Genomic DNA, 144,179 nt, shown 5'->3' with positions numbered 1-144,179 from the left:
AACAAGTAACTTGATCTCTCTCTCCTTCTTTGTTTCAAGGTTAGTTAGGTCTGTTTTTCCTTTTGTTTTGTCTGAGAGCAGGATTGTAACCCTGCCTTTTTTACTTTAGTTGAAGCATAACAGATTCTGCTCTAGTCCCTTGTTTTAACTCTGTGTGTGTTTCTCTGTTTCAACTGTGTCTCTTGTAAACAGTAGATTGTTGGATTGTGGTTTCTAATTTATTTGATCTATTTTATGGGTGAGATAAGAACATTCACATTTATAGATATGTTTACTAATTGCATCTCTCCATTCTTTGTTCTTCTGTTTCTATCCTCTCTCTTTTCATCTTTTACCTCCTCTAAAGTTGGTTTTCGTTCTGAACACTGCCTTCTTTTATATTACCTCCTTTTTCTCATATCCCTCTTCTCTTACCAATTGAGTAGGTATATAGATTTTTCCTTCTTTGAATCAATTTAATTGTGAATGAAGTTCAAGTTTTGCCAACCCATCATTTTCCCCTCCACTGTAAAATCTCTTTCCTGGATGCTTCTTTTATATGAGATATCTTTTCCTACAACATCAAGTTGAGTTTTTAAATTTTTTATTAATTTTCAACTTAAATACAAAATGAGAAAAGAAAAAAAAATTTCCACATACACAGCAGAACATAAGAGAAGATTCAATATAAAGCATTAGATCTTCATTTTTAGATGTTGATTTTTGAAAACCTATGTAATAAATGCTATATGATGTTTTGAAAGCTTCCCAACTTTTCTGTGCTTCTTTCTAGATTTTCTTTTGTTCTCTACTTTGTCCTTTTTTGCTTTCTCCCTCCCCACCCCACCCTAGAGAAGGCTAGAATTACATGTGAACATACACATACATATATATATATGTATACACACGTGAATATATACTTATCTATAAATATATGTATATATACATATATACACACACACTCATAAACATTTATGTAAGACAATATCATGCATAGTTTTGTTTGTCACTTTTTTCTCTGGAAGTAGATAGCATCTCCCTTCATCTGTCCAAGTCTTCACATATATATTTAGGATTTTGTAAGGCAAATGGGATTAAGTGGCTTGTCCAGGGTCACACAGGTCATTATTAAGTGTCTGAGGCTGGGTTTGAACTCAGGTACTCCTGATGCCAGGGCCGGTGCTTTATACACTGCACCACCTAGCTGCCGCAGTCTTTACATATTTTTCTAAATCAGCTAACTCATTATTTCTTATTTCACAGTAGTATTTCCAGCACGATTATATACCATAGCCTGTTTAGCTATTCTCCAATTGAAAGGCACTATCATTTTAGCCAATATGATAGGCTTATATCTCAAAGTTATCTTAATTTTTTCTCTATTCAATAACGATTTATTCCATTTTTATATGATTGTATATAGTTCTTTTCTTTGTCAAAAATCTGCCTGTTCATATCCCTTGACCATTTATCAATTTGATATGACTCCTACTCTTATAAATTTGATAAAGTTCTTTATATATTTGAGAACTGAGACCTATCTGAGAGATTATCTATAAAAGTTTTTTTCACTATTTTTCTGCTTTCTGTCTAATTTTGGCTATATTGGTTTTATTTTGATGAGAACTTTTTAATTTAATATATCAGAACTTATCCATTTTATACTTCAACAATACTTTTTTATCTCTTGTTCATACATCATTTTCCTGTTTATGAGTCTGATAGGTAATATGTTCCATGTTATTCTAATTTTTTATGATATCTCCCTTTATATCTATGTCATGTATCCATTTTGACCTTATCTTGGTGCATGGTTTAATATATTAGTCTATATACAATTCCTTCAAGACAGCTTTCCCAAGAATTTTTACCAAATAATGAAAATTTATTCCAAACATTGAAATTTTTACATCTATCAAACACAAAGTACTATAGTCTGTTATTACTATGTATTCCATGTCTATTCTGTTTCACTGATCTGCCTTTTTGTTTCTTATCCAGTATCATAAAGTTTTGATATTTACTGCCTTATAGTTTAAGATCTGGTACTTCTGAATCTCCACTTAGATTTTTTTCTTTAGTTTTTTGGAAATTCTTGAACTTGTGCCCTTCTGAATGGATTTTCTTATTTTTTCTAACTCAGTAAAATAATTTTCTTAGTAATTTAATTGGGATGGCATTGAGTGAATGGATTAATTAGATAACACTGTCATTTTTATCATATTGGTTTTGCCTACTCTTGAACAAGGAATATTTCTCCATGTATTTAAATCTGCCTTTATTTGTATAAAGAGTGTTTATATTTATGTTCATTTAGTACCTGTGTCTATTTTGGCAAGTACAGTTTCATGTATTCCATATTGTCTAGTTATTTTAAATGATCTTAAACAATATTGAATAATATTGGCAACTCATAGTAGTTTCCCTATTTTTGTCTTTTAATTAAATCTATTTTAGCTTTAACTTTGAAATTATGTTTACTTCCTATGCTTCTTTTATACATAATAAATTCTACTCCAACCCTTTATTTTAACTTTGGGTATATCTTTCCTTTTTATTGTGTTTCCTGAAAGTGACATTGCTATTCATTTTTTGTTTTATGGGTAAATTCATCGTATTCACATTCAAAATCACAATTACTGTTTTGTATTTCCCTCCTTATCTTCCTTATTCTTCTTGCCCAATTTAATCTATTCCTTCCAACTCAACTAATTTTCTTCTTTTCACTACCTTGCCCTTCTAATCCTTAATCTTCTTATCCTCACAAAGAGTTACTCCCTTATTGTCTCTCCTCACCCTCTACCTTAATTTGCCTACTTTTCTAAAAGTTTCTCCCCATATCCTCTTCCTCTCCTAAATCTTAATCTACACATTCTTCTAAAAGTTCCTTTATCCTTTCTCCTCACCAGCTTATTTCTTTCCAGATTTGGAAGACTTTAATAACTGTTCTGGCTGTATATGTTGTTCCCTTTGTAATTCATTTCCAATAAAAGTAAGGTTCCAGCATTACCAGCCCTCTACTTCTACTAGCTTATTCTTTTTCAGTTTTTCCTTTCATGTTTCATTTGTCTGTGATAATGACTCCTTTTTATCTCTCTCCCCTCACCCTGCGTTTTATTTTTAGATTCACCTTGGCATACACAATTTAGTCCAAGTCTTTCTTTCAAACTATACAAATGATAATGACATTTTCACATTTAAAGAGTAAAGAGTTTTATCTTATTGAGTCCTTATCATTGGTCTTTATGTTTACCTTATGTTTCTCCTAGATTTCATATGTCAAATTTTCAATTAAGTTATACTTTTTTTTGCACAAATACCTGAAAGTCTTTCAATTTGTTAAATGTTCATTTTTTTTCTATTTGGGATTAAATTTAACCCAGCTGATTAAGCTACACATGGTTGCAAAGTTGCCAGCTCTTAGGTGATCCTGGTTGTTGCTTTGCAATAATTAAATTATTTTTTCTTGTTGTTTCCAATATTTTATCTTTAACCTGGGAGCTTTGAAACTTGGCTATGACATTCCTATATGTTTTCCTCCTGGGATCTCTTTAAGGTGGTGATTGGTGAATTTTTTTTTCCTATTTCTGCTTTATCTTCTTTTTCTAGGATAGGGCTGTCCAAAATGTGGCCCATAGGCCACATGCAACCTGCAGTGAGATTTTATGTGGCCCTCTTTGGTTTTACTAAATGCTTTAGTAAATGAAACTAAACTACTATAGGGCTCTCATTAAAATGGCAAATCAAAATATATTGCCCATTGTTTCAATAAAACTTTTAAAAGTAGAGTTGAACAGCCCTGTTCTAGAACATGAGTGTCCAACCTTTATCTTTTCTGGGTCACATTACCCAACAAAAATTGGCAAGGGTCACATATAGAATTTAATATTTGTTTATTAATACAATATAACCTCTATTACCAATAAGTATAATAGTAAACATGTAATAATGCTTCATGAATGTGCTTTGAGGGTCATTTGCAATCTGCAGACCTCATGTTAGACACCTGCTCGAATGGCTACAAACTTTAGCTATCATTTGTGTCCTGGAACTGAAACCAGGGATTCTGCTCTTCTGCATGTGCCCACAGCCATCAGATTCCCTGCCCTCAATTTGTGCTAGCTCCTGCTCTCAAGGAGTTCATAATTTAATAGGGGAGACAAGTAAACAAATATATACAAATATGCTATAAATATTAAGTTTTAAAAGGGAAGGTACTAAAATGGTGGTGGTATTAGTAGTAGTAGTAGTAGTAGTAGTAGTAGTAGTAGTAGTAGCAGTTGTCATCATCCTTTGTAATTGAGAGGACATCATCATATACATGATGGAATCATTTGCATATTATATTCATTATAATGAGGGGGAAGGTATCCTTCTCACTGCATTCTCCACAACTGTTATCACCCCTAGCCTGATAATAGGAAACAGGACTTCTGGTAAAGGTTTGGATGCTGTGGGAGTCCTTGATCTTATAGATGTGGTTCCCCTCCCATCATTGCACCTCAGCATTCCAGTAACACTAGGCAAAATCACCAGAATGTGGTTTTCTGGGGACAATTTTGCAACAGAGCACATCCAAACCTGTTTCTTAATGGTCAGATCATCAGGGCAGCCTTTTTTCTCTCAGGCCTCCAACCATACCTTGCCTGGAACTCAAGACTTTGGTTTCTTGGAAGCTGCCCCAGGTCATGGAAATAATGTGACCTGATTGCTAGTCAGAATTATTCATGGCTGAATCTAAGACAGTATCTGATCATCTTTGAATCTCTGATTTCTAATCTAAAAATTTCACCTCCAGTGGCACAATGTGAATGTACCTGAGTTTCCTCTTAATCATGATCCCACTTCTGAAAACCAACAAGGCTTCCTGTGGAAGATAAGATTTTAATTGGAACTTAAAGGAAAACAGGGAAACCAGCAGGCAGAGATGAACAAAGAAAACATTTAAGGCATGAAAGTTCCCTGAGCTAAGAGATGGAGTGCATTTCTCATGGAATAGCTAAGAGGTCAGCGCCATTGGATCAAAGAGTATATGGTGGGAAATAATCTATAATAATCATGAAAAGGTAAGAGGGGGCAAGTTATGAAGTGCTTTGAATGCCAAAATAGTAGATTATATTTACTCTTGGAAGCAGTAGGGAACCCCTGGAACTTATTGAGGAGGATGGTGCAATTATCAGACTGGTGCTTTAGGTAAATTCCTTTGGTGGCTGAATGTAAAATGGATTTGAGTCTGGAGAGATTTTAGACAGACAAGACCATCAGGTTATTGCAATCGATTAGGTGTGAGGTGATGAGGGCCTTCAGTAAAATAGTGGCAGTGCAAGAGGAAAATAGAGGGAGTATTAAAATTATTCTATAAAGGTAAAATCAATAGTTCATGGACAATAGATAAGATATGGGAGTGAGAGAGTCAAGACTGATACCTAGGTTTCAAGCCTAAGGAATTTGGAAGATTGTATTACCCTCTTCAGGAAATGAGAAGCAAGAAAAGGGAAAGTTTGATATAAAGATATTTTTTTTGAACATGGTGAGTTTAAAATGTACATTAGGCATCCAATCTGAGATGCCTTAAAAAGGCAGTTGTGACTGTGGGATTAGAGATCAACAGAAACTTTGAGAGCAGGATAGATAGACTTGAGAATCATCAGCATAGAAATGGTAAATTCATGAGAGTTGCTGATAACATTAAGTGATGAGATCAAAAAGTAAAGTATAGTCTAGAGGGAGAGTGCATGGTTTGGTTGAAGATTCAGCAAAGGAAACTGAGGGGTAAGTTTGATTGGTTAGAAAAAAGCCAGGAAAGTGTGATGTTCTGAAAAAAGACCATAAACAGTAGTTGTCAAATGAGGGAAATCTTTTCAAAGAGAAAAAAATGAAAGGACATTAATGGTGCTAAGACAATTTGAAAAGTGATTATCATTTTTATACCTATTAGGAATTCTCATTTTCTGTGTGTTTCTTAGTTTCTAATACCTGAAAGTAAAGCAACTGTATTTCTTATAAGTTATCTAATTGAGACCTTTTATTAAGTGTCTATTTAGACAAATCTTACTTTATCATTATAAGATGGAGAGTTTTTTCTGCATTTCTCATAGGTTACATAGCTACTTTGAGAAAGGTTTGTAAAGCATGTTATTCCTAACAATCTCATACTAAAAATCTAGGGAAAACTATTTAGAAATGTAATACCTTTCAGCTTGGATGATCAGTGAAAACAACATTGTTTTTATATCCTCATTCTTACTTTTATATCAGAATATGCAGAAAATGTCCTCAGGAAAATCCATATTGAAGAAATAAATAATGTTATACTTATAAAATATTTTATATTAGAATGGGTTGAAATCTGTAAATAGCAGTTTCTTAAAATTCAGTTATTGTTCTCATGTGTGTCTGATTGAAAACTGAACTTGAAAATTGAGTTTTCCAGTTTATTTGTAAGTAGATCCAAAATAAATCAGCTTCATGCCTTTTGCCTACTGATATATTGAATTGACTTAAACAGAAACACATTAAAATGTAACATGAGAAGCATATAGGAAGAGAGAAGCAACATGATAATTGCCATTAAAGCATTCTATTGACTCAACTATTAGATTTTCATGTCACAAGCAAAAGAATCAAGTTCATTAAAGTAAATGCAAAAATTTATTCTTTATTTGTTAAAATTATATTGTAATAGTTTAGAAGAAGCATGACACTGATATATTGATTGTATGCAGTACTTGAGTTGACTACTACTCACAGAAGGACATTTTCCAAATAACAAGGAAAATTACATTTTTACCTCTGGGCTTTAGCCCAAAGTTGACCTCCTCAAATCCCAAACTAATAGTTTCTAAGTGTTATGAACTTGTATTTATGACTAGGGTATATAAATCATTAATCTCTTTTCCTTCCACCTCTGAATAAAACAGATTTTTAAATTGAAATTTTTTAAAACTGGAATTTAGGAACTGCCTTTTATAGAACCTCTAATGGCATGGAAGATGATTGAATGCTTAAAGACCATCCTTTTGATTGTGAAAGAGTGCTAGTGTTACTGGAAAGGCTTTTGGTACAGGCCTATTGATACTGACTTTGTGTCTGTTTTTCAAAGACCAGCTTAGCTAGTTTCAGTGGTCCCCTCATCCAATTTATTTTGGTTGTGGCTACTCAAGAAATCTGGAGGAGTTGTGGTCTGTATCAGTTGAAGTAGTTCTTGCATCAATGAAATCAATAATATTTCAGAATACCAACACACAGTCAATGTGAAAAACTTTGTAACAAACAGCTCCAAACTTACATACCTAAAGTCATGTCCTTGAAAGTCCATATGCTCTTTCAGTGTTCAGACCATTTCAGTCATTCATCTTTGACTTTAGTTATTTCCATTTATGTTGCTCAAGTCATTGTGTATATTCTTTTACTATTCTGCTAACTTCACTCTACATCAATTCATCAATTTATCATATTCTCATGCTTCATTGAATTCTTCTTATTCATTGTATCTTATGGCACAGTAATATTATATTATATTCATATGCCACACTTTATATACCTTTGTTAATTGCTATGCTTGGTTTCAAAGAAGACCTGGGAAAATGCACCCCCTCCTTTGAAGACATGAGGGATTATGGTTTTAGAACATTACGTAAACAGTCACACACATATTGTTTAGTTCTTTTCTTTCCTCCCTCCCTTCTCATTGCTGTAGCATGTAAGTTTCTTTTGTTCAGTTCACCTGTCCTGGAAATCTCTTTGAACTGGGAAGATGGTGGAGTTCCACTGGATTCCTACCTAGTATAAATGCCCCAGGAACAGCACAGTAGCTGAGTTATAGATGCTTTCCTCTAATCCGCTCTCAAGTGCCCTATCACTCCCTCCCACCTCCCAAATAGTTGCACACCTTTTCTACTATGTACTTTAGAAGACTAAATGTTTTTCCACATGTTACAGTAGAGATGAAGAGTTTAAATGTAGTTGCTGCTATAAGTAGAAAGTATATAAGACATCCCAACCAAAAATTGAAACTTGAACATGTTTGTTGGGTGTGGCCAGATGGTGGTTGGGTTGGAGTTATAACAGAAAGGAACCTTTAGGTAATTTAATCCTCTGTTGTTACTTACAAAGGCTCTACACATTTGAAAGTATTTCCTTGGTTTGCCTCTTTATACTTCAATTAATAATAATTACTGTGAATTTGATATGTTTCTTGTTTGTTGGAAGCTGTGGACCCAGTTAAAACCCTGTACCTTCCCTGAAAGCAGTTATGTTGAAAAGAATTATATTGGGATGTTCATGATCCTACAATTTGCAAAGCAATTTTAAGGCCCTTAGGTTTCAGTTCTTAAGATAAGAGAGAAAGATTACAAAAGAATAGGACATAAAATAATTTGTGTTATTATCAAAAATCCAAAATGTTATTAAGAAAATAGCAGCAACTATTAATTCATATGCCTATTCATCATCTCTTTAAAATCTTTATGATAATGATCTTTGACACACTGAAGAAGCAACAAGAAGGTAATGGGCACTATGTAAAATTTTATCCCTTGTAACAAAGATTAATACCAAAAGTAGAAAAAAAGTTTGGCCAAGTCAACTGCCATATCAGTTCATTCTGATAATATTCCATACCCAGAGTCCTCTACTTCTGCAAAGAAGTGAGACAGGTAGATTATCTTATCACTTTTCCATGATCAGGCTTGGTCATTATAATTACACAGTGAATTTCAACAGTGAAACTTCACAAAGAATTTCCACAAAAATAATGTATCAAACACAAAATGATCTGACAGCACAGGTAATATCCCAAACCTGCAGTCCCCCAAATTTATAGAGAATGAGGATAGGTCTTCTTATATCTCTTTTTTGGGGCTAGGGTTAGTCTTCCTAATTTTATTGCAATCCCTTTACATTGTTTTGTTGTTAATGTGCTGTAAGTCAGCAACCAAACCTCAATCCCCATCTTATACTTCTCAAATAGTTATTATCATTCTCTTCAACCCACTCACCCACCTTTGCAGAGGTAGAGGACTCACCCAAACTGCACTCACCTCTATCACTGTGCCCTCTGAAATACCTGCTCTATAGGTAAAAAACTTAATTCCATCTTAAATCTTTGATTTGATCTTTGCTTCTATCTTCTGACCATCATGGCCTGGCTTCCTCCTTATGACACAGCTTCCCAAAGCTTCCTAGTTTTAACTAATTCTTTGTGTTGTGCCCCTTATCTCATTGGTAGGGAGTTATATTGCTTATTATTTCCCATTGCCTCTTCCAAGTTCTCCCTCCATCATCTTTACTCAGTTATCTCACTTCCTTTGAGATCCATATAATTCATGTATTATACTCACTCAAAATCCTGGTAGCAGTTGTCTACAAACACTCTATTTGCTCAATGAGTTTGCTACCTGAGTCAAAATCTTCCTTTCCTCCCCAATGCTTGCTTTATAGTAGAGGATGTCAACATTTCCACCATCAGCTACATGCAGATGAATAAAGGTATAGAAAATCAAACAAGCATCCTGAGTCTATTAAAAATTCAGCCTCAACTGGACCCTCACTACAGCTAGGTAATATCACTTTACCTCTCCTATCAATTCACTATCCTGCTCTCTCTATAGCAGCTCTTCTAAATCTGTTAATCCCTCCTTAAACTTGCTGTGACTCTGCCTCTTCCCACCCTCTCAGTTGAGAACCTTGCCTCATTGGACTGAAAAAAAAAGATTCACTATAAGCTCCCTTTTTTCGTTTTTCGTGTCTTGTTACTGCCTCTGTCTCACAAAAAGATGTAGCCTTACTCCTTCCCAAGAAGAAACCCCTTCACCTGTACAAACAATCTCATTTCCATCTAGTATCCTCCAGAAGAGTGCTCCCTCTCTCATCACCCCTCTTTTCTTTATCTTCAATATCTGTCTACCTGCTGCTTTTCCTTTCACAAAAGTCAAAACTGGGTCAGCTAGGTGGCACAGGGGATAGAGCACCAGTCCTGAAGTCAGGACGACCTGAGTTCAAATGCAACCTCAAATCTGACACTTAATAATTAGCTAGCTGCGTGGCCTTGGGCAAGTCACTTTACCCCAATCCCTTGCAAAAAAAGTCAAAACCAATACCTTACATGATCCTTTCATCTCTAATACTAGTCAATATCACTTTTGTCACTGAAGTAATTAAAAAGATAGTTCTACAATGTGTGCCTACATTCTTTTCTCCCACTCTCTTAGCTCTTCACAATATGGCTTCCAACCTCATTTTTCAACTGAAACCCCTCCCTTCAAAGTCAACTAATGACTTCTGAATTGCCAAATCTAATGGTCTTTTTTTTCAAATTTCATTATTCTTCACCTTTGAACAGATTTGGCTCTCTCTTCTTGGTATTCTCTTCTAAGTTTTTCAGAACCTAACCTCTCCTGGTTCTCCTTCTATCTATTTGCCCACTCTTTCTTGGGTTTCCTTCAGTGGATCTTTATCAAAGTAATGAGGTGTATAGAGTGCTGGAGAAGGACTAGAACCTTTTTATGTGAGGGCTTTCTAAGACTTTCTTTTGGTTCTTGCAAAGCATTGAGGGTTAAGTGACTTGCCCAAGGCCACACAGCTAGGTAATTATTAAGTGATTGAGGCCAGATTTGAACTCAGTTACTCCTGACTCCAGGGCCATTGCTCTATCAACTGTGCCACCTTGCTGAGCCTGTGCCAAGACCTTTTAAAGACAGCTCATCCACATTTTGTATCTACCTGTTACCCAACTTTCATTTGTGATTCAAAGAAACAGCCACATCCCGGTAAAACCATCTTGGCAGATGGTCTAAATCAGGTTGAATGTAAAAAACAAGCCTCAAAGTCATTGGTGACTTAGGGGGATGTCTGTCTGCTACAAGCATGAGAAGAAGAATAGGCAGATGAAAACAGTTTGTTTCAAGGAGTGCGAAGCAATTAAGGCTTGGTCAGACATCAAAAACATCAAGGTAATCCATTGCATATAACGATATTGACTTTTGTCTTGTCATTAGACTTCACTGACACTGGAGATACAGTGAGGCTAAGGATTTTGCACAGTTCTGTCTCCCTTAATCCAATTCATGTTCACATCATCTCCTATCACAGCATAATGTCTTTGATCCTCTTTGAAAATGAAGGAGGAACAAGATCTAGGTAACATCCGTATCCCACAGAACTTTGTCCTGGGCCCTTTTCACTGCTTCATTTGTTCTCATCAGCTCCCATGAGTTTATTTATCACTCTGTACCTATGATTTTCAAATATACTTATCTAGCTATAATATCTCCTATAGACTCATAGCCACAGGTACCTGTCAGATAGTAATAATAATGATGATGTTTGACCTTCATTTTTGAAGACCATCACGATATCAGGGAAGTGATGACATGACAAGCAACATGAATTGGATTTCAATGAGGGGGTGCTGTGCTAAGTCACCTATATTAATTTCTCCTCTAGAGTCATCTTGGTCTAGTGACCAGATATGAATCAGAATGACTGGACAGGGCCCCAGAGGAGAGGCAACCAGGTTTAAATGACTCACCCAAGGTCACACAGCTAATAAGAATCAAGTGTCTAAGGCTGGATTTGAACTCTTGTCTTGCTGACTCCAAGGCCAGTTCTCCATCCTTGGAGTCAGGAGGATGGGAGTTTGAATCTGCCTTCAGACACTTGACTCTTACTAGCTGTGTGACCTTGGGCAAGTCACTTAAACTTGATTGCCCTTCAGATATCTTGAACTGGACAGACATCTTTAAACTCAACATATTCAAAACCTTATCTTTTTCCCTAAACCACCTTCTCTTCCAAATTTCCTTATAACATTCAAGGGAACCACTATCCTCTCAGTGCCCTTAGAGTCACATCTTAGACATCATTCTTGACTTCTCATTATCTTTCACTTCCCTTACCTAATTTATTGCTCAAAGCCTGTTGATTCCCTCTTTGCAACATCCTTTCAAAACTCCACTTTCTCTTTTCTGAATCTGCCAACACTATGATACAGGTTCTCATCTCTTCATCCCTGGACCATTGTCATAGGCTGTTGGTTTGTCTTCCTGCTACAAATGTCTCCTGACTTAAGTTCATCTTCCATTCAATCATTAAAGCTATTTTCTTAAAATGCACCTCTGAACATAATCCCCTTCCCTCCTCCTACCCCTGCCCAATAAATTCCTTTCCTTCTTTTTCCACCTCCAGAATCAAATATGAAATTCTTTTTGGCATCCATGTCCATTCACAACCCAACTGCCCCTCCCCAACTCTCTAATCTTTGTACTGTTGTCAGGGATCGGTGTTGCCAATTTTATATTGAGAGACCTTGAGTGGTGAAAGAATTCACACACAACACTGGAATTTTAAAACTGTTCAGGATTTATTATGCAAACCTGAAAAGTGTACAAATTAAAATCTTTTCTCCTCCTGGAGTACCAGCAAACAGTTTCTAAGCTGCTAGAGGGCTTGACTGGTTGGTTCTTGTCCTTCCTTGTCAAAGAAGAACAAAATCACATCACTGTGTTTGAGACTGTGTTTGACTGTGACTGATCAGACCAATATGAGCTCAGAATGCTCTATCATGGTTGGGTATAAATAGCTCATATGAACACCTGGGGTGGGTACTCTAAACTTGGGGATGTCATGCTTCCCTTGAGCTGCTTCAATTCTACCTTCCTCATAGAGTGCAGCCCCCTCAGTGATGAGGGCACACCATGCTGGGCAGTCCTGTGCCAGTGTCTCTCCTGCTGTACAATCACTTGTAAAGTCCTTCAATGAGAACTTCAGAATGTCCCTGTATCACTTCTGATTTCCTTGTGAGCACTTGTCCTGTGGGATTTCCCCATAAAATAGTATTTTTGGTAAGTATATGTCTGGCATTCTAACAATGTGTCCAGCCCACGGTAGTTGGACTCTCTGTAGTCATGTTGGAATGCTTGGCAGTTTAGTTTAAGAAAGGACCCCAGGGTCTGAAATCTCTTTTTGCCAGGTGATCTTCAGAATCTTCCTAAGACAATTTAAATGGAAGCGATTCAGTTTCCTGACATGGTGCTTGGTAGACTGTCCAGGGTTCACAGGCACATAGCCATGAGGTCAGCACAAAGGTTCTGTAGACCTTGAGTTTGGGAATCAGCCTAATACCTCTTCTCCACACTTTCTTTCAGATCTTCCCAAATATGAAGCTAGCTCTGGCAATATGTGTGTCCACCTCATTGTCAATGTGAACCTCCTTGGAAAGGACACTGCTGAGGTAAGTGAACTTGTCTACAGTATTCAAAACTTCTCCATCTTCTGTAATTGATGGTTCCACATATGGATGGCATGGTGCTGGCTGATTGAGCACCTGAGTTTTCTTGGTGTTTCTTGTTAGGTCAAAATGAGCACAAGCAGCAGAGAATCAATCCATACTTTATTGCATCTCAGCCTCAGAGGCTGCATTGAGGCACAATCACCTGCAAACAGAAGATCAGCACCAACCTTCCCTCCACTTTGGTATTGGCTTGTAGCCTTTTCAAGTTGAAGAATTTACCATCAGGTGGCACAGTGGAAAGAACCACCAGCCCTGAAGTCAGGAGGACCTGAGTTCAAATCTGACCTCAGACACTTAATATTTGACCTTGTGACTTTGGACAAGTCACTTAACCCCAATGCCTTGCAAAAACAAAAAAAAGTAAACATAATTCCCCTCCCCTCAAAAAAAAGAGACCTCAAGAAAAATAAAGTGAAAAAAATATGCTTCAGTCTATATTCTCTGATAGAGGGCAGGAGAATAATAAAAGACTAGGTGAGATGAGAGAGAGAGAGAGAACATGAGCCAGGGAGAGAGTTTGCCCACCATAAAGGGAAGGCAAGGCTTTTATCGTTTTCCCCACTCTGGGTACAGAAGGGTCAGGAGACTGTGGGCAAAGGGGAAATCCTTCTCCCTCTACAAGACTGAAAAAAGTTAAAAGACAGGAAGTTGGAGGGAGTGGGAAATGAGGAGTCAAAACCAATTAACATTTAACAATGGAACAATAGGATCCAATTCACATCACAGGAGAAGATAAAATTCTTCCAATTAGACAAATATTTCTTCTCTTTTTCTCTTCAGAATTTAATAGTGTAAAAAATGACAAAACTTGTTTCCATTTACAGCATCTCTAAATTCATAACTCCCTGCATCAGTACCACCACTTTATCCTTTCCCCTATATACTAGTCTAGTGATGCCAACCTGCTTGCTATTGCTCAGCAAGACACTATCTATTGACTTTGTATATTTTCTTTGACTATACTCTATCTGTAATCTTCTCCCTCCTCCTCTTTACCTCCAGACTTGCCTTGATTCCTTTGAATTCCAAGAAAAATTCTACTTTCTATAGGGAGCCTTTCCTAACCTCTCCTTAATTCTAGTACCATTCATTTGTTGTTTATTCCCTCTTTATGTGATATACAACTTGTTTATGTTTGTTTGTTTGCATGTTTTCTTAGCTCTTAGATTGTAAGTTTCTTGAGGGGAGGGATTGACCTTGGTTTCTCTTTGTATCCCCAGTGCTTAGCACTTAATAAAAGCTTAAGGATTCACTGACTGTTTTTCCATTTAAATTGTAGACTTTATACATATTATTTTTCTATTTCTACTTATTACTACCTTTATCAGTTTATTTTAGTTCATCCATGCTTCACCCTATTAATTACATGGATAATTTCTTATAACTTCATAATATTCTATTACTTTCATATACCACAATTTTATTGTCTAGTCAGAAAGTAATTTGTTTACTCATCTTTACTCCCTTTTACTACTTTGATTATTTCATTATATGTGGATAATAGGATCAGGACTTTTCCTTCTCCCTTTGACATCTTTGTGACCATATTTCCAACAATGCGACCTTTGTACAAAAATCTGTACATTTTGATCACCAATTTTATTTTCTTTTGGCATAATTCTGTTATTGTTGGAGCTATTCAAAGCTTCACCAGCAGAATATTAGTTTGCCTATTTTCTTGTAGCTTTTCTGGCATTTACTAGTTTTACCTTTTCTCATCCTTACAAATCTCCTGGCTGTAAGGGGAAATAATGTTCTGTTAGCTTCCCCCCCTCTTATTAGCCAGTTAGAACAATCGTTCATATTGTTGTTAATGATTTGAAATTCTTTTGAGCACTATTTGATCATATCTTTTGAATGTTTTATTATCAGGGAATGGTTTTTGGTCTTATATGTTTGAAGTCAGACATGAATCCGAGATATTTGATTCAAAAATTTTATCCCATGGACCACTTTTATTACCTTATTAGTCAGATTTCACTAATTTTATTTGTGCCAAAATACTTCAGTCTAATGTAATCAAAGTTCTTTATTTTTTATGTTGTGATCAAGCCTATCCCTTGTTTGCTTATGAATTCTTCACTCATATATGCATGTATATATATGCATATTGTTAACCACAATTTATTTAGACGAAAAATGAAATAAGATTAGTTTTATAAATGAAATCTTATTCTCTAGATCTTACCAAAAACCCATGGGTGAATGGCATTCTTACAAATGCCAACCCTGATGCAAAATTCTGGGGGCATTTTAGACAGAAAGGAAAAAAATAATAAAAACTGAAGCAGGTAACCAATGAGATTTCACATAGATGATATGGTTTTACAATATGATCCTCTTATATCTTATAATATTTGCTTCAAATTTCTTTTTTGTTTGTTTTTTGTTTTTTGCAAGGCAAATGGGGTTAAGAAGCTTGCCCAAGGCCACACAGCTAGGTAATTATTAAGTGTCTAAGACCGAATTTGAACCCAGGTACTCCTGACTCCAAGGCAGGTGCTTTATCCACTATGCCACCTAGCCGCCCCTCCAATTTCTATTGATAAGAATCCCACTCAGGCTGAAGAGTTAATATTTACAAATAACAATAGGATTTTCTCTGACATTTTTACACTGAGACAACATTCAGATTTATAACCATTAGTTAGAGATTAAGAAACTAATTTTTAAATCAGAAATATTGAATTTAAGAGGATCAGACTTAGACAGTATGTATCCTCTCTGATTATAATGTCAATTTACTGAGGGCAGGAACTTATTATTTTCCTCTTCATATCCCTAGCATAGTATGGAACTTAATGCTTGTTAATTGATTTCCCTTGTCATAGTTTTGAAAGATATCTATATTATACCATAAACATTATTATCAACAAACAGTAATTAAATGGAATATTATTATCAGGATCTAAAATATGAAGGAATGTGAATACCAAAGTGAAAAGTCTTGCCCTCTCCCCTCACCTCTCTCTCTGTAAGTTCACACACACACACACACACACATACACACACACACACACACACACACACACACACAATATTCTTTCTATTTGTGCATAGAATATAAAGAAAGTGAATACAAGGTAATGCAAAAATCTTGTCTTTATTTTCCTGTTACTGTTGAGGGAATCACAATTATTTCAGCTACTGTAGGTCTCAGCCTGGAAATCATCCTTTTCTACTCACTCCCATCCCATAGAGCCAACCATTTGCCAGCTATTGTCGGTTCTATTTCCATTATATCTCTTGCATATATTCCCTCTTCTCTATTCACATATCCAGCATTCTAGTTTAGGACCTCATCACTTCTCACATTAATGATTTGTTCTTCCTGTGTAGTTTGTCTTCCACATATATGCACATGCAGGTATATGTGTGGACATATGTATGAGTATATGCATGTACACACATGTATTGTGTTTGCATGCCTATGTGTGGCAGGTGTATGTATGTCTGTGTTTGTATATGCATGTATTTGTGTGTGCTTGTGTTTGTACCATGCATGTTTATGTGCATGTATGTGTTTGTATGGGGTGTTGTGTATATATATGCACATATGTGCACACACATGCATGTCTTGTGTATGCATTTGTGTGCATGTGTATATTTGTGTATAGGTATGTCTATCAATGTGCATATATGTGTGCACATATTTTGTACATGTGGGTATATGTATGCCTTTGTGTCTGTGTACATGTGTGTACTTGTATATGCATGCATGCACACCTGTGTGTATGCATGCCTATGTGTGCATGTAGCTCCTCTGATTATAATATCAATTTGCTGAGAGCAAGTACTTTCAGAGTTGTTCTTCATATCTCTAGCATAGTATGGAACTTAATGTTTGTTAATTGATTAATAATAATTTTTGTGATATCTTTAATATTCAGGGCACAGGCATTTTTATGTATTATGGTATATGGTATAAGGTATAAGATGAAGATCTGTTGGAATTGCAGCCAGAATGCTTTCCCATTTTCCCCAGAATTTCCTGTAACATAAAGAGCTCTTCTCTAAATAGTTTATATTTTTAGTTCATTGAACATGCATCATTGAGATTTATTGTTTTCAATTTTCTTTGTCAAGTTTTTTCCACTGAACATCTAACAGCTGGAGTTTGAAAGTACCATTTCTCCCTTATTCCTTTTTTTCATTGTTTCCTTTGAAATTATAGATTTTGGATTTTACCAAATGAATTGTTTTGCTATTATTTGCATACACATACACACACACACACACACATATATATATATATATATATATATATATATATATATATGTAACACTGTTTAGTCTTTCAAGTATAATATAAAATATGATATGATATAATCATTTTGATTATATTGACACAGTCCATTCATGAGCATTGAATATCAGTATTATTGTTTGACCCACTTTTTTTTAAGCAATGCTTTTGTAAATGGACTTCCAAACATTTTACACATTTTTACAATGATACTGCTGAAATGAATGAAAAGTCTGAGAGATAGTTTCTAAATAATTAACAATCAATTTATTAATTAGGCTTGCAAATCATAAATTGGGGTCAGTGGTCTCATAACCAATGACCTCACATAGGTGTCGCTGAATGGTTAAATACCTTTGGAGAAAGGAATGTCCTTCACAGATAGAAACCCACTCTAATTAGTTAATAATTAATGAGAAAATGAATATTATTATTTTTATAATGATGATTTGGGGATTTTGCTCATGTCAGTACTCCCAGATCGTTCTATCTCCAACAATCTATTCAAAAAACGTCTTTTTTTCTACCAGTTCTACTTAAGTTGAACAATAATGAGGTTACAGTAAGAATTCCACCTAAATAAGTTGTTCTGAGTAGGGTAAATGTCCTCAAGAGGCTGGATTTTGTGTAAGAAAGCAAAAAGAGGATCTTTGGGTCCTCTATTAAAAATTAGTGATTAATATAGAAAGAAAAAATCATTTTTCTCACCTTCCATTTGAGGTATTCATTCCCTCCTGGATGTTCTTGAGGGAATATGGAATTGCTATTGATTTTTAAGTGTTTATTTAAATCCTTTTTTTTTACTAAAGCTATGAATTTTCTCAATTTATTTTCTGGAATTTTCAAAGTAAAACCATTGTGTTGTCAGCCATTGGGGATAATTTTATGTCCTGTTAGCTTATCTTTATGCTTAAAATTTATTTTTCTTTTCCTAATGCCTAATAGAATTTCTGGAATTATGTCAAATAACCATTGGGAAAGGGAACAATTTGCTCCACTATAGTAAATAGTAACTATTGGGAAAGTAGTGTTTGTCCATTGCAAGGAGCACTAGATTTTGGTTTTAGTTAAAAAACATTTTATCACTTTAAAAAGCTTTTTTGTTCCAACTTTTAGCATGAATAAATATTTTTAATCACTTTTGTCAAAGGCTTTTTCTACACCTATTTATATAATTAGATATTTTGGATGTTTTCACTTTCAATATAATTAATGTTAATTATTTACTTAACACTGGACGACTTCCTTGTACTAGTCGCAAAAATTCAGTCAAACATAGCAAATATGAATCAAATGCTGTGTTCTTTATGTTAGGATGTAAAAGATCACTTTTGAAGAATTAATTAAAAAGTATTCATTATAAATGATCAGTATTTATTAATGTGTATGTCAACCCAGTGAGGATGACAGTGAATACATATAAAAGAGCTGTGGTGGAGAAGCTAACCCAGATATTGTTCACTGGATATCTCCTATTACTTAGAAAGTTTTCTCTGTTCCCTTCCACCTCTTGAGAATCCTAGTTTCACTCAAGATTCATTTCATGTATCATGTTCTTCAAGTTTTGTATTGATCAGCTTAGTTACTATGTCATATTTTCTAAAGTTAATCGAATTTATTTTAATATATCTTATGTTACATCCATGTGGTCCCCATTTGGAAAGTTTAAAATTCTTGAGTACAGGGAGTATTTTATTTTTGTCTTTGCATGCCCAATCCCTAAGATATCCACTTGTATGTCCTGATTTTTTTTTCCTTTCTCTTTAAATACCTGACATCTCATTTCCTGTCTCCATGATATTTTTCTCTCTCAAATATTATATTATATTATATTTCAGCTTTGCTTCTGGTAATTTCTGAATTTGTGAAAGGCTCAGCTCACATGTCATCTCCTATAAAGAATTTTATCTGATTCCCTTCTATCACTCCTTCCACATGAAAAGAATCAGTGGGATGTCTTCCATAGAGACACTGGGTCATTCTAGAAGAATGGAATCTTTTTTCTTTGAAGCTTATGCTTGAAGAGCTTTTTTTGCCATCCAAAGGAATGGAGTAATTCATTTAAAAAAAATGATCTATATCTTTATCACAACAAAAAGATTACTTTAATAAGGTATTGAATATGTTGCTTTCCAATATGACATCCACCTATTCCCCTACAATGCTTTCTTAATATTTATTAGTGATTTTGTGATTGGTGATTTAATTAATGCTGATCCCTTTTTCATCATTGCTTAGAGAATTCATGTATTTTAGTCAGTAACAGAATACCTTCCTTTAGTCTAATAAATGAAAATTATTTTAATGTTTCATTTATAAAAAAAATATTCATGTTATTTATGATCTGTGGTTGAACATCCTAAGCTTACATCTCTGAACTTACAGGGACCAAGTTTGCCCTTGAGAAAAGTCCCCAAATTAAACATATCATTTATCCTTACCTAGAGAATTCTCCAGGAAACTTGGAATTTCCAGTGACTGAAACCCCAATGATGTTTGTAGAAGAGCTCTGACTTCCACTTCAAGTGCTCAAGATAAGCATAGCTGATAAGTTAATATCAACCTTTATTTCACCCCAAATGAAATGTAAGATAAGATGAAGCAGAAGTGTTAAACATGCAATGCACAATGCAACCAAATGCAAGCTTAAACCAGGTTAAAATGTAATTGAGAAATATTTAAGAATATTTAGGCAAATAGAACAAAACAAAAATAATATTACATTTTAAATCTAAATTCATATTGCAGCTCACAAGAATCCTTATTATGGGGTGGGAAAACTTAGGTGGGGCAGTGAGGACCTGAATTCAAATGCAACCTCAGACACTTAATAATTACCTAGCTGTGTGACATTGGGCAAGTCACTGAACCCCATTGCCTTGAAAAAAACAACCAAACAAACAAACCAAAAAGAATCCTTATGTATGGCTTAGTGCTCCCTATTCGTATTTGAGTTTGAAACCACTGACAAAAAGGACTTCTAGTAAGCCATCAATTAGCAATATAGTTTGTTTCTTTGTAGTAAGTTCTACCTTCACCCCAGAGACCTCTGAGGACTTTCAGTTTTGCAGAACTGCCTGAAGAACTTGGACTTCCCATAAGAGAAATAAATTTGGACTGCTGGGGAGGAAATGCTCTGAATTTCTGGTGTGTTTGATTTTTTATCCTAGGGGCCTTTAATAGATTCCCAATATTATGATACTGGTATAAGACCTTAGACTGTCCCTGGAAGGGAAATGAACAGGGTAAACCTCTTTTCCATTAGACAGTCATTGTCCAATTAAATTATAATGGAGGGAGAGCACAATCAAGGTTGTTATTCCTTTCTAGATTGCTTCCCTGCTTCCTTGCTGCTCTTTCAGCTCCCCTACCATATACTTGATCCTCTAGGAATTCTTGCAACTCTTTCAGATTGCTTGGATTTCAGACACCCTTATAACTCAACTATTGAGTTTTTTTATACCTTTTATTCCTTTAACTGAGAGACCCACCCCATTTACTGCCCCTTCTTGGGTCAAATGAGTTAGAGAATATGCAACTCCTGTATACCTTTCACTAAGGCTGGCATTACTCATTCCAAGGAATCTGTTGCAAAGATATGTCTTTTACTAAAAGTCTGTTCTTGAGTCTGTGACTATTGATCTGTGATTTCCTCTCTCCCGTTTGTGTTCAGTTCAGGCTATAATTCCCTGATTTGACTTTAGTAATTATGTTCCCTGTTATAGGACCAGGTTTTAAGAAGTTCCTCACATTTAAATTAACTTGAATCAATCAAAATATTCTCAGATACCTTGATTTCTTATTAGAAATCATTAGAAATCAAGTGTTGGGGGCAGCTAGGTAGCAGTGGCTAGAGTACTGGCCCTGGAGTCAGAAGGATCTGAGTTCAAATTTGACCTCAGATACTTAATAATTGCTTAGCTGTGTGACCTCGGGCAAGTGACAACCCCAATGCCCTGTAAAAGCTTACAAAAAAGATATCAAGTATAATGAGTCAGTGTATAACCAGGTCCAGGAGCTGGCCTCAGTCTTCTCAACAGGATGTCTTTAGACATATTCACATCTTATAGAATCTACTTCTTCAAAGAAGTAATGTCAACAAGAAAAACTTCAGTATTCTTAGGATTACAACAGAGGTGGAATCAATATGGCTTCTATATTTAATTATATACAGTGTAGATGGTAGGTAAATGCTGTCATTAAAGTCTCAAGTGATGGCTGATCTTATGAAAGCTGTTCAGAGTGTGTTAGTCAATAATATTCCAAGTATTGGTACAAAAACTTCAAATGAAATAAAATTAACAATCTTCATTTGGTAAATGATTAACAACTTCACTCAGCAATGAATATTTATTTATAGAACATATGTCATTACTCCATTCTGGTGTTTACCATTATGTCACTTAATAAATGTGAATCTTGATTTAACTTTTACAATATTGTTTCAACAGTCACCTTCCTCAACATTTGGTTCAGAAATGTTTATTTAGGCTTCCATCTTCCTGGTAGAATAAAATGTTAAGATGATGGCAACAATTTTTATGATTGAACCCTTTCTTGCATTGAAAAGTTTTAGTTAGTCCTTGTCCTGAATAAGTTAGAGAGCCCAGTGGTACAGAACAGGGTAGGTCAAAGCCTATTTTTGAAATTACAAATTCATCTTTTCTCCTTATAAAGAGTACATCTCTGAACCCATCAAATAGTCTCAGCTTCTAGATGATCACATAACAAGAAGGGTCTATTTTCTATGGAAAACTTCTGAAGAGTTTCCATTTAATTTACAAAATTGGGTTACAGTTCTTTTATTTTCTATATATTAAATAAGGGAGATAATAGGGCTATCATATTGATCCCACCTCTCTCTGCAGACTTTCAGTTTTGCAGAAATACTTGAAGAACTTGGACTTCTCAGAGGAGAGAAATGAAGTAAATTCACTTATCCCTGAGGCCTTGTCACTAGGAAAGGGCTTGGTCCATAGTCCAAAATGATTCATTTTGCCACCATACTTTCTCAGGATTTTCTTTTGATGGTTGCAGTGTCCTTTCATAAATTCATAGTGATTCTTTGTATATTCTCTGAGCACACTAGTTAAACTATTATATTCAAAGGTCTGTGGAAAGGCAAGAAATAAAACACATAACATTTAATAATGTTAATAAATTTCCTAGTCTTTAAAATGATGATGAAAATGAGACTATGCATCTCAGAAATAAGAATATTATGGCAATGATTCTCAAAATAATGCAGGCTATTTTAAAAGCTGCAAATGCAAAAAGGTGCTGAACTGGAAAAAACATTCAGTTAATTAGATAATACAGCAAAATGTAGTCAACTGCCTGACCATCCTACAAATGCACTATCTTTGTGCACTGTCAAAGATTCTTTATCCCCAGATGTCCTGTTTCTCTACCCCTTCCAATTCAAGAATTCCTGTAGGAAGCAAGACATTTGGCTCATGTCCTCTGAATGCAGTGTTACTTTCTGTCAGAGGAAAAATATATCCACTTTGAACTCTAACATTTCCTCTGAGTCTCATGTTCTCTGTCTGTAAAATGTTGGGATTACACTCTGGTCTCCCCCACTTAAAAGTATTTTTTTCCAATTATATGTAAAGATAATTTTCAACATTCATTTTTCTAAGATTATGAGTTGCCAAATTTTCTGCCTCTTTATCCCCTCCCTAAGACATTGAACAATCTGATATTGATTGTACGTGTCTAATCATGTTAAACACATTTCCACAATTTTCATGTTATAAAAGAAGAATTAGAACATAAAGGAAAAACCACAAGAAAGAAGAAACAAAAATAATAAAAAGATAGTCTGTTTTGATCTGCATTCAGACTCCATATTTCTTTCTCTGGATAAAGCATTTTCCTTCATAGATCTTTTGGAATTGCCTTGGATCCTTATAGCTGAGAAAAGCTAAGTCTATCATAGTTGATCATAGTACAATATTGCTGTTACTGTGTATGATGCTTTGCTGTTTCTGCTCACTTCACTCAGCATCAGTTCATATAAATCTTTCTTTTTTGTATTTAATATTTCTTTATTCTCATTTTGTACAATGAATTTTATACATTAATAAAATATTCTTGTTTAAGAGTAAATAAAATATCCCCTTCCCCCAAAAAATGTAGACTCTCTTGAGCGATAAAGTAAAAAAAAATAGTAATAATTGTAGGTATGGCCAGGTGGCACAGTGGATGGAGCACCAGCCCTGGAGCCATGAGCACCGGAGCCCATATCAGGCCCCTACACCCAACAATCACCCAGATGTGTGACATGCAAGCCACCCCAACCCCACTGCCCTGCAAAAAACAAAAAAAAGACCTAAAATAAAATAAAATAGTAATAATAGTAGGGGTGGCTGGGTGGCGGACAGAGCATTGGCCCTTGAGCCAGGAGCACCCAGGTCCAAATCCGGCCTCAGACACCCAATGATCACCCTGCTATGTGGCCCCAGGCAGGCCACCCAGCCCCATTTGCCCTGCACCCTCCCCAAAATAACAATAACAATAATAATAATGATAATAATAATAATAATAATAATTATAATTATAATAAATGCACTTTAGTCTTTGTTCCAACACCAACAACTCTGTCACAGGTGGATCACATTCTTTGTGGTAAGTCCATCGCAAAAGTTACTTCCATATTTTTCCACCATTGCCATTGCTGATCGCAACTCCCTCCTTTCATATTTCTCCACTACCATGTACTATATTTTCTCTCTCCTTTCACTCTGACTCTGCTGTAGGGTAGCTGAGTGGTGCAACAGGAAGATCCCTGGCCCTGGGGCCAAGAGGCCCTGAGCCCCCATACCACCCCTTAGGCCCAGCATCCACCTGGCCCTATGGTCCCAAACAGGCCACCCAATCTCAGCCCCTTGCAAGAAGCAAAAAAGAAAATGTGTTATATCTGACCACTCTCCTCCCATGGTCCATCCTCTCATCCATCATTTACATCCCTCCCTTTCCCCTGCCTCCCCCCTCCTTCTTACTCCAGATGCCTATACCCCATTGAGTATATATGCTGTTTCCTCTCCTAGCTACCTCTGATGAGAGCGAAGATTCCCTCATTCCCCCTTGCCTTTCCCCCTTCCCCCTTCCATATCATTGCAATAGCTCATTGTAATAAAGAAAAATCTTATTATATGAAATATCTTGGCCTATTTCCCCCTCTCCTTTTTCTTTCTCCCATTACATTTCCCTTTTTTCTATTGACTCCATTTTTATACCATTTTTATCTTCATATTCAGCTTTCTCCTGTGCTTCCACTATAAAAGCTCCTCTTCTACCTGCTCTATTAACTGAGAAGGTTCATATGAGTAATATCAGTGCCATTTTTCTATGCAGGAATACATGCTGTTCATCATCATTAAATCCCTCATATTTCCCCCTTCTCCTCCACTCTCTATGCTTCACCTGAGTTCTATATTTGAAGATCAAACCTTTTCTTCAGCTCTGGCCATTCCAAGAGGAACATTTGAAATTCCTCTGGTTCCTTGAAAGTCCATCTTTTTCCCTGGAAGAGGACATTCAGTTTTGCTGGGTAGTTGATTCTCCGTTGCATTCTAAGCTCTTTTGCCTTCAGGTATATTATATTCCAAGGCCTATCAACTTTTAATGTAGTTGATGCTAAGTCCTGTGTGATCCTGACTGCAGCTCCACAGTATTTGAATTGTGTCCTTCTGGCTGCTTGTAATATTTTCTCTTTGACTTGGGAGTTCTGGAACTTGCCTATAATATTCCTAGGGGTTGGTTTTTTGGGATCTTTTTCTCAGGGGGGATCGGTGGATTCTCTCCATTTCTATTTTGCCCTCTGCTTCTAGGATATCAGGGCAATTTTCCTGTAGTAATTCTTTGAAAATGATGTCAAGGCTCTTTTCTTGATCATGACTTTCAGATATTCCAATAATTTTTAAATTATCTTTCCTAAGTCTGTTTTCCATATCAGTTGTTTTTTTCAATGAGATGTTTCACATTTTCTTCTAATTTTTCATTTTTTTTTATTTTGAAGTATTGAGTCCTGCTTTCTCGTAAATTCATCAATCTCCCTGAGTTCTATTCTTTGTCTGAAGGATTTGTTTTTCTCAGTTTTCTTATCTCTTTTTCCATCTGGCCAATTATCTTTTTTAAAGCATTCTTCTCAATAACTTTTTGAACTGTTTTAACCATTTGACCTAAGCTGGTTTTTAGCATGCTATTTTCTTCAGCATTTTTTTGAATTTCCTTGACTAAGCTGCTGACTTTATTTTTGTGTTTTTCCTGCATCTCTCTCCTTTATTTTCCCAGTTTTTCCTTCTAACTCCCTCATTTGATTTTAAAGTCTTTTTTGAGCTCTGTCATAGCCTGAGCCCAATTTCTGTTTTTCTTGGAGTCTTCAGATGTAGGAGCTTGTGCTTCATCATCTTCAGACTGAGTGTTTTGATCCTTCTTGGGCTCACAGGCAAAATATTTCTCAATTGTGTTCCTCTTTTTCTCTACTTGCTCATTTTCCCAGCCTAAGCCTGTTTTTGGGGTGTTTCCTGAGCTTTTGGGACACTCCCAGAAGGATCTCAGTGTGTGAGTCTCTGTCCTCCTTCCTGGTCTGTGAGTGACCATATGCACCCTCCTGTGCCACGGGGCTGAGGTGGGGGGGGGGTCCTTGCTGTTCTGGGGGGGACTAGACTGTGATCAGGATCTGAATGTGGTCAGAACCCCCACATCCTGTTCTGGGGAAGAGCACAGAGCTCAGCAGTCTCTCTTCACTCCCCTCCCTCAGCTCAGTGGCCTCATGCCCTGGGGGCTCTTGCTTATCAGCTCAGCCTGCTTCTTTTTACTGGATCTGGCCATGCTGCTTGCTGTGTGCCCCGAGTGCTGGGCTTCACATACTCCCTCTGGCAGGGGTCTCCTGCTAATCCCCCAAGTTGTGCCTGATGCTCCCTGGGCCATAAGTCAGGAAATCCCCCCCCTTGAGCCCCGGCTCCCAGTGCCCTGAGGCTGCCTCTTGCAGGCTGAAGTTCTTTTACTCTGGTGGGCCACCCCTCCTACCCCGGAGAGCAGAGTCTTTCTTCTCTTTTCCAGGTTACCTTGAGTAGGAGAACTGCCTCTCTGGGTCCCTCTGTGAGTTCTGTCTCTCGAAAATTTAGAATCCTTAGTTTAGAAGATTTATGAGAGAGCGCCTAAGACATGATCCACTCTTGTTGTCATCTTGGCTCTGCCCCAAGAAATGCCCATATAAATGTTTCTAGGATTTTTCTGAAATCTGTTTACTCATATTTTATAGCACAGTAATTTTCCATTACATTCATACACCACAACTTGTTCAACCATTCCTCCATTCATAGGCAGCCCCTAAATTTCTAATTCTTTACCACCATAAAAAAGAATTGCTATCAATATTTTTTACATATGGGTCCTTTTCCCTTTTTTATGATCTCTGGTATACAGTGCTGGTATTGCTGTGCCAAAGGGCATGCACAGTTTTATAGTCTATTGATCATAGTTCCAAATTTCTCTGCAGAATGGTTGCACCACATCAAAACTCCATCAACAGTGCATTAGTGTTACAGTTTACCTACATAACCTCCAACATTGATCATTTTTCTTTTCTGTCAGTCTGATTGATGTGAGGTGATACCTCAGAGTTGTTTTAAATTGCAATTCTCAAATCAACAGGGATTTAAGGTATTTTATATGATTATAGATTGTTTTAATTTCTTCAAGTGAAAGTTACATATTCATATCCTTTGTCTATTCATCATCTGAGGAAGTCCTTGTATTCTTATAAATTTGACACACTTCTCCAAATATTTTAGAAATGAATGCTTTATTAGAAACACGACTGCAAAAATTGCTTCCCAGTTTCTGCTATCCTTCTTAGCTTGGTTACATTAGTTTTCTTTGTGAAAAACCTTTTTAATATAATCAAAATTACCTGTTTTGCATTTCATAATGTACTCTATCTCTTGTTTGGTCAGCAATTCTTCTCTCCTTAGATCTTATAGGTAAACTATTTCTTGCTCTCCTAATTGACATGGTATCCCACATATATGTTTAGTATTGATATTAGTTCATTATGGTACCTTTTAGCAAGAGGTAGTTTCTCCCTTATCTCTTTTATGTCACTCTATTTTTGCTTTTGTTTTGTCTGATCAGGATTGCTACCCCTGCTTTATTTTTAATTTCAGTTGGAGAATAGAATCTGCTCCAGCCTTTTACCTTTATTGGGTTACACTTTGATTCAAATGTGTTTCTTGTAAACCACATAGTATAGGATTCTGGTTTTTAATTCACTCTGATATCCACTTCTGTTTTATGGGAGAGTTCATCGCATTCATATTTACTGTTATGATTACTGTGTATTTCCCTCCTTTATATTTTTCTCTTTCTTTCCACCCTATCCCTCGTCATCACCAGTGTTTTCCTTCTGACCACCATCTCCCTCACCCTGTCCTCCCTTCTATCAGCCCCCCTCCCTTTACCTTCCCTTCCTACTTCCACATAGAGTAAGATAAATTTCTATACTCAACTGAGTGTGTATGTTATTCATTCTTTGAGCCAAATCCAATGAGAGTAAAGTTTAACTAATGCTCACCTGCTCCCTTCTTTCCCTCGATTGTTATAGGTCTTTTGTACATTTTCATGTGACATAATTTACTCTATTCTGCCTCCCCCATTCCTCTTCTCTAAACATTTTTTGTCCCTTAATTTTTTTTTCATTTTATTACATGAAAGTCAACTGATACCCAAACACTTTATCTATGCATATTTCTTCTAACTGCCCTAATACCTTTCTCAAGAGTTGCAAGAATCACCTTCCCATGTAGGGATATAACTAGTTTAACTTTAGTGATAATAAATATCACCAAAACAACCAGATGGTTTTTTCCCTGTTTTCTTTTTTTATGCTTCTCTTGAGTACTGTATTTAAAGACCAAAATTTCTATTCAGCTCTGGTCTTTTCAGCAGGAGAGTTTAGAATGTCGCTTATTTCACTGAATGCCAATCTTTTCCCCATGAATGATCTTACTCAATTTTGCTGGGTAGTTTACTCTTGCTTGTAATTGTAGCTCCTTTGCCCTGCAGAATATTAATTTTCAAACTTTCTGATACTTTAATGTAGAAGCTGCTATGTCCTGTGTAATCCTGACTGGGTTTCCTTGGTAATAGATTCATTCTTCCTGGCTACTTGGCAGTATTTTCTCCTTGAACTGATAAATTTTAAATTGGGCTATAATATTCCTTGAAGGTTTCATTTTGGAATCTCTTTCAAGAAGTTATTAATGAATTCTTTCATTGACTGTTTTGCTCTTTGCTTTTAGGATATTGGGGCCATTTTCCTTGATAGTTTTTTTTTTTTAAATCATGACTTTCAGGTAGTATAATAATTCTTATTTCCCTCTTATTTTTCAGTTTAGTTGTTTTTTCACTGAGTTATTTTACATTTTCTTCTTTCTTTTAATCATTCTGATGTCATTTGATCGATTCTTGATGAATCATAGAGTAATTTAGCTTCTAGTCACTCAAATATATTTTTAAGGAATTATTTTCTTTCTTTTTTGTTTGTTTATTTTTTTAGGGTTTTTTTTTTTAAGACAAATGGGGTTAAGTGGCTTGCCCAAGGCCTCACAGCTAGGTAATTTTTAAGTGTCTGAGACCAGATTTGAACCCAGGTACTCCTGACTCCAGGGCCGGTGCTTTATCCACTATGCCACCTAGCCGCCCCCCTTTCTTTTTTTTTTAATAAAGATAAAAATATTTTATTTGTTTTCCAATCATATGTAATAGTAGTTTCTACCTATCATTTCTTGGTAAGGTTTGGAATTTTACATATTTTCCCCCACCCTTCCTACCCTCCCCCTTCCCCCCCCCATAGAAGGCAGTCTGATAATCCTTAAATTTTTTCCATGCTATACATTGATCATAATTGAACGTGTTGAGAGAAAAATCATAAAGGAATCATTTTATTCAGTTAACTTTTGAACCTCCTTTTCCATTTGGCCAATACTATTTGTTAAGTAATTGTTTATTTTAGTCAATTTTTGTCCTTCCTTTTCTAAACTGTTGAGTTATTCTTACCTAATTAATTCTCATTTTTTTTCCCATTTTTCTTTTCTTATTTGATTTTTAAAATTATTTTTGGGGTCCTTCAAGAAGGATTTTTTGGGTTTGAGATCCTCTTTGAGGCTTTAAATACAGGCATTTTTACATTGTTGTCCTCTTGTGCCACTAGTCTGCTGCACCAAGACCTTGGGACCTTTGTTGCTGATCCTTCTGTGGCTAAGAGCCTCCTATGTCTAATTCAGACAATGCATTCTCCCATAACTCCAGTGAGACAGACCTTTCCTGAAATCCTTTTAATTTATCTTAAGCTGGAAAACTGTTTCACTTCATCTGTTTGAGGATTCTGTCGCTCTAAAATCCAATTAGAGGCTTCATTTAATACTGTTTCAGAGGAGAACTAGGTAGAGCTCAGGCAAATTCCTGGCTTCTTCTTCCTATCTTGGCTCCACTGTGGTCTCGAAGGTATCTTCCAGGTCTGATATTCTACAATGATAATTATCTAGCAATGGCTAGAGGATCCGAATTAAGCCATAATTTTCTCCCCACACTTCTTTATAAATTTATTTATTTTTTTCAACTATATGTAAAGATAATTTTTAACAATCATTTTTGGTCAGGTTTTGAATTCCACATTTTTATCCCTCCCTTCCTTCCCCCTCCCTTTGACAAAGAGTAATCTAATATAGGTTATACATGCATAACTATGATAAACATATTTCCATGTTAACTATATTGTTAACAAAGAATCAGAATAAAAAGGAAAAAATTGAGAGAAGGAAAAACATAAAACATAAAACAAGTTTTAAAAATTGAAAATAGTAAACTTTGGTCTACATTCAGATTCTATAGTTCCTTCTATGGATATGGATGATATTTTCCATCACAATTCTAACATAGATGATCATCATATAATGTTGCTGTTAGTATGTACAATGTTCTGATTTTGCTCTCTTCACTCAGCATCAGTACATACAAGTCTTTCCAGGCTTTTCTGAAGCCTTCCTGGTCTTGATTTCTTACAACAAAAATAGTATTCTATTTTATTCATATACCACAATTTGTTCACCTATTCCCCAACTGATGGACATCCTCTCAATTTCCAATTCTTCAGTACAACAAAAAGAACTGCTATAAATATTTATGAACATGTAGATTTTTTACCTTTTCTTATGATGTCTTTGGGATACAGACTTAGTAGTGGTATCAATGGATCAATGTGTATACAGTTTTATTGCCTTTTGGGGTAGTTCCAAATCACTCTCCAGAAATATTGGATCAGTTCTTAATACCACCAGCAATGCATTAGTGTCCCAATTTTCCCACATCCCCTCCAACATTGATCAATTTCCTCTTTTGTCATATTGGTCAATCTGATAGATGTGAGATGGTATGTCAGAGTCATTTAAATTTTCATTTCTCTAATCAGTACTGATTTAGAACATTTTTTCATATGTCTGTACATACCTTTAGTAACACATAATTCTAAAGAATATATGGATCATCTAGTTCTTTTATCAATTTCTTTGAATTCATGTTGACACCTGTTGTCATTATAAATTTGAGAAATTTATTTTGTTCTTTTTACATTCTTGCTATTCTTCAGATAAGCTCAACCTTGGCTATAAATTGTATATTAGAAATGTATTTTTTCTTGATCTATTTGCTTCAAATCTTAGAATTCAATTCTTGAGTGGTTAATATATACAATATAAATAATTATTTTACTTTAGAAAGATATTTTTATTGTGTAAAATAATTAAAGGAGCCATTTATATAAGTGATTTTAATCCTAGTAATTAATTCAACCTAATTTCTACTTGTGCATTTCAGCATATTCATCTCATTCACCACCTTTTGTGGGTCTCTTTCTTCAAAGAAAACTTAGTAATTGATCATTGGAGGGTAACAGGATACAAATACAGTCAATTTTTAGGCACAGATGGAATTTCTATATTTTTCCTAACTGGAATCTTCTGTAAACAATTAGTATGTCTTTTCCATAAATGCTTTAACATATATATATATATATATATATATATATATATATATATATATATATAATCTTCTTACCTTACCTTAAGCAACTTTGTTTTGACCTAGATCTAATGTTGCTTTTAAATTAGTTTTCCTTGCATTGCCTTCATCTTTCTTCCTCTCTGGAACCTCCTGACAACTGAATCACTCCTGAATGCTTTCCAAACAAGTCTGTTGTTCAGTAGTAGAATTACATCTTTCTCAACTGTTGAAATTTGTACCATACTGGTACAGTTACTAAGCCAGGAACTATTCAGTCAGTTACATCTGGAATTTAACTAATCCAGATATCATATTTCAGTGTGCCAATGTAATGATAAAGGTGGAATGCTGGACATAGAGAATCTGAGCTTAGTCATTGCATGACCATGGGCAAGAGAGTCTCTCTCTACTTCCCTTCACTTTTCTCTTTTGATAAAGCATTGGAGGAAGTTAACTTTACTGTGTTTGTATTCCCAGAACCTTGCATGAAATAGACAAGGCATAATGAACAATGGCTTGCAGAGCCTATTATGGAGAAAATAGTTTTTAACTCTAAATAGCATATGGTTCTATTAGCACCTTCTTTGTAATTTATAGTCTTCTAGAGTTGTATAGAGCCAATATGTGTTTGAGGTGAAACTTAAACTCCAATCTCTATCCATTACTCCATGATGCCTTTCATAACAATAAGAAATCATCATAAAAATTAAATGCCATTCCAGTAGAAGCTAAGCTCCTTGAGGGAAAGAAATATTAGAAAATCTGTGTGACACTTTGCTACTAAAGTCAGAAGACATGGATTCTATAGCATGGCTCTGACATGTACTAGCTTTCTAGGCTCAAGTAAATTATTTAACTTCTTTCAGCTTCAGTTTCTTTATCCATAAAATGGGGATGCTACCTACCTCAAATGATGGTCAGAATCAAGTGAGAAAAGCGAAAAGAATTTGTAAACTGCTAAGTACACTATAGTATAATAAAGCATTTCTCATGAAAAGAGGCAATGTGGTATTAATGGAAAGTGCTAGACTTGATCAGAAAGCCTGTGATTAGAATTTGAGCTCTGACTCTTATCTGCTTTGTGAGTCACCTCTCTGAGGTTCAGGAAGCTCTGCAAGACATTTTTTTCCTAAGTGACCAGTTGGTTGTGATCTACATAGGTGGAGAGTGTCGCCAAATTTCACTGTGAACTAGACATCCTACATGTGTTAGCATGAGGCATTGCATAGAATGTTAAGACTGGAATTAAAGTGCTAGACTGAATTGAAATACAATCTCCGACATTTGCTGTATGACTGAAGAAGTTATTCAGCCTCTATTTGTCTTAGTTTCCTCTTATATAAAATGGGGATATTAATAGGAATTACCTCCTAGAGTTGTAAGGGTCAAGTAAAATAATAATTAAAGTAGTATTTATGTGTTTATTGTTATTATTATCAATAAGTATTGTTGTTATTATTGTTATTAAATTCTGTTTCATGAAATTTGGGGTAGAAAAAAAAAGGCTGATTCCAAAAGGTGAGTTTTGCTAGTAATTCACAATTCTAATTTGGTAGCACTATCAAAGAGGTTTATTTACTGGTCACACAACTTTTATGTATAACGTGGGAATGTTGTGACATGGTCTGAACCACAAGATTGTGCATTTTGCTTCAGAATCACAAAATGTCTGATGTTTTGGGGGCCTCAGCAGTCATCTTGTCTAACTTGTGCTCCAAATTCTGTAACACAGCTGACAGTAATGGAGTCACAGGGTCATTAGAACAAGACTGAAATGATTGAACAACAAAATGGTCAACCAGCCTCTGCATAAAGACACTTAATGAGGCAGAATCCTTTTTGATAAATGGTCGAAGGATATGAACAAGCTGTTTTCACAAACTAAAGCTACCAATAGTCATATGAAAAAATGTTCTAAATCACTATTGATTACAGAAATAGAAATTAAAACAATTCTCAGATACTAAATAACCTATCAAATGGGATAGCAGGCTATAAATGGAAAATGACAAATACTGGAGGGAATATGGAAGAATGGGGAAATAATGCACTGTTGGTAAATTTTGAACTAGTTCAACTATTCTGGAAAACAGTTTGGAACTATAACATTGTCTATAGCCTTTGTAACACCACACACTTACATGTGGTCAAGGTATATAAACAGCTTTCAGTGGAGGTGACAAGAGCATGAATTGATTTTGGAGCTTAGTATAGATAGAGAAGAGATAACTTGAGATCTTAGACGGAGAAATTGAACAAGCCAAAAACAAAGTAACAACAAATCCTGGTCCACATGTATATACAAATTAATTCTTTCAAATATATAAAGAAAAATTAATAATTATTTGACAAAAGTATTCTCATCGATGAAAAAATAATAAGGGACTCTACCAAATACGTTTTATGAGACAAATATGTTCCTGAAAAAGCAGAGAAAGAAAACTGTTGATCAGTATCTCTAATAATTATTTATAAAAAAAGAAGAATCTTACAAAAAGGACTAACATAGTAAAAAATCTATTATGATTACCCAGTATATTATATATATATATATATATATATAAATATATATATATATATATATATGTATGTATGTATATATATATATGATACTAGGGAAATGGTTTAAAATTAGGAAAATAATTAGTATGATATTAAAAATGATAATTTGCATGGCTAAATATATATATATATATATATATAGAGAGAGAGAGAGAGAGAACCCCTTAAAAGCCAGTTACAATGCAATGCCTTTTACTTTAAATTCTATAAAAATTACATGACATTAAGGGACTTTAATGAAAAATATCATATGTGTACTTTCTTTAAAACCAAGAACTAGAATTATGTACAATAAAAAAAAATGAAAGCTTCCCTAGTAATTAAAAAGTTTTAAAAAGATTGACTTCAAATCACTATTACAGAGTTCTTGAATGCTAATGTTATCAATGAGAAAAGAGAAAGAAATTAAAGGAATAAACACTAATTAAAGAGGAGACAATTTTTTCTCTGTTTTTAGAAGAGGAAACTAGACAGACTCCAAGGAAGACTACAGTTAATTTTAATAAAGTACAACAATCACAAAACATATAATTCCATATAAATCTTCAATTTCTATAGAGTAAATCCTTTTATTCAAAAAATTAGAAGAAAATGATAGCAAAAAATCCATTCAAACTAACCTCAAAGAGCATAAATGATTTGAGAGTCAATTTACACATAAATACAATTTCTCACACCATAGAATTAAAGGAAGACTTAAGGAATAGAAAGACTATCCTTTTTATTTGGGGTAAGATTATGCTGCTCAACTTGATTTCTGGATTCAGCACTTTACCAAACTATCATGGAGTCACTTTTTCTCTCTAAATATACCCAGCATCAAAGAATATTATAAAGCAGTAGCAATCAAAACTATTTGAAAGCAGTTAAAATCATAAGGTAGATCAATCTAACAAACAGATTCGATAGGAAAGCAGAAACAATCAGATTCAGTAAGAAAATTCATCAAACGTATGAGTAAAAAATATCCCATGTGACAAAACCTCCCAGAAAAACCAGAATGCAGTTTGGCAGAAATTTGTTGAAGGATATTACATTATGCTACATACCAAAATAAGTTCAAAACAGATACATGATCTAAGACAAAAAGTAACATCATTTTAAAAATAGAAACCACAACAATGACTAAGACAAAAAATATTAAACTAACATGAGACAAAGATGATCATAAATCCAAAAACAGACTATACAAATAAAAGCTTTTGCAAAAACAGAATCAATACATATAGGATAAGGAAGATCAAAATTTGGGATTATTATTATAGGGAATTCAAAAGGAAGTTAATAAGATTAGGAAAAAGGGCTTCCAGATAAAGTTTTTTTTTAAAGTAACAAATGCTAAAGACCTTCAACAATAAAAAATGGGAGGAGAGGAATTGCAATTTTAGAAAGGGTTGGGATAGAAAGTGGCACCAAAATATCTTTAAATGAACTAAGCTGCATCCAAATTCTTAGAGGAGCAGCTGAAACAACTACAGGAAGACATAGGTAGCAAAACTCTACTAGTGGGAGACCTCAACTTCCCGCTCTCAGATCTAGATAAATCAAATCATAAAATAACAAAGAAGTTAAGGAGGTAAATAGATTGTTAGAAAAGTTAGATATGGTAGACTTATGGAGGAAACTGAATGGGGATAGAAAGGAATAAACATTTTTCTCTGCAGTACATGGCACTTATACAAAAATTGACCATGTAGTAGGATATAAAAACCTAATGATCAACTGCAGAAAGGCAGATCACAATGCAATAAAAGTCATATACAATACTGGGCCAAGGAGATATAGACTCAGAACAAATTGGAAACTGAATAACCTCATTTTAAAGAATGAGTGGACCAAAAAACAAATTATAGAAAGAATTAACCATTTTATCCTAGATAATGATAATAATGAAACAACACACCAAAACCTATGGGATTCATTCAAAGCAACTCTCAGGGGATATATTATAGCTTAAAATGCTTACAAGAATAAATTGGAGAAAGAAGAAATCAATGAACTAAACATGCACCTAAAACAATTAGAGAAAGAACAAATCAAAAATCCCCAATGAAATACCAAATTAGAAATTCTAAAAATTAAAGGAGAAATTAATAAAATCGAAAGCAAAAAAAATTATTGAATTAATAAATAAAACCAAAAGTTGGTATTATGAAAAAACCAATAAAATCGATAAACCTCTGGTCAATTTGATTAAAAGAAAGAAGAAAACCAAATTGCTAGTATAATAAATGAAAAAGGTGAACTCACCACCAATGAGGAGGAAATTAAAGTAATAATGTGAAATTATTTAGCCAAACTCTTTGCCAATAAATTTGATAATCTAAGTGAAATGTATGAATATTTACAAAAATATAAGTTGCCCAGGTTAAATGAAGAAGAGATTAAATACCTAAACAAACCTATCTCAGAAAAAGAAATTCAACAAACCATCATTGAATTCCCTAAGAAAAAATCTCCAGGGCCTGATGGATTCGAAAGTGAATTCTACCAAACATTTAAGAAACAATTGGTTACAATTCTATATAAACTCTTTGGAAAAATAGAGAAAGATGGAACTTTGCCTAACTCTTTCTATGAAACCAATATGGTGCTATTACCTAAACCAGGAAGAGTTAAAAAACAGAGAAAGAAAATTATAGACCTATCTCTCTGACGAATATAGATGCAAAAATCTTAAATAAAATCTTAGCAAAACGATTACAAGTCATCACTAGGATAATACATTATGATCAATTAGGATTTATTCCAGGAATGCAGGGTTGGTTCAATATATGAAAAACTGTGAGTATAACTCAATTATATCCACAACAAACCTATCAGAAATTGTATGATCATATCAATAGATGCTGAAAAAGCTTTTGACAAAATACAGCATCCATTCCTACTAAAAACACTATAGAGTGTAGAAATAAATGGACTGTTCCTTAGAATAATTAGCGATATCTATCTGAAACCATCAACAAGCATTATATTCAATGGGGAAAGGCTAGATGCATTCCCAATAAGATCAGGGATGAAACAAGGGTGCCCATTATAACCACTACTATTCAATATTGTATTAGAAATGTTAGCTTCAGCAATTAGAGAAGAAAAAGAAATTGAAGGAATTAGAATTGGGAAGGAAGAGACAAAACTCTCACTCTTTGCAGATGACATGATGGTCTACCTAGAGAATCCCAAGGAATCATCGAAAAAACTACTGGAAACAATTTGCAACTTTAGCAAAGTTGCAGGTTATAAAATAAACCCTCATAAATCCTCAACTTTTCTATATATGTCTAGCAAGATACAGCAGGAAGAGGTAGAAAGAGAAATCCCATTCAAAGCATCCTTGGACAGTATAAAATGCTTGGGAGTCTATTTGCCAAGACAGACTCAGAAACTTTTTGAAAATAATTATAAAACACTTCACAGACAAATTAAATCAGATTTAAATAACTGGGCAATTATCAACTGCTCATGAATAGGTAGAACTAATATAATCAAAATGACAACTTTACCAAAACTAAACTACCTGTTTAGTGCCCTACCAATCAAAATTACAAAAAATTACTTTAAAGAGTTAGAAAAAAATTGTAAGTAAATTCATATGGAGAAATAAAAAGTCAAGAATTTCCAGGAGCTTAATGAAAAAAAGTGCAAAAGAAGGTGCCTTAGCCCTACCTGATCTAAAATTATATTATAAAGTATCAGTCATCAAAACTGTTTGATACTGGCTAAGAAATAGAGTGGTGGACCAGTGGAATAGACTAGGCGTAAAAGCAGGAGATGATTATAGTAATCTGCTGTTTGATAAAGTCCAGCTATTGGGATAAAAACTCCCTCTTTGATAAAAACTGTTGGGATAATTGGAAGTTAGTATGGAAGAAACTTAGATTAGACAGACAACTAACACCCTTTACCAAGATAAGATCCAAATGGTTACAGAACTTAGACATAAAAAAACACTACTATAAGCAAATTAGAAGATCAAAGAGTAGTTTACCTGTCAGATCTATGGAAAGAGGAGCAGTTTATGACTAAGGAAGAGTTGGAGAACATCATCAAAGACCAATTAGATGATTTTGATTACATTAAATTAAAAATGTTTTGCCCAGATAAAACCACTGTAACCAAGATCAAAAGAAATGTAGTAAATTGGGAAACAATCTTTACAACTAATGATTCTGACAAAGGACTCATTTGTAAAATATACAGAGAACTGAGTCATATTTTTAAAACAAAAAGCCATTCCCCAATCCCCGATTGACAAATGGTCAAAGGATATGCAAAGTCAATTTACAGATGAGGAGATCAAAGCAATTCATAGCCATATGGAAAATTGCTCTAAATCATCAATTAGAGAAATGCAAATTAAAGCTTTTCTGAGGTACCACCTCATCCCTCTCAGATTGGTCAATATGACCAGAAAGGATAATGATCATTGTTGGAAGGGTTGTGGGAAATCTGGGACACTATTAGACTGTTGGTGGAGCTGTGAACTCATCCAACCTTTCTAGAGAGCTATTTGGAACTATGCCCAAAGGGCAACAAAAATGTGCATACCCTTTGACCCAGCAATACCACTACTGGGCCTATACCCTGAAGAGATGATGAAAAAGGGTAAAAACATCACTTGTACAAAAATATTTATAGCAGTCCTGTTTGTGGTGGCAAAGAATTGGAAATCAAGTAAACATCCTTCAATTGGGGAATGGCTTAGCAAACTGGTATATGTATGTCATGGAACACTATTGTTCTATTAGAAACCAGGAGGGATGGGAATTCAGGGAAGCCTGGAGGGATTTGCATGAACTGATGCTGAGTGAGATGAGCAGAACCAGAAAAACACTGTATACGCTAACAGCAATATGGGGGTGATGTTCAACCTTGAAGGACTCGCTCATTCCATCAGTTCAACAATTGGAACAATTTTGGGCTGTGTACAAAGGAGAATACTATCTGTATCCACATAAAGAGCTGTGGAGTTTATACAAAGTTCAAGGACTATTCCCTTTAATTTAGAAAAAAACAGATATCTTATTGTCTGATCTTGTTACCTCTTAGACTTCTTGTCTCTTCCTTAAGGATATGATTTCTCTCTCATCACACTCAGTTTGGATCAATGTACAACATGGAAACAAAGTAAAGACTGACAGATTGCTTTCTGTGGGGGGTGGGGGGAGGGAAGTAAGATGGGGGGAAATTGTAAAATTCAAATAATATCTTTAATAAAAATTAATTTAAAATAAGAAATGAACTAAGCATCCTCTGAAGAGGAAATAATGATGAAATGTTTGATTGTTTTCCTCTGTAATCAAAGAGGACCATGATATGAAGTGAATGATGACATAAGATGCACATTATGTTGATTAAAGTGAGGGGAATGTTGTAAAAAGGCCATACTTCTCACTACGTCTTCCAGAACTGTATTAACACTCATGGTATAGGAAACAGGGCTTTTGGTATTGTCCTAGATATAGTGGAAGACCTTGACCTTTAGATATAGATCTTTCTCATATCATCAAGGCACCAGGCTTACAGTAGTGGTGGACAGAGCATCAATATGATAATATGATATTCTTATGGCAACACACTTAGGACAGTAGGTAAAGCTAACCTGTTTCATGATGGTCTGATTGTATTCCGGACATTTAGGACAATCTTGCAAAGGTATGTAGGTAAGAGGTGGAATGTCATGCATGAGGGAAAAACTAGCAGGCCAGTTTGATCAGATTGGAACACATACGAAGGATAGTATGAAATGTGACTGGAAAGGTAGGTGGGTGCCATTTTGTGAAGGGCTTCCTTTTTGAGCAAGGGGGTCAGAACTGTGTTCTAAAAGACCAATTTGGGAGCAGCTAGGTGGCGAAATGGGTAGAGCACCGCCTTAGAGTCAGGAGTGCCTGTGTTCAAATCTTGCCTCAAAAGCTTTATAATTGCCTATCAATTTGTCAGGATGGATTGGAATGGGGAAAAGTCAGTAGAGGGAAAACAGGTACAGGGTTAGTCCTGATAACCAAGATTTCCCCTTTCCCTCCATCCAAATTCTGAAGAGGATACTTAGGGAAGGTCCCTCTGATTCTAACTTTCTTTTCTATCCCACTTAGTCAAGATCTGCATATACAAATTGGGACAACCTAGGAGGCAGCTTGGACATATAAAAAGGTGTCTGTTATGATATGTAGAGGCTATTACTTTACTTCTTGATTCTATTATTCTCCTACTGTGATTTTTGAGTGTCTATATCCCTATGGCTTAGGTGGCAAGACATTGATGGAATATTATATAATGTATGTATGTATGCATGCATTTGTAAATATCCCAAACAAAAGTAAATCAGTTCAAAAATGAAAGAAAGCTTATATTGCAAATCAGGATATGAGTTTTCAATTATTCCTCAAAAATGGTCAGGGAAAATATGAATTGTTACTTTTTGTTGTAATGATGATTAATGCAATGATCCCAAACAATTCCAAAGCATTCATGCTATCCACCTCCAGAGGGAGGACTGTTGAACTCTTAGTACAAATTGAAGTAGAATTTTCTAGATTTCATTGTTGTTTCCTTTTTTTAGCAATAGGGCAATATGTTTTTCATGATTTCTTATGTATAATTGATATCATTTTGCTAGTCTTCTCAATGAATGGGGAAGGGATGGAAAGGAGAGAGGAAAATCATCATCATCTCAGAATTTAAAAATAATGCTAAAGATATTAATTTTTTTAAAAATAAAACTAAGCAAAATTAAAAGACATGTTCGTGTCCTTCAGGTTAAGAACCTCTACACTACACCATGTACCCCTCAATGAAGCCTCTTATTAATTTTTCAAAAATTTCAGAGCTTGCGTGTTTCACAAAGGTGAATGAGCTTTTGTTTTATTGCTTATATATTTGAATGGAAAATTTATTTCTTATTTCCCATATGTTGCTAAATAAACCCCAAAGGTGTTAAAAATTTAATATATATTGTAGTTGTAATAGTTAAATTTCTAAGATTATAAATTATTTCTGAATAAACATGCATACTCTAAGAAAGACTATCACTAAAGAGAAAAAAATAGAACATTCAAATGGGAATTTTCACCCTGTCCCCATAGTTTTTATATGGCTTTTGATGTTTTCCTTTATTATTCAAATGAATAATCCTACTGTAGAGGCTAAATCTCTTTAAAAGTGCCAGAAATTGGAAAGAAGTATACAAATCACTTAGATACAATTCCTATCACAGTTCACTCAAGTATGGATTAAATAGGACTACTACAACAAAGACTGTCTCATTTTCAAGATCTTTTTTTATAGTAAATCTAAGTAAACTTGAATTGGTTTTCCCTGTGGTAAAGCTGCATCCTAAGATATGAGTTTTTTTAGAAGCTTTTTCTTTTCTTCCTCAGTAAGTATCCAGAATATACCTGGAATTTACTATTTAATATACTATTTGTTATAATTCAATGGAAAAATGAATGTGATTTATTTTTCCATGCTATATCTCTACTACTAATGATAGTGATATATTTAATAACAGATATGCTACTGACAAAGTAGTATGAAACCAAATAGTTAGATTAAAAATAAGAAACTTGGATTGACACAGTGGATAAAGCACTGGCCCTGGAGTCAGGAGTACCTGAGTTCAAATTCGACCTCAGACACTTAATTACCTAGCTGTGTGATCTTGGGCATATCACTTAACCCCATTGCCTTGCAAAAACTAAAAAAAAATTGAGACAACCAATCTTCAATGCCAACATTTCTTTAAAGAATTTGATGAACAAATACTAAGAAATGTAATTAATCTCTTCCTCCATCCTTCTATGTTTACAAAATTTTAATATATTTTCTTATTTATTACAGTATTCAATGAAATGGGATATCCTTACTTAACATTATGATATGAATGAATAGTAAGAGATGGTTTGGTATTGTAGCTAGAGAGGCCTAGCCCTTGAGTCAGATGATTTACATTAATGTCTTGCCTGTAACATGTACTAGCTATATGACAACCTATAAATCTGAACTTTTTTTATTGCCCTAGGCAACTTAGGAAATTTCAACACAGGGAGCTCCCTATACACAAGACATGATAGATCCAGCCATTCTTCTCTCTGACACTCTCACCACCTCCTCACCTTCTCCCCACCACCACCACACACAAGTTAAATATGAGAGACTCATGGGGAAAAATGAATTAGAATAGAAAGAAGTATACCTTTGACTGTACAAGAAATTGAACATGTATTATATGGGCATAAAAAACCTCACAACCAAATGCAGAAATTAAATTACATTTAATAAAGGGCCATGGAAGTATATATTAAAAGTTCATTAGGGGGCAGCTAGGTGGCCCAGTGGATAGAGCACTGGCCCTGGAGTCAGGAGGACCTGAGTTCAAATCCAGCCTCAGACACTTAAGAATTACCTAGCTATGTGACCTTGGGCAAGTCACTTAACCCCATTGTCTTGTCAAAAACAAAAGTTAATTAGAAAGTAAATAAGCTAAAGATAAAGAATGAATGTGTCAAAGAGCCAATCATAGAAACAGCAAGTTATTTTTATTAAAGACAATGGCAACAATGAGATAACATTTCAAAATCTGTAGAATGAAACCAGTCATACTCAGGGAAAATTTTATATTTTTAATGCATATATCAATAAAAGAGAATGAGCAGATGAATGAATCGGGCATGCAACTAAAAACAACTAGAAATAAAAACAAATTAAAAATCCCCAATTAAACAGTAAACTAGAAATCCTGAAAATTAAATGTTAGAATAATAAAATGGAAAGTAAAAAATACCATTCATATAATAAATAAAATGAAGAACTGGATTTATGCAGAGAAACAAATCAGCTGAACTATTAGTTAATTTGATTTAAAAAGAAGGAAAATCACAATACTAATACAAAAAATGAAAAGCGTAAATGTTCACCAATGAAGATGAAATCAAAGCAATTATTTATAATTATTTTGACCCTTTACGATCAATAAAATTGAAAATCTAAGTGAAATATATCAGAATTTTATATAAACACACAAATATTTATAAAACAACCTATATATGTTCCCCTGATTAACAGAGGAGAAAACTGAATACTAAAATATTATCTTAGAAAAGTCAACAGGACATCAACAAGCTTCCTAAGAAAAAAAATGTACAGGATCAGATGAATTCACAAGTAAATTCTACCAAAGAATTAAAGAACAATTAATTCTAATACTGTACAAATGACTTGGGAAAACAGACAAAGAAGGAATCCCTACCAGGTTTCTTTTCTGACATAAAATTGGTTTTGATAAGTAAACCAGAGAGAGCAAAAACATAGAAAATCATTGACCAATTTTTACAATTAATACCACTGCAAAAATTTTAAGTAAAATACTAGCAAGGAGATTACAAAAACATATTACAAAATAGCATATACTATAATCAGGTGGAATTTATACCAGGAATCCAGGGCTGGTTCAATATTAGGAAAATTATCAGAATGATTGACATCAATAACAATAAAAATCATATTATATCAACAGATGCAGAAAAAGGCTTTGGCAAAAGCAACACCGATTTCTATTAAAATACCAGAAAGCATAAGCATCAATGGAAATTTTCTTAAACTGACAAGAAGTATCTATCTAAAAACAAGAGAAAGCATTCATCTGTATTAGGGATAAACTTGATGCCTTTTCAATAAGATCAGGAGTGAAGCAAGAATGTTCATTATCATCAATATTATTCGATGTTGTATTTGATTTGTTAGCTTTAGCAGTAAGACCAAACAAAGGCAATGAAGGAATGAAAATAGGCCATGAGGAAAAAAAACTATCACTCTGCAAATATGATGGTAGACTTAGAGAACATTAGAGAATCAACTAAAAAATTATTTGAAACAGTTATCAACTTTAGCAAAATTGCAAGATAAAAATAAACACACATCAACCCATTAGCATTTTTATGTATTACAAATAAAACCCAGCAGGAGGAGTTAAAAAAGAGAAATCCCATTTAAATTAACAGCAGGTAATATAAAGTACTTAGGAATATACATGACAAGACAAACCAAGGGACTGTATGAACACCAGTACAGAAAACTTTTCACACAAATAAAGCAAAATCTTACAAGTCAACCAGAAGACACATGAATTCAAGGAAAAACATTTAATAAAACCATATAGTAAAAAATAAGGACAATTATCATCTGATCCTGCTCCTACTGAAAAACCCAAGGCAAATTTTCCTAAAAGTTTAATACTTTACTAGTAGGAAGGGGTAAATATGAGAAGAATGTGATGAGAATTTGTGGCATATACACAATGAATGCTTATGGCCCTTGAACTTACACAAAGGGGAAATATACCAGAAAAATATATGTATCTGTTATATAATTAGTGAAACATAGGTAAGCCATGCATATTCCAAGAAAATTCAATCTCAGTGCTACAGGTTTGCCCAAGATATCACATTTATTCATTGAACACTCATATAGGACATATGTACAAGTGAGGTTGATGACTTCTTAAATCTATTTTACATGCAATTCAAGGCATCATCCCACGATGTCACTGGTCCTCTTCAAAAAGGAGGGGTGAACAACTGAAAATTGCTGAAGACAATAGAGGTATGCAACAGAAACATATATGCTGAGGTCACATGTAGTGTAACAGGTAACCAGAGCATACATGTAGCTGGGGCAACCCAAGATCCATGATGCCAGATAGCAGCCATCCGTTGATGTCTTCATGTTACTGTAGATATCACATCTTGACTGTAAGAGAAATTCTGCTAATTTAATGGTCACTGACATTCTCTGCTTCTGTGAACTGTTGCCCATACTGGTTTACATTCACTAAGCAATGGTGTATTTTTCTGGATGTAAGAAGGGTTAGGGATCCTTTTATCCATAACATTCAGCTTAGAGCAGGTAACTGAAAGCCAGGCAGGCAAATTCTACTTTATATACATGTATATATGTATACTTACATATGTGTATATATTTATGACAAATAGAGGAAAGTATGAGCTGAATTTTATCATTTTAAATATCAAAAGAAAGGGTAAAAAACTCTTATTAAGGAAAAATCTGTTTCTTACAAGAAACCTATTTTACAACACTGATAACAATTCAAATTTAGAGATATGAAAAAAAACATGCATCAGGTAAATACAAAAAAAAAACCAGGAGTTGCAATCATATTATAAGATAAAGTAAAATCAAAGTAAAATTCAAAACATGAAAAGATAAGCCAGAAAACTACATTATGCTGAAAAGAATCATACAAAATATCAAACCTAAATAGTTAAAATGACTTAGTATCTAAATTCCCCAAAGAAACATCAATTGAGTTAGAAGTCATAGATTGTTATGCAATAGTAACAAAAAGATTTCATTATCCCTTTTTCTAATCATAAAACAATTGTGTAAAAGAAAATGATAAAAATTAAACAACATAGCAAAATTTGGTGGAAGCCAGTAAAGCAGTCCTCAGGGAAAAATCATTTCCCTACAAACATACATTAACAAATTAAAAAAAAAGAAAGAGTCTTGAACTTGATGATGCTGAAACATTTTCTAATGAATATGGGAATAAAACAAGAATGGCCATTTTCTCCACTATATTCTCCAATAAAGTTGTCAAAAGTCATAAATAGACACGGGAGTCAACACAACTTTGAGGTATCATTTGTCACCCTAAAATTTGATATATATGACCCCAAAAATGACAGTAGTCGGTATTGGGGCTTTGAAATGATAGGCAAATTAACTAATACATTATTGGTAGAGCTCTGAAATGGTGTAACCAATTTGGAAAGCAATTTGGAATCTGCAAGTAAAATGCTTAAAATGTCTATACTCATTGATTTAGAGATCCCACATAAGTACTTTCACCAACAAAAAAGGAACCGTAAGAGTTTGAGCAAAACACATTGAATCAAGCAGCAAAGGAAAGAAAGTCACAATAAATAATTATTCAAGTCAGGCACAAAAGAGAAAGGAATATCATTTACCCAAAGGTTAACAAGAAGAAGAGCACGTGAGTAAGTTATTGGGGAACATTGTAAATAAGTTATAGACAAACTATTGAGACTGGTCTTCAAACCTATATGAGAAGGTATATACACTGGAAAACTGTCCAGGTCACATCTAGAGGGTGATGTAACCAAGACAAATGGTTATCCAGGATAACTCATTTTATAGGTTGAAGGTTTGCCATTGATCTCTGGTATTCTCATCTTTCCACCAGGTGTCATGTACAACTTTTTTTTTATTTAAATATTTTATCCATTTTTCCCCAACTACATGCAATGGTGGTTTTCAATCATTTTTTGCAGGGTTTTGAGATTGACATTTTTCTCCCTCCCCCTGACAGATTGCATTTTCCTTGGTATATGTATGTCTTGCCTGTTTTACTATACATCTAATAGATAAAGATATTTTCTATTATATTTCCCTTTTGTGTAAGTTCACGGGCCATAGTACCCAGCAGAGGGTACATGTATAACCATGCTAAACATAGATTCATGGTAATCATATTATTAAAGAATTAAATTCAAGTAGAACAAAAATAGAGAGAAAAATAATGACATGAATACATAAGACAATTTTTAAAAGAAGATAGTAAGCTTTGGTCTTCATTTAAACAGTTCCTTCTCTGGATATGGATGGTACTTCCCATCCAAAGTCTTTTAGAATTGGCTTTGATTATTGTGCTGCTGAAATGAATAAGTCCATTATGGATGATCATCAGCCAATGTTGCTACTGGTGTGTATAATGTTCTTCCATGTTGCAACACTTTGCTGGCACATTCTTATGATCTCATGACCAATGAGCAAATCTTGCCAAACAGATTCTGAACTATCTTTCTTCAGGGTTTTGTTTTGGCAACAATGTCCATTAAAGTATGGTGCTTAGAAATTCTTTACTGCAGTAGATGACAACTCTTTTTTCATCAAGCTGCCTGGGCCAAACAGAGTGAGCCAATGCAAAGATTGATTCTTCTTGTATTATCTGTTTCTTGTACTGGATACAAGTACTTGTGGTATAAAACAACTAGAGGGGGGTTAAAATTTAATTGTTAATCTTGTGATTCATAAAATCAATTTAAGCCCCAAAGCATTCAGGGGTTGAATTGCCACCAATCTGTCTACTCTGAAGATATAAATAAGGTCAAGTAAAAAGACGTATCAAATAACATAGCATAAAAAATTGACCACAAAAGATGATCTCAGCTGTTCTCAATACCTTAATATAGGGTCATTACGAAAAGCACACAGGAGGGAATGCATCTGACTGGGAACCATCTGATGAGTGTCTCCAGTAAGCATGTACAAACAAGTATACACTGAGAACCTGTAGGTCTTGGTCACCTTTCTTTGAATATGTTACTAAGACATACAGATACTCAGGGTAACTCAGTGAACTTCTGCAGGATTGCTTGATAAACTCAGGAAATCTCATCTCCTCCCTGATTTCATCTTTTGTTGATTTCCTGGTCAGAGTCCTCCATGATCAACTTCTGGGCTCTCCACAAGTTTCCCTGGTAGTGCTGGTTGGCTGCTGTCAAAAAATAAAAAGTAACAATAAAAATTATATCACTTCCATTCTTCCCCTACTGGGATTGTTCCTCCATAATATAAAACTGAACCAGTAAGGAAGGGCACCCAGGTAGAAATCACATGACAATAGGACATTTTCTAAGGAGTACACACAATGGATAGTTTATGGCCAATCAACTTTTACAAAGAAATCTATAAAGGGAATATGTACGTGCCACTGATAAATTAGAGTTACTATCATTGGGGAATACACATACCTAGAGCAAGTCCATTTCAGTGCTCCAGATTTATAAAGATATCTATCATATGTGAGATTTGAACATTCATGGTGAGAATATGTATAATGAAAGACTGAGACCAGTAACCTTGAACAAGTGAGTATGTCACAAGAACACATGTCTGGGTGACATGTAGGGTTAAATATCACCTGTGACTGCATATTTATGAGGAAGTGAGGGGAAATACTGTGAAAGACTGTGACCATTAAACTTGCACAAAAAAGTATACAACAAGAACATATATGTTGAGGTTACAAGTATGGCAACACATCACCATGACATATATGTGGCTAGGGCAACCCAACTCTGATGCTACTGAATTGTTGCCGTAATGGTAAATGAGTTTTTCAAATTCTTCTCCTTCAATGTGACTACGTTGATTCATATCTGCTAAGGAATGCTAACCAGAAGGCCTTTTGTAAATAGAAGCAAAATGATAGCCCCTTTGTACTGTAGTACCCAGCAAAAGGTAGGCAAACAAAACCAAATTGATCTTCCCTCTCAGTCTAGTCTTCATCTGCCTGTCTTTAGGACTAAAAATCCTGTTGCAGAAAATTCTTTGAGTTGGAGTTAGAATTTTTGTATAAGGTTTATGTATTTTAAACCTAACCCATTTTTAAAGGATTCTAGAGTCCACACCCATTAAAAATACTTCACTAGTGGGTTTTCCTTTATGAATAAATCAGAGGACATGAGTATATGCAAAAAAGCATTTATTCATCAAACGGATTATAGAAATGTAAAAAAACCCAACTCTGATACCACCTTACATCTAATAGATTAGCTAATAGGACAGAAAAGGAAAATGATAAATGCTGTGAGGGCATGTGAGAAAACTTAGATACTAGTGCACTGTGAGTGGAGTTGTGAACTGATTTAACCATTCTGGAGAACAAGTGAGAAGTATGCCCAAAGGTCTATAAACTCTGTATGCTTTTGACCCAGCAATACTTCTACTAGGTCTATAACCCAAAGAAATTTTTAAAAGAGAAAAGAAACTATTTGTACACAAATATTTATAGCAGCTCTTTTTGACTAATAATTGGAAATTGAGAGCATGTCCATCAACTGGAGAATGACTGAACAAGTTGTAGTATAGGATTGTAATGGAATACTGTTATGCAATAATAAGTGATGAGCAGAATGATTTCAGGAAAAAACCTGAAAAGACTTAACATGAACTGATGCAAAGTGAAGAGAAAAATATTATGCACAGTTTGCCAGCAATATTATTGTAAAGAATTGTGAATGACTTAGCTATTCTCAATAATACAAGGTTCCAAGACAATCCCAATAAGTATGAAGAAAAATGATATCTTCCTCTAGAGGAAGAATTGATGTTGTCTGAATACATACTGAAGCATACTATTTTCCTACTTCTTTCTTTTGAATCTTCTTGCACAATATGACTAAGAGGGAAATGTCTTTCATGACTGCACATGTATAACTATTATCAGATTGCTTATCATCTCAGGGAGGGATAGAATTTGGAAATCAAAATTTAAAAATAAGTCAAATGTGAAAAATGTTCTTACATGTAATTGGAAAATAAACATTTTTTAAAAAGCATTTTGAGTAAGAAAAGTAAAGAAAGTGATTCTCCCCATTTTTCAAAGGATAGTCATCAAATTTGTATCAATAAGTATGCAAGATGTCCACATATGTCTTGGTAATGTGGGGGATCACACATCTGCATACTTATTGATACAAAATTGATGACTGGAGACGACCCCAGATAGGAGGCAATTGCAGCTAAGTGATTTGCCCAAGGTTACACTAATGTCTGAGGCCAGATTTAAACTCAGGTCCTCCTGATTGAGCAGCCAGTTGGTACAGTGGAGAGAGCATGTGTGAAAGTAGAAAATGTTTTTCTAGCTGTGTGACCTTGGGCCAGTCACTTAACCCCATTGCCTTAAAAAAACAAGAAGAAAAGAAAGTAGAACATATGTGGATGGAGATACAGGTAACAGATGTTGCCATTGAAACTGTAAAAAAGGGGTGGCTAGGTGGCGCAGTGGCCCTGGAGTCAGGAGTACCTGAGTTCAAATTGGACCTCAGACACTTAATAATTACCTAGCTGTGTGGCCTTGGGCAAGCTATTTAACCCTATTTGCCTTGCAAAAACCTCAAAAAAAAAGAAAGAAACTGTACAAAGATGCATACACCAAGAACCTCTATGTTTAAAGAGACAGCTGTAGTTAGGAAGCACAGAGGATAGAAAACTGGGCTTGAGATCAGGAAGATATATCTCCTAAGTCCAAATTTGGCCTCAGATACTTAGTAGCTGTGGGACCCTGGACAAGTCACTTCTCTGTTTGCCTCAATTCCTCATCTATAAAAAGTCCTAGAGAAGGAAATAACAAACTCCTCCAGTATCTTTGCCAAGAAAACCCCAAATGGGGTCACCAAGAGTCAGAAATGACCAAACATCAAGAAAAGATACACCATCAAAACATAGATCTATATAATGTTAGATATTACCAGGGATATATTTACCTAGAGGAGCTAAATTTTAATGCAGCAGATTTGACTCATCTCTACTGTATATCATATCTTATGTTCTTTTTTAAAAATAGATTTTTATTATTTCTAATATATATATATGTATATATATTTTTTTCAACATTAATTGTTATAAAATTTTGAGTTCCAAATATTTCTCAAACTCCCCAAGACAGCAAGCAATCTGATATGGATTATATTATGTACATGATGATGCATTCTAATGATCTCCTCTCCCTAAGGAACACCATATTTCAACTTTGCTGACCTCATGGTCCTTAAGCTACTCTCTACAATGAGCTTTTGGGCTTCCTCTCTTCAGGATTTCCTGCTGGCAATGTTGGTTTCTGCTTATTAAAAAGGACAGTAGGGGTGGCTAGGTGGCACAGTGTATAGAGCACAGGCCCTGGAGTCTGGAGTACTGAGTTCAAATCTGTCTTCAGAAATTTAATTACCTAGCTGTGTGGCCTTGAGCAAGCCACTTAACTCGGTTGTCTTGCAAAAACCTAAAAAAAAAAAGTGCCTGGAAAGTCTTCATTTGGTACAAAGTAACCTCTTGAGGGCAGGCAGGGCTACACCATGCAAAAATTGAGACTATTTTTTGGACCAACAATTTCTAGTAAAGGATAAAAGTTCTTAAGCCACAAAATCCTATGAGGTGATTTAGACTTTCCTTTTAAGTCCCGGATAAGATCTTAATGTATATCTTTGACCCAAGAAAACCAAACCCAGGCTAAAAACACCGGAGTCCCCACTCTAGAATAGAGCCCAAGAGCCATCACTTTTGTTTTTACTTTTTGCCAGTTAACCAAAAAACATGAGTTAAGCAAAATGTATTTATTTAGTCAAACAGAAGAGCAAAGGAAGTGACCTGAAAAGTTTTTTCTAGACCCTCCAAAAGAATGAGGTATATGCTTCCCCCAAATTTAATATTATTGCATTAGGTAAGGACACTTATGGATCTGTCTAGAGATGACATGGGACAGCTGGATATTTTTTGAGGAACACACACAAGTAATGTAATCACTGAATTTGTGCAAAGAAATATACACCAAGCACCTGTACTTCTAGGTTATGATTAGGAAGACACACAACCGAGTCATACAGACACTTGGGGCAACTCAATCTCAGTGAGGCTCAAAAATAATACCTGTGATTATTAAACAACCAGGGCCAATGAACTTGAACAAGGAGGTAGGTACATGCAACAGAAACATATATGCTGAGGTCACATGTAGAACAGCATGTCACCTGGGCATATATGTAGCTGGGGCATCTAAATTCTGATGTCCCCATTTACCACCAAGGTTCTTCTGGATTCATCTGAAGTTTACCTTCTTGTGTCTTTGGCTTAAAGAATAATGGTGAAAAAGTGATCCCTTAAAGGAGCAGTGTGAGAAGTCTCACCCTCACCTCTTATATCCAAGCTTCTGAAGGCAGGCAGGCAGACAACAGTGAGGTTTAGTTAGGCCAGGCAAAGATTACAGCTGTTCTTTAGGATTATCTGGTTTTTGTAAGGAACTTGAGCTCTGATATAATCTGAGGTGATTTATAATTTTCTTGCAAGTCCCAGTTAATTCCTTCCCATATTTCTAGAAAGTGAAACTCTATAGGTTAGCACCCAGTCAAAAACAGAGATCAGATGGGTTATACTCTTATCAATCAACCAATAGATACATATATGAAAAAGACACTTAATAAAACATCAAATCTGAGAAAGTCACTTGAAAAGACTATCCTAATCTCACTAAAAGCATGATGGGTATGCTTCCTAACAATTTAATACTGAACCAGCAGGAAAGGGCATAAAGGTAGAGACCACACATGATAAGGGAACATTCTTTGAAGAGCATGCATGGCAAACATTTATGGCCATTGAACTTTGTAAGGAAAACTAATTTAAATCTAACCTAGGTTTGAAGGACTCTGGTGGTCTGTACCCATTCGACACTAGAATCCAGTAGCGACCAGTAGGAAAGAATACACACAGAAAGTACATGCATTACTGAGTGATATTGATAGATGAGTTACATACAAGTAATTAGTATGGCCACTTAATTTGATAGACATCATCTCTCAACTCTCTTAACACATTCTATTAATCTCAAGGTCACTGCTCTCTGCAACCAGATTCTGGTCTTTTTATCCTCAGGGGTATTAACTAGAGAGATTTGATTCTTTCTGTAAATGTCTAAAAATACCTTTCCTCTGTAAGGGTAACATTATTGTTCCACTGCTACAAAGCTACCTGGTAAGGGTAAGTGGGCAAAAGTCATCTGTGACTCCTAGAACTCACTGTATAACTTTTTTCTCTCAAAGTGATGTCATTTTGTTCTTCTTCCATAATGGAAGATGTGAGCCAATCAATGCCTTATATTCATTACTTGAAATAAGCAATCAAATAAGAAAATTCTTTGTATCCTACTGTGACTGATCAGACCAATACAAGCTCTACCACAGGTCGACCACAATGAGTTCATATAAACACTTGTGGGTTGATTTCTCTAAACTTACACATCTCAACTTCCCTTTGAGCTGCTCCAGTCTTGCCTTGCTTATGGAGAAAATGGTAGGGATGTCTTTCGATTTGTGCATAAACTGGATTTAAGTGAAGTATAATTGCACAAAGCCATTGGCCTCACTCTCTTCCAAAGTCATCATGGTCCAGGGGCAAGACAGTCCAGACAACTGGCGAAAGCTCTAGATGCAGTGGATGACCTTGGCATTTTACCAAGCTCTAAGGGCTCCACAGCACCTTCTTCAGTTGCCTTCATGGGCATTGGAATGAACTGTTCGCATCTGCCCATTCTACCAGTGTAAGTCTTCACATGCTTGGGGTAACATTCCCCCTAACTCATTGATGGACTTGTGACCCCCTCAGTTACCCTTAACCTGCTTTGCCAGTCATGGTACATGCTATATAGCTTCTTGTTCACTCAGGTGGACATCAAAGGTGGAAAGCAGTTCTGAAAAACCTTGGCAGCCCTTACAACCAAGTTACCAGTCTTCCTAGAGCACACCCTACACCCATTATGTATGTTTTATGGCATATGTGCTATGAAACAAGCTAAAGTGATTTCGAGTCTGAGTGTTGGTCTCATTTAATTTCTTATCAAACATCTACACCCTCAGAAAGCCATTCTTCTCATGTTTAAATTACTCTGTGGGTCAGTACCCATTCAAAATGAAAGATTAGGATCTATCACTGATGATTTATTTTTACCATGCAACTAGAAACTATTTGAGTTCTAGCAAAATGCATTTAATACAACAGTATATTTTTTTAAAAAATAACAAGAAAACACTATCTCAGCTCTTTTCCCCAAATACAAGGGGTATGTGGACCTCAAAATTTTGGGGTTTTGCAAGGCAGTGGGGTTAGGTGACTTGCCCAAGGTCACACAGCTAAGTAATTATTAAGTATCTGAGGCCACATTTGAACTAAGGTCCTCCTGACTCCAGGGCCAGTGCTCTACCCACGGTGCAACCTAGATTCCCCCGGTCCTCAATAGTCTAATACAACACCATTAGGAATAGCTTATACAGGTAGATATAACATAACTGGGAACATGGTACATAAATATAGCTAATAATTATGTCCAATACACTGGAAATATGTGTCTAGTCACTTTTAAGGGTACACATTACCACAGCAAATGGTACCCAAGACAGCTCATTTCTAATGCTTCTGTACTGCTACCTTCTAGTGACCAACTCTGTCATGCATCGCAACCCACATCTAGGTTAATACATTCTTCCAATATCATGATCATAGCGTTCCTATTCTATCTTTTTTATGATTGTTGTTCAAGGCAATGTGGTTAAGTGACTTACCCAAGGTCACACAGCTAGGCAATTATTAAGTGACTGAGGTCAAATTTGAACTCAGGTCCTCCTGACTCCAGGGCTGGTGCTCTATCCACTGCGCCACCTAGCCTCCCCAAGTTCCTATTCTCAATGAACTTCCAGTTTCCTCTCTTCAGGCTTACCTTCTAGTATTACTGGCTTTTCTTTATAAAACTGTGGTGACATCCTAAGAGTAGCATAAAAGCTAGTAAAGCACCTTCCTCAGACCCGGTAGGCACCAGGCAGTGTGTCCCCTTGCAATCTTTGGATTACCTCTTTTTGGTAAGCCCTTCTGACCACTGTCTCTTTCCAGTCAACTGTTGGCATTCTTGTCTCCCATCTGCTAGAGAAAGGTAACTAAAAAGCTTTTCCTGAATAAGAGCAAAATATCAGCTCTTGTGTTCCGTAGCGCCCAGGTAAGCAACAGTCAGTAATTCTTCTCTGGATCTGATTCTTAAAAAGTTAGCTAATATTTCTATGCTAAAATTTCTTTCTTAACAACCACAAAAATTGTTTGCTCAGAGGAAGGTAAATTAAAACAACTTGTAGGATTGTGGGTGATATTTCTAAATGGCAATATTGTAAAGGAAGGAAATTGTCAATGTGAGAGGAAAGGTAAACACAATAATATGCAAAGGTGGACATAAGAATTGGTTCAACCATTCTAGAAAGCAATAAAATTTTGCTGAATCAATACACTGGAGTCAGGGATACTATTATTGGTTATAGTCACCAAGAAATTAAAGAGTGGGAAAGATCTAATAATAAAATAATATTTATTCTAGTCCTTTTGATGGTAGCAAAAGACTAGAAACAAAACAGGATTTCATTCAAATTCTTTCCTTCTATCCCTTCCCTCTCCCCTCATTTAGAAGGCAGGCAATTTGATTTAGATTATACATATATTTGCAGACTGCCATCCTCTGACGAAATTGTGCTATATGAATTAATGAACATTATCATCTCTAAAGAAATGATGAAGTAGGAGGGGAAAGGAATAAGAAAAGGAGAAGGACTGATAGAAGAAAAAGATGGATTGGGGATGTGGTGGTCAGGAGCAAAGCACTTTTGAAGATGGGGCAGGATGAAAGGAGAATGAGGAAGATAAATGGGAAGAAACACTATGGAGGGAAATACAGTTAGTAGTCATATCTGAAAAAATGGTAAAAGCAAGTTTCTTTGATAAAGGCTTCATTTCTCAAATACACAGAGAACTAAGTCAAACTTATAAAAGTCATTCCCCAATTATAAATGATAAATGGTCAAAGGATATGAACAGGCTATTTTCAGAGAACATATGATGTTTATTCTTTGTTTTCAAAGAAGACTTGACATCAGGGAGGTGATGCCATGATAAGCACATTAAACTGGATTTGAATGAGAGGGTACTATGTTACATCCCCAGCCTCACTTTCTGCTCTACAAGTCATCTGGATCCCCTGGTCATATGGGAATCAGGATGACTGGAGAAGACCCTGGATACAAGGCAATCTGAAGTGACTTGACCAAGGTTACACAGCTAGTAAGTGCCAAGTATCTGAGGCTGAATTTGAACTTGGGTCTTCTTGACTTCAGGGTTGGTGTTCTACATAGTGTATCGTCTAGCTTCTAAATTAAAGCTATTTATAGTTGCATGGAAAAAATGCCCTTAATCACTTGTCCCTGAGGCCTTGTCCCAGGACAATTAATATTATGAACTGACCCAACTATTCTGGAGAACAATGAGAGACTAGGCCCAAGGGGCTATAAAACTCTGCATACCCTTTAATTTAACAGTGCCACCACTAAGTCTGTATCTCCAAGAGATCTAAGAAAAAGGAAAAGGGCCATTTTGTCATGGCCAATACACTTATTCATGGTATCTGTACATTCGTATTTTCTTTTAAATTACTTTCTATTCTTGCTGTTTCCATGAGTTAGAATATGGTAACAAGAAAGCCTTTGATGGATATAGAAATGATAACAGCTCCTTTACTGTAGAGCTTCTAGGTGGCACAATGAATAGAGCACTGGCTTTAGAGTCAGGAGGATGGGAGTTTGAATCCAGCCTCAGACACTTGACACTTACTAACTGCGTGACCTTGGACAAGTCACTTAACACTGAGGGCCTTGCATCCAGAGCCATCTCCCAATCATCATGATTCATATCTGGACTCATATGGCTCTGGAGGAGAAGCTGAGGCTAGTGACTTAGCACACTCCCCCCCACCAAATCCAATTCATGTGCTTGTCAGAACATCACCTCCTTGATATTATGGTCATCTTCAAAAATGAAAGACAAATACCATCAGCCAGTTGAGGGCAAGAATGTAATACTAGCCAGAATATCCCCTTGCAAACTATTTGGACTGTTGGTTACTAATACTAAAAGCAAAAATTTGCCCCAGACAAATTTGTCTTGGGAGTTAGAAATTCTTTACATGCTCTATCTAATTCTTAGCATTTTAACAGTAAGGTGGGCTAACCAAACTGGCATACAAGTTAATCAAAGCCATAAATAAAATAAAGAAAGGTAATAAGACCTGAACTCTGTACTCCATGGAGATATTTCTACTTTTATTAGATGTCAGTTATTTCTCAATAGCCTGATGACCTGGTTTTTGTGTGTATTCTCTTTTTTTTGACAAAGTTTGATGTTTTGGACATGTGTATAGATAGATAGCCCTTGATGGAGACAGTTGTACTTTAATGAAAACAAGCTGGGATCTTAGAGTTTGATTCTCTGGCCTTGTAAAATGTGTACAACTCACTTCATTTTTCTGTGCTTCCTTCAAGTCTTAGCTAAAGGACCACCTTTTGAATGATGGTTTTCCCAATCCCATTATGTTGGTGCTTTCCTTCTGTTTGTTAAGTCCCATTGATCCTGTCTTGTTTGTACATGATTGTTTGCATGTTGTCTCCCTGTGAGTTCCTTGAGAACATGGAATACTGTGATAATAGTACCTGACACACAGCAGGTGCTTAAGAAAGTTGACTGACTTTCTGACTCTAAGCTAGTCTCCTCATTGATCCTAGGAAAAATTGCTAGACTCAGTGAGAGGAAAAACAAATTAAATTAACTCTAAGAGTATGAACTGAAAATTCTAAGTGGCAATGATAATTAAAAATGGAAATAGTCAATAATGAGAGAAGATGATGGGGAAAACAGGGAGAAGAATACAAAGACGAACCTGTGAATCAGTTCCACCATTCCAGGAAATAATTAGGAACTATATTAGACAATTCAATGAAACTGTTCATACTTTGGGATTTCAAGACATAAACATCAAAGAAGCACGTACACACATTTAGATGCATGTGTATATAGAAGCACAGGAGATCCCATTGATGGGCTTACCTTCATTAGCCGAACAGAGTACTGTCATTAGTTCAAACAAAAGATTTTTCATCAAATAGCCTAGCAATGAAAATGACAGTAGAAGACTGTTGTATCCACTATCCATGTAGATATGACATATCATCTCCTACAGCAGAGAAAGACACACACATAGAGGTCATATATAGCAAATTAAATCTAATTAAAATTAAATCCATAATCAAAGTCATATATACAGTAAGATGAGAAGGCCTTGGTTCTGAATATACACAAAGGCAGGACATACAAGAAATATAAGACCAAGAATACTTATGTTCAGATCAAATGTGTTTAGGATGTGTCACTAGGGCATACATATATCCTGGGCATCTCCCTTTTCTGCTGCAGGATTGCCAATGTCTGGTAATGCAATTACCCCAAATGATTAACTGGGATCCAAGAGAGCTAATAAATAATGGAAAAACACTTACCTCCTTTTATAAAAAGGTGGTGGGAGACATGTGTTGAAGGCTTGACCACTCACAACGATCCTCCTGTATGGCTAGGTTCCATGGGAGATGACTTCATTAGGAAAACAGAAGGCAACAAGAGAAAAAGGAGGTTTTTGAAAGGAGGTTTAGCTATACATAAACAAGAAAGAGCAGAATTTAGCCAGTGACTCATATAACTCAATAAGAATAACCATATAATATTCCTGAAGTAGGAGATATTTCAGGGGAATATCATGATTCATAGAAATATATTAGGAAGTGATTCACTTCTTTAAATTCCTTATATAGCCCATATGACACTAGCCTTTTATGATTGAGAATACAGAAGAGATATCCTAGGTTTCAATAAATCTCAGGGTCAATACCCCCAAAATTATAATTCAGAAGCTGCTATGATGGCTTTTTTACTAGTCAACCAGAGGACACATTTAATTTAGTGGCATTGCAAATAAGATGACATCAGAAGAGCCCCATGCTACCCTGAATCTCCATTTGGTATACTTGATGTACTACCACTAAAAGGGCACACATAGTAATGGATCATGCATAAATGGATAACACTTATGGAGGACAAACATACAAAGAACCATAATAGTCACAGAATTTATACAGAGTCATACATCAGGAACATATGACCCTTGGTCATAAATACAGGGACATGTTGCCAGAACAGGGGAAATCTGAAAAAAAAACATTTATGATGTTCCACGATTGTGAGGTTCTCAACTTATTACCTCAACTTTTGGTGGAGAAAATCTGCTCATCTCTTTCCAATGACAGGATTTCTGTTTTCAGCTTCCTTATGGTCCAGAAGGAAAAGTCAGGCAGAATGCCCCCAAGCAGATTAAATCTTTCCTTTTGGTGCTCTGTTTCCAGGACTGAAAGTAAGTCTTTGAGGAAGAAAGCTATGTTAACTTGCACCTGGAATTTCCATCTTTCAAATCCCATTTAATTCTTCTTGTCACTTCCATGTCTACCAAACCCAAATTTACTGTCCCCAACATGTATGTACATATATTTACATATCTATACACATATATGAAAATATATGCACACATACATGTATGTACACAGAGGCAGTAGTAGCAAAGGAAGATTAACAAGTGGTGCTATCATCAAAGATAGATGCTTCTGGTATAAAAATACCCCCCAAAAGACAGAACAACATGCATCTTGGATAAGATGCTAGAGAAGTAAATTGAGGCTATGATATTACTGCTAAAAGAAAAAAAAATCAGTTATATTCTTGAAATAACCAATATTTAAGGGACTAAATCATTGCCAGTCAAAAGAAAGAAAAATGTGTTAAGCACCAAGAGTCATCAACTTTAAAACCATGTGCAGGAGCCTCTAGGTTTTCATTTAACAGGCAAAAAGAGTACACATTTTTTCAAATATAAAACATTTCATCAAATACCAGAACAAATAAAATAAGAATGGAAAACTACTGCCCCCAGCATCCTGAGGGTTTCATGAAGTATCATCTTCCATGGTTTAAAAAACCACATCCACAGGTAAAGAGATCAAATGTGACCAGGAGAGAATTTGTACAAAGTGATATACCAGGACCATGAATTTCCAGGTCAAATGTGGAGAAATATCACCATGTCATATTTGTGCATAAAGAAACTCAATTTTGATGCCAGTTTTCTGGTAAAACAATCTCTCTGTTGAGCATCAGGTCTCAACTCTGCAATGAGAAATTCAGTTAACATCACCAAGCTTCTCCCCAGCAAACAACCCACGGGCTTACACTGTCCAGGGTCATATGCTAGTCATCTTGTCTACCATATACTAAGAATGACCAGAAAAACTTTTCCAGGGTGAAGTCCGAATAATGACTCTTTCATGCTATAGCTTGCAACTGGGGGCAGGAAGGAAAATGCCAAAGAGGGGGCCTTCAGGCAAAGGTAGTTTTAAGGGATTTAAGACAGTGGCTCATATTTCAATGAGAACAATCAGATCATCTACCTGAAATTATAAATATTACTGTGTAGCAATCATTGAAACTATGAATGAATACCTCAGTTTTGGATTCCTTTCCATTATGTATCTTCAGGGAGACTTACCTGCTGTTGTGAGTCCAGAAAACCTCTGCCAGGCATAAAGTACTCTGTGGATTTGAAGCCGGCAAAGTAGCTCATTTGGTAGGTTCTTTTTTACCAGGAAACCAGAAAAAGTTTTAGTTCAAACAAAAGGCATTGAATCACTAGCAATGAAAGCAAAGTAACAATAAAAACCATGTAAAATGGCATATTTCTTTTCTATAGATCAACAAGCTATAAGTAGGGAAAGAACATGCACAAACATATTATATGACTACATAAAATATTCAGGGAGACCATGCACAGAATTGCTTGCAGCCAGGAAATATGGAGGTTAGGCATACGCCAGGAATACATGTGACCAGGTTACATGTAAAGAAACACACATAACATGGACACACATATAACTGAGGCAACACAATTCTGGTGCAGCAGGATTTGGCGATGTCATCGCTTTTTTGGAGATCACGTCTCAGGTCTTGACTAAGAAATTTCTGTGGGGATAATGGTAGCTGAATTTCCTTAGGCTACAATTTAAAAACAAATTTCTAGCACATATACTAACTAGATACAAACACATTGTCATTGAACACCTGCACACTTTTTTCAGAAGTAAATGACATCACTTACAGCTAGAGAATTGTGGCCAGAAAGTCAATGTGTTACAGAGAGACCTGATGACAACTTGTTCATGCACAGCTTCTAACTGACTGAAAGCAAGTCAAGATCAGGCCAGAATGGAATTCCAGGCACACATTAAATTTATTCCCCGAAAATTTAGTAGAGAAAGCAAATCTTGTCACTGACAATTATTTGGCTCCAGGGTAAAAACCATCTTAAGTCTTGATGATATAACACAAGCAAGTCATCAAAGTCAGAGGTAAAGATTGTTTCCACACAAAAATATTCAAAGCAATACTTTAACAATAACAAATAATTGGAAAGAAAGAAGTGGTCCATTGTGTTAGGAATGGCAGAAAAATTGTGCCAGATGAATTAATAGAATATTACTGTGTTTTAAGACACAATGAAAATTAAGAGAAGATATGGAAAACAAATCAGATTACCTGATAAAAATAAAAGTATCAGAACCAAAAAATCATAAGTTATGGCTATAAGAAAGTTAAATTTTAAAAATGCTAAAATTGACTGATGTCCAATTTTGGTCATAGAGAAGTAATAATAAAAAAACTCATCCATTGAGCAAAAAGGAAGGGAGGTGGAAGGTGCTAATTGTTTGATCAGATGCAAATACTCTATTGTTTGACTTTCCTTTCTTGCATGAGAAGAATCACTAGTAAAGTCAGGTTTTAAGGGAAATAAATAACTATTTTGAAATCCCAAAGACAAAACCTAAATCAAAAGAACCTTTGTACAAGGTAATATATCTCTAGAGTCATGACCCATAAAATTTGCAAAAAACAACCATATTATACACCCAAAACAAGAGACAGTTCAGGCACCAAAGCAGGATCCTTGGAAATACAAATAAAAATTATTGAACACTATAGGAATGGAGACTGAAAAGGTATATTTGGAATCTGTAAAAAAAAATCACTAAGTCAATGCCTCCTGGATTATCAGTCACACAAAACTATATTTTAGAGGCAGCCATGAATCAGTTTGTTTCTTACCAGGCAATCAGTGAACATGTTAGATTTAATCAAACAAACACTACATCAACTTAAATGAAAGTAAAAGATGAGCCTTCCCCATCCCCAAAGCACAAGGGTGATAGCTACTTTAATAATAATAACAATAATAATATTAATACTACTTAAAGGGAAGCAAAGTCTCAGGTAGAGTGTTCTTGACAAGAGCAAACTCACTGAGAAGATATGTGCAGGGAACCCTTGTGGATATTGCACTGGTACAGAGAAGGACTATGCTGAGGTTACTAACATACACTCGTGTTACCAAAGTATACCTGGACCTGGGGCAACTCACTTCTGATACGGCAGGATCAATTCTGATGATGTTGTCTTTCAGCTGGGCAGAATTACATCTTTACTTTCCACTCAGAAAATTCCCATGGTCTCTCAGTCACTGAGCAACTTCTGCAACCAATTTTTGTTGTCTTTTTTCTGCAAGGAAACCTCATGCTTTTATCTTTCCAAGAAAACATTGTTACTTATCTCTTAGCCAATGAGTTTCTCTCTGTAACCAACTTCTAGTTTCCATCTCTTCAGGGTCATCTGCTATCCATTTTGCTTCACATCTGCTACAATAAAACAACCTCTCCTAGATATGGGCAGGACAAAATAGTTTCATTGTTGCACACTCTCCAAGGAGGGTAGGTTTAAAAAAAAAGCCTGGCAGAGTTTTATCAGAAAAAAAAATTAGGTCTGTTCTTTGGGCTTTCTATTTCTTTTTTTTAAAAGAAAGATTTTATTTATTTTGAGTTTTACAATTTTACCTCTATTCTTGCTTCCCTCCCCCCACCCCCACAGAAGGTAGTTAATCTTTATGTTGTTTCCATGTTATACATTGACCTAAGTTGAATGTGATGAGAAATCATATTCTTAAGGAAGAAAAATAGAGTATAAGAGATAGCAAGATCAGTCAATATCATGGGAATACAAGAAGAGCAACACCTCAAAGGCCTTATTCTGAAATATTCAATTTTTCTGGCAAACAATTCATAACTCCACAAAAATGATAAAAATTATTCATTTCATTGCACTTAAAAAATGTGCACATCAAAGAAAGAAGACAGATTGTATATAAACAAAAATAGTTAAGGCAGCACTTTTAATGACAGCAAAAAGCTGGCAAGTGGAGGGCCCCCTTCTTGGATAAAGTTTAACCAAACTGTGTCATATGAATTAATGAAAAATCACTGTATCATGAAAAAAATGAAAAATTCAAAGAGAGAATGGGGATCACATGAACGAGGCCATGAAAAGAATAACAGAGGGTGGCTAGGTGGCGTAGTGGATAAAGCACGGGCCTTGGAGTCAGGAGTACCTAAATTCACATCTAGTCTCAGACACTTAATAATTACCTAGCTGTGTGGCCTTGGGCAAGCCACTTAACCTCATTTGCCTTGCAAAAAACCCCCTAAAATAAAGGAGTAACAGAACAATGAAATTCATATACTCATTCAATGTAAAATAAAACAATGCTAAAACTGACTGAAGCCCAATCTTGGTCACTAAGAAGTAATATTGAAAAACTCTTTTAATCTCTTAATAGAAATGTGAAATAACAGATGCTGTTTGATCAGATTGTTTGTTGTTGTTCACTCATTTCAGTCGTGAGTGCCTCTAGCATTTCCTTCTTTAGCTCATTTTACAGATGAAGAAACTGATGCAAACCGGAAGGGTCACAAAGTAATTAAGCATCTGAGGTCAGATTTGAACTCAGGAAGATTGAGACTTGACTTTAGACTTTTTAGTGCTCTATCTACTGTAGGGCCACCTACTTAATCAGCTTCAGATCTCTTTTTCTCTAGCTTTCCTTTTTAGGATGACAAGAATCATTTGGAGGGGAGAGGGGAGGCAGGTTTCAAGGCAAATGACTTATTGGGGAAATACAATAACAAAAGCAAGAAAACATTTAAAACACTTTACTCTTTTCCCCCATGTCTATTACATGTGTGTCTTTGTGTTGTTTATGTGAATTCAAACAAAAACACAAACATATGTAATAGAAAAAGAGAGAAAAGGGGAGGAAGAGAAAAGTGTTGAGTTCTTTCAAAAATTTACCACATGTTGGTACTTGCCCAGAGCTGAGAGTAAGCCAAGTTGCCTCACTGATATGGGAGGAAGAGAAACCGATTTAAAGGCTCCAAATCTCCTGCAGCATCCAGACCATCACTGATATTCCTGTTTCCTACCAATCAGGCTGGTAGGGTTCTGGAAAAGGCAAGTGAGAATGATATCTTTTTACAACACTCCTCTCACTATAATAAACATAATCATATAAGTCATGTAATCATGTATATGATGAAGTGGTCATCTTTGATTACAAAGGATGGACATCATCACCAGGTCTATGTGAATAGACACATAAATAGGAAGAAATGAATTGAAATATTGGCCTAGATGGATCAAGAATAACCATATAAACATACATGAAATAAGAGGCATTTCAAGTCAAAATCATGATACTTGGAAATACATGAATGTATTTCCCAGAAAATCTCACAAATACATTGGGCCCTTCAAATCTATCCAAAATCCTAAGCACAGTTAGGTTCTGCCCAATCAAAACAATAGTGCTGGTACATTTATTTTTACTAGATAACAAAAGGACATATTAGTTAAATCAAAGATATCCAATCAAACCATAGGGAAAATAAAGGGATGTTACAAGATTCTCTCTCTCTCTCCCTCCTACCACAAAAAAAGCAATAGAGGTCTATAGAGATCACAAAAACAACAAAGCAATGATAAAGTTAGAGCCCACATGCCACCAAAGACTACTCAATGAGGGGTACTTACATGAAATTTCTGTGACTGCTGAATTTGTATGAAGAAGTATACACTGGGGACGGGTATGCCAAGGTCACATGTACGTAACCATGTAACCCAAGAATACTCGTACCCAGAGCAACTCACTTCTGATGTTGCCAGAACGCCGACATCCTCTGTTGTCCTTTTTCTGCAGGGAAGCCTCATGCTTTTATCTTTCCACAAAACAATGTTACTTATCTCTTAGCCAGTGAGATTCTCTCTGTAATCAACTTCTAGTTTCCATCTCTTCAGGGTCATCTGCTATTCATCTTGCCAGACTGCCTCTCTTGGATAGTGGTAGAACTACAGGTCTAAAACTCTATGATGAATACAAACGAGCAAAAAAAAAAAAAATGAGGCAGAGTTCTGCCACAAAAAAGATTAGGTCTCTTCTCCAGACTTCCTGTGTCCCCCATACTGAATCTAAGTCATTGACCAAGAAAACTATCTGAACTAGTGTCAGACTTTCCTTTTAAGTCCCATCTAAATCCTCATTGCAATTCTATATTTCTAAAAGTTCTTATAGCATCCCATAGGCAATCTCTAGACACTGAAGACACACATAATAACCTCACCAATAACATCTTCTCTGCATTGATGAAAAATTCAATTTAAAGAATTGTTACAGTAAAAAGAAATGTCTTCTTCAGCTGCCTACATTGCTACTTTTAATATATTTTGTTCATTAGCAATAGAACACCATGCCTAACCCTACACAATCACTATTTCCTTATATGTGTGTACATAATGATGGAAGAAAAATGACTCTATAGTTAGAAGATACTGGTTTGAGTCTGGGATGTGACACTTCATTACTCTGGAAAACAGGGCAATTCACATTGTGCCTTGATAGTAAAGTACCGGTCACAAAAACATAGTAAAGGTAACTTAAAGGGCTAATAGTATGAAAAAGGCAAATTTAAACAACATCAAGGGGCATGTGGAGAAATTTTTAAGTAGCAAAGATAATATAAGATAGAAATTAATTGTGAGAGTGGACTGTGAGCACAGTAATACAGCAAAAGTGTAGCTCTGAAGTGGTTCAATTATTGTGAAAAACAATTCAGAGATGTGCAAGAAAAATGATGAAAATAGTATTTCAATACATTACCAACAAATTTCAGCAGCAAGAGATAGAGAAATTCCATTCAAATAAACTGTAGGCAATATAAAATATTTCAGTCTTCCTGCTAAGACAAACACAGGTACTATATGGATATAATTATAAAACACTTTTCACACAAATTCCATTGGAGAATATGTCCAGTCTAAAGAACTGGAGAACTATCAGTTGCTCATGGGCAGACCAATATAATAAAAATGACAATTTGACCTAAATTAATCTAATTATACTGGGCCATACCAATCAAGCTACCAAAATTATTTTATAGAGCAAGAAAAATAATAACAAAAGTTAACTGGAAGAGCAAAAGAGCAACACTGACAAAGGAATTAATGGGAAAAAATGCAAAGGAAGTCATCCCAAATGTAAAACTATATTATAAAGCGGCAATCATCAAAACTATTTGGTACTGGCCAAGAAATATAGTGATGGAGCAGAGAAATAGGTTCATAGGACACAGTAATAAAGTTATACTAATTTACTGTTTGATAAACCCAAAGACTCCAGCTTCTGGAATAAGAACTCACTATTTGACAAAAAATAATAGGAAACCTAGAAAATAGTATGGCAGAAACTAGGCACAGAATAACATCTAAAACTCTATATAAAGGTAAGATTGAAATGATTTGAACATACAGGGTGATGCCATAAGCCAATTAGAAGAATAAGGGATAGTTTACCTGCTAAATCTTTGGAAAAGAGAATAATTTATGACCAAACAAAAGATAAAGCAAAGTACGAAAGGCAAAACAGACACATTTGATTATATTAAATTAAAAAGGTTTTGCACAAAAAAATGAAACCAACATCAGAAAGAAAGCAAAAAACTAGGAAACAATGTTTTTAGTTCCTCTTTCTAATAAAGGTCTCATTTCTAAAATGTACAAAAATCTGAGTCAAATTTATAAGGATACAAGTCATTCCCCAATTGATAATGGTCAAAGGATATAAATAGACTATTTTAAGATAAAGAAATTAAAACTGTAGGGGCAGCTAGGTGGCACAGTGGATAAAGCACCGGCCCTGGAGTCAGGAGTACCTGGGTTCAAATCCGGTCTCAGACACTTAATAATTACCTAGCCGTGTGGCCTTGGTCCAGCCACTTAACCCCATTGCCTTGCAAAAAATCCTAAAAAAACTTAAAACTGTCAAAGTCATATAAAAATGCTCTAAGTCAATATTAATTAAAGAAATTCAAATTCAAACAACACTGAGGTACCACCTCACACTTATCAAATTGACTAATATGATAGGAAAGGAAAATAATCAATATTGGAAGGGATATGGGTAAACTGGGACGCTAATGCCAATGGTGGGAGTTGTGAACTGTTTGAACGATTTTGAAGAACCATTTGGAACTATGACCAAAGGGCTAAAAAATGTGCATGTTTTGATCCAGCAATGCCACTACTAGGTCTGTATCCCAAAGAGATAACAAAAAATGAGAGAAACACTCACATGTACAAATATGTTCACAGAATCTCTTTGTGTAGGGGACAAAGAATTGGAAACTGAGGGGATAATCATCAATTACGGAATGCCTGAACAAGATGTGCTACATGCATATAATGGAATATCATTGCTCTATAAGAAACAATGAGGTGATAGATTAAAAAAAACTGTACAGACTTACATGAACTGATGATGAGTGAAGTGAGCAGAATCAGGAGAGCATAGTACTCTTAACAGCAATACTGTGAGATCAACTGTGATCATTTAGCTCTTCTTAGCAATACAGGGTCAAAGATAATTCTAAAAGATCATCCATAGAAAATGCCATCCACATGCAGAGAAAGACCTATGGAATCTGAATGCAGATCCAAGCATACTCTTTTTACCTTTCTAATTTTGTTTTTCCTTTTTTCTTTCTCATTGTTTTTCCCTTTTTGTTTTTGTTCATAATAAAAATATTAATTCATTGGTGACTAATATGGACATATTTGTAACATGATTGTACACATGCAACCAATATCAGATTACTTGCTATCCAAAGGTGGGTGGAGGGAAGGATGGAAGGGAGAAAACTTTGCAAAATAAATCATTAAAAAAGAAAATAAAAATGATGAAAAGAGTTAATTTCTTTATATTCAGGCATACTCTGACTAGACATACATACCTCAAGGAAGTCAAAGACCAAAAAAAGTTGGGGCCCATTGCTTGGGGAACATCTCAGTAAAATATGCCATATGAATTCGTGGAATATGATGACTTAAAAAACAAGGATAACTTCAGAAAAATGAGGGAATATGTTTCACATGATACACCTAAAATATCAAACTAATGAAAATCATTGTTCTAGCAATGAAAAAACAAAAACAAAAAAACAAAGAAAGCTACATGAACTCCAAATATTATTTGTAGGAAAGTAAGAATAAAACAGTCTTCCATCCTCTAATTATAAAAGTGGTATGTCAGCTCTAACACATCACATCCACTATTGTTTAGATTTTCTTTCTTGCATGGGAAGATTCTCTAGTGGGGGGGGCAAGTTTCAAGGAAAATGTCACTGGTGGGAAAATTAATGGCAAAAATAAGCAAAAGAACCTTTGGAATTGATTCTATATCTATACATTAAAAAAAACTATGAAGGGAATAGGACTGGTGACCCATATAATTAAAGAATAACCATATGAAATGAACATTTGAGACTCCATATCATGAGACTCCAAATTCCATGTATGGAGCATCTAGGGACTTTACTGCTTCTTATGCCATGTTCTCAAGTAGTCAGGGTCAGTACCCATTCAACCCATTGCTCAAGAGCTACTCTTGATTAATTTAAATCTGCTGAGAGGACACTGCTTTAAGCAAAAATAAGTTAAAAATGAAATTGCATGTGTAAATGAAATGAAATGAAAAGATTTATCTGTCCCAAATCTAAAAGTCCAAATCCAAAAATCCATTTCAATAGAAGCACAAATAATAAGCCAAGAAACAGGTAGAAGTCACCTGTGACGAGTGAACACTTGGGGATATTTCCATGGAACACCTGAGGCCAGAGAACTCTGACAAAGAAGTAAGTATACACCAGGAATGAGTACGCTGAGGTTACACGTGACATGAGATTACACATAACCAAGGTGTACTCGTACCAAGGGCAACTCATTTCAGAGGTTGCTGGGCTGGCCATTTTTCATGGTCGTTTTCTTTCTTCAGAACAGCATCACGTCTCAACTCATCACCTGGATTTGCTGTCGAAATTATCTCAGCAACTCGCTTGGAACTTCCTATCTTCAGGGTCATCTGCTACCCAGCTAGCCTCACATCTACTAAGGGATGGTGGTCAGAAATCTCCTGGATAAAGTTAAAATAACAGATTTTCTGTTCCAATACTCCATGGGTAGTATGAAGAAACAAAATTCAAGCATAGCTACACACAAAAAGACAAAGTCAGTTGTTCAGACTTCCTGTTTCTAGGGATTGAATGCAAGTTCTTGTCGAAGATACTTCTCTGAACTAGGGTTAGACTTTCTTTGTAAGTTCTATTTAATTTTTTTAATTGCATTCTATGCCTCCCAAACTTATTTCAGCAAATCCACATGCAAATCTCTGGACACTAGAGATATATGATGTATCCTCCTTCATTAACAACATTCTTAATACAATGGACTAGAAAATAATCTATGGCAGGCTTGAAGTAAGGAAAGGTGACAACCTCTTTTCCCTAAATGATATTAGTGTTTGTTGATACCTTTATCATATTCATCCATCATCATTGCAATTAAAAAATATTCCCCACTTACTCTCCTTTTTTGCCTTCATTTAAGTCAGTTTGAAAACAAATTTTCTTTCTATGTAAGTTCTGATGAGAGATGCACAGTAACCTTAGAGTCAGAAGATCCTACGTTTTGACACAGATTTGTAACTTTATAGTTGGGTAAACCAGGGCAGGGCAAATATCCTGTTGATGCTTTTCTTCTGGAATAATCATAGCAAAGATTACTTAAAGGATGACTAGTATGAAAAAGGCAAAATAAAACCAACTTAAGTCATATGTGGTGAAATTTCCAAGTGGCAAAAATAATAAAAGAGGGACATATTCATGTGGGGGGGGAAGGTATAGCAATGCACTATTGATGTCTTAGATGATTATATATAAGATCTAAATTAGCTGAAGTATTCGACAACTAGTTTGCAGTTATGTAAGAAAGGTAAGTAAAATGATTCATACCTTTGGAGGCAGAGAGCCTATCTCTGTATACATACCTTAATCAAGTCAAAGACAAGAGGTAAAGATAATTTCCATGGAAAAATTTTCAAAGCAATATGTTAATAATAACAAACAACTGAAAACAGAGGTGATCCATAGCCTTGAGAATAACAGAACAATTTGCATTAAATGTATTAATAAAATATTACTGTATCCTAAGACACAATGAAAAATTATCAGAAAAAATAGAAAAAATCAGATTACCTGATAAACATAAAAGTATCAGAACCCAAAGGATCATATACATTGTGACTATAAGAAAGTAAAATAAAACAATGTTAAAAATGACTGATGCCCAATTTTAGTCATAGAGAAGTAATAATGAAAAACTCTTTCATCTACCATTGAAAAGGGAGAGAGGTGAGAGGTGTTAACAGTTTGATCAGATGTAGTTGTCCTGTTGTTTGACTTTCCTTTCTTACATGGGAAGATTCACTAGTGAGGACAGGTTTCAAGGGAAATAAAGGACTACCTGGAAATACCAAAGGCAAAACCTAAACCAAAAGAACCTTTGTAAAAAGTGATGTATTTCCAGTCAGTGAGCCATACAATTCACAAGACAACAATATTATACACCTACAAACAGAGTCATTCCAGGCACCAAAGTATGATGCTTGGAAATACTAATAAAAATTATTCAAACTCTTTAGGAATATAACTTGAAAGGCATACCATTAATACTTGGGACCTGTAAAAAAAAATACAAGGTCATTGCATCCTGGATTATCGTCCACTCAAAGGAACTATCTCAGAGGGAGCCATGGACCAGTTTATATTTTTTTATCAAGCAATCAGTGGATACATTTAATCAAACAAACAACATATTAAGTAAATGAAAGTTAAAAATTGAGCTTTTCCCATCCCCAAAGCACAAGAATGATATGTACTTTAATAATAATGATACAATTCAAAGGGATGCAAAGACTCAGAGTGTTCTTGACCAGCGGAAACTCACTGAGATTTGTGTAGGGAACATTGTGGATACTGACCTTGTACAAAGAAGTATACACCAAAAACGAGTATGCTGAGGTGACCCACATACACTCATGTAACCAAGGTATACTCGTACCTGGGGCAACTCTCTTTTGATACTGCAGGATCAATTCTGGCAATGCTATCTCTCAGGAGGGCAGAATCACATCTTGACTCTACACTCATGAAATGCCCATGATCTCACAGTCATTGTGCAACTCTTTGCAACCAGCTTCTGGTCTCCATTTCTTCATGGTCATCTACTATCCATCTTGGATTGACTTCTGCTACAATAAAACAACCTCTCCTAGATATGGACAGGACAAAATAGTTTCACTGTTCTACAATTCCCTGGGAAGTGTAGGTTAAAAAAAAGCCAGCCAGAGTTCTACCAGGAAAATATCAAATCTGTTCTTTGGACTTAGTATTTCTAATATTGAATGTGAGTCCTTGTCCAAGAAAAACTACCTGAACTTTGGTTACAACTCCCTTGTATGTCCAGTTTAACTTCTTATGGCTCTTCTATGCCTTTAAATTCAATTTAAGCAAGGATACAGATACTCTGCATACTGGAACTACCAATTCTACTTTGCTACTAATATTCTCAATGCACTGGAATGATATGCACCTTGTTAATCCTCAGAGATCCATGAAAGTTTATCCATTTCCCTAAAAAAAAAGATATTCTAACTTGATCAACATCCTTAACATAATTACTTAACTCAGAGTCCAGAACTTAGCAGTTTACTTTTCCAAGGCTTCTAGGACTTAGTTCTGTGAACAGCAGCATAACAAATAGCATAGCAAATAAAGTGATAATGACTGATCCCATGTCCCAAATCACAAAGGGTATACTCTTCTACTATGTAACACACCACTAATTATGAAAGTTAGATAATTAGAGATCATATATAACTATTGAATATTCATTGGAAAAGCTTATAAAACAAATATCTTTGTATAAAGATAGTATAAAGAAGTAACTCTGAGAACAAGAATATCAAAGTCATATTTAGAGAGCCCATCTCACCAGGGTATATGTGTACCCAGAAAACTCAATTATGATACTATAGGAATGATGATGCCTTCCAGTGATGTTTCTGCAGGGTACCACATCTGAAGTCTCCACTCACAAGTTCTGTGTAGTTTCTCTGAATGATTAGCTTCTGAATTTCCTCTCTTCAGAGGAAATGTTGCCTCATATCTGCTAAGGCACAGTGAGCAAAAATTCTTTCCTAGGTAAAGATAGGATGTCATCACTTTGGTTCTAAAGCTCTCAGGTGAGTGAAGGAAAGTAAAACCAAGCAAAGTGATGCTATGTAGAATTAAATCTTTTCTTTGGGCTTTAAAGTACAGAATGCAAATCCTTTTCCCAGGAAACTACCTCTCCTGAGATTACAATTTCTTTATAGGGGCAGCTAGGTGGCACAGTGGATACAGCACCTGTCCTGGAGTCAGGAAGACTTGAGTTAAATCTTATCTTAGACACTTAATAATTATCTAGTCGTGTGACCTTAACCAAGTCACTTAACCCCATTGCCTTGCAAAACAAAAATAAATAGGATTTCTTTGTACATACAGTTTAATTCCATATTGAAGGTCTGTCTCTCAAAACCCATTTCAGAAACTCCAAAGGCAACTTATGTTAACACATTCCAACAAACTACTAACATTTTCATAACACCGGCATGCAAGTTAATTTAAGGAAAAGTTGAAAAAAGGGAATGTGGAAATAATTTTGCTACACAGCATAAGGTAATCCTTGATTACTTATTTATATTTTTCTATCTAAAAAAAATCTTTTTGCATAGACCCACATCACATACCCGATACCAAAATAAGGTCAAAATGGGTACAGAACTTAGACATAAGGGGTGATATCATAGACAGATTAACAGATCAAGAAATATTATTATCTGTCAGATCTATGGAAAAGGGAGAAATTTATGGAAAACAAGAATTAGAGTACAATATAAAATGCAAAAGGATGATTTTGACTATAATAAATTTAAAATGTTTTTCCCTAAAAAAAAACCGATGCTGCAAAGATTAGAAGGAAAACATAAATCTGGGAAACAATTTTCACAATAAGGGTTCTGAAAAGGTCTCATTTCTAAAATATATAGAGAACTGAACAGACAGTTATCAAATGAAGAAAATAAAACTATACATACTCATATGAAAAATGCTCCAAATCATTATTGATTAGAGAAATGCATATTAAAACAACTATGAGGTACCACCTCACACCTATCAGATTGGATAAGGTGGCAAAAAGGAAAATGATCAATGTTGGAGAGCTTGAGGAGAGACATTAATGTACTCTTGGTAGAGATGTGAACTAATCCAACCATTCTGAAAAGCAATATGGAACTATACCCAAAGGTCAACAAAACTGATCATTCCCTTTGATCCAGCAATACCAATCCCAGGCCTACATCCAGAAGAAATCATTAAAAATGGGGAAAGTCCAAGATATTTGTAACAGTTCTTTTTGTAGTGAAAAAGAATTGGAAATTGAGGGGATGCCCAGAAATTGGGGATTGGCTGAACAAGTTATGGCATATGAATGTTACGGAGTACTGTTGTTCTGTAAAAAACCATGAATAGTTGCACTCTAGAGAAGCATGGAAAGAATTACACGAATTGATGCTAAGCAAAGGGAACAGAACCAACATAACATTGCATACATTAACAACAATATCAACTGTGATGGATGTAGCTTCTCTCAGCAGATCAGAGAGCTAGGACAACCCTAAAGAGACCTGTTGATAGGTAATGCCAATCCACATCCAAATGAAAAAACAAAACAAATCCCAAAATTTCTCTTTACGTTTTTTCCTTCCTATTCCATGGTTTTCTTTCTGTTCCCTTAGTCCTAATTCCTCATACAAAAAATGACTAATATGTAAACATGCTAAACACAAATTTATATGTACAACATTCACCATACTGTTAGCTGGGGAGGGAGCTAAGGAGGGTTGAAGATAAGTGTGTAACTTATAAATATGCAAGTGGATGAATGTTGGGAAACTAAACAAAAATCCCTTTTTATAGCTGTTTTTCCTTCTATGTTAGGGTTAGTGCATAAACTCTTTTTCTCTTTATATATGTATACGTGCTGATAAAATGACACCTGTGAATCTATGGAAGAGCAATGATCATAAAGACAGAGCATCTGGCTTTGTTTCTTTGATCAAGCAGCTTAAAAAAGTACATAACTCTATACATGTCACTTAAGATCTCTATGCAAAGTTTCTTTTTTTAATTAAATCATCTTTATTTACAAAATTTTACTTTGAAAATTATCATTTCATAAAGCTTCAATTTGAGTAACAGTAAAACCAGTGAAGTAATAGCAGTTACTTAAACTGAGAATGAGAAATGATTAAAAATACATCATACATTACTTTTGGTGAAACAAAAAATTGTCAGGTTTCTTGCTATGGTTCTCTATGATCAGCAGCAGGCTAACTTGAAGGTTGAATCAACCCTGAAGATTGCTACTTTCAGAATATGGAGGTGGGAAGAAAAATCAGTTTCTTAAGGAAGGATACTGAGGAAATGATCCGGGTGGATAGACACTTCTCACTGATAATTAAGGGCAACTAGGTGGTACAGCAGATAGAGCACCGGCCGTGGAGTCAGGAGGACCTGAGTTCAAATTCGGCCTCAGACACTTAATAATTCCTAGCTGTGTGATCTTGGACAAGTCACTTAAACCCACTGCCTTGTAAACAACAAAAACAAAGATGTGTGGGTCAGGAAAATTGCTGGAAAGTACCCCCTAGGAGGTCCATATATACTTTTTGAAAGATGTGGCAGTCCATTTCTCATTTTTGACCCTCTTGGGTCCACTGGCAACAAAGGACCACTGACTAAAGGGAGAGGTGGTGCAACAAAGCTTGGGTCAGCTACTTCACTTTGAGGTGTGTCAGATGGGCCAGGATTATTTTAATTACCAAAATCATCTTTGGTATCATTCTTGCTGGATTCCATTTCTGTAGATACCATCTCATCTGAATGAGAAATAATCATTCTGTGATCTCTATCCCATAGAAGTGACAGAGATCACAGTGTCTGTGAGGATCAGATAATTCTCCTCTTCCATTGGCATTCTGATATTCCAGAGGATGCTCTGATCCTTATGAACTTCTTTCTCCTCCCCTTGGAGGCAAAAGTAAAAGTCTGAGTGGACCCTCCAACAAAGCTGGAGGGGAGAGAAGAGTTCTCATTTGAGAAATGAGAGGTATGGAAAATGTTCTCCGCCAAAGGATCTAGTTGTAACATCCAAAGCATAAAGAACTTTTTCTGAAAGGTCACATTTAAATTCTTTCTCTGTCAACTTTCGTTTGTTGTGTGCTTTTTCTTTTTAAGTCACTGAGATACCTTTTAGCAGCCTGGCCTGACAAGCAGTTATCATGGGCTTTAAATAGTCCTTTCCAATTCTTCTTCATGACCCTTGGTTTGTTTTCTGCAAGAATTCAGCTTTTCACACACAAAACAAATATGTATACAATGCTAACCTGACTGTTCACTTCTGAAGGACGTGAGAAGGGAAGGTGGGAGGAAATTTTGTTCCTTAAAAAGATACATATGCATTTGGATGAAAAAATAAATGAATAAATAATTTTTAAAAAATAATTAAGCTTTTCAGAAACATGACTAAACTTTTCTCCTGCTTTGGAAAGCTTCTCCTATTTCTGTGGGAAGTCTTTTTCTTCCTTAATCATCTTCCGATGAAGTTTCATTTCATTTTCTTGATACAATCCAGTCACTACTTTAAGTTTTCATTGAAGCTTTTGCATCTCATTTTCTAAATAAGCATTTCCAGTCTACAAAGACACTTGATGGGTTTGAAGAACTTCAGTTTGATCTTTAAGCTCCTCATTTTTTCTTCATCAGACAATTGAGAACATATATGGTTCCTTTCTGCTTTCAGGGTTTTTAAAGGAGCATTCAACTTAGCAACATAAATCATTTTTTTTAGTCTGCTTTGATGATCATCTAAATGGTCTCCAATTGCTAATTCACTGTTTATTTCTGCTTCACAATGACTATCATTGACATTATCTTCCCCCAGGGCAATAGCCCAATCCTTGGTCTTCAACAGGCATACTATCAGAGACTTCATTTGACTTTATTAGTATAATTTGCTCTACATTTTTTCCTGTTCGTTAAGTTCATTCATTCGTTCATTCCATCCTATAACAACTTTTACAAGTTTTTGGCTTTCCTGAAGATGGGGATTTTTTTCCAATCCATCTTCCATTGATGTTCTAAGTCTTCATTCAACTGAAATACATTTGGGGTTGTTTTGGCTTCAGCTACTTGCGATTTGATAGGCTTTGATTCATTTTCAAGTGGCCATATCCATTTTTTAATGTCAGCCATCAACTCATTTTGTTGTGACCATTTAGATTTATCATCTTTGAAGTCTGTTTCTAGATAATGTATTTTATCCATGAGTACAGAGTTTTCCCTGTTCACCTTTTCATATCCAGCCTCCAGACTGGATGTTTCTGATAATTCTCACTCAACATTTCCATCCTTTAAAGATGATTCTCAATATTCATACTCTTTTTGACAAATGCTGTTTTTGAAGAATCTTACATTTTTCTTCCACTAGTTCAGAAATGTTTTTGCAAGCTATTTTGCCCTTCCTATATAAAGTCAGCTTTTAACCAAATAAAAATCTTGGCATAAAAAAGGAGAATTGTGTACAAAAAAGAAAAGCAGATTGTAATTGCATATAAGACCATTTCCTAAGGAAATCCATATTGATTGTTACCTAACCTGACATCTTCAGGCAATGCTGCTACAATCTTACAGTTTTTCCACAACTAGTCCATAGCAAAGTTGAGTAGCCCTCTACCACTCTGAGGGCCATGGTCCCAAGCTATGACCACCACCTCAGCAACCTCCATTACAGCAACCCACCTAAAGTTTCCCTCTTAGATCTGATAGAAAAGACTTTATTACAAATCACAAAGAAAAGGAGAAAGAAAATTAAAATCACTCAGAGAGTGCATGGTGAAATTTCCAAGCAAAAGGAATAATAAGATGATAATATGAGAAAAAATGAGAAAATAATAAGATAGTAATATGAGGAACAGTCCTATGTGAAGTCAAGCATAGTAATACTGAAAAGGTGGAGTTTTCAAGTGGTTTTGGTATTTCCGGAAAGCAGAAACTATGTAAGAAAAGTCACTGAAACATTTCATTCCTTTGTCCTCAAGCATGCTACTCTAGGACATATACTCAAGTAACTCAAAGAAAGGAGCAAAGACCAAGTAGAAAGGATATAAAAATGTATTAAATGGCATTTTTCTTGTTAGCAAAACAAATGAAAACAATGTGAGACCTCATTTATTAGAGGATGGTAGAACAAATTATTTATTGTGAATTAATGAAATATAATTCAAGTTTAAAGACTTGATGATCATAAGAAGTCCTGGGAAAGTAGAGAACAAGGATAAATTGATTTCAACAGCAGAAAGCCGATAGCAAAGAGTTACAATTCCAACAAAGGAAAGTACAGCTAAAGGCAGCAAACATGGAATGGCTCCAGGTATTGGTTCTAGAAAACTAAAAATGAAAAATTATTCTATCCTCTCAGTCAAAGGTAGGAGATGACAGATGAAACTACCCTGTTGTGTGACTAGTCCTTTTTAAAAAAGAGACTTCATTAGTAGGGGTCCAGTTTCAAAGGAAATGGCTTTAGTAAAAAAGCAAAAGACATCAAAGCACAGGCATTTTTTAGAAAAGCTGCTTTATCTATAGATATACAGAGAAAAAGAAAACTGAGGGAGTGGCTGCTATGGCTCAAAACGTATAACCATATCATATGCCTGAACAGTGGCACTCTAGGCTTCGATGTCGTATGGAGGCCTGAAATATGAATGAAAATGCCTTTATGAATATTATGCATTGTTTGAGCAGAGCACCTTTGTCAAATTTGGAGATCCAAAAAAACTATTTATCACTGAAAACAACTTCAGGGTCAACATCTTTCAAAACTACATATCTGAAGATCTACCATGGATCGGTTTCCTTTTACTAGACTGTCAAAAGTCATGGTCACTTAAATAAAAGTCATCTCATCAGAGTGCAGCAAATTAAGTAGCAATAAAAGTCTGTTCTATGTTCCTTCCTGGAGTTCCTAATGTACAAGGGGCACACTTCCATAATAACACCACCAATAGGGAAGTACACACAGGCATTCATCACTTGTGAACAGAGAATATGCAATAAAGGGATATAAATATATATATATATATATATATATATATATATATATATATAAAACAAATGTATCTGTTATAGTGGATATAACAAATACAATAAATGGTGACATATAACAAATATCTATGACCATTTCACTTGTACCAAGATATCTAGCAGGAAAGGATATGTAACCAAAGTATACTGAAGCTGTGCCACTGCCAGCACTGTCTGAAAATTCTCTTACTTCTCATCTTTATCTACAGGTTTCCTTAAAGTCCTAGCTAAAATACCACCTTCTTTAATAAACTTTTCCTGATTGCTAGTAGTTGTTTCCCTTTCTGTTTTATCTTCAATATCTAGAACTTCCAGGTCCAAGAAAAAAATTCTGCAATTAGCTAGCAAGAAACGATTTGTATATGGAGCGAGTATGGTCAGGATCACATAAGATTAAGCAACCACTATGATAAAGGAATGGAGAGCTTTTAATACAATATTCTTTCTGAAAGGCACAAGCTAAAAATAACTTACCCAGAAAAACTAAGTATAAAAACATAAGAGGGGGAAAAAACTAATGAAATAGAGGACTTTCAAGCATACTCTTGAGTTCAAGGAGAAGACTATTGGGAAAAAAAGGTGAACTTCACTTTAATTTGAATTAGACAAAAGAGGATAAAATAAGCATAAGAGTTGGAACATATATACATACATATATACATACCTACATACATCAATAAAAGAGCAGCAACTGTGATTGTGGTGGAGGTAAAGGCAAGAAGGAGGGCAGGCAAGTGGGAGTGTGAGGACTGAGTACACTCCTGTTTCTGATCCCCTTTCTTCTATGTAAAGAAGGGAGCAGAGAGGGAAGAAAGGAAAAAATATTAAAAAAAACAAGATGGAAGGAGACATATAAAAATAAAGTTTTTGAACAAAGAAATCCAATGAAGCTAAGATTAGAAGGGAAACAGTTAATAGGGGAAAATTCTTTCCAGTGAACTTCTCTGATATAGGCATCATTTAATATGAAATGATTCAAATTAATAAACATAAGAACAAGTCTCTCATTGGTAGACAGTCATATTAACAGAGAGTTCTCAAGGCTAAAAAAACAAGTTACTGAAAGTCATAGGAAAAAATTTCAAAATCACTAATAAGAAAAATGCAAGGACACAGGACAACACATGAGATATGGATTACAGAACCTATCACACTGCCACTATCATCTCTAAACTGGAAAAGAAATTAAACAAATTAAAATAAGGAAAGGTAGTAACACCCTTGTTGTATAATATTGCCCAACTTTTGCCAATTTTCTCAGTACCAAAAAATATAGATCTATTTTGGTTTTTTTCCCCTTACTTTCTGGCCTTTTGGCAATTCATTCTCTCCCTAAAATGTACAAGATTTGTGAATGACAGGCAGCTTATTGAATTTATTTATTGAAAACTTATGTTTTTACAAAATCATAGTTTCCCTCAGTATCCTTCACTTTCTCTTTCTCTCCTTTCCTGGGAGTCATCCCATAGAACAACTGGTATTTTTAAAAAGAAACAAAATTCAAATCCGGCTCAGACACTTAATAATTACCTAGCTGTGTGGCCTTGGGCAAGCCATGTTGAGAGCATTGTCTTCCTAAAAAAAATAAGAAAAAGAAGACAAATATATTGTAATGGTCTGAAAATATACAAGATACAACTCTCTTATAACTTTGTAAGTCACTTTTGGTTTTTTTGGTATGTGGTTGTTTTTTTCCAGTTACTTTTTTGAAGTTATTGGTTATACTGTTTCTATTTGAGATTAAGACCAGTCTTACAGCATAGTAATAATATTTCATTGCATCCATGTATCAAAACTTGTTAAGCCATTCGGTAAACTATGGACATCTGTTCATTTGTAATTCTTTGCTGTCACTAAAGTGTTGCTATAAATATTTTACTGTATATGTGAACTTTCTTTTCACTGGCCTCATTAGAATATAAAATTATTCTAGTTACTTTATTTGCATAATTAAAAATTGCTTTCCAAAATGCTTATACTGATTCACAGCTCCAAACAACCCTAGTGTCTATTTTCCCAGACCCCCTCCAAATTGCCTACTTTTTTCAACTTTGCCAATTTGCAAAAATGTGAGGTAAAACCCCAGGGTTGTTATTTTATTTTTGATGATTTGAATCTTTATTTCATGCAATTGTTAACACTTGGCTCTTCTTTTAAGAAGTGTTAATGTCCTTTGACCAGTATAGCTGTGGTTTAACAGAACTGGCAATGGCCTTAGATGTAGAAGCTCTGGATTTGTGTTCTGGATATGACATGTCATAGCTGTGGAAAGTATCACAAGTTATCTTAACATCTCTAAGGTAAAACTTCATTTTTAAAATTTGGATATTCCTTCTTGAAACACCGATCTCACAGGCTTATTAGGATGAAATTCATTGAAAACTCTCTATTGTTAGAAAAATATCAATTATTTTAGTCTCCCGAGTATTTTCTGATTCATTATTTCATTTGGTCTTCCTAATAACACTGTGAGATAAGTAGCGCAGGTGATATCTAATTTTAGAGAAGGGAAAAATAGTGAGAGAATTGAAATGACTCACTTGTAGCCACAGAGTTAGTTTGAAAATCAGGATTAGAACTAAGTTTTTTGACTTGTAATCTAGTGAAACAGCACAAATGCGAAGCTGAGCATAGCCCACGTAATTCTAAATGCTCTCAACATGTCAGTCATTTTGCTGTCATTTGCAGTCTCTAGACAAACAAATTAGTATGACTGCTAAAGCAATTAAAAACCATCAAAATAATGTATACATGTAAGCACAGTCTTAATGTTCTATTTATTATAGAAATAAGAAATAAGCAAACAGGAAAATTCTTTGAGAAAAATTCAGGGAATAGAATTCAAGTATCATTCATCCTACAAACAAACATTTATTTGGCATTTAATACCTACAGAACCCTGAATAAGACACTAAATATTATTAAGTGCTTATTATGACCCCAACACTGTGATAGGTATTGTACAAAGAGGAATAAAAGTAAAAAAAAAACCCAATTATTCTATTTTGCAGTGTCTTATACATTAGTTAGTTATATGAACCTAACTCAGTTGACTCATATTTTAGGATTTCATCTGCTACTTTTGTTTTTACACACATATACATGCAAAGATTTGAAAACAAATAGATTCAGTTGACCTATTTGTTGGGTTTTTACAAACCAGTTAATGGGGAAGTAAGGCAACAAGAAATTTCCTACATGGTTTGTAGGATAGTAGACATGCTAGAAATATGGAAAAGAAAGCAGCAACATGGCATGAATCACAAAATGTATCATATCTTCCAATCCAGTGATTCTGAAGCATTGCTAGTATTCTATCAAAACTGATGTTAAAAGGGGGGGGAAGAATCTATTTCTTTAAAAATAGTCATTTTGTCTCTATTTGATATATAACAAGATTCAAAAAAATGACCAACAACTAGAGAATGACTGAATAAACTAGAGTATTTTAATACACATTCTAATGATGCTGAACCTCTGCAGATCATCATCCAAATCTCATTTCCCACCTCCCTCCACTTGTTTCCTTACTCCTGTCCCCTTTAACCACCTCACATCAAAATTCTGACCAAACACCACTCAGACCTTTGACTGTGTCTGGTGGAATGCCTGTTTCATAAGCAACACATTTCTCTTTTCCTCTCCCACTCCTACTATTACTAAATCTTTGCTCCCCACAGATGACGTAACTTTCCTAGTCATCCTTTCCGATATTGACTGAAACTTCAATCATTCCCTTCAGCTCATTGCTTGAAGAAGGGACTTGGCATACTCACTGTTCCACCTTACTATTTCCAAATTCTCTATCTACCTCCATCACTTAGCAACCTCTCTTTGTTTGAGGTTCATCTTCTTAATATTTATCACCAAATCAAAATCTTGACAGCTGTTTTCTACAAATCTCCAGGTCACTTCCTTCCTTCCTCAATGAATTTGGTTCAAGTCTCATAAATTTTCTCTCCTCCCTATTTCCTTACCTGGTACTGGGAGTCTTCCACATACACAAAGATAGTAATATTCTTGGTCTTGTCATCACCTACAAGTGTACACCCACATATCCAACCTTTTCACCTCTTCCTCTACCTTCCCTACTCTAAGGGGCAGCTAGGTGGTACAAAGGATAGAGCACTAGTCCTGGAGTTAGGAGGACCTGAGTTCAAATTTGACCTCTGACACTTAATAATTACCTAGCTATGTGACCTTGGGCAAGTCATTTAACCCCATTACCTTGCAAACACCCCCCCAAAAAACCCTACTCTTTTCTGTATTGCAAACTCCATATATTTGATCCCTTAGTTCTCTCCTATGTTATCTCCCCCTCCACTAAATAGTTTCTCTTCTATTCCCCCAACTTGACCTCTTGGTGAATCAGTTCAACTCTATATTTTTCTCTTCTCTTGAATTCCTAGCCCCTTTACATTTTGATTATTATGTCCTGCAAGCCTCCACCTTGGATCACTCCCACCATTCTCCACCTTTGATCATTCATATATACATATATATATATATATGTATATATATATATATATATATATACACATACATATGTATATATATACATATATATGTGTGTGTGTGTGTGTGTGTGTGTGTGTGTGTGTGTATATGTACATACACACAGCTGAATTAAGGTGGAAAAAGTTATGCAACCCTTATGACTGGGTCTATGACAAATTTATATTCTCAACTGGGCTCTCATTGCTGTTAGGCAATCACTATCTCATTCACCACAGTGGCTCTTTCCAATCTTTTTGTCCCTCTTAAAAACATCCAGTATCCTTTTCTTCCTCTACTCCCCTCTCATCTTAGAACCTTATCTAATATTTTACAGAGAAACTTGAGGCCCCTAGACATGAGTTCTTCAACTACCTGATGAGATAGGATCTTAATAAATGTCTTCTGAGATGTTAAGGTCCATTTTTGGTTTGATGTACTTTTTAAGAGGTTTTTCCTAACACTGAGCAAAATCTAACACTGTAACTTTTACCCAGTGCTACTGGTTTTGTTTCTTGGGGTTTAGTCAAATAAGCCTAATCATTCCCTTCTACACGACAACCAGATATTTCAGTGCTTTCAGACAGTTCTGTGTCCATTCTTTTTCCTAATGTAAGATAAAATATCTTTGCCAATAACTTTCCTAAAATGTGACAATATAGAACTGAATGTGAATGCTACATATATGGTCTGACCAGTGCAGAATATTATCACCTTTTTGTGGAAGCTATGTTTCAATCAATGCAAACATATTTCATTGACATTTTTTCTGCTTTCTATGTCAAACTGATGGCTCATTTTCTATTTATAGACCAGTTAGCAACCCAGGTCACATGAATTATTTCCCTCTTCTATATTATATTTGTGTACTGGATTCTTTTCAGCCAAAGGACTTGACATTTCTCTTTATTAAATTTCATCAAGATGGATTAGTTCATCATTCTGACTTGTAAAATCTTTGGGGATTCTGTCATTTACTGTGTTAGCTGTGCTTTCAAGCTTTACATTATCTATAATGTCAATTGTCATAATTTCTGTCTTCAATGTCATTGATTAAAATATTAAGCAGAATAGGGATAAGGTACTCCAATAGAGACTTAATGCTTGCAGAATAAAGTAATCTACTAATCAATATTCTATTGTTCTAGTCACACAAATCTTTCAATAGTTAGCCAAATGTATTTACCAATGATTTAATTGTCAAAACTAATGGTCTCTCTTCAGTCCTCATCTTTCTTGTCCATTATGCAGCTTCCGATACTGTCAAACATCCTATTCTTCTTAATATTCTCTTTTCTTTTATTTTTTGGAGACATTGCTTTCTCTTGGTTCTCTTCTTGTTTATTGGAATATTCTTTTTCTGTCTCCTTTGCTGATCCTTGTCCAGGTCACTCTAGCTAAAACTAAAGCTCTGTCATAGATCTTATTCATTTAAGCTTCCATAAACAATTTCATTTGATGATCTCATAATTTCATAGAGATTCAAGTGTTGATGGCAGTCACATTTTTAGAAAGAACAACATTGCATGCTAATAAATTTGATAATCTAAGTGAAATAGATGAATATTTACAAAAATAAAAATTACCTTGAGTGATGGAAGAAGAAATAAAGTACTTAAATAAAACCATTTCAGAAAAAAGCTTCCATAAACAATTTCATTTGATGATCTTATAATTTCATAGAGATTCAAGTGTTGATGGCAGTCAGATCTATTTATCCAACTAAGCATTGGGTACACTCAACTGGATATCTAACAGGTATCTTAAACTCAACATGTTTAAAAGTGAACTTACTGCCTATGTCCTCCAAACCACTTTTTTCCTCACTTTTCTATACCTTCAAGCTTCTTCTGCCATTCTTTCTCACTTCCCTATATTCAAACATTTGTTCAGTAATGTCATTTCTATTTTGTGACATTTCTCATATTCTCCAACCATTCCCCCAGCCCCACCCCCCATCTGATACTACCACTACCCTACTTTATAGATCCTAGGTATGCTAGCATGGTACAGTGGCTAGAGCACTGACCCTGGAGTCAAGAGGACCTGGGTTCAAATCCAGCCTCAGACATTTGACACTTTCTACCTGTGTGGCCATAGGCTAATCACTTAACCCTAATTACCATCTCCAGTCATCCTGATGACACTGGAGGATAAAGTAAGACTGGTAACTTTGTTCAACACCCTATCAAATACAATTCACATGCATGTCATGGCATCACCTTCCTGATGTCATCCTCTTTGAGAAAGAAGGACAAACAACAACATAGACACTTAGCACGTTAAGACTATATTATTACAATAGCCAGTGTGTTGGTCTCTCTTCCTCAAGTCTTTTCTTATCTCAGCTCATTCTCCACTTACCTCTCATGCTGGTCTTCTTTTTTTAGGTTTTTGCAAGGCAATGGGGTTAAGTGACTTGCACAAGGCCATACAACTAGGTAATTATTGTGTCTGAGGCTGGATTTGAACTCAGGTACTCATGGCTCCAGGGCCAGTGCTCTATCCACTGTGTCACCTAACCACCCCCTATGCTGATCTTGAAATATAAGTGTGAGCCCTCCCTCAGTAAATTTCAATGATCTGTTTGGGATGTTTATATATATATATATATATATATATATATATATATATATATATATATATATATATATATATATATACATACATATATATACATATATATATAATATATATATGCATATATATATGCATATATATAATATATATACATATATATATAGACACACACATATTTACAAATATACAAGTTTCACTACATGAAAGCCTTATGAAAAAAAGACTTTCCTAGAACACAACATTCAAATAAATGTTTAAAAATGCTAAACACATTTTATGAGATCATAAATAAAATAAAAATCAATATTTTCAAAAAAGATATTTATCAATGACATTCTGAATAAAGAGAAGTGAAAGAAAAATCATGGCATGTGACTAAAGCAGCTCTCAAAGGGAAAATATATTCTAACTTTTTATAGAGAAAGAGATATATGTAGATATCTACATATGTATGCACAGACTATATACCATAGAATAGATGATTAAAGAATTTAGCATACACATTTTTAGAAAGAACAACATTGCATGCTAATAAATTTGATAATCTAAGTGAAATAGATGAATATTTACAAAAATAAAAATTACCTTGAGTGATGGAAGAAGAAATAAAGTACTTAAATAATACCATTTCAGAAAAAAAGAATTTGAATAAACCATCAATGAACTCCCTCAGAAAAAAAAACTCCAGAGTCAGATGGATTTACAAGTGAATTCTACCAAACATATAAAGAACAATTCACTCCAATTCTAAATAAAATACTTGAAAAGATAGGTGGAGTCATGCTAAATTCCTTTTATGACAAGGTACTGATGCCTAAACTAGGAAGAGCCAAATCAGACAAAAAATTATATAATAATCTCCCTAAAGAATATTGATGCAAAAATTTTAAATAAAATTTTATCAAAGAGATAATAGCAAGTTATCACTAGGAAAATACACTGTGATCTTGTAGGATTTTGCCAGGTATGTAGGGATAGTTCAATATTAGGAAAACAATCAGCATAACTGACCTTATCAATACCAAAAAATAACAGAAATCCTCAGATTATCTTAATAGAAGCTAAAAAAGTCTCTGACAAAATACAGCATCTAGTATTTTTAAAAACATGAGAACATATAGGAATAAATGGAGTTTTTCTAAAAAATGATAAACAGTTTCTATCTAAAACCACCAGTATGCCTTGTATGCAATGAAGACAAACTAGTGGCACTCCAATAAAATCAGGGGTGAAACAAGGATGCCGTTTATCACCACTATTATTCAACGTTGTATTAGGAATGTTAGTTTTAGCAATAAGAAAAGAAAAAATAAATTGAAGGAATTAGAACAGGTAATGAGGAAATATAATACTCTTTGCAGAAGATATGATAGTATACTTAGAAAACCCTAGCAAATCAACTAAAAAACTACTTGAGACAATTAGCAACTTCAGCAAAGTTGCAAGACATAAAATAAACTCACACAATCAGCATTTCTATATATTACAAAGCTCAGAATCAAAAGATAGAAAGAAGTTCCATTCAAAGTAACTATAGAGAACATTAAATACTTGTGAATGTACTTCCCAAGAGAAATTCAGAAATTACATGAACACTATTTCAAAACCCTTTTCAAACAAATAACTTCAGATCTAAACAATTAGAAAAATGTCAAGTGCTCATGGTTAGGATGAGCTAATAAAATCAAGATTACAATTCTACCTAAGTTAAATTCTTATTCAGTGTCATACCAATTAAACTACCAAAATTTTTTTTTCAGAACTAGAAAAAATAGTAATAAAATTTATATGAAGGATCAAAAGGTCAAGAAAATCAATACAATTAGTGGTAGAAAAATGTAATGGAAGGTGATCTAGCTGTACCAGATGGAAATATATATTATATAGTGGCAGTCATCAAAACTATCTGGTACTGGTTAGGGAATAGAGAAGTGAATCAGTAGAATAGATTAGGTCCAAAGAAAAAAATAGAAAATTACTAAAGTTATATACTGTTTGATAAAACACCAAAGACTCTAGCTTCTGGCATAGGAACTCACTGTTTGACAAAAACTGCTTTGAAAACTGAAAAATAATATGGCAAAATGTAGTCATAGACCAACATCTCACACCTTATACCAAGATAAGGTAGAAATAGGTACAGGATTAAAACTGATTAAAACATTAAAAATGAAGGGTAACAATCCAAGCCAATTAGGAGAGCAATGAATAGTCTATCTACCAGATCTATGGAGTTTATGATCAAACAAGAGAGAGAGAGAACATTATAACATGCAAAATAGATAATTTTGAATACATTAAATTAAAAAGGTTTGGCACAAATAAAACAAATGAGACTTAGATGAAAAGGAATGCAGTAAGTTGGAAAACAATTTTTACAGTTGGTGTTTCTGATATAGGGCCCATTTTTAAAATATATAAAGAATGAAGAAAAAATTTACAAGAATAAAAGTCATTCACCAATTGATAAAAGGTAAAAGGATACGAACAAGTAGTTTTCAGATGAAGAAATTAAAACTATCTACAGTCATATGAAAAAATGCTCCAAAATATTATTGATTTGAGACATTCAAATGAAAACAGCTCTGAGGTACCACCTCACACCTACTAGATTGAATAAAATGACCAAAAAGTTATCACAGTTGAAGAGAATGTGGGAAAACTGGGACAGTAATGCATTGTTCGTGAAGTTGTGAATTGATCTAACCTTTGGAAATGCCGTTTTCTACTTTGCCCAAAGGAAAATAAAACTATACACATATCCCTTTTAGACTGCAATACCATTACTATGTTTATATACCAAAGAGATCATAAAAAGGGGAAAGGATCCATATGTACAAACATAATAAAGAGCAGATCTTTTTGTAGTGGCAAAGAATTGGAAATTGAAGGGATGCTCATCAATTGGGGATTGGCTGAACATATTGTGATGTGATGAAGTACTATCGTTCTGTAAGAAATCATGAGCAACCTGGCTTCAGAAAAGCAGGGAAAGACTTGCATGAACTGATGTTCAGTGACATAAGTAGAACACATTGTGAAACAATCACTATGATGGACTCAGTTCCTCTTAGCACTTCTGTAATCAAGAACAATCCTGAGAAACCTGTTAAGGAAGATGCCATCCACATCCAAACAACAAAAAAAAAGACAACCCAACAACTAAGCATTCTGAATGCAAAGTAAACCAACTATGTTCACTTTATCAAAATTTCCTTTATATTTTTCATTCTTTTTTCATGTTTCCCTTTAGTTCTAGTTCTTTCACAACTTAACTAAAGTAGAAAAAGGTTAAACATGATCCTACATATATCACATTGTTTGCTGCTGTGGGGAGGGTGTGGAAGAAAATAGTGGGACTCAAAATCTTGCACAGGGTTGAATGTAGGACTCTATCTTTACATGTAATTGGAAAATAAATCAATAAGAAAAAAGGGAAGATGAAAATCAATAAATACAAAAATCTTCAAAATATCTTTATACAAGGTAACAAAAACAATCCCACTGAAAGCTGCTTCTTTGAAAAGACTAACAACACTGATGAGCCATTAGCAAACCTGATCCATAAAGACAGAGAAAAATATAATTGCTAAAATAAGAGAAGAAATAAAAATGAATTGTCAGTCTAATGCTACTAAAGTATTATTTTAAATGAGGGTTACCTATGGAAACATAAAATATAGAGATTATCAGAACATAGAACAGAAATCTTAAGCAATTCAAACACAGAAAATTAAACTGAACAAAACATGATGATATCAGGATGGGGAAGTTGTTCAAAAACAAATGTAGGTTAATTTTATGAAACATTTAAGAAGATATTGATATCTATACTAATAATTAGATTTAAAAACTGAGTTAGAAAATACTCCATAATTTATGTTATGAGAGAAATATAGCCCTTATGCTGAAACATGTGAAAGGTAAAAACAAAAAAGGGAGGAGTGGTTAGAGCAGTATCATTAATGAATATAGATGCAAAATCTAAAGAAATCTTAGACAAAAGGCATAGAAGATTAGAAGTGGAAATTATTCATTACGACTATGTTGGACTTATTTTGGGACTTCAAGAATGATACAATATAAGAAAAATTGACATAATCCCCCCATTGTTATTTGGCACAACTCTAAATGATAGCAATAGAAAATAGGAACTTGAAATGAAAGATTAAATTGGCAAAAAGGAGTTAATGGACGGAAGGAGTGGGAAAGGATAAGATTTAGGATGAAGGGAAGCATTTCGTCTATGAAACTGGCATTCCACATGGCACAGTATAGGGTGATATTTGGTGGCACTCTGAGGTAGGAGGATTGAGATGAATGTGTGTGGGTATGAGGTTTGAATAAGTACCTATAGGTGTTTGGAACTGCTGGAATGTGAAGGGTATGAAAAGGTGTAAGAAGGTCTATTATTTTAGTGGAGGGAACTACTTCATTTCCCAAAGGAGGTTGGATGGGCTGAAGGCAAGTGCTGTGTGAGACTGGAGGCACATGGTCAAATGGACAGATGACAAGCACTGCTTCACCACCTTTCAGATGTGGAGATTAGGCAGGAAATTGCATAGCAGGGAAAGGAAGTCCATTTCCTACCACTTTCCTCTTCCTATTCCTGAAAAGGACAAGTAAAGCAGCAAGAGAAGATCTGAGATCAAAGGGAAGGTTGATTTTCCTTGCACCAGAAATTCTCCACATCTGAGTTGCGAGATCAGTCCAGTGGAAGGAGGTAGCATTTGCATGTTGGCACAGATGGAAGTTGTTGGGATCCCTGCCATCTTCCCTCGGAGGATACATTATGCAGCAGGAAATGGAAAGCTCAAAACATGCAGGCTGAGGAAGTTTTTATAATAATTACAATATCATAATGTAGCATTTCCCTTCAGATATGAGTGCCTTTGAATTTTTTCATACCCTTTTTTATTTTATGGCATTAATAATTTACACAAATAAATACAAAGTGCATCAGATAAGAAGGGAAACTTTAATGGGAAAATATTTCTTTGCATCAAGTATCTATGAAAAATTTACCATCAAACAGATATGTTTGTATTTATATATGCATATATTAAAAGTTATGGGGCGGAGCCAAGATGGCAACAAGAATGGATCCTGTCTTAGGTGCTCTCTCATAAAACTCATAAGCTAAGGACTCTAACTAAATTTTCGAGAGATAGAACCCACAGAGGGACCCAGTGAGGCAGCTCTCCTACTCAAGGTAACCTGGAAAAGAGCAGAAAGGCTCTGCTCCCCGGGGTTGGAGGGGCAGGCCACCAGCAGGGTGACCCCCCAGAGCGAAAGAACTTCAGCTTCCCGGAGGCAGCCTCAAGGCACTGGGAGCCATGGCTCACAGCAGCAGGGGAGTTTCCTAAGCTAGGCCCCGGGGAGCAGCAGGCACAAATTGGGGGAACAGCGGAGGACCTCTGCCAGAGGGAGTACTTGAAGCCCAGCCCTCAGGGCACACAGAGAGCAGCATGGCCAACACAGCCAAGTTCCAGGAAACAGAAGCAGGCAGAGCTGGTAAGCAGGAGCCCCCAGGGCATGAGCCCATTGAACCTAGGGAGGGAAGTGAAGAGAGAGAGACTATAGAGTTCTGTCCTCTACCCCTGGAACAGGCAACTGGGGCTCTGACTACATTCAGATCCTGATGGCAGTCTAGGCCCCCCCCATAAAACAGCAGGGTCCCCCTGCACCTCAGCCCCATGGCAGAGGGGGTTGCATATGGTCACTCACAAACCAGGAGGGAGGACAGAGCCTCACACACTGAGACCCTTGTGGGAGTGTCCCAAAAGCTCAGGAAGCACCCCAAAACCAGGCTCAGGCTGGGTAAATGAGCAAGCAGAAAAACAAGAGTTACACCATTGATAAATATTTTGCATATGAGCCCAAGAAGGATCAAAATACTCAGTCTAAAGATGAGGAAGCACAAGCTCCTGCATGTAAAGACTCCAGGAAAAAGAGAAATTGGGCTAAGGCTATGACAGAACTCAAAAAATACTTTGAAAATCAAATGAGGGAGTTAGAAGAAAAACTGGGAAAAGAAATGAGAGATGCAGGAAAAAAACATGAAAATGAAGTCAGCAGCCCAGTCAAGGAAATCCAAAAATATGCTGAAGATAATAGCATGCTAAAAACCAGCTTAGGTCAAATGTATAAAACAGTTCAAAAAGTTATTGAGGAGAAGAATGCTTTAAAAAGCAAAATTGGCTAGATGGAAAAAGAGATAAGAAAAATCTCTGAGGAGAACAAATCCTTCAGACAAAGAATAGAACTCAGGGAGACTGATGAATTTATGAGAAACCAGGAATCAATACTTCAAAACCAAAAGAATGAAAAATTAGAAGAAAATGTGAAACATCTCATTGAAAAAACAACTGATATGGAAAACAGACTTAGGAAAGATAATTTAAAAATTATTGGAATATCTGAAAGTCATGATCAGGAAAAGAGCCTTGACATCATTTTCAAAGAATTACTACAAGAAATTTGCCATGATATTCTGAAAGCAGAGGGCAAAATAGAAATGGAGAGAATCCACCTATCCCTTCTGAGAAAGAGATCCCAAAAAAACAATCCCTAGGAATATTAGAGCCAAATTCCAGAACTCCCAAGTTAAAGAGAAAATATTACAAGCACCCAGAAGGACACAGTTCAAATATCGTGGAGCTTCAGTCAGGATCACACAGGACTTAGCAGCAACTACAATAAAAGCTCATAGGGCTTGGAATATAATACACCAGAAGGCAAACGAGCTCAGAATGCAACAGAGAATCAACTACCCAGCAAGGTTGAATGTCCTCTTCCAGGGAAAAAGATGGACTTTCAAGGAACCAGGGGAATTTCAAATGTTCCTGTTGGAATGGCGAGAGCTGAACACAAAGTTTGATCTTCAGATACAGGACTCAGGTGAAACATAGAGATTGGAGGAGAGGGGGAACGTATGAGGGACTTAATGATGATGAACTGCATGTATTCCTGCATAGAAAAATGACACTCATAATACTCATATGAACCTTCTCAGTTAATAGAGCAGTTAGAAGGAGCTTTTATAGTTGAAGCACAGGAGAAAGCTGAATATAAATAAAAATATAAATAAAAAATGGTATAAAAATGGAGTCAATAGAAAAAGGGGAAATGTAATGGGAGAAAGAAACAGGAGAGGGGGAATAGGCCAAGATATTTCATATAATAAGATTTTTCTTTATTACAATGAGCTATTGCAATGATATGGAAGGGGGAAGGGGGGAAGGCAAGGGGGAATGAGGGAATCTTTGCTCTCATCAGAGCTGGCTAGGAGTGGAAACAGCATATATACTCAATGGGGTATAGGCATCTGGAGTAAGAAGGAGGGGGGAGGCAGGGGGAAGGGGGGGATGTGAATGATGGAGGAGAGGATGGACCATGGGAGGAGAGTGGTCAGATATAACACATTTTCTTTTTTACTTCTTGAAAGGGGCTGGGATTGGAAGGGCTGTTGGGGACCATAGGGCCAGGTTGATGTTGGGCCTAAGGGGTGGTATGGGGTCTTGGGGCCTCTTGGCCTCAGGGCCAGGGATCTGTGTGCTGCATCACTCAGATATCCTACAGCAGAGTCAGAGTGAAAGGAGAGAGAAAATATAGTACATGGTAGTGGAGAAATATGAAAGGAGGGAGTTTCAATCAGCAATGGCAACAGTGGAAAAATATGGAAGTAACTTTTGCGATGGACTTAGCAGAAAGAATGTGATCCACCCGCAACAGAGTTGTTGGTCTTGGAACAAAGACTGAAGCACATTTTTTATTATTATTATTATTTTGGGGGGGGTGCAGGGCAAATGGGGCTGGGTGGCATGCCTGGGGTCACATAGCAGGGTGATTTTTGGGTGTCTGAGGCCAGATTTGGACCTGGGTACTCCTGGCTCAAGGGCCAATGCTCTGTCTGCCACCCAGCCACCCCTACTATTATTACTATTTTATTTTATTTGGGGTCTTTTTTTTCTTTTTTTGTTTTTTGCAGGGCAGTGGGGTTCGGGTGGCTTTCATGTCACACGGCTTGGTGATTGTTGGCTGTATGGGGCTAGACGTGGGCTCAGGTGCTCATGGTTCCAGGGCTGATGCTCCATCCATTGCACCACCTGGCCATACCTAAAATTATTACTATTATTTTTTTTAATTTTAATTTTTTTCTCTCCCCTTTACTTTATCGCTCAAGAGAGTCTATATTTATGGGGGGAGGGGGTATTTCATTTACTCTTAAACAAGAATATTTTATTAATGTATAAAAAAACATTATTTGTACAAAAAGTAAAAATAAATACTACATAAAAAAATAAAGCTACTAGGTCAATGCTTGGAAAAAAAAAGAAAGTTATGTTGACTAAGTGACCCATTGTTTCCAACTGTGCTAAGTGAATCACTATTTGGGGAGAATCTGCAGGGGAAGACAATCGTGAGTCTGCAGCTTTTTGTATTTCAGTGCCCTTTGTCATACACCCCTATATGTGATGTTGTACCTCTTCCTGCAAATTGCCCCATACTTACTATCTTGGGAAGAAGAGGAGATTCAAGGGCACAACCCCTTCATTGCAGTGTATCTTTCTGAATTGTCGTTATGGAATTAAGAGCATTGCCAATAAAAGCTGACCCTACCTTGAAGCTATGGCTGATCTCCAACAATCAAGCAGTCAATATGTTGCTACCTTGAAGTACTTGCAATAAACTCCTTTAGTTCTCTTTGTCACAATTTTGCCTCATAAGTCAGAGTAAAAGTTCAAACACAAAATTTCCCTATCAACAAAAATAGATGAAAGATAGACAGACAGAGTGATGGATAGATAACACTCAAATAGTTCCACGATCTTTCTGGAAGTTTGTTCCATTGATACAGATTGCTATCCATACTTGCCCGATCATGGAGACTCTTGTCTAAGTCATTTCCTAAGTTTGATTCAGATGGTCCAGAAAATGTGCTAAAGGTGTTCCTGCCTTTCTCCTAATATCCTAAGGGGTACAATAGAATATAGCAAAAATATACATGACTAAAGTTCATTTTTAGTGAAGACAGATTATTAAAGTTAAAAAGAAGGCATAGTTTAGTAATGCTATAGAAAATATCAAATCACAAGCAATAAGAGGAAAGCAAATTGAAACAGCTCAGGTTTCATCTTCCAAGCTTCATTCCAAATGGGGTCAATTGGGGAGATTGGTGTATAAACGATACCTAAAAGGATAGTTTCCTTAAAGCAAAAAAATAGTCTAGTGCAGCATACCAACTGACCCTTCTCTCCACTGTCTGACCCAAGAGTTTTTTTTTTTTTAAACAGCCTTTCTAACTAGAGGAGGGCAGATTAGTAGCAGTTTGAAACATTCAGGGAGAGACAAGAAATAGTTGGCTATAGGAGCTAAGGGGAAATGGCAGCAGCAACTTTGGAAGAGGGGTTCTTGGGCAACATGAAACCTGGAAGCAACATCATAACAAATTTCAAAGCAGGAATTGGGCTTTTTTGGTGAGGGTAGGGGAGCAGAGTAGCAAAGAAATCCCTTGTATTGCCAATGCCTGGTATTTCAGAGGTACCGAAAGAAAGGTTTATTGACTGACAGACCATTCATTGGGAAAAAATGAACTAAAGCACACTAAGTGCCCACTATATGCATTGTTTCTTGAATTACAGTCATTTGTATATATTTCTTTTTTCTCATCTGACTGATGGGTAAGGTCCTTGGGTGCCAATATGTTGTTTTACTAATCTTTGTGTTCCACAACAGCTCCCTAGCTGGGAACCAGAGTTCAAATTTCATGGGCACTGTCTTTGAGAAATCAATCACTGCCATGGTCCATTGAGAAGAAAGACTGATATCTAAGTAGGTTAAGAAATTTTAATTATAGTCTATGTTTGTTGAATTGAGTATCTCAAAAGATAAATCCAGCAGCAGTGGCCCTGCTCCTATCATATGCTAGATCTGTATTTGTTATTCCTGAAGTAGCACATATTTGAATAGCACCAGTTTAGGTGTTTTCACAGTTTACATTTATAAAGTGGCATGAGTGATGGAATATAAGAAGCTCGGAATAATTAAAACAGAAATTAATATTATGAAGTATTTCCTCTCATTAAGAGAAGCAGCACAGTCTCAGAACCTGGAATACCTAAGCCCACTGAATGACTTGACACATTCATTATATGTTACTGGGCAAGTCATTTAATCTCCCAGAATCTAGACAACTTTCTAGGACTTTGTAACTCCTTAAAACTTTTAAGTTGGGGTGGCTAGGTGGTGCAGTGGATAGAGCACCGGCCCTGGAGTCAGGAGTACCTGAGTTCAAATCTGGCCTCAGACACTTAATAATTACCTAGCTGTATGGCCTTAGGCAAGCCACTTAACTCCATTTGCCTTGCAAAAACCTAAAACAAAACAAAACAAAAACCTTTTAAGTTGCCCCATTCCCAGAGAAAGAGCTGATGGGGTCTAAATACATACTGAAGCATACTTTTTTTACTTTATTATTTTTGAAGTTTCCTTCCTTTTGAGGGTGTTGTCTTTGTTTTCTTTCACAACGTGACTATTATGGAAATGTTTTATATGACCATACATTTATAACCTATATCAAAATTACTTGCTTTTTCAATGAGCAGGGGAAGGGTGGAAGGAAGGGAGGGAGAGAATTTGAAAATCAAGGCTTTAAAAACAAATGTTAAAAATTTTTTTTACATGTAATGGGAGAAATAAAATACTAAATAAATAAATTAAAAACAAACTTTTAAGTTGCATTGGTAAATTTTCTTCACCTGAAAGATCCTTAAGCTAATAAAATCACAGGTCTAGTTTATGTTTCTCTCTTATCACTTTCATTATAAGGAGAAAAATAAGTGTTTACATACCCCCTACTAAATCATTCACTTATAGGAAGGCTTATGTGCGAAGATATGGATAAAACAGCGTAAATATGCATTTCCCCAGTGGAAAGTTATTTACAAATGCCATTAGTAACATTTTTTTCTGAGATTAAGTAGAATATAATATACTTTTTGTTTTTCTTTCAATGATGATTCAGAATGTCTCAATCTGGGAAGATATGCAAAAAGAATTAAATGAATCTGATAAATTCTGTATTCATTTTGGTGTTGACAAACATAAAACAAGACAAAATAAAATGAATGTTATTACTATCATACTATAGTGCCATCTAGAATTTGCTTAATAAAACATGTTTAGTGGTAAGGGGGAAAGGAATGAAATATAGTGTCAACTAGTGTCAGGAAATGATATAAAAAGCTTAGCATATTTGATCCACATAACCCTATAAGGTATGTTCTGTTAATCATCTCCATTTTATAGTTGAGGAAACTGAGGCAAACAGAAGTTAAGTTAATTGCCTTGGATCACAAAGTTAGTGTCTGATGATGGATTTGAACTCAAGCCTTCCTTACTCTGGGTATCACTTAACTACTTCTAGTACCTTAAGGGGTTGTTGGTGACAGAGTGAATAAGATGCCAATATTATTGGAGCCAAGCAGTATACTTGGTACGGATTGCACAGTGAACCAAAGGATTACAAAATATCTTTGCAACATCATTTCATTCCCCCTACTAGTCAAAAGAGTCACCCAATAACTCTGTCAATACTATATGGATCATACTAATTGGTGAATGTCCTTTATTATTCAACATTCCTTTTTAAGTGCCCACTATAAGCCAGGGACAAGGCCAAGAGCTAGGGACACAAAAAACAGCTCCTGATCTCAAGGAGCTCACAGTCTAATAGTGAAGACAACAGGCTCATTGGATTATGTTTTTCCTAAATGTTATCAAAATAAAGTGTTAGATTAATCATTTAACATTTTAGGTTTTATATATATTCTTATATATTTTATATTAGCATAAACTTGATTACTCCTTTGAGAGCTCCTTAAATTAGTGTTGTGCTGTTAGAATTTTTATGATATTAGAATTTCATTTCACCCCAAGTATAAGCACATTTCAATTGATGTCAAATTTGGGTTCCATACTCAGTATACTTTAATATATAAAATTTAACTTAAAAATCAAATTAGAAAAACTTTTATAAACTTATTCAAATTGTACCTATGTACAAACAAGATATGAAGATGATAAATTGGAGTTAATCTCCGAGGGAAAGCACTAAAATCAAAAAGACTACAAAAAAGATTCTCACAGAAAGTGAGATTATCTGAAACTTGAATGAAGCCAGGGAAGTGAGGAAGTGGAGATAGACATAATAAGAATGGAAATGTAAAAATAAAAAAGGGATCAGGAGATGAAGGGTTTTCAAAGCTAAAAAGAGCGACTCCTATCTGATTCTGAAAGTAACTTAAATTAGCTAGATCAGATGTGTGCTTACTAATGATGACTTTGACAACTGAGTGGTAGATAGACTTGAGGGAAAAAAACATGATGCAGGGAGATCAATCAGAAGGCTATTGCAGAAGATAGGCATAAGGTGATGGCAATCTGTACCAGAGCGATGGCAGTGTCTGAGGTAAGGAGAAAGACATGAAAGATCTGAAGAAGATAGTAGAGAAAGGCATCTAAGTGATGGGAGATGAGAGAACTCAGCAAATAGTCTCTATTTTTGTTTATTTGTTAGGTTTTTTTCATTTAAATACGAGAAAAAATTTTCATCTGGGAGAGTGGGTATGGGGAATTTATGGGAGGTTTCAGGAATGAACAGATGTAGCAAACTTCTGTGGAGTAAACTAGGAAACTCATTAGAAAGGTATAAATTCATTTTGTCCTGATAGTGAGAGTCCAGTTGAGGTTGTGTTACATAAATTTGTAGTGGACCTTTCATGATTCTAGTTTCTTACAGCCGCATGTGAGCAGGAGCAAGGGTAGGGAATGGCTAAAATAATCAAAGGATGAGATTTTTGATAGGATAAAGGGGCTTGGAAAAAGAGGAAAGCAACAGGTGAACTGGATCACCATTGGAAAAATATGGCAAAAAGAAGAGAATGTAGTTGATATCAGTGATCCAGAATTGTAGGGATTTGAAGAAAGTGAATGATTCTGCTGTAAAGAGACATAAAAGTTTATTACATATTACTGTGGTTAAACAAGCAAGGAAATTCAGCGCTAACATAATTTATTTTTCTAAGGAAAATTTAGCAAAGCTAAAAGAAGAGTAAGGATTTTAAAAAGAGAAATATGGTATGTTGTTTATTTTGGAGAGGAATTTAGGGTAGTCCCTGTTATCTCAGTGGATCTATTTGTCTCCACATCCCCCTTTGATGGTATAGCTCAGAGGCCTCAGCTTTGATATGCCAGATGGGAACTCAGCATCCATCCCACTTTGGTGAGATAGCTCCAAGTGGCTTCTGTCTAGAAAACAATGGGAGTTATCTATCCAGACAACAATGTACAGGAAATCAGACACATTAAATGCTAGAACAGAAAGCTATAGATTAACTATTTGACATGGTGCCTTCTTAGTACAAAATCAGCACAGGATGGAATAGATTAGCTATTTGACATGGTCATCACAGAGGGAACAGGTTAATTATTCATTATGTAACATTTTTCTCTGCATAATATTTCCTCTACTACATAGTCTAAGGGTGATGGTCTCAGAAAGAACTGAAGGAGTGAGATGAAAGTCAGGATAAGAATGAAGAACATGGACATGCACAGTGGACCATGCACCAGCCCTGGATTCAGGAAGACCTGAATTCAAATCCAGCCTCATACACATAATAATTACCTAGCCATGTGACTGTAGGCAAGTCACGTAATCCCACCACCTTTTAAAAAAAACTAAAAAAAAAATGAAGGACAGTGTTTGGAGTTGCAAGGCAGAGGAAGAATGATAATACAATAGATGATGATGAGATAAAGAAATTTCACATCTCATGAAAACATCACTATTGAGTGATAACAAGACCAAGACATTGACTATCTCTGTGTTCCGGTGGTGGAGTAGAAGTCTAGGTCACGGAAAATGAATAAGTTGAGATGTTAGGTTATTTGAGAGAGTACCAATACATATGTTAAAGCTCCCATTCCCCAATATGAAGCCAAAGGTTAAGGAAGAAAAACTGAACTCATTGAAGAAGGAAAGAGAGTGTGCTGGAGGTTGGTAAACACCAATAACCTTTTTTTTCCCCTCCAATTTAATAAAATGGTCAAATGAGCTTCCTGCTACCACAGCTACACAAGAAGCTAAATCCCCAATGTACAAGGCTCATTTTCAGCTTCATCCTCTACAGAACAGAAGCAATCCTTCCATTATTATTAGGGGTTGTACAGTTAATTCACCATGCAAACCACTGAAAACATACTCTAGTTTTCGAAAATAGCCTTTGAACTGTACATAATTTTGATGGATTCTTTCTATATCACATAAAGTGTTATTATAACAGATCACCCAAATGACAAAAAGAAACAATCAAATCTCCCAGGGCTTGGCTGTTCCAGTCAGAGCTTTTTTATAGGAATGAGTAAAAAAGACTGACAAGACAATATATGAAAGTCTGATTATTATTCAATATTCATTTGAATCTGCTTTTGGAATATACTTATTTATTCCTGTTAAAGAAAGAACAGTAACATACATAGTGTTACTTGAAATATTTATATATAAACACAATTTCTATGGCTTTATTCTTCCTATGTCTTCCTAAGAAAATATCCATTTCTGTAAGGGGAAGCCCCTCTGGAATATAAAAATGGTAACAATGTTAGAAACAAAGGATTGAATACAGACACATCATAATAATTGTGGGTGGTGGTCCTATGATAAAGAATTGGAAATATTGTGTATTTTATTAGAGGCATCTGACAAAAACTAGGAAGCAAGCATTGAATTCAATGTCCCCACAAATATAATATCTAGATGCTCTCCCTTCCTCCAAAGTTTAAACTACCCCTGAGAGCTTTTAAGACATTACCCTGCACAACAGGATGGCCCTAAACCTTTTTCCAGTTTTATTTGAAGCAAACAATGATCAAAATATCTCTCTGGAGTTTTTTTAAGTGTAATTTGAAAGGAAATATATATCTTTCTCTCTCTCCTATATATAGATAGATATCTATATAGATACATAGATATCTAGATAGATATCGATATATAGATAGATATCTAGATAAAGATAGGTATTGATATAGAGATAGATATTGATATAGATAGAATCATATATACTATATCTATAGATATCTATCTATCTATCTATCTATATATATATATATATCTTTTATGGACAGGGAAATATGATTAGACTAGTCAAAGCATGATCAATGAGCCAACAGATGAACTGCATCTCCTGTCACTATTTCTTAACATATTTTCATTGTTTTAGGGATTGAATAATCATAAAAATGTTCAACGAGATGACAGATCCATTTGATTATTTTGATGACTGCTATGTGGCACACCATTTCACCTATATGACTCTAAGAAACACCAGAATGGAGAAAATCTTAACTCAGGGACTTTTTTCAATCCTTCTTTCGGTAAATCTTTATTAAGAACCGATTATGTTTTAAGTACCAAAGATGCAATTCCAAAGAATGAAGCAGTCTTATTTTCAAGATAAGAAATACATATAGAAAAATTAAAAATATTATAGTATTTCATACAGTCATGTCACAAAACATTTATGAAATACCTATTAATTGCTGGGTACTATGCTAAGTAAGCACTGGAGACAAAAACAAAGGAAAGAAACTGTCCCTGCCCTTGGGAAAAGGGAGCTTTGAAATAATGGACTCAAATTTCTGTGCAAAGTATAAAGTCTTCAGTTGACAGGGTAAGTGAATGGCTACTGTGGGAGGTTTGAGGAGAGACAAGGTTTAGAATAGGATCTGTAACAGTGAGGAAACTGAGAGTAGTGAAATGAAATTGCCCAAGACATCATAGCTACTTTGGTCTTGTCCCAAAATTGGTTCTTTGAACTCTCTGAGTCTCAGGCCACAAGAAGAATTTATTATGTGCAAGGTGGTCTTGTTGTTTATGGATTACATCTGACCATGGAGTTGAAAGATGAACCGAAAATGTGTTGCCTTCCTCCAAGTTTGTAATACTATTCCTCACTTACATATAATATTTATATTTCTCTTCTATGCAGTGGTTGAAATCACAATCACCCAGGAAAGAGTTCGATTGATCTCATGTTTTATAAAGAACAACATTTTAAATGCCATTTGCCACAAGACCAATCTTAATCTCCTGATTTAAAGAGATTTTGGAATTCTTTTCATTTTCCAATTTGAGTTGAAATATTTGCTTGATTTTAACAATGTCAATTATTCACACAATAGGGTGCATGTTGGTGTTTCTTAAAATGAGCACTTAATGACCCGTTTCTATGAAGAAAATTTGAGATTGATAAATTACAATAAGTAGTGGCTATAGGTGGAAAAATTTTGGCATTCATTTGACATTCATCATTCCTCAAGTAAGAGGAAAGTCTACATATTATGGTCAGTTATAGTTACTTTTAGGAAGGTATCCATAATGATTTTTAATAGGTTTTTTGTTTCATTCAATACATCTTTCTATTTTACATATACACAAAAGGTCATGAAAGTGAAAGCTACAGGAGGAATTAGCAACATTTAAAGTTGTACAATTTTAAAGTTTCTAACAAATTTAAGAACAATTATTAGTTTCAAAGTAATCTTTTATTGATTAATTGAAACAATCTTATGATGAAATAAGGATACTAGAGTCACCTAAAAAAACTGAGATTCGAGATGTTCACTGTAGTCAGTGGCATAACTACTTGAATTATGTGTGTGTGTTCAGTTTCCACATTTGAACACAAAAGACCCTACTGTAGTAGTTTGCAGTTAAAAGCATCCCCCATTCTTAATGGCTAGAACACCCCCATTCCCTTTTTCAACTAGAAACCTCCCAGGGTGAGTTGTTATAAACAGTAGCTAAAAACATTCCAAGCATGAGATAGAGACTCCCCAAGTATGATATGTGATTAGCAACACTCTGTCCCCTCATTGTACAAAGATGGCAGTTAAATCAACTTCCCATAGTCTTTGCAGGTAAGGGACTTTCCCTTGGCCTGCACAAGTGCAGTCATTACCAAATGCAACCAGAATGAAAAGTTACCTTTGTCATGTTTCACTCTTCATTAGCAAGGTATTATAGGTGCAAATCTATGCTTCCCATCATGCAGAAGCTGTTATGTTTAGGAACTCGAGTAGGACACTCCCTACCCAGCTTCTAATTCCTTCCCTGGGCAGAACTTCCATCTCCAACTCCTCCCTTGGGGTAAGAGTTTTCATTTCTCTTCCTCTTTTAAGTCCATAAAGAGACCATCGCTCTCAAACCTACCAACCAACTAGCTCCCATTGGTTCCACTTTGCTTTTTGTATCAATAAAAGCTTCACTCACTTTGAAAGAGACTTGGCCTCTCAGATAATTCCTACCAGTGAACCAGTTCTCCCACTACACTGGTAAATGTTTGACAATCAGCTCTCCCCTAGCACTCCTCTCCCAAAGAGTTGTCTCTTTCATTACCTCCACCTCTTCTTTCTCCTCTTCCTCTTCCTCTTCCTATCTAGGCAACATATACAATGGAGCATAGAATGTGGAGTCAGAACTGAGTATTAATCTGGTCTTAGATACCTAATAACTATATGATTCTGGCCAAGTCACTGAACCTCTCTGGATCTGAATTTCCTGATTGATAAAATGAGAGTGCTGGTCTAGATGACATTTAATATCCCTTTCAGCTTTAAATTTCTGTGCTCCTATCAGAGCCAGCATCAGTATCGTCAGCATCACCACTACCACCACCACCATCATCACCATCATTCTTATCATGACCATTTCTCCAACATTTTAAAGTTCACAAAGAGGCAGCTAGGTGGTACAGTGGACAGAGCACTGGCCCTGAAGTCAGGGGGACCTGAGTTCAAATCTCACCTCAGAAAATTAATGATTACCTAGCTATATGACCTTGAGCAAGTTACTTAACCCTACTGCCTTGAAAAAAAACCAATAAATAAACAAACAAATGAAGTTCACAAAGCTAGATTTCCACCCCTTATCTCATTTGATCCTCACAACTTTTATAGCAGGTTTTATATTTTTTATTATCTTCATTTTACAAATGAGAAAAATGAAGCTCAGAGAGGGATACAATGACTCATCCATCATCACACAGCTGGCCAAATTCTGTATCCTAATGGTACCTGTCTGAGCCTTCTGAAGTAATCTGTATATCACTATACAAGTCAATCTCTGCCTTTTATTGACAAACTCTGCTCTCTTTCATTCAAGATTGTCAGTGTCAGAAAGAGAATTCACATTAAAAATCATATGGAGAAACAGATAATGGTCAATTTGAAAGAGGTGTCTTTGTTAAATAGTGACAACCCTACAGAAAGGCCATTTGTTTCATGGTGGAAGTGAAAGGGGAGAGGAAGAGGCAGTTCGATGTTGCAGATCTATCCGGGATGGTAGGATCAGAAACTAGAAATACAAAGATATCTGGTATTTCTGCAAAAAAGAAATTGTAATGAAGATTGCCCATGAATTAGTATCAACTTCCAGAATCATAGCTGCATTTTAAATGTATTTTGCAATAAGTCCCAACAAATACGAATATTAGAGAGGATTACATATGATAATGCCAAGATCTCTCTAATAAATATCACTAGATGCAAAATAAAAGCTAATCCATTATTTGGAGATAGATTAATACTTAAATTGGATTGCTTAAATCTATCATGCTTAAGTGGCTGCTGGGACTAAACTATATAAATAGAATGTAGTTGAATCAGGGCTTGCTTATAAATATAAGAAAGTTGCCATAATCAATTTCATCTAATGTTTTCCCTTCCTTTACTTCACATTCAGATTTTTTTTCCTAACATGTTTGTTTCTTCATCTAGGAGCATTTTTCAAAGGGGCTTCAAAGTATTTGGCAAACAATGTGTCAGTGTAATTCAAGGTGTCTGCTTCTTCAATGGACAAGAATTCAGAAGCTTGGTACCCATCCTGATTTATCCTGGATGTATGCTTCTGCTTCACAAGGACAAATACTTAGGTGCACCAAAAAAATTAGACTGGGAAAAACCTACATTTGTCATCACTAAGGATAAGTGGATGCTGGACAATGCATATTTATTATAAGCTGGTTCAACTTGTGCTACTAGTAAGAAGGGGAAAGCATAACTATTGGTAAGAATATTTTTAAAAAACCAGTAAGATCAAGGAATATAAGAGGTGATGGACACTTGAGAGGTCATAAAATCCAATGTCCTACCCCAAGGCAAGAATCTCTAAGAAAATCACCTAATCTGTATTTTTAAATCTCTAGTGAAACCACTTATGAATAACTCAAAATGTTAAAACACTGAAAATTCTTTTTATTGAACCAACAATCTCTTTCTCTGAAACTTATATCATTCTGGTGTCTAAAGCCTATTTAAATCCAACAAAGTGGCATAAATATAAAATCAAACACCTTACCATGTAACAGCCCTTTGAGGGCAATGATCAGGTCTCCACCTACATTTGATCTTCTCAAAACTATACACACATCAGATATATCTCATGACATAGGAACTCTATATATGTTATTTTTATAGCATGTAATACTCACTAAGAATTGACTATTAAATATGATTCTTATTGTCCTAAAAGGCCTAGAGAAGTAATTTGCCCAAGGTCATAGTGGTCAGTGACTGGCAAACCCAGGATTTGAATTCAAGTTTTCTGACTCCAAATTCATCATTTTTGGTTTTTTTTTATTCATCATTCTGTCTCTCAAGTGTAATAAAGTATATTCAATCTATATCACGGATTTTCAGGTATTGTAAAGTAAATTAAAAATCATTTCAATTAATTCCTTAATAAAAATGGGTCATTTGCTCAAGATAAACAGAGCTAGTATGTGGTAGAACTAGGGTTCTTCCTATATCTAGAAGTATAATGCTTCATTATAATACATTAAATTTTGAAAAATGTAAATGAATATTTAGACAAGAAATATTTATTGAACATCTACTATAAAGCTATCATTTTCCTAAACTCTGTGGGAAAAGTCATTTGAAGTATGCCTAACAAAAGAGTATCTATCTCATAGGAAGTTGAAAAACATATATATGATAATGTATTTCTTTTTTATTTTAAAATCAATTAATTTTTCTTAATTATTTCTCAATTATATGTAAACAAATTTTTTTACCATTTAAAAAAAATTGAGTCCCAAATTCTCTCCCTCCTTTTCTGCTTTTCCTCCTCATTAAGAAGGCAGGTGATTTAAAATAGATTATTCATGTGCAATCATGCAAAATGTATTTCCATTGCAAAAATAAAATACAGACCAAAATGAACCTAGGAATAATTTTTTAAAATTTCAAAAGAATATGCTTTAATCCACATTCAGATTCTATCAGTTCTTTCTCTGGAGGTAGATAACATTTTACATCATAAGAAATTCTTTCAGAATTATCATGGATCATTGTATTACTAAGATTGGCTAAGTCAGATAATTTATTTCAAAACATGGTATGTAAATATCATTCTCAATATTATTACATGTGCCCTTCCTCCCATAACATTTATTGAGGTAGAGAAGACAGATGTGAAAAATTAATGGTCAAAATGCCTGGTATAGGCAGATTCTCAAGAAGGGGAGTAATATATGTGAGCTAGGGTGGACAAAAGTTTTTGTGGAAGAGGAGATGGGATTTACAAGTTGGACAGGATTTGGATAGTTAAAGAAAAATGGGAAGAAATTTAATGGTGAGAAGACTGGAAGCTAAGACAATCTTGAGAATGACATTAGAATGGTTTACCTGGGTAGGAAGAGTGTAGAAAAGGTAGAGTGATTGCTGGGCTTGAAGTCTTGAAGACCTGGGTTCAAATCCCAACTTTGATCTTATCTGAATCAACTCTCTATCATTAATCAACTAAATCACAAATGATTTATTATATTCAGAAAGAGAAGTATTCCCATACCAAAAGATAAAAAAAACCCAAGTTCTTTATGTATTCACATTCTGGAAATAATAAGAATACTGGCTTCTGTGACTAATATCTATGTGAGGAATATTGGGAGATATCGTTGCTATCCCTTGTTACTGTGCACCCCCATATCCATTACTTTGTATTTAACTATTTGTGAAATTTGTTTTGTACATTCTTAGCTATGTACACATCATCTTCTCTTGGTAGAATCTAACTTCTTTGAGGTCAGAAACTGAATTTTGTTGTTGACTTTAAATACCAAGGATGTAGTACAATGTGCTTATGAAATTCTTATGTTACTGTTTAGGAAATTCTTGTTATTGCTTTTTTTGTCTAAACCTATTGTTATAGTCAAGTCGATTCTTCTTTTCAAGAGATTGTGAAAGCATCCCACATCTTTTTTCCTACAGGTTCCCATATCTGAAATTGTAAGGGATATGCAATTCAAAGATCATCTAATCCAACCACCTTCTTTTACAGGAGGAAACTGAGGCCCAGGGAGGTTTGCTCCAGGTAAGAGTAATGAAGCTTCAGAGGTGGGATTAGCCCTAGTTTTCACCTACAAAATAAATGTTCTTTTCATTGGAATACAGATAACTGACAGAATAGGATGACTTCATTCCTTTTTTTACTTTGCTTTTTACATTTGTGTTATGGTTACTTCCAAATTTCTATGAGTTCCTTTGAGGTTTAGATATTTTGTGGTGACCTTGTTTAGAAACAATACAAAAACTATTTTTAAGTAAAGTGACCCACAACAGGCCAAAGGGCTTAAGAGTTATGATTCAGCTAGGGCATCATCTATTGATGTGTTTAAGAATCAATTCATTAAAAATCTGATTGAATTTGTCATTCAGACAATCCCAAATACCAACGTGATAGTGTCATTTTGAGGGAGGCAGAGTGTGGCTCAGGAAAGTGAAGAGACTAGCAAGCCATAGTCTGAATTTGCAATGCAAGCAAATCAAGGAGACCATTTATTAAAATCTGAATTCACTTTTATTGGTAGACGACACCATTGACTAAAGTTTCTTCTAGGGTTAGCTACTTGGCAATTCTGTACCATATAGGTAATAGGATGAATCTAAGGGAAACTTAATTGTTTTTTTTAAAAGATAGGGAGTTCTCCTTCATTTTCTGCCACACTTGAAACAAATGGGTTCTCTTTGAAATCTATTTTCAGCCCAAATCCTCCTAGTTTAATTAGTGTTCCAGGTGGGGACCATCAAATAAACTTGAATCTGTGAAATTACCTGGCACAGTGTTCTGTGCTTTGTCTTCACTTTGTATCACTATTTCCCCTCACATGTTTGTGTTGGCCTCAAAAGAAATGTCAGATGGAGAATAAAAATCATGTTCAGTTCATATTTGCTGAAAATGGCACAGAGAAGAAATGCATGGCAATTTATGGGCAGAGGATGCAGAAGATCTGCATCATTTTCAGTTGGGACTCACAGATTTTGAACTACCCTGATTAAGGAGGATTTTTTTTTATTTCACAAAATGACTAAAAAAAGATAATCTTTGGAGAAGAAAATTTAATCTGTTGCTTTTATTATCAATCATGTTGCAATTGAAAGTGTACAGAACTTTCCAGTATTTTTCTTAAATCCAATATATGTCAGAAAGGAACTAAAAACTGCTAAATGACTAAGAAAAAGAATTTGAAAAGACTCTCCAGGAAAAGACTGCAAATCATAATCATTAATTACTTATGAATCCAGCTGTATTTCTTTTTTAAAAATTGTACTTTAATAATGCAATGTTGCTTGTTTTAAATCAAAAGCAAGAAACAAATGTTCCATTCTTTTAAAAAAGTTCAAATGCTTAATAAGCAATCAAGTTTAGGACTTTTAAATTTTTCTAATTGAAATTTGATTAATGTTGAGAACCAAGAGGCAGAAAATGCTTCTCATGCCAACTTATTTTATTTGAGTACATAATATTGAATTATTTTCCAATCCCCCATTTATCTACTCCACTCATTAAGCATCAAGAAAAATATAAAATTAAAATGTATTATTAAAAAGTAATGCAATGTGCTAACAAGAAATATGATGACTTTGGTTATTTCTTCACAAATAACAGTGAAAATGAATGAACAGAAAAAACATTTACAGAAAAATTATTTTGATATCACAAAATAACTACCTTTCCCAACTCAAAACCTAATCATGAACCACAACACAACACAATGTGCAATAATCCCTAATTGAATGACTATTCTTCTTACATAGAGTAGATTCTGGTAAATCCTAAAAGCTTTAAGGCTTTAGTGATAAACCTCTTAAGGCCTGATGCCAAATGCTAGATTCAGAAGCTAAGCAGAGATAACTTAGTTCAACAAAATCACTTTTCACAATAGGCAAAAGATACAGAGAAAGGAAATGACTTGGATAAATCATTAGTAAACACTGGAGTAGGTTCTAGGATGCAGATTTCCTGTGTATTATAACAATGCTCTTGTCTCTGTACCATGTGACCTCACTACATCATAGAGTCTCTCTTTGTCAGCCTGGCCTATTTTTCAAGTGAAGTATACATTGCTTAATTCCTAGTTCATTTGTAAAATGAAGGTGTTGAGCTAGCTCCAATGATCACAGACGTAAAGCAGGAAGGGACAGCAGAGACAACCTTATCCAAACCCCTCAATTTTGTAAAGAAGAAAAGTGAGACCTAGAAAAGGTAAGTGACTTGATCTGTATTTTTTTCCAAATCGCGCTATAACATGGTTTTTGTTTGTTTGTTTTAGTTTTGCAAGGCAATGGGGTTAACTGACTTGCTGAAGGTCACCCAGCTAGGTAATTATTAAGTGTCTGAGGTCAAATTTGAATTCAGGTCCTCCTGACTCCGGGTCCTCCTGTCCACTACGCCACCTAGCTGCCCGCTATAACATCATTTAAAGATGCTGGATCAGTATCACAAAGAACTAAGGGGGCCATTCTCAGTCCCTAATCAAATGAAAGAGTTCCTCTAAAGTGAAAGGACAAGTATCAAACAAGCTAGACATCCTGGAGGGGCTCCTAAATTCCTGACTCTTTGCCTTTTTTTTTCTTCTGCCTTCTTTCAGAGTGCAAGAATCAGGAAAGGGAATTTTTCATACCCAACACTAAAAAAGGAGGGGATTTCTTTATGTACCAGAATTTATAATGGTAACCTATGGCAGAAGAACTTGGGCACTGAAGACTTGTGCTTCAATGCAATCAGAGTGGAGTTCAAATATCCTGCTTATGAACATCACATACCTGGATAAAATATTGGCTTATAGGTTATGTACCCAACAAGATAGAGGACTAGACATATTTTCAGGGACTCTCAAAATGCCTCCAAAATGACAGGTAAGCCTACAGTAATATAACTGCATCTGTTTTTATATGTTAAGAAACTAAGAAGTCATGTTAGCAGATAGATTAACAGGGAAGATAGTAAAACAGAAGAGAAGATAGCTATGAGGGTTTCTAAATAAGTCCAAACAACTATGAATATATGTTACAAGGAAATAGAAACTGAGTAACACCTTGAGGTAGAATACAGTATAGATGGCCAAGAAAGCACAGAACCACAGCAGGATGGTATAAAATCATTGAAGAAAGAATTAAGAAGAAAGAAAATAGAATGAGCTGCATATTAGTAGCTTTTGAAAAAATTTAAGAAAAATTGGATCCACATTGGGGAATCTCTCCTACAGAAGCAAAAGAGAGAACAGTTAATTGAGAATACAAATATATAGAAATAATAGAAAATCAATAACATGAGAGGCAAAGAAATACTAATAATGTTTAAAGAACACACAATCTTTACACCAGCAAAACATGTTCATTACCAGGATAGGATGAATCTTAAGGACTGTAGGTCTCCCAGAAGAACAAAAGTCAGAAAAACTGAACATCATAAGGTAAGAAATGATACAAGAAAATTGACCAGAACTTCTGAAGACAGAAACATGTGCCAATCAAAAGGTATAGATCATCTCCAGAACACAAAACTAAACAATGGCAACAAAAATAAAAAAGAAATAACCAGCAAAAGAAAAATAAAACAAAATCCTATGCTGTAAGTGACCAGAAGAAAGACCTTCAAGTATAAAGCAAAGGAAATAGGAATAACATAAGACAACACTGTAACCACCTGAAACTAATGAAATAATGTGTTCCAAGAGGAAAAGGAATAAGGTGAAAACAGAATAAGCTAAAGTTTAGAATAGCAGGGGCAGAGAACTAAAAATGATAATGTGAGAAATAAAGGCACAGAAAATGGAAAAATAACTGAAGTTTAAGGGGAACAGAGGAAGAAGCATTTTATTAACTGACTGTGGAGGAAGAGTTAGATAATTAGATTAAACGAAGAAAAAGGAATTAAATCAAAACCAGGGAAAGACTCAACAAATGGGAGGACTGGAGGTTGAGGATGATGGAGAGACAGTAGGAATAATGTTGCCTTAAAGTAGATCAAGCAAAAATAACTGAATAGGAAAAAAAATGAATATTTGTAATAAGAAAGAAGAACCAGAAAAATCCTAATTTGGAAAAAATCAACATTAGAAGTAAAAGAAAATGTCAACCTGTCTTTACAACTTCATTGAATTATTTTTGTTTAGTATATTATTTTCCCCAGTTACATGTAGAAATAATTTTAATATTTATTTCCAAAATTTTGAGTTCCAAACTCTCTCCTTTACTTCCTTGAGTACCCTCCTCCCCTCATTCAGAAAGCAAGCATTTTGATATAAACTACATATATGCACTCAGACAAAACATTTCCATAATAGTCATGCCATTAAATAAAATATAGCCCCCAAAAAACTTCAAGAAAAAAGAAATTTAAAAAAAAAGTATGATTCAATCTGTATTCAGATCCCATCAGTTCTTTCTCTTGCAATGGATAGCATGTTTCACCATAAGTCCTTCAGAGTTATCTTGGAACACTAGATTGCTGAAAATAGCTAAGGCCTTCATAGCTTATCTTATTACAATATTGCTGTTATTTTGTCTACAATATAGTTCACTTTATCTCAGTTCTTGTAAATCTTTTCAATTTTGTTTCAGAGAGCACAAGAGTATTCCATCATACTCACGTACAACAATTTACTCAAGTCATTCCTCAACTGATGGGTATCTTCTCAATTTTCAACTCTTTTACCAAAAAGACCTTCTATAGATATTTTTGTACGTGTGTGTGTGTGTATCCTATTCTTTTTTTGTTTTTTATCTCTTTTTGGATATAGATCTAGTAGTGGTATTAATTACTAGGTCAAAGAGTATTGGGAATAGTTCCAAAATCCTCTACAGAATGGCTGAATCAGTTCACAGCTCTACCAACTGTGCATTAATGTTTCATTTTTCCCACGTTCCATCCATTTGTCATTTTCCTTATTTATCAACTGGGTAATGGTTCTTATTTTTGTAAATTTGACTCAGTTCTCTATATATGTTCGAGAAATGAGGGCTCCATCAGAGAAACTTACTTCAAATTTCTTTCCCAATGTGACTACTACTAACTATATTTCCTTCCACCCTATTCCACATGTTTCTTGTATTCTCTCTCACCTTTCACCCTGGCCTTCCTCAAAAAGTCTGAATGCAGATAAAAGTATACTTATTTTGAAATTTACTTTTTCTTGTTTTGAATTTGTTTTTTTTTTGTTTTTGGTCTGTGTTTTCATCCACAAAATGCCTGATATAGAAATATATTTTACATGACTGCACACATATAACATGTTAAATTGCTTGCCTTTTTATGAGGAGTTAGGGAAGGAGAAAATTTGGAACTTAAAATTTAGAAAGATGTAAAAATTGTTTTTACATGTAACTGAAAGAAAATAAATATTTTTCAAATTAGGAGAAAAATTCATAGATCCCAGGTTTAGAATCTCTGTTTTAGAGAGGAATTTCTTGAAGCAGAATTCTCCTTGGAGAAAGAAGTCAAATTGCATGGTTTTGAATAGTAAAGTCAATAAGTTATCTTGAATAACATAGGATCATGGAGAAGTGATCTATTTGTTCATCAAGCACCAAAGTATCTTTACCTTTTAGGGCAGCTAGATGGCACAGTGGATAGAGCACTGGTCTTGGACTCAGGAGGACAGGAGTTTGGATCCAGCCTCAGACACTTGACTCTTACTAGCTGTGTGACCTTGGCCATATCACTTAACCCTGATAGCCTTCCATTCAGGGCCATCTCCAGTTGTCCACTGGACCCAGATGACTCTGGAGGAGAAAATCCAGTTCATTGTCATAGTATCACCTCCCTAATGTCATGGTCTTTGAGTACTACGTAGAAACATCATCTTTACCTTTTAGGAGAACCTAAAACAGAAACTTAGGAACACTGTGAAAGGTCTTCTGTGGGAATCAGGGATGCATTGGAAAGACTTCATACTGTCCCCTCCAAAACAAAAACAATTCTCTTCTAATAGAGCTGTCTGATTTCTGTATTTGTTCATTTGGTCCTGTGGACACTTGGTATTTTTGTCTTGTACATTTTCTGTGGGGCCAAATAAGTCAGTCCCATATTCAATGACCATTTCATAAGTTGCATACCTGTTCAGAATTTGAGAATTCTGCTTTCCACACATCTGACCAAAGAAGGCAGTAGGAAATGTGGTTCAGCAAATATTACAGTTTACATAGGCTTGAGAATTTTATTTTCATGATGAAATAAAAAATAAAGTATAAACAATGATTTCAAGAATTGTAGACCCAACACAGCTGATAATCATTAAAATCTTAATAATTATTATTAATTCTGTACTAAGGATAAATGATAGTCTTTCTCAAATTCCACAAAGGCAACTCTGTAAGACCATCTGACCATGTATACCCTCTTATTCAATAAACTGTAGTAGCTCCCTATTGCATGCAAGTTTAAATACAAAACCCTCTGCTCAGCTTTTAAAAGTCCTTCATAAACTAATTCTCTTCTACATTTCTAGTCCTATGTCTTACTTCAACCGACATACTCTGCAATCTCATGTCACTGGTCTACCAGCTTGATCCTTTCTCATGACATGTCCAACTCCTGATTATCCCTTTTTCACTGATTTCACTGCCTGAAATTCTCTTCTTCTCATCTCTTCCTCTCCTGGGTTCCTTCAAATTCCAGGTAAAATTCTCCCTTTTACAAGAAGGTTTTACTGATTCTTTCTAATGCTTTCATTCAGCAAAGATTGTCTCCAAGTTATCCTGTATGTATCTTGCTTGTACATAGTAGTTTGCATGTTGTTTCTCCAGTAACATTGAGTTCCTTGGTAGCAAGATCAGTTTTTTTAATTTTTGTTTTTGCCTTTTTTGTATCCTCAGTACTTACCATGGTGTCTGACATACAGTAGGTGTTTACTGTCTTTACTATAAGTTGCATAGGAGAGAGACTCCCCTCAGTTTTACCCAGTGAATTCATAACTAATTGGTTGGTTGGTTGGTTCTTGTCCTTTGTTATCAAAGAAGACCAAAATGACATCACTATGTTTGAAACAAATTACAGCATGTCCTATTGATCAGACCAATATGAGCTCAGAATATTCTACCACAGGTTGGGCACAAATTGTCCATGTGAACACCTGGGGTGGTCATGTTTCTCTTGAGGTGCTTCAATTCTGCCTTCCTCATAGAATGCAACCCCCTCACTGATGAAGGCATGCCATGTTGGGCAGTCCTGTGCCAGTGTCTCCCAAGCTGTACAATCAATTCTAAAGTTCTTCAATGAGACCTTCAGGGTGTCTCGGTATCTCTTCTTCTGCCACACTTGTGAGCACTTTCCCTTTGGGAGTTCTCCATAAAATAACTTGCTTGGCAAGCTTACACCTGGCATTCTAACAACATGTTCAGCCCATGGTAGTTGTACTCTCTGTAGTCATGTTGGAATGCTTTGCAGTTTAGTTTAAGAAAGGACCTCAATGTCTAGTTTCTTCTCCTGCCAGGTGATCTTCAGAATCTTCCTAAGACAATTTTAATGGAAGCGATTCAGTTTCCTGACATGGCACCAGTAGACTGTCCAGGTTTCACAGGCACATAGCAATGAGATCAGCACAACAAGCTCTGTAGACCTTTAGTTTGGGAGTCAATGTAATATCTCTTCACTCCCATATTTGCTTTTTGAGCCTCCCAAATACTGAGCTAGTGCAATAATCACTCATTACAATTAATTAACTATATCACAAAGTCAAAGGGAAAGAATCCATAGGTAGAAAATTTATCTATCTATTTATTTATTTTAGGTAGTTTTTTTGCAAGGCAATGGGGTTAGGTGGCTTGCCCAAGGCCACACAGCTAAGTAATTATTAAGTGTCTGAGGCCGGATTTGAACTCAGCTCTGATTCCAGGGCTGATACTCTATCCACTGTGCCACCTAGCCACCCCAGGTAGAAAATTTATGCCAGCATTTCTTATTGAAGCAAAGGAATAGAATTATAGTAGCTATCTGTCAGTTAGAAGATAACTAATCAAAGTATGCTATATGAATACGAAAATACTATTAAACATTAATAAATGAAAAATATAAAAGATTCAGAGAAACTTTGGAAATGTCATGAACTGATGCATAGTGAAATCAGCAGAACCAAGTGAACTGTTCAAATGTGGATCACAATAAAATATGGGGAAAAACACATGAGAACACTTAACAATACAGTGATTAATCATGACTTCAAAAGATTAACAAAGCATGCTATGTGCCTATGGGAGAAAACTGTGAGACTACACATGAAGAATGAGATGCACATTTTCAGATGCAACTAATGTTTTATTTTTTTCCTTTGGCTATTCTTATTTATTCAAAGAAAGAAATTCAGATGATGAAGAGGAGGTGGGTTAGTTGGACATGATAGTGATGCAAAAAAAAACAAAGTATATCAATAAAACGCAAAAATGTACAGAAGACAAAATTAAATTTAAAAGGGGAAACTAGGGAACTTTTGAAATATCATGTTAAATATAATACTTAGAAAACAAATTTTATAAAACATTCATGCTTTCGTAAAACAATTCTTTTTATTGGAATATTTATGTTTGCAGAATAAATTTATAAAAAAATAAAGGATAAAAAGCATTTTAAATAGAATATTAACTTACATAAATGAATCACTCAACATTTTAAAAAATTGTAAAGTTTTCACATTGAGTCTCTTGTTTAAAGTGACTCAGAAATAACCAAAGATTATCTTGAGGCATTAGCATTTTACCTACTTTCTTTTGTCATGAAAACAGATAGAATTTTTTTTAATCACTGAACTATATGCACATTGGATGCATAATGAATATGCTATCACAAATCCAAGTTTAGAGTGAAAGTAGTCTATAAAGCTGAGAAACTGTGGGTCCTGCCCTACATAAGTTTAGCAATAGACCAACTATTTGACACAAATTTGAGCATCTAAGGAAATATATTTCCACTAGTTCAGGATTAATGTGACCACTTAAATTATTCTAGAGTAAACACATCTACAGTATTGAGTGAAACTTATATAGATCAGCATTAAAAAGTGTTAAAGTAAAAACTTCCACTTTCATAATGAATTGGCTGACCATTTACTGTGGTGTTCACTACAGGATTACACAAGGCTTAGTCAAAAATGATTATTTAACCACATTATAATATGAAATCACTGAGATTAAAATGATAATGAACTAAAAGAAAGAGGAAAATAAAACATCCAATAACATTCATAAGTGTATATATGTATATTTCAAAAGGGTGCTATTTGATAGAAGGTAATGAAATACAATAAAAAAAAGTACTCAATTTGGAGTCCGAAGTCCTGGTTTCAAATCTTAGCTCTGATACTCAATACCTACATGGGCAAGTCACTAAACCTAAGTTCTTAGTTTCCTGACCTATATAATGGGGGAGTTGGTCTGAATGACTTCTAAGGTTACTTCAACTTTATGGTTCTATGATTGTCTATTTAGAATTATAATCTAGAGAGCCCATGAGATCCTAGGAAGCAAACCAGCATTGTGATGAGCATTTGAACATCAAAGACATGGGTTCAACTTCTGCCCATTTCATTTACCACCAATGTGATCCTGAGTAAGTAATTTTTTTAGCCTCGGTTTCACAAATAGCAAAATGGGAACAATAATACTTTCACCTTATTTTCTAAAGCTGATGTGAAAATCCAGTGGGAGAAATTATGTGAGGAACTTTATAAATGCCATCATAAAAAAATACTACATTTTAAGATTATGAAAGAGCAATAGAACATACATTTTAATGCTGGTTTCCATTCTGTTGAGCCAAATTAATCATAGAAATGCAATCAATCCTCAACCTTTGCAAGTGTACTGTTCTTAAAAATGAGCAAAAGTAAAAAATGCACATGTTCACACATTGAACCTATGAGAAATAGGAGGTTATATTTCTGTATCCACCTAAAAACTGTAATCTTTTATTAGAGATTATTGAAAATACACTTTTTTTGCATGTACTTCTTTATGATGAAACATTAATTCTGGTAACATATATTTTTCCTCATACAATGACCATGAAATAACCCATAAAATGAAGTGTACAAAATAAAATGTGCAAAACATTTTTTTCTCCTTAGTATTAGCTAGAATTCTATGACCTCTTGTGCTGCTACCTCAATTTTAAAAAGTCATTGATTTCAGATAATATTCACTTTTCTTAACTCATGAAATCTACAGTGTCATAAATAACATATACTGTACAACAAGTAAAGATCGTAAAACTGAAACTATTTTTTAACCTGAATCTTTGTCAGATAGTGTTGTGAGGGCATTGAACCAGATACTATACACTGCTATAAACCTTTCCACTTTAGCTGCCCTCTGAAAATCAAGGGAGAGGTTGCTGGGACTTCAGTCACTGCTGTCAGAAAACATCTAAATGGATGAGGTTTCAATTTCACCTAAGAGCCCAAAGAACATGCTTGGGGTTATACTTGCAACACACATTCTGTTTTAAAAGCAAACAATGAAAATATTCAACAAATACACAGGTGATGATGTTTGTCCTTCATTCTCAAAAAAGACAATAACATTCAGAAGGTGACGCCATGACAAGTACAAGAATTGGATTTGAGCAAGGGGGCAGCATGTGCTAAGTCACCAGCCACACTTTCTCCTTAAGAGTCATCTGGATCCAGTGGCCAGATATGAATTAGACAACTGGACATAGCCCTGGATGTGAGGCAATGAGGGTGAATAGACTTGTCCAAGATCACACAGCTAGTAAGTGTCAAATGTCTGAATCTGGATTTGAACTCCAGTCTTCCTGACTCCAAGGCCAGTGCTTTATCCACTTCGCCACCTAGCTGCCCTGAATGAATTATTATTGTATTATTAAATATTAATAAGTACAAAGTAAAAGTTAATGCATATTTAAGAAATATTTGTTGGCAAAGAGAACTCAACCATCAGATTCTAGATACATGCCATTTATAATGTTAGCTTTTCTCAAAACCTCATTTTCCCTTTTCATATGAGTGATGAAATGGTTGAATAAACAGGCTAGCATACCCATATGCCCATAGTCAAGCCTTAGAGATAGTAATAAAAAGAAATGGTAGCAATATAGGGAAACTATCAGAGATTTGTCCTGAGAGCTAAAAAGTTTGCTTGCCATTTTGTTGTAGCAATATAAACAACTATGACAAGAAAAATGATGTCTAAATAGTCATTCCCTCAATTCAGACTTGATAGTAAGTGTGAGGGACTGTTGTGTGTGGGAGTATTGTAAACTGTTATCACCTGGTGTCCTTTAGCACCAGAGTGTTGTTTTACTAAGTGCCATGGGAGTGGGAGTTGACCAAGGATTGGGAAGGGTATTTAAGTGCTTGTATTTGGTTTAATAAATGCAGATCTTGGACCTCTGGGAGATCTAGGAGAACTTGTCTCCCTTGTCTCCCTCGTCTCCCTCCCCTTCGACATATAAGGATAGGCTGGCTGGCAGGAGCCTAACACTTCCTGAACTGCTAGTCGAACAGGAACTTAACAGGTAAGGGTATAATTAAATGAACCATGTAACATCATGCAACACTCATAAATTAGTTTGATTGTTTGCACTGATCAAGTCTTCAAGTGAGAGAATTCAGTAACAAAAAAGAAAACCAGTTGTTTGACAAATTTTTCTTATACTGCACCTCTTCCCTCCTCCTTGAGCCTTCTCTACCCTCCCCCAGCCAATAAATATGTTCAAAATCAGTCAAAATGTCAGCAGATTATTGTACATGACACAGGCATGATATTATACTGAGGGAAATACCTTAGTATAATGAGGTCACTGGAATGTATCCATGTTAGGGGATAAAGGTACTTTCGTATGTCTCAACATCTCATTCATTCACACACACATACATGGACAAACACATTTAAGAGTGAAAAACAATCACTGAAATTCACTGAGTATAATTTTAAACCATATATTAGAACTAGAAGAAATATGATATGATAGATGCAGACAATATGTGAATCCACTTAAAATCAGAAAAACAAAGCTCAAATCCTGCTCTGAAATTTTTTCAGCAGTTCAAATCACTTAATCTCCCCAAGCTTCATTTTTCTTATCTGGAAAATGGAGAGTAATCCTTGCACTATCTACTGTTTCAGAAAATGGTTGTAAGGAAAGCAAATGTACTTTAAAGACACTGAGGCAGAAGGGAAAGGTTTTCTGTTAAACAAGTCTCAAACCTTCATTTTGGTGCAGAGAGATACAACGATTTGCTCAAGGTCATACAGCCAGTCACTTGGAAAGTCAGGAATAGAATGCAGGTTGCCAGGAATATTCTGGTTCTTTGCTTCATTATCCTAAAGTACCTCAATCCATGTCATATTCTATTGCTAGACACAATCCTTTAACTGTTTTATCCTGCTTCCATTTTTATAATATCTGACCCATTCTAAGCAAACCACTTTAGGAAGGCTTGGCAAATAGAATCCATCTGCATTGGGTCTTTCTCAAAAATAGGGAGGGTTTCACTGGCCACATTCATGCTCTGAAGTCATATGGGCAGAAGAGATGCAGACAAATTTTACTGCTATGACTCTGAACATGCCATTCCTCTCATCTGGGATGGATATCCTTCTTTCTCCCTTTTGTCTGTTCCAAGCCCACTATCCTTTGAGTCCTACTGACACCATGAAGTCTATCCCAACTGCTATAGAACATTATTAAAATTTCAAATCTTAAGTTTCTCTAGTACTTCAAGCAATTTGACATTTCATTAAACTGTTCTTGAAGAAATAGATCAACTAAATCCCCCCCCCCATTTTTATTTATTTCTTTTTTCAATGACATGCAAAGATAATTTTTAACAATCTTTTTGTAAGTTTCCGAGTTTCACAATTTTCTCCCTCCCTCCCTTCCTGGCCCCCCCCCATCCCAAAAGAATGTAATCTAATATAGGTTATGCATATACAACTATGCTAAACATATTTCCATATAAATCATGTTGTGAACGATGAATCAAATCAAAAAAGGAGAAAAAACTCAAGAGATGAGAAAACCCATAATATACAAAACAAATTTTTTAAACTGATAAAAGCATACTACACTAATATTTCATAAGGTTTTAAATAAATACATGTGAATGAACAGATTAGTGTTGGATTATTTGATCAATTCACAATTCCATATGAAGGGATTAAAGAAGAGTCCAATAGGGTAAACTGGACAAAGGTCAAAAAAATATCAGCCCCATTTCTAAGGCAGAAGATAGTGTATTATTACCATTCATTGTTGTCTCAAAACTCATACAGGACCTGAGAGTAAGTGAATTTAGTAGTCATCTAACTCAATAAGAATCCTTTACTACCCCTGCTCAGGGGTCAGAGAATGCTTTTTGCTTCAAGACCTCTAGTCACTGAAAATACACTACTTTACAAGACAACCTCTTCTATTTCTGTTCAACTCTACCACTTAAGAATTTTCCCTTTTCTTGATTCTAAATTTACTTCTGAAATTTCTGTAAACTACTATTAGTTATGTCCCCTGCAGTCAAACAAATCTTATCTCTCTTTCATGTGAAAGCCTGATATATTCATGAAGAAAAGTATCAAATACTCTCCAAGTCTTATCTACTGCAGCCTAAATGTCCCAGGTTTTTGCTGTTGTTGTTTTGGTCTGATATTTTTTTTGCTGTTCCTAAAATGTAACGAAGCTTAGGGTCTTCATCATCCTGGATGCCCTCCTTTGGTCACATTCCAATCTGTCAATAAAAGTCCCTCTTAAAATGTGTCACACAGAGCTGAACAAAATGGGCCAATGGATAGATTACAAGAACTGAATCAGGTCTGAATCACACCTCAGGCATTTGCTTGTTATATGACCCTGGTCTACTCATTTAACTTCTTGGAACCTCAGTTTTCTTATCTTTAAAACAAGGCAAGTGACCTTGATATTATGAGATGAAAAGGAATGCCTATGTCTAACAGTTAAAGGAAGAGAGTAGCATGAAGCCTAGAAAAAGAAATCCTGCTTAATAGAAAAAGAAAACATACCTAGAATGGAGAAAGGCAATTCACCACCTTGAGAGACAAAGTTCTAAATGAAAATTCATCTCTCTTTGCTTTCAATACATGTTTATCAAACCACCTTCTAGACTACAATATCATCCCCAGACTGGACCTCTGAAAAGTGAAAGATTATACAAACAAGGAAACAAAACAATAAACCTACCTCATGATCACTGGGTATAAATTGATCAACCAGCATTCTAATTCATCAGTGAGCTTTCAGAAAGTTTTGTTAGCCTGAATGAGCCACTAAGAATGCTATCAACACTGTGTGAACTGATAACATTTAGTTCTGAAAAGAGCAAAGCTGGTTCAGGTCCAGTGACTAGATAATGATTCTCCTAAATAGGTGACACTCTGTGAAGTTCGGGCAAAAATAGTTAGATGGCTCGTCTCTTGAACCTCTTAGGTAACACAAATATGAGGGGGGAAATCAGTCTGAGACTAATCATAGGTCAGAATTAAATGAGTTGATTAAGCATTGTGAGGACTAAAGCTACCCAATTATAAAAGAGAGTGAAACAGAGTTCTAAGCCAATGGCACTTTTTTGAGATCTTCAAAATTTGAAATGTCACCTTCTTCCAAGGCCCTATTTTTGTATGACCTGTTACTAGATTTGATTCCCATTAGTTGATAGACCTTGATTCACAGTGCAAAAAAACTGATGAATCAGATAGAAATGGTATGTCAGCAGGAGGTTCTTGGGTTGGGCAAAGCATGGGGTATCTCCTTTATGACCACTAAGTGATCATACAGTGGTCACCTGCTAGGTGGTGCAGTGGATAGAGCACTGGCCCTGGAGTCAGGAGACTTCAGTTCAAATCTGGCCTCAGACACTTAATAATTACCTAGCTGTGTGGCCTTGGGCAAGCAACTTAACCCCATTTGCCTTGCAAAAACCTACAAAAAAAGAGTGATAATGGTTCAGAACTACTTTCCATGTAATGGAAACAACAAAAACCTCTGTCATTCTAGGTCTGGTTACTTCCTGTGATTAAGCAAGTGAAATTATAATCTATACCTTATAGCTCTGGGGCAAAATATAAAGCATTTATAATTACTACCTCTATGGAATCATAGAAAACTGATTAAAACTAACTGGGATAGAGTTCCAAACAAATTATTTCTCACAGCACAGTAGCAAATTTGTAATATTTTAAACAATCTGAGAACCTGTTTTCTCAGGTAAACTGTCAGAGACTGAGCTCTACTTGGCAGCCCTTTCTTCTGGCTTTGATGTAAGGAGAAAATGTAGCTATTGGGGTGTTTTCCCTTTTCTTAATGGAGAACTTTGCTAATTGAGGCCCAGGGCCTAGCAGCAAAAGGGGAAAAAAATTCAGTAAGGGAACTTAACTGAGATCTCAGTTACTATATGTGTAAAATGAAGAGGTTGAACTGAATGAACCTCTATGATCCCTTGTAGTTCTGACATCTTATGTTTCTATGAAACTTGGTGAATTAATGCACAGTGTAAAATGTACAAACGAACATGAGATGAGGGGAAATGAAAGAGATTTGTTTGGTCTGGACTGACATTTACGTCTTTGCAGAAAAGGGTGTTCATGTGAAAGCCCTGGTTGCCATAGTGATAGTAGAGTGATCATGGCACTTCCCCTTGTTTACAACAAAGAGAAAACAGGATTAAAATAAAGTTACTTGCAAGTTTTAAAGCCTAGGCATTCTTTCAGTAAATTTTCAAGGCTAATAGAAATACTACCACAATGAAAGGTGTATCCCAGAAATAGAATCAAATCACTTCAGTGTAGAAATAATAATTTGGTAAAGTAATTGATGAAGCTGGTGCAAAGCAAGGTTTATTTTTTTCTTGATGACTTTTGAGAGGATAATGCTTTTCTGATTCATAATAGAAATTATATTCCTGACCACAAGAGACATTGTAGAACTTGTTCTCCAGAGAGATCCTGGAGAAAACTAGGAAACTATAGCCAAAGCTGTGAAAGGAACATGAATGAATGAATGAATGAAGCATTCATTCTACATTTATTAAGTCCAAAGCACTGTTCTAAATAATGGGGATACAAATAGAAAAGTAAGACAGTGCTTGCTCTCAAGATCCTCATATTCTGATGAGGATGACAATGTAGATAAAATGGTTCAGTTGAAAGTCAGATAGAAAGGTCTCTTAGGCCTCTTCTTTGCTGTCATTTGCACTGATAAATTTATAATTTATATCAGTTTCCAATGTTAAGCCATTTTCCAGTGCCTGGGACTAACAAAAACTTCTCTGAGTCTTCAATGAATGTGGCTGTGGTATCTGAGGAGTAGCTGTCAAACTGAACAGCCAAAAGGGTTTGTTAATGAATGAATGAAATGTTCATTAATCACTTACTATATGCAAAGCACAGTGCCTAGCACTGGGGATAAAAATAGAAAAGTAAGATAGTTACTACCCTCTCCAGAAGTTCACCTTCTAATGGGAGAGACAATCTATACTGAAAATTTCATCTGTAAATCAGATGGAAAGGTTTCACGGCCCTTAAGTGGCACAGTAGCTGATGATGTTTCTTATTGAGTATAATTTCCACGGATAAATTCTTTTTTTATTTTTTAAAATTTTTTTAGGTTGTTTTTTTTTGCAAGGCAATGGAACTAAGTGGCTTGCCCAAGGCCACACAGCTAGGCCATTTTTAAGTGTCTGAGGCTGGATTTGAACCCAGATACTCCTGACTCCAGGGCCGGTGCTCTATCCACTGCACCACCTCGCTGTCCCCCACGGATAAATTCTTATAAGTTTTGATAATGAGCCATTTGACAGTAGCAAAGTCTTTGATAATAAGAACTTTCTTTTCTGAAACTGTTAGTACATGTAGTAGCAGGTGCCAGGTTGAATCTCCATAGAGATATCTAGGATGATAGCTGAAAGGAATTTGGCTGGAAACAAAGTAATTGCAAAAATTCTTGGGATCAGGGTGCTGAGCTGTTTTCATTGGAGTCCAAAGAGAGACAATGGTCAAGGTAATAGTATTATCTGTATAGTCCATGCTGCCTCTCTTTGGGAATCCCCTTGCTTCATCTAGACAGATCTGCCAACTCCAAGAGTGGCATTTGATTGACAATTGATGGGAAGGCTAACCCCTTCATTACAGGATTTATTTTCCTGTATGGTGGCTATGAAGGTCATCAATTGATGGGAGACTGGTGAGATTCTGTAATGGAGTCATGTGTATCAGTGGCAGAAAAATAAGTCTTCATACACCATTTGGTCAATTCCCCACATCCTCTCACAGAAGAGGAAAAAGTCAGTACAATATTAGAAAGAACATTTACCTTACAAAGCTTCTCCACCACTGAAATTCCTTACCAGAGGAAGAATCAAATGGGGTGGACTGATCCCTTGCTGGGTAAAGGGATTATAAACATCACAGCTTTATGTACTTCATTTCATTGAATTCAACAGACCTGGTTTCCTGTGAATGGTACAGTAACCCTTGCCATACTTATACCACTGATTACACATTTAATTGTACCTCCCAAATGATTAGTTATAGTGAGAGAATCAAAATATTCAGATGCCCCTTTCTGCCACTTCTAGATTCTGCCAGTACCACTTTCATTAATAACTTCTTCTTTGATGTGTACCACTTAATCAAGAGTCTGGTAATGGTTATGTGTTTTGCAGGGCACTCTACTTCCTTCCTCATTTAATTCAGTGCCTTGCTCTATTCTCTCACATTCCTTCTCCTTAATTGTTCCCATCTTAGGGAACTTCAGGATACATAAGGATCTTTCCTAAACACCCTAACTTCTTGGACTTTGGTGCTGTAAATGAATTTGGCTATTATGACATATTACTATAATATATCTTCTTGTAAGTTTGATTGGTATAGCACTAAATATCTAAGCTGAGGTATTATCTACATTTTTTATTATATTGCAGTAGCTCAACCATGAATAATGAATAATCCTCAAATTATTTAAATCATTACTTAAACCATTTTTGTAACAATATTTCTAGAAATCATGAGTGTATCTTGACTCAGATACTTTACAAATTTTATTGTTATTTTTAATGGGATTTTCCTTTCTATTATTTCCCAGAGGATTTTTTAGATGTATGTTGTATACAGCTACATTAGTGAAGCTATGAACTGTTTAAATTGATTTCATTGTTGATTCTCTGAGTTTGTAATCTGCAAATAGGATGAATTCTGGTTCTTTTTCACTACTGTTGCCTTTCATTTTTTTATTCTAGTATTACTTACATTTCTGTAACTATGTTAGCAGTGGGAAAGAGGACATCCTTGTGTTCACTGGGAAAATTTTAATGGTTTTTATTGTGCATAATGCTAGTTTTTAGTTTTATATAACATACTTTTATATTTATATATACATATTATATGTATTCCTATACACACACATATATGTCTGTGTTTCTACTCTGACCAAAATAACCCTTCTTTGTCAGTCCTTTTTTTTTTGGCAAGGCAATGGGGTTAAGTGACTTGCCCAAGACTACACAGCTAGGTAAATATTAAGTGTCCGAGGTTGGATTTGAATTCAGGTCCTTCCTCCTAACTCCAGGGCCAGTGTTCTATTCACTGCACCATCTAGCTGCCCCCTATGTCAATTCTTTATAGAGCTTTTAGCGTAAAAGAACATTGTATTTTGACTAAGGCTTTTTCTTTGACATATATTTGTTTGTGTTTTCTTTACTTGCAATATTATGTTAAGTTTTCTTAAAATTGAATCATCAGTTTAACTTTTGTATAATTCTCAGCGTGAATATTTCATATATGTCTATATACATAGACACAGATATCTGTACAGATATTGTATGTGTGTATATATTATATGTACATTAACACACAGAATATACATACACACTATGTATTCTAGACTTTTTGAAAGGATTTAAAGAATTTTTGCATCAATATTCTCTAGTGACCCCAGACAACATTTTTTTCCCCTTTACCCTTTCATGATTTGAGTTTTCTAGAGTTCTTTCTTCTTATTTAAAAATATTTTCGGAGGTATAAACAGCAATAGAACTTTACATGTCTAATCAAATTTTTCTAAAACTTTTCCTGGATTAGAGGAGGTTTTTTCTCATTTCCAAATCATTTTTCTCTTTCTTACCACTTCCCAAACAATTGAGAAGGCATATGAAGTCATATAAAATATATCTCCACATTAACCATGTTGTGTGAAAAAAAAGCAAGAAAAATATAGAGGAAAAAATATGCTTCAATCTTCATTCAAACTCTCCGAGATCTCTATCTGGAGGTGGAGAGTATTTTTCATCATGAGTCTTTTGCAATTGCCATGAATTACTGATCAGTATTGCTGTGTCTTTCACAATTGATCAATCTTTTTATTATTTCTATCATTGGGTTCTCTGGTTTTTCTCATTTTGCTTTGCATCAGTTCATATAAGTCTTTCTATGTTTTTCTGAAATAATCCTCCATCAAACCTTAGCACTAAAATATTCCATCACAACCATATATCATGACTTCTTCAGTAATTCTCCAACTGATGGGCATCCTTAGAGGTGTTTGTCTTTGATAGTTTATTAATAGTTAAATCAATTTCATTTTCTCAGATTAAATGATTTAAGATTTTCACATTACATTTTGTTAATTTGGGTACTTCTTTCCTAATATGAAAACAACGATTTCTTTTCAATTCTCAATTCTATTAAGACTTTTTCTCTTCTCTGATTTGTTGATTTCACCTCGTTCTTTTTAAAGTTAACAATTGGGGGCAGCTAGGTGGCACAGTGGAAAGAGCATGGGCCATGGAATCAGGAGTACCTGAGTTCAAATCCAGCCTCAGACATTTAATAATTACCTAGCTGTGTGGCCTTGGGCAAGCCACTTAACCCCATTTGCCTTGCAAAAAACCTAAAAAAAAATAAAGTTAATTGGATTTTCTTTACCTATTTTTAAAAAATCGTATTAGCTATTAGATTTAACAATCTTATTAGTTTCTATGAAAGACTAGCTCTAATATTTATTCAACATTTGTATAGTTTATAATTTCCTCTTTTAAATTTCAATATTTCTCATTCATGTTTCATTTTTATAAAATGGTTGACTTTTTTACTTGCACATTTATATAAACATTGACATATATACATTTACTGTATGCATTCAAGGATATAATTGTTCCTCTGAGAGTAGAGCTGTATATTGTCTCATTATTATTATTTGTTTTCACAAAATTATCATTTTGAAGATTTGTTCTTTGATTCTGTAACCACTTATGATATTCTATTTAGGTAGGTCTGAATGTTTTGTTTGTATTCTTTATAATATTTATTACTTTTGCTGTCTAAAAATAATGTGTTTATAGATGTGTTTTGTAAATGGTTCATTATAATTTCCTTTTGCCCCAACACATAATCTGCTTTTTTAAAAAATATGTCATTTGGTGCCAAAAGAGTAGTATGTTCTTTAATGTTCCTAACAGTATAATCATGAGACCCTCACTTCCAAATTCTCCCTGAATTTATTAATTAGCTATTTCCATTTAGCTTTAGCTTCAATATGACCAGTCAGATAAAATGACATTAAAATCTTCTACATTACTATGTTATCTATTTTTATAAGTCAGTTTACTCTTATTTTCTTAAATTCAAAATGATAAATATGAAGAATTTTGAAAATTACAGACATATGAGCTAAAACAATGACGTAAAAATCAAGCTCAAGAGTAATATACAGAATTACTACTAACAAGGGTAATTAGAAAGATCAAAATAGATTGTTTATACTATGTAATTATAATGACTAATCCTGACCCCACAATCGATGAGAAATGAACCTCTGTCTCCTCTGTGTATATATAATTAGGGATGAAATAATGAAGAATTTGAGAGCTGGAGATGATTTTAGCAGCCCCATCTGAAAAGAACCCTCACTATAACATACCAAACAAGTAATCTTCCAACCTCTGCTTGAAGACATCAAAAGAGGGAGGACAGAGTATCTTCAAAGGCAGTCAATTCTACTTTTGAATAGCTCCAGTAGTTAAGAAGTTAACTGTCCCCTTCCTCCAACCTGGGTCATGCCTCAATTTTCCTCTTTGCAACTACCTATAGCTCTCAGTTTTGTCTTCTGGACAAAAAAAAAGGATATGTCTGGTACCTTCTCCAGCTGACAGTATTTCAAACACCAGAAGAAAGGTTGATCACGTCTTCCCTGAGATTATTTTCTCGAAAACAAACAATCCTACTTCCTTCAGCTAAGTCTCATATAACAATAGCATATAAATACTTCCAGAATCTTTGTTGCCCTCCTCTACACATTTGCCACTTTATCACTATCTTCCTTAAAGCATAATCTCTTGAAGAATTTTTTTCAAGAGCAAAAGTCAAGTCTACTGATCTATATTGTGAAAATTCTATTCTCTTTTCTTTTTTGAAAATTGAGAAATTTGTCCTTCCCCAATCCTATGAACTCTCTTCCATTGTCCATGACTTATCATGTTTCACTGCAGTTGCTCAGATTTACAACTGCCAATTCTTTCAGGACCCGAGTACGCCACTGTGCTTCAAATGATGTGAATTTATTAAGACCAGCTAATTGCTAACCTAGTACCTTCCTTACTTATCTTGGGTTTCAAGGTCCTATTCATCATTTTGCTTCTATCATTTACCATGTAAAGGTAATAATCCCTTAGAGTAAAAATAGAAGCAAAATAAGAATTAAAAAGCTCTACTTAACTTTCATTTGTCCATTATCAATGTCCCAGTGACCTCGAGTCAAAGCCCTGTTCTTTCTTTGATCTTCCTTTTTTTTCCAATATAGATTTTTAAAAATAGACAGTGTTTTTGCACTACCTTATGCTTCGCCAAAAGTAGGAAATTTCTATCCATTTTTCAAAAGTCTAATAAGGAGGACAGCTAGGTAGCACAAGAGCACCAGCCCTGGAGTCAGAAGGACCTGAGTTCAAATCCAACTGCAGACACGTGATGCTTACTAGTTGTGTGACCTTGGGCAAGTCACTTAAAGTCATTGCCTCACAAACTGCACCCCACTGCCAAAAAAATAAACAAATTTTAAAATGTCTAATGAGATTTTCTGTTATATCTTAGATACAAAGTCCGGAAAGACAACAGACACTTCTTCTGTTGTCAACTTACCAAAAAACTGCCTCAGGATTTCTGAGCAAGAATTTGACAACTAATACTACTCTTACAGATAGAATGTGTGACTATTATGACATTTTTAGGTATAATAGCTTTTTACTTCACAGAATATATAGTCTTATCCATGAGAATTTAATTTTATAAAGGCTCTTTTCTTTCACTTTTCCTCTATATATTACTTCTTTATTTACTATCATCATCATGATAATTTATCATATCTTTACTTTTCAATCTCAGAGACCTTTTGTCCTCAATGAAGGCTTAATCCAGATACCTTTTGGAACATTTCATATTTCCTAAGAACTTGGGGTGTGCAAAGATGTTCATCTAGTTCCTTTCCTTTCTCCTGCAGGAAGGAAATCTGCCTTCATTTGGAACACAGATAACATCTATTCATTGTGCTTGACAAGTAACTGGACCTAGAGATGATTCTTCTTACAATTTTATTCAATTTCACTAAAATATTTTTATAAATACTGCTTCATTTTTGCTCTATTATGTGAAAAGTTAGTTTTTAACATTTTTTTAAATAAGATTTTAAGTGCCACATTTTTCTACTTCTCCTTCCCCTCCCTAAGCTGGCAAGCAAAATGATTTATGCTATAAATGTGCAATCATGTTAAACATATTTTCACATAAGTCATGTTGAATTTCACTAAAATATTGCCAATTTTTTTTCTGCCTAAGTTAAGCATCTCATTGATTTGAAAGTCCAAAATCCTCTGACACCTACATGATTTCCTTCTCTTTCTTATTTGATTCAAATATCATAAAGTATGGGGGGTGGAATTAAAATGAGACAGAGAAAGGGCAAGAGCCAGTAATTTAGGTCAACTAATCAGTAAACATTTTATTAAATTTCTATTATATGTTGAAGCAAGGATGACACAGAAGGTATGAGATAGGAAGGATAATGATACTTTCAACAAAAATAGACATGTATATTAGAGGCCAGTGTATGGGTCTGAGATGGTTCAAAAGAGCAAAGTCAAAAGAACAGCATTGGACCAATCCAATTACAAATTATTAGCACTGATCCTTTTACCTTTCTTCCATCTTTTTTTTTAAACAAAGAGGTTGGTGGGGAAAGGGAATAAATATCCTATCAGGAGAAAATGAAAAATCACACCTCACAATCATACATGAAAGTCAATGGCAAGATTTTCCCCCACAAGCATAGGAGACGAGCAGAAGCGTTCAAAAATAAAGTCAACCATATGTTGTTTATAAAAAACACTTGAAATATTAAGATTCACATAGTAAAATAAGGAATTATAATCTATCTCATGTCAATTCAATCCAAAGAAGCAGAGGTCTTAATTATGACCTCAGATATAGTAATAAACATGAAAATCATATTACACCTTAAAGGGCATACACAATCCTTAATAAATATGCTTTCAATAGTATAGTGTCTAAATAGATAAAGAAAATGTTAACAAGAATTGTTGGAGATATCAATATGTTCCTTTTAGGCTAGATAAATCTAACAAAAAAGGGAAGGAAGGAAAACTTAATGTTTAAAAAACGTCAAGTCATAAAACTCAAAATACATCAAAAGAGAAAAAGCAGAAGAGGTGAGACAAGGTAAGAAGAGAAGAGAAAAGGAGAGGAGATATATAAATATATTATACACACACACACACACACACACACACACACACACTATCTGGTGGAAGGAGATTTGTATGTTCTTTAATTTCCATTTAGCCTATAATGAGACTTTCAGCTCTAAATTCCCCTTGAAATTGTTAGATACTTCCTTTTTTCATTATATTAAATTTGAACAGCTCAGATAAAAAGACATTAAAGTCCTTTGCAATTATTATGTTGGTATCTATCTTTTGTAAAGCAGTTAACTTTTACTTTGTGAATTTCAATGTGAGTAATATGAAGAATTTTGAAAGAGAAGACAATTTTTAATTGAATTCTGAACAGAAGAGAAGAAAAACAAAGAGGTCAAAGAACTGAGTGTGAAAAAGCAGAAAGTAAACTTTAAAAGTCAACAAATAAGAAAACATGCAAAAGAAAGATGTTGAAAATTAAAGGAGTTAAAAGAGATAATAAAAAGGATCAATAAATGAAACCTTTTTTGGTTATAATTTTAAAAGGGAAATCAAATACCTCAAATAAACCAGTAGCTAGATTTAATCTTCAAAAAGAAACACTAAATTGTCTTAGTGAAAAATAAACAGGATTCACAAAAGATGAAGTAAAAGAAATTGTTAGAAATTATTTAGCAAAAAATGTCAAAAAAATTGAAAAAGGACTAGAAGAATATAAAGTATTACAAAGATATAAAGAGAATTGAAAAAACTCAATCTTGGAGGGGGGGATGAGCAATCCATGAATGCAACTACCCTGACAAAAAAGCAAAATGAAACAAAATAAATTTCTAGCTGTACTGACAATTCTACCCAAGAAAATGAACAATATTACACAAATTATTTAGAAAATAGAGAATGAAAATGTTACAGAATTCTTCCTATGAGATAAACACTGTCCTTGTATCCAAACTTATGAGAGATTAAGCAGAGAAAAAAATATATATCTAATGAATATCTAGAGTGAGAACTTACCAAGACACATATAGATTATATATATATATATATATATACATATATATAAATATGTATATATATATATAAAATTATAGCAAACTTTTGTGGACATTTACATTAATACTCAAAAACAAAGTCTTTTGTTAACATTTTATATGTTGTCCAATTATATACAATAGTAGTATCTACCTACTATTTTTGTAAAGTTTTGAATTTTACAATTTTCCCCTCTTCCCTCCACAGAAGACAGTCTGACAGTCTTTACATGTTTCCATGCTATATACTGATTGAAATTAATGTGTTGTAAGAGTAAACATAAATCTCCCTCCCCCTACCAAGAAGATGAGAAACCTCAAGGAGAGAGAGAGAGAGAGAGAGAGAGAGACAGAGACAGACAGACAGACAGACAGACACTTCAGTCTGTGTTCAGGTTCCAATGGCTCTGTCTCTGGGGTGAGTTGCTTTCTTTATCATAAGTCCACAAGAGAAGTTGCTTCAATGTTTTTCCCACAGTTGCTATTACTAGCTGTCTTTCCCTCTCTCTGTCTCTGTCTGTCTCTTACAGTCTGTCTCTGTCTCTGTCTATGAGTCTATCTGGCTCTGTCTCTGTCTCTCTGTCTGTCTCTCTCTGTCTCTCTGTCTGTCTCTCTCTCCCTCTCTGTCTGTCTCTCTGTCTGTCTGTCTGTCTCTCTGTCTGTCTCTCTCTCTCCCTCTCTGTCTGTCTCTGTCTGTCTCTCTGTCTGTCTCTCTCTCCCTCTCTGTCTGTCTCTCTGTCTGTCTGTCTGTCTCTCTGTCTGTCTCTCTCTCTCTCTCTCTCCCTCTCTGTCCCTCTCTGTCTGTCTCTCTCTCCCTCCCTCTCTGTCTGTCTCTCTCTCCCTCCCTCTCTGTCTGTCTCTCTCTCCCTCCCTCTCTGTCTGTCTCTCTCTCCCTCCCTCTCTGTCTGTCTCTCCCCCCCTTTCATCCTGGTCCTGTCCAAAAGTGTGTTATATCTGAGTACCCTCTCCCTTCGATCTTCCCTCTCTTCTTTCACCTACTCCCCCCCTTCCCTCCCCCCCCATTTCCCCTTATCCCATCCCTTTCATCTCATTTTTAGATTTCCTCATCCTATTAAGTGTGTATGTTATTTCCTCTCTGAGCCATTTCTGATGAGAATGAAGGCTCACTCATTCCCCCTTGCCTTCCCCCATTCCACGTCATTGACAAAGCTTTCTCTTGACCCTTATGTGAAATTTCTAAGCTTCTTCTTTATCTCCTTTCCCTTCCTCTCAGTACTTTCCTTTATCATCCATTGACTCCACCTTTTTATAATATTATACCATTATATTCGGCTCCTTCCTGTGCCCTGTCTATATATGGTCCTTCTAACAGCTCTTATAAATGAGAAACTTCATATGCGTTATCAATATCTTCTTCCCATGCCGGAATGCAAACAGTTCAACATCATCAAGTTCCTTTATTCCTCCAAGGTCTTATGCTCTCTTGCCTGTGCTTTGATATGTAGATGGGCCCCATACTTTCCTCTGCACTGGAGCTAGAACAAGGGATCCAGCTAGTATGGAAGCCCGAACTACAACCTGGATCTGAGTGTAGGCTAGCAGCAGAGTCCTACCCCGAGGGAAAGCAGAGAAATCTCTGTAGGCTTCCCTTACTGTTTCTCCATGTACAGGCTGCTTTGTCCAGATTCTCGCTGGAGATTCTGCAGCTGGTGCTCCTCACTGCACACTCATTCTGGTTTAGCAGAGTCCTCTCCCTGCCCCTTCAAGCTGTTGCCGATGATCTCTGGGCTGGGCTGGGCTGTGCTATGGCCCAGGCTTTTTTCCAGCCCTGGGTCCTGGTGAAGCATACCTTTCCAGCAGAAATTCTAAGTTATCTTTGACTAGGAAAATGTATTACTCAGTCTTTCTATTGGTTCTGCCCCTTGAAATATTGGTTAGAGTCATCATTTGTTGGTTTTTGGAGTTTGGGGGGGAAGGAATTCCCGGCAAATGCTGCCTTCATGCCGCCATCTTGGCTCCTCCTTCCCCAAAACAAACTCTTTTGAATGTCAAAAATGAATCTTTAATCATAGAATTTGGGCAGTAACATACATAAGTGGGATATCTTTAACAGATATTGTTTCTCTGAATCTTTTAAAGCCTATCTGTTGTCGTTGAGGTAAGTCTAAACAGGGATTACTTAAATAGTTGACTCAGAGAAATTACAAACATATTATTACATCATATTCTTTGTAAATAGCTTGGGAGTAGGAACTGACTTTCCTTTTGCTGTATCTCCTTGAAATTTAGGGCTTCATCACATTTTACTTGGACAATTACATTACACTTCTAATTAGATTTCCTGAATTCTGTATGTTTCAAGACCAATCCTTTCTCCACAGAGCTGACAAGTTGACATTCTTAGAACATCCATCTGAATATATCATTCACTTAAAAGTTTTCTATTGAGTCTAAGATAACAGCCCTTTACCTGTTATTTAAAGCTTACTTTAATAGAATTAACATTAATCTGTCATCTGTTCCTGGTAAACCACTCCCATCTTCAAACTCTATACTGTCACAAAAGTGTTCCCCTTATATCTGGAATATGCTACTTTTTTAAAATTTATTTTTATTAAAGATATTATTTGAGTTTTACAATTCCCCCCCCCCCCATCTTGCTTCCCTCCCCGCACCCCCCCCCCCCATGGAAAGCACTCTGTCAGTCTTTACTTTGTTTCCATGTTGCACCTTGATCCAAATTGGGTGTGATGAGAGAGAAATCATATCCTTAAAGAAGAGAAGTCTAAGAGGTAACAAGATCAGACAATAAGATATCTGCTTTTTTCTAAATTAAAGGGAATAGTCGTTGCACTTTGTTCAAACTCCACAGCTCCTTATCTGGATACAGATGGCGCTCTCCTTTGCAGACAGACCAATATTGTTCCTGATTGTTGCACTGATGGAATGAGCAAGTCCTTCAAGGTTGAACATCACCCCCATGTTGCTGTTAGGGTGTACAATGTTTTTCTGGTTTTGCTCATCTCATTCAGCATCAGTTCATGCAAATCCCTCCAGGCTTCCCTGAATTCCCATCCCTCCTGGTTTCTAATAGAACAATAGTGTTCCATGACATACATATACCACAGTTTGCTAATCCATTCCCCAATTGAAGGTCATTTACTTGATTTCCAGTTCTTTGCCACCACAAACAGGGCTGCTAGGGATATTTTTGTATAAGTAATGTTTTTACCCTTTTTCATCATCTCTTCAGGGTATAGACCCAGTAGTGGTATTGCTGGGTCAAAGGGTATGCACATTTTTGTTGCCCTTTGGGCATAGTTCCAAATAGCTCTCCAGAAGTGTTGGATGAGTTCACAGCTCCACCAACAGTGTAGTAGTGTCCCAGATTTCCCACAACTCTACCAACGATGTTCATTATCCTTCCTGGTCATATTGGCCAATCTGAGAGGTGTGAGGTGGTACCTCAGAGATGTTTTAATTTGCATTTCTCTAATAATTAATGATTTAGAGCATTTTTTCATATCGCAATGGATTGCTTTGATCTCCTCATTTGTAAATTGCCTTTGCATATCTTTTGACCATTTGTCAATTGGGGAATGGCTTTTTGTTTTAAAAATATGACTCTGTTCTCTGTATGTTTTAGAAATGAGTCCTTTGTCAGAATCATTAGTTGTAAAGATTATTTCCTAATTTACTACATTTCTTTTGATCTTGTTTATATTGGTTTTATCTGTGCAAAAGCTTTTTAATTTAATGTAATCGAAATCATTTAATTGGTTTTCAGTGATGTTCTCCAACTCTTTCTTAGTCATAAACTGCTCCCATTTCCACAGATCTGACAGGTAGACTAGTCCTTGATCTTCTAATTTGCTTATAGTATTGTTTTTTATGTCTATGTCCTGTAACCATTTGGATCTTATCTTGGTAAAGGGTGTGAGGTCTAATCTAAGTTTCTTCCATATTAACTTCCAATTATCCCAGCAATTTTTATCAAAGAGGGAGTTTTTATCCCAATGGCTGGACTCTTTGGGTTTATCAAACAACAGATTACTATCATCATCTCCTGCTTTCACACCTAGTCTATTCCACTGGTCCACCACTCTAATTCTTAGCCAATACCAAACAGTTTTGATGACTGATGCTTTATAATATAATTTTAGATCGGATAGGGCTAAGCCACCTTCTTTTGCACTTTTTTTTCATTAAGCTCCTGGCAATTCTTGACTTTTTATTTCTCCATATGAATTTACTTACAATTTTTTCTAACTCATTAAAGTAATTTTTTGGAATTTTGATGGGTAGGGCACTAAACAGATAGTTTAGTTTTGGTAGAATTGTCATTTTTATTATATTAGCTCTACCTATCCATGAGCAGTTGATATTTGCACAGTTATTTAAATGGAATATGCTACTTTTTAAAACTTATACAATGTATAATGTCCAAGACTCAATTCAAATGTTCCCTTTTCCATGGATTTCCCAAGTGTCTTACCCAGGGAGGAATTAGAATTCCCTTCTTTAAAATGTGAAAAGATTGTATTTGTCTATTATAACACACAGTCTATCTTTTTCCATAGTTGCTAATGTATATTTCTTATCAATCCAACAAAATTCTTAGCTCCACCATAGTAAAGACCATGACTAAAAATCACTTTTGTATCTCAAAACAATATCTCTTACAGGATGGAAAAGTTAAGAAGGCAGAGAATTTTTATGATCAGGTTTCATACCAGAAACTGTACTAGATAATTGAGGATACAGGAAAAAAATAAATTCTCTGCCATCAAGTGACTCAAATTCTACCATGGGAGACAAAGATGGCTAAAAAACAGCACTATCAACAATATCATGGGGGAGGGAGGTATAAGTACCTGAAGGTATGAGGTAAGGCCCCATTCAAAAAGTAGCACTTGAATTAATTTTTTTTTTAGGTTTTTGCAAGGCAATGGGGTTAAATGGCTTGCTCAAGGCCATACAGCTAGGTAATTATTAAGTGTCTGAGGACAGATTTGAACTCAGGTACTCCTGAGTCCAGGGCCAGTGCTCTATCCACTGTGCCACCTAGCCGCCCCTTGAACTAAAGTTTAAAGGAAGCTAAGGATTCTATGGTATGGTGATAAGGAAAAAGTATATCTCATACAGTGAAAGAAAAAGATGGCAGTAGCCAAGGGAAAAAGCACTGAAATGCAGTTTGGTGAGTAAGGAGTAGCAAGAAATCTGGCATTTTAGTAAGATTTAGTATTTGATTCTAAAATAAATGGGAGCCAATGGAGTTTACAAAGTTAGAAAGTGTTACAGACAGAACTTAGCTTTACTTTTGCAACTGTGTGGTTGATAGATCTGGGATACAAGAGACTTATGGCTGAGAGAACAAGTTAGGAAGTTACTGAAGCTGTTCAGGAGAGAGGTGATAAGGACCAAAGCTATAAAGTTGGGCATTTGAATAAACAAAAGGAACAGGAGAAATGTTATGAGGATATGAGGGTAGAATCAATAAGACTTGACAATTGATTGTGTATGTAGAAGACTTAATGAGTTCAGACATTATGAAAGTGAATGACTGAAAAGATGTTGATACCATTACAGAAATTAAAAGATCAGGTGGGGGGGGCGGAGATCAGTGGATTTATGAGGGGAAAGTAATGAACTCTTCTTTTTGACATATAAATTTTGAGCTAATTTTTGGATATTCAGTTCAAAATATCCAAAAAGCAGTTAGTAATATGTGGCTCAGGAGAGGGACTGGAGTTATAAACATTTTATTTCTTTTTAACATTTTATCTATTTGGTTCTTGTCATATAATACTATAAATATTATTATTCCCATTTTCCAAAAAAGAAAACTGAGGATCTGAGTAGTTAACTTCTTTGCTGTCCCATAAACAATTGGTAACTGTTCTAAGAGGATTTAAGGCTAGGTATTCTGACTTCTATTCCAACCATTATTTAATAATTCCTCTCATATTACAACATGCTTTCCAGGATTTATATTTTGCAGTGTATTTCCCAAGGTAACTTTAAATTAGCTTTGCAGAAAAAAGCCACTCAACAAACATTTGATGAATGAATAATTATACAAATGAATGAATGAAAGAATGAGAAACATACGATTGTTTACATTGCTATACTATAAGGCAGGATAACACATAGCTTCTCAAGGTTAGTTTGGATCAATTTGGATTTCTAAGATATTATTAAGATATTGAAGTCTAATAGAAATTTTGATGTCATTTTGGGGGTATCATTCATTTTGGATACACAGTTATATTTTAATGCTGATGTGGCTACTCCTTTATGATAATGTTTGTCCTTCATTTTCAAAGAAGACTACAATATCAGGGAGGTGATGCTTTGACAAGCACACGAATGGCCAGAGGCAGAGACAAGAAGGTAGAGTACATGAGCACTAAGTTTAGCTCATTCAGAATTCGTCTCCAAACAACTTTAAATCAATGCCTTACATTGAATTCTGAAGTGGCAGAGACAAGTAAAGAGCAATGTGGGAGATTCCTCCAGATCAAGGCTACTTAGGAGGTTAGAAAGAGAGATCCAAGAGAAGAGGCTGGCCCACAGCCCACGGAGATAAACACCAGTGTTGGGACTAACCGGTGGTAACAAAAGTGTCAGCACAGAAGGTCAAGGTACAAACCCAGAAGAAGACAATGAAGAAAAAATAGCTACAAGCAAGCCTCCAAGAACAAAAAGTGAATTGGACATAAGCCAACAAGAAATCCTGGAAGACATAAGAAATGATTTTCAAAATCAGTGGTAGAGGAAAAATTAGGTAAGGAAATGAAAGTAAAGGACATTATGAAAAGGCAACTGAAATCTTCATTAAAAAGGCACAAAAATACTGAAGAAAATAACACCTTATAACATAATTAACCAAATTGAAAAATGTACAAAAATTCACTAATGAAAATAACTCCTTAAAACTCAGAATTGGTAGGGGGCAGCTGGGGGGTGCAGTGGATGGAGCACCAGCCCTGGAGTCAGGAGTACCTGGGTTCAAGTCCAGCCTCAGACACTTAATAATTGCATGGCCGTGTGGCCTTGGACAAGCCACTTGACCCCATTGCCTTGCAAAAACTAAAAAAAAAAAAAAAACCTCAGAATTGGCAAAATGACCAGAAGTACAAAAGATCACTGAAGCTTTCCTTAAAAACTAGAATCAGCAAGTGGAAGGTAATGACTCCATAATGTCATGATTTGATTATTTCTCAAAAATACAAAGTCAAGGGAATGAAAAAAGAAAAAAACACAAATTGGCATATAGAAAAAAAACAAATCATTGAAAAATTACTTATTTCATTAAAAAGAATGATAATAAAGAATAATAAAAGAATGAGAGAAAAACAAAAATTTGTGAAATGCAGACACAGTAGTATGTATGCTTACAGAATTCTAAAGAATCAACTTTAAAAAAAAAAACTAGGGGCAGCTGGGTGGCACAGTGAATAGAGCACTGGCCCTGGAGTCAGGAGCACCTGAGTTCAAATGTGGCCTCAGACATTTAATAATTGCCTAGCTGTGTGGCCTTGGGCAAGTCACTCTTAACCCCATTACCTTAAATAAAATTAAGAAAAAAATTAGTTGAAACAATGTAAACTTCAGCAGTTGCAGGATAGAAAACACAAGTAATCGACATCTCTGAGACAAAAAGGGAAATTCCATTTAAAATAACTGCAGACAATATGAAATACCTTGGAATCTACCTGATAAGACCAATTCAAGAACTATATGAACACAATTTAAAAAAAAATTTTTTACAAGAATACAGACATATCTAAACAATTGGAAAAATATTAGGGACAATTAGGTGGCACAGTGGATAGAGCACTGGCCCTGGAATCAGGAGGACCTGAGTTCAAATTTAGTCTCAGACACTTAATTATTACCTAGCTGTGTGACCTTGGGCAAGTCACTTAACCCCATTGCTTTAAATAAATAAAATTTTTAAAAAATAATTGTTACTCATGGTTAGGTCAAGGCAGCATAATAAAAATTACAATTGTACCCAAGGTTATTTTACTGATTCCATGCCGAATAAACTTCCAAAGGATTATTTTATAGAGCTAAAAATAATAATAAAAACCATGTAGAAAAACATAAGGTCAAGCATATCAAGGGAATCAATGAAGAAAAAAGTTAAAGAAAGTAGCATAGTAGTTTCAGATTTTAAATTGTATTTCAAGTTTATAATCATAAAAAAATCTAATAATGACCATAAAAGAGATGGGTACACAGTACAACAGTAGTAACTGATCATAGTAATCTGGTCTTTTTCCCAAAAGTTTTATGTCAGAACTCACAATTTGACAAAAATTGCTGAGAAAACTAGAAAGTGGTTTGAAAGAAACTAGGTAGAGACCAACATCTCAGATCCTATAGCAATATTATGAAAAAATTATTTAGACTTAAAGGTTAAATCACAAGTAAATAAGAGAAGAATGGAAACAATGTACCTATCAGACCTATGGAAAGGCAAGAGTTTATGACCCAACAAGAAAGAGAGGAGATTACAGTAAGTAAAATAAATTTGATTATGAAATTGAATTAAATTAGAAAGGTTCTGTACAAACAAAACTAATGCAACCAAAATTACAACTCAAACAGGAAACTGGAGAAAATTGCAACAAGGTTCTCTGAGACATCTCAAGAGTAGGTGGGGGGGGAGCCAAGATGGCGACAGGAGAAGAGCCTCTCTTAGATGCTCTCTCTATAATATTTCAAAACTCTTAAAATAATGTCTCTAAATTTTCAAGAGACAGAACCCACAGAAAGATCCAGTGAGGCAGATTTCCAGGTTACCTTGGTCTGGAGAATAGGCTTTGCTCCACAGGGTCAGTGGAACAGCCTGCCAGAGCGAAGGAACTTCATCCTCCAAGAGGCAGCCCCAGGGCACCTGGATGCTGTAGCTCATGGCAGTGGGGGCAGTTTCCTGAACTATATCCAAGGAGCACCAGGCACAACTTGGAAGATCAATGGGGAGACCTCTGTCAGAGCCAGCAGTAGCAGTGGAAGCAACAGCCCAGATCCAGGAAAGGGAAGCGGGTGGAACCAGTAAGCAGGTGCCCCCAGGCAACTGAGCCTTGAGTGCTCAGTCTATCAAAGGTAGGGCAGTAGAGAGAGACTTCTGAGGTCTGTCCTCTGAACGTGGAACAGAACTCTGGGGCTCTGACCATATTCAGATCCTGATCACAGTCTAGGCCCCCCATAGAACAGCAGGGCCCCTCCCACCTCAGCCCCATGGCAGAGGGGTGCGCTTGTGGTCATTCATAGACCAGGACAGAAGACAGAGCTTCACAAACACAGAAGGGTAAATTATGAGGGACTTAATGATGAACTGCATGTATTCCTGCATAGAAAAATGATACTGATAATAGTCATATTAAACTTCTCATTTACTAGAGCAGGTAGAAGGAGGTTGTATAGATGAAGCACAGGAGAAAGCTGAATTTGAAGATATAATATATTGTAAAAATGGAGTCAATGGCAAAAAGGGAAATGTAATGGGAGTAAGGAGAGGTGGAATAGGCTAAGATATTTCATATAATAAGACTTTTTTATTACAATGAGCTATTACAATGATATGGAAGGGGGGAGGTAAGGGGGAATGAGGGAAACTTCGCTCTCATGAGAATTGTCTCAGAGATGAAACAGCATATGTGTGTGTGTGTGCGCGCATACACACACACACACACACACACACACACACATATACTCAATGGGGTATAGGCATCTAGGGTAAGAAGGAGAGAAGGGGAAGGGGGACAGGGGAAGGGAGGGATGTGAGTGATGGAAGAGAGGGTAGACCGTGGGGGAGAGTGATCAGATATAATACATTTTGTTTTTTACTTCTTGCAAGGGGCTGGGATAGGGTGGCCTGTCCAGGACCACAGGGCCCGGTGTTTGCTGGGCCTCAGGGTTGGTATGTGGGGACGGGGCCTCTTGTCCCTAGGACTGGTGATCAGTCTGCTCTGCCACTCAGCTACCCTACAGCACATTTAAGAGGAGGGATAGAGTGAAAGGAGATAGAAAATATAGTGTATGATAGTGGGGAAGTATGACTGGAGGGAGTTGGGATCAGCAATGGCAATGGTGGAAAAATATGGAAGGAGATTTTGTGATGGACTTATGATAAAGAATGTGATCCACCAGCCACAGAGCTGGTGGTGTTGGCACACAGACTGAAGCACATTTTTATTATTATTAGTTTTTTATTTTCATTTTTTTCTCTTTACTTTATTTCTCATGAGGCTCTATATTTTGGGAGGGGGGGTATTACGTTTACTCTTAAATAAGAATATTTTAGTAATGTATAAAAAACATCATTTGTACAAAAATAAAAATAAATATAATAAAAAAGGAAAAAACAAGGTTTTCTGATAAAGGTATCATTTTCCACATATATAGATAACTTAGTCACATTTATAAAAAGAAGAGCCATTCCTAATTGATAAATGGCCAAGAATAGGAACAGGCAGTTTTCAGAAGAAGAAAAAGAAATCAAGTTATCAATAATTACATGAAAAACACCCTGAATTGCTACTGATTAGAGAAATGAAAATTAAAACAACTCTGAGATAACACTTCACACCTCTCAGACTGGCTAACCTGACAGAAAAGGAAAATTACAAATGCTGCTTAGAATGTGGAAGAATTAAGACATCAATACACCCTTGGAGAACCACATACTGGTTCTACTATTCTGAAGTTTGAAACTAGTTCCAAAGGGCTATAAATATGCATACTTTTTGACTATCAATTACCACTATTAGCTCTGTATCCCAAAGAGATCAAAGAAAAGGGAAAAGGATCTATTTGTACTCAAATATTTACAATTGTCCTTTGTCATGGCAAAGAATTGGAAATCACTGGGCTTCCCATCAACTGAGGAATGACTAAACAAGATGTGGTATATGATTGTAATGGAATACTACTGTCCTGTAAGAATTGATGGAAGTAATGGCTTTCAGGAAAACATGGAAGATTTAATTGAACTGATATAAAGTGAAGTGAACAGAATGTGGAGGACACTGTACACAGGAGCAGCAATTTTATTAGCACGATCAAATGTGACCAAGACAATGACCCAAGAAAATTCCAAAGGACTCATCATGAAAAATGCTATCTACCTCCAGAAAGAAAACTGATAAACTCTCAATAGAGACTGAAATATGATTTTTAAATGTTATTTTTATTGTTTCATTTTGTTTGTGCTGCTTTTTGAAAAGTGGCTAATAAATATATCTGGCATGACCTCACATATATAATGAAAATCAAAGTGCTTGCATTCTTGAGGAAAGAAGAGGGGCAGAAAGGAGATAGAAAATGCAGAACCCAAATGTTTATGCTAATTAAAAATTCTTTTACAATATAACTGGGGAATATTTAACAATTTTTAAAGAGAATGCTATAAATGTAATATATTTGGGAATTCTAAGCAACTCATTTCGGTTTTTTTTAGGGTTTTGTGAAGCAATGGAATTAAGTGACTTGTCCAAGGTCACACGGCTAGGTAATTACTGAGTGTCTGAGGCCAGGTTTGAACTCAGGTCTTCCTGACTCCAGGGAAAATGCTCTATTCACTGCACCACCTAGCTGCCCCATCAAGTAAGTTATTTCAATTTTCAAGTAAAAATAATAGAAAACAAATATTCAGTAGGCAAGACAGAAAAATTACTGTATTGATAACATGATATATATTTAAGATACTTCAAGTACATGTCTCTATATACAAATACATACATGGATTCATGCACAAGCTTTCCTGAGCTATGAAGTTAGGTTTTTCAAAGCCTCTTGAAATTCAACAAATAACATATGAGAACTCCTTTTGAATTAATTCTGAAACATATAATTTGGTCCATTATTTCCCCAGAACTATAGGAGAGTAGTAACATGGATGATCAGCAGACTAGCTGGTGAAAACTGTCAAAATTATCTGCTGCTTTTAGCCACTGATGAATTTGACAGATACAATTTCTTACAGCACCTTTCATTATTTTACAATAAAGATACGATGGAATGAAATTCCCAACCTGTATGACTGTCTGCCTGTGGCACAATCCTAAAATACCTAACCTTCCTCTCAAGCTTCATTTGGAATGGAAAATATATATTCAAAATTACACCCAATTTCAAAACATAAATCTTTTAGAAGCAATTCCCTTATAAACTCTACATTTGGCTTACACCATAAGAATTTAAGGTATAACCGTCCCCTTTAATGGACATGATGCCAAAATGACAGTCGATCTATGAAGGCTCCCTAAAACGTGTGATGTTCAACAACACACATAGTCTTACACAACCCAGTACATTATTTGAAAATCCACATTTATAATTAAGCAATCTTTCCCTTCAGAAAATGGGTTTCTCCATAATGTCTTTGCCACAGATAGTGTAAAGTTGGAGCTGGAAGATCTGATTTTCAGACTATACTCCTATATTGATGACTATAGGCTTAACCTCCCTGATGTTCAGCTTCCTCAATTGTAAATTAAAGTTCATAATGTTTGACCTACAGAATTCACAAGCTTGTGAAGAATAGAGGTTAAAGGACTATAGTATCTGTATATAGACATACAGATATAGAAATTGTGATGTTAGGAGTAGGGAAGGCAAGTAAATAGCATACCTGTCTGATTTATGAAGATACTTCTTTCAAGATTACATTTATAACATGGGGGTGGGGCAGATGAAAAGTACTAAAGAAAAAAAATCCAAAAATAGACTGTTAGATGCAAAAGAGTTGCCTGTTGGGGGAAAGTGTTATAAGGGATTGCAAAAGAGAAAGATCTAATTCACTGGAGGGTTGAAGGGAAGTGGGGTAGAATT

General features: G+C 35.3%; 1 long non-coding RNA gene and 1 pseudogene across 1 annotated transcript; both read right to left on the bottom strand.

Moving 5' to 3' along the window:
* Nucleotides 1-43,080: 43,080 nt before the first annotated feature.
* On the bottom strand, nucleotides 43,081-62,509 carry LOC141500844 (uncharacterized). Its single transcript, XR_012472052.1, has 4 exons — nucleotides 58,846-62,509; nucleotides 58,091-58,181; nucleotides 57,642-57,768; nucleotides 43,081-47,679 (listed from the first exon to the last, which is right to left on the bottom strand). It is a non-coding gene; the product is annotated as an uncharacterized LOC141500844 (long non-coding RNA).
* An 11,840-nt stretch (nucleotides 62,510-74,349) lies between these two features.
* LOC141498635 (melanoma inhibitory activity protein 2-like) lies at nucleotides 74,350-140,259 on the bottom strand (annotated as a pseudogene).
* Nucleotides 140,260-144,179: the final 3,920 nt, after the last annotated feature.

The sequence above is a fragment of the Macrotis lagotis genome, chromosome X (assembly GCF_037893015.1).
Source record: "Macrotis lagotis isolate mMagLag1 chromosome X, bilby.v1.9.chrom.fasta, whole genome shotgun sequence".
In the NCBI taxonomy this organism is placed as follows: domain Eukaryota; kingdom Metazoa; phylum Chordata; class Mammalia; order Peramelemorphia; family Peramelidae; genus Macrotis; species Macrotis lagotis.
This window is presented reverse-complemented; position numbering and strand designations above follow the sequence as displayed.